The following is a 116,927-nucleotide window of genomic DNA, read 5'->3' on the forward strand; positions in this document are numbered from 1 at the left end:
AGGGTTTTGTTCTCTATATTTTCAAAATCAACATTATTAAAAAACCGAAACAAATATTATTTTACCTCTAATTTCATAATAGATATCTCATCTAAAAGATATTATAAATCTACAAAAAAAGTCTGCATATTCTGAAAATTGATTGGATTGTATGTAAAAAACATTCTCATTATACATAAATCATAAGTGATGATCAGAATATTTCTGGAGTTCTTAATATGGACAATATTTTCTCCTTTATCGATAGTTAATTGATGTGAATCGTTTTTCATAAGAAATGAAAAGAAAAAGATAGATTTAAAGAAAAAACAAATATGAGAATATTAATCATAAAAAAATCACAAAAAATTTAATTATAATAATGTTTATATATTATATTTTTTGAGATCATATATTATATATTAAAAAAATAAAAGTGTATATTTTAATATTTAAAATTATAACTCTTATCCATTCAAAAAAAAATTTCAATATCACTATTTAACTAACAAAATAAGTTTATTAAATTTTTTAAAATAAAATAAATATATCCTTCAAGTCATATAAAAAGAATTTATATGACTATTGGCTCATCACAACTATTCATATAATATATCATCCTTTTCATAAATAGTTTCTATAAGTTTATTAAATTTTTTAAAATAAATTAAATATATCACAACTTTTCATAAAGGCTAAGTTAATACAATACAGTCAGTAACACACAAATATAGCTGAGACTCTTTTCTTTTATTGCACTGAAGGTATGATAATTTCTTCTTTTCTCAAGTATTAGCCTCAAAATATTCCATAGTTTAATGAATAAGCTCTTAGAAAACGAAAACAAGCAGAGCTTTATCCAATCATGCAAGAATTACATTAAAAAAAAAAAAAAATTAACCACCTGGATTCAAAAACAAAAACAACAGTGACTAGTCTATTTCTAATGCTTGAAATCTGGATTGTCTCGGAGACCAAGTTTAGACAGAACTAAGCAGTAAGAATCCCAGTCTGTTCTTCGTAGATACTTCAACAACTTCTTTCTCCTTTGTACCATTGCTAAAAGACCCTTTCGAGAGTGCTTATCCTGCACCAAAATTAAAATACCAACATCTTATATATTTCAACCACATTCACACAACCCAAATTCCAGCTTGTAATAAACTTAGTCTCAGTACAGCTAAATTCAACAATTTCCCCTTTTTCTGGGGAAGGTAAGGTTAATCACAACTTTTCATCTTAACCCCACTGAATAACCAGCAAATGGATGCTCGTGAATAGATGACATGTACACTAAATGCAAATTGAGAAATGAGAACTCATTTAGCTTCAATTTTACCTTTTTGTGAAGAACTGATGATAGGTGCTTGATCTTAGTCGTCAGTAGTGCCACTGCAAAGCAATTAATAAACGAACATTAGTAATCCATGAGTAGCAATTAATGGAAGGTGAAAAAAACAATGGACAAGGTGAAACCATGAGTAGCAATTAATGAAAGTTTCGTATCTCACAAAACATAAGTAGCAATTAATGTAGTTTACCAACAATGAAATGGAAAGAAACAGAGCTAAATAGGAAATATGATTTATTTAAAGAAAAAGTAGACAGAGATAAAATGCACAACTGAATATTACGATTTTACTTCTGAAAATAAAAATTTTGAAGTTCAATTATTTGAGTTTCAGGAGAAATGCAAGAAGGCAACAACTAAAAAATAGCTTGTAAAAATTATATGAGAGAGAAAGAGATGTGAATAGTCTGAACCTATTTTCCATGCTGGTTCACCAGACAATCTGAACTAGCAAATACAAGGCAAAATGCCCCAGTTGTTAATACAACTCGAAAAAAGTCCAATACTATAGCAACTTGTTGACAAATTCAAAACCACAAATTGTTAATCCTCTGAAGGATCAAATGATAATCTCTGTCCTAGCTGATGGCCTAACAGGGAATTACGCATCATCTCCGAAGAACCTTCATACCAAATATGCAAGTCCAAAGTCACTTCAAGATCTATTCATCAACATGGGCACTGTTCCGTTTGAATACCATAGAAATTGCTCTCTCCTAAACAAGCCTTCATATACATTAAGTGTCACAATCCACCGGCACCAAATAATAGTCCATTTTTGTTAGTTCAAAAAATTTTAGGTGATTGTTTTAAAAATAATTCATATTATCTTATATGAAATTTAGCTGTTACTAGCTCAAGTTGATCCATTTATAGGTCAAGGTTACCAAAGGTTTCTCTCATAGCCAAAACAAGAAGGAACCAAAAGAAGTAATAGTAATCAGTTATGAACAAGGAGTAGCTGTTTAAGTTTCCTCTGGTTATGTTTTTCGCTGGTTTCATTTTCCTTCACATTTGAGTTATCAAGAAAAAGAAAAGTTTCTCAGCTTTGCCTTGTACTGAATATATTGATAGGTCAAGGTTACCAAAGGTTTCTCTCATAGCCAAAACAAGAAGGAACCAAAAGAAGTAATAGTAATCAGTTATGAACAAGGAGTAGCTGTTTAAGTTTCCTCTGCTTATGTTTTTCGCTGGTTTCATTTTCCTTCACATTTGAGTTATCAAGAAAAAGAAAAGTTTCTCAGCTTTGCCTTGTACTGAATATATTGATACATTACAGAGCAGCTGAAAATCCTTAATTAACTTCTCAAAAGTACATTTCAAGAGATTGAAGATTTCTCTCTTAACGAGATCTTATTTCCATTCAATTGTCTTGTTTAGTTGCAAGAAAATAGGTAGAAAAGGAAGGAAAAATGGTTAAGCAGAATCTGTCGCAAATCCAAAACATTTGTTTGGGGGATCTCTGGACCCATAAAAAGATAAAGAAAAAAAAATTGGGGACTTGTGTTATCTACACCAAAAGCTTAAATCAACTGAGCTTTCAGAGTGCTTCTCCCCACAAACTAGCAATTCAATCTTGCACCAGAAAGATTGCCAAGATACAATTTCTGCTGAAACTTCAGTTAAATGGGAATTTAATCTCCATTACAAAAAAGAAATATTCTCTCCCCAGATTTTCATAATCCATTTTTTCACTGCCCTGCTGTCTACCACTCTACAGCTTTCAGGACTAGTATCTCTGTTCCTTAAAAAGTTTAAATATTAAAGTCATTCCATATTATCCCCTCCCTAGTGGATATATCTTTTGTTCTCTTGACTGCTACTTTGTTTTGGTCTTCTTTCCAACCAACTTTTTCCCTTTAACTTTGTTAGAAAAAAAAATGCAAGAGATAAACCTCAATGCTGTGTGAGAAGAGGCAAATTGTTGAATGTGGCAAAGGTTAAGCAAACTAAGCTGTAGTTGACACCAAGAGGGTAGTGAAACCGTACTAGATTCGAACTGCTTCATTCTAAAGAAATGATAGGGCTTGACTTGAAACCTAAATCACAATCATTAAAGGGAGAGTTTCCCAGAACAACTAGCCAGCCCTAAAAGTGGTTCATAGTCAATTCATGTTTTTCATTACAATAATTTATTTGATAAATTATACTTTAGTCCCGAGTTATAGCATAATTAACAGATTGATCCTTGTATTTTTAAAACCGAACACTTAAATTCCTCTATAATCAATCCGTTGAAATTAAAAGTTCTTTCATCTTTTTTTTGCTGTTAAAAGTGTAGAAATACCTTTATTACCCTTTTTAAATAGGTAAAATACACTTAAGTCCTTAACTTTTAGCGTAATTAATGAATAAATCCCTATATTTTTAAAACCGAACACTTAAATTCCTATAGAATCAGTCCGTCTAAACTCTAATTTTTCCATCCATTTCTTGCCATTAAATGCATGAAAATATCTTTATTACCCCTTTATATTAAGAAGGTTGAAGAGCTAGCGTTTCATCCATTTCCCCTCATCTATTAAAATATGAACATTTTCATTTTTCATTTGAAAGAACACTTAAATCTCCATTAAATCTTGTCCAGATTATCACATTCAACTAATTTGTAAACACTTTTTTTGTCCTTTAATTTTATTTAAATATCTTAATACCTAATGATTTCAAAACTTTCAGAAAAGACTTACAACTTCAATGATTTTTAAGTGGTACCAAGTAATTTTTAAGTAGATTGTAGACATTTACAAAGAGTATTTTAACAAGAAAATCATACTTTCAGAAGTTTAACTACCCACTAGTTTTGAACTAACGTTTATGATGAATGGAAGAACTATAATTTTAGACGCACTGAATATATAGCTCTCTAAAAGTTTGATTTTAAAAGTACAATAATTATTTCGTTAATTGCGCTAAAACTCAAGAACTAAAGTGTAATTTATACAATATAAGATGTTTCATCCATATTGACAAGGATTTAAGTGTTCATAAAGGTATTTTAGGTATTTGAAATGTATTCTCCTTTTGACCTGTTGACTGATTACTAACGGATTGAAGTGTTCGATTTTAAAAATATAGAGACCGATCTATTAATTATGTTAAACTAAGGGACTAAAGTGTATTCTACCTAATTCATTTGTGTTAACTGACTTTAATATACACTAAATCAAAGACACTATTCACAATTCCAGAAACAATGTCATCATGAGATTTTCTCAAAACAGTCAACTATGTGCACATGAAGAATATAGATTATGCAGATATATCTTGCAACAAATAACCACAAATGTCACACTCTCTCCACACTGCACAATTCATAATGAAAGAAAAGTATAGATTATGCAGAAATTTCTTGCAAAAAGATAACTAAGACTGTCATCACTCCTATCCACACGGCACAAATCATAATAAAAAGGAATGGGAGTTGTTCACCTTGAACACGCGAGGATCCACAGTCTGACTCAGACATTTTAAATTCTTCTCTAACCTTGGCAAGCTCGATTTTCAATTTCTCTGCAGAAGACATATTATCTGGATGGAAATACTGCACAAGCCATAAAGTAAGATATAAGAACAAATATATAAATATTTCCTAATTTACAAAAGGGAACTTCAACTCTTCAAGATAGTATAACCATGCAATTGCTAATAAATTCCCTTGTATTCTTTGGATATAAAAGGACAGAATATAAAATTATCAGAGGCAAAATAAACCCAACAAAAACCTCAAATATGAAGCATATCCAGTGGCAATCCTATAAAAAGTGTGACTTACTACTACTAGCTCCTCTCTTTGAGATGCTTTTCTCATGATAAGGAGTTAATTTGGGTGAGATAAGAAACACAAAAATTATGATTTGAAGAGCTATATACAGCTTGGAAAGATTTTCATATGATCACATGAACCCAACATGGAACCATCCTGTTATATAAAGTCTTTTAATCCTAAAAAAAAATACATAAACAAAGAACGATACACACACTTCTCTCCCACTGCCTCCCAAATTAATTATGAAATTCAAAAAATTAGAAGAAAGAAAGAGGGGCATGGTTCAGAAATAACAACTATAAAAAGACCTAAGTCAAATTTCCTATAAAAGCCTTATTCAATTGCATTTTAGAGTCGTCAAACCAGTATCCAGAAGCATGGCATAATTATTAATGCTGATACAGTGGATGTCAAAATTAAATGTTAGGGAGGCTAAGTAAAAATATTAACTCAATCTTGCAGAAATATGAACTTCCCTGCTGTCTGACAAAAGTGAAGTTGATAACAAAGAAAGAAACTTATACTTGCCTTTTCAACTAAGTCTTCCTTTGGAGGATGCAACATATACTTTGGAGTGGTACCCCACTGACCCAAGAGATTTAGCCTTTGGACTGACAACAAATCCAATCATTAACTATCATCTCTTAAAATATTCAAGACCATATCGAACAAACATCAGCAAGTAGTATTCCCACTAGAAAAATGAACATTTCATGAGTAACTTTTGGCATCTTCAATAAGGTGGCATGCTTTCACTTACAATATGAAGAAATTAAGTTTCACAAATATCCAAACTATATAGCATTCATCTCATTAATTCATCAAACATCTCTTGCTTCCTAACTAACTTTTTTTCTTTTCAATTTTTATTGAGCCAAAATAATCATTCGGGCAGTCAAACCCGAGTTCCAAACCAAGAAAAGTTTATAATTTATCATTTTGAAACATTTAAATCTTTTTATCAAATGAGGACCACTTTAAAAAAGTTGGAAGAACTTAACATGGGCGAGTGTATATGCAATCCTCCAGTCTTTACCATTCTGCCAGAAAATTTGAAAGTTACATTTTTTCTGTTAGTAAAAGTGGAGTTGAATTCCAAAATTCTTTTTCCCGCATCATAAAGCATTCTAAAATAAGAGTTTGAACATAAGTCATGCAAAACCATCATCTACATCTTGTCTAATAATATTAGGACTTAGGAGGACCTCATCTCTCTTTCTTTTCCATCACATACAATCTATAAGATAACCCATGCATATTATCCCTAAATTTCTCATTTCTTCTCACCACCAAAAAGTTCAAAGTAAAATAAAAGCTCTGTGCTAATTGAACACTATGGACAAATTTTACGTGTATGCTTACTTTTATTAAATCAGGAAGCTCCTAATCATCATTCCTTCTACTCCCCTATTACAAAATAGTGAAAAACACACAAACAAAAAAACATACAATCTTTAACAACTTGAAAATCACCAGGTAAATATCAATAAGTAATCAAACCAGAATTTGCAAGGTTCCCACCATAAATGATTGCTCAATCTTAGCGTTTTAAATACTTGCACAAAGTTTTTTTTCTTTTTTTTGGATACTCACTTGAAATTTTCCTGGTCTTCTCCTCGTCTAACTGCTTAAGTCTCACCAAGCTCTGTTTCACATCCTTCATAATTTTACCACCAATCCTTGATTCAGCCTCCTTCTCCTCCATTTCCCTCAACTTCCTCAACCTCTCATTCAACTCCTCCAACGAAAACCATCCCTTCTCCCCCTCCTTCACCTCTGGCCGCAGGATCCTCAACTTCTGCCCCAACTCTCCATAGCTATACATTTTCACAAATTCTGTACTCATTCCTTCTTTAACACTGGCATCCTCCTTTTCAAAATCTCCCAGTGGCAGTCCCTGGCTCCCACCAATCACAGTGGAGTTCGTCGATTCATTTTTATCCATGGGTTTTAGTTTCAATCTGTCCTTTAAAGCGGAAAACGACATTGCGTCTTCACTCCTTTTACCCGTATTTGTGGGTGCTTTTGACTTCATCAGTCGCAAACTCTCTCTAATTACTTCAAATGACAGATCCCCAGAAATAGGCTTTTGGTTATTAATGGGGCTAAATTCAGTACTGCCATGAGCATCCTCTGACTTCCTCATCATGTTTCTCTTGTAGAGTTCTTGGAACGAGAGTAGCTGCTGCGGTTGCTGTTGCTCAGGTCCTGAAGTTTTGGGTTCAGTTGGAGGCGGAACAGAGGATCTACGACGGAACTCGGCGAGATTCTTTCTTATTTCTTCTAAAGAAACAATTTTACCTTGGGGTCTTGAGAAAGAAGGATTGACATTCGAGTGTCCTCTTAGAGGAGGCAAATTTGGTCTGTTTATTTGGTCTTGGGATTGTGGGTTTTGCGGCTGTTGCTTGAGGCTGGCTTTGACATCAGTGAAGTAGGAAGAAAACGAGGGTTGCTGTTGCTGTTGCTGTTGCTGTGGCGGTGGCGGTGGTTGCGAGTGCAGCGAATGAGAATTGGTGGCATCTTGATCAGCAAATTGGTCGGTGGGTGGGGTTGAAGAGGACGACGACGAAGAAGTAGAAAATAAGTGGATGAGAAAAGGGTTAGTGAGGGATCTGTGTCTGGGTCTGGCGACGGAGAGAGCCATGAAAGGTGAAGAAGGTGAAAAAAATTTTGGTGAGAAAGAATAAAAGAAAATGGACTAGGGTTTGAGAGTGAAGAAGGGTGCCAGCGACCCTGGTGGTGGCTGGGGTTTAGGTGGGGACGCAAAGTACTCGCCAAAATTAACCGTCCAAATCCCAGTCTTATTTATATTATCAAATATTCAAATTTTTTCGAAATTCGATTAAAAATTAATTTAAATTTAAATTTAATTATTATTATTTAAATAACACTCAAATCTATTTAATTATATAAATTTTAATTAATAATTTATATAAAAATATTATTCATTAATTATTTTCATTTAAAAAATTTAATATTTTTAAAAAATTTAATATTTTTAAAAAATATTTAAATTTTAATTTTTAAATAAAAATATATAAAAAAATTTATAAATATTATTATAAAATATATTTTTTATATTAAATTAATTATTTATATAAATAAATTTAAACATTAAATATTTTATATATAAAATTTAAATATAATTCAAACTAATATTATTTTTTAAATTTAATTATAATTATTTAAATATATTTTATTAAAATTCAGTCGAATTTAATATAAAAACTACTTGATCCGTTATTATTGAGTGTATTGTGAGAGCTTTGTTGCTTGAGTTGGACCGGGAGATCGAAACTGGGTTTACAAAAATATGTTTGCTAAATTCATATTTCTTTTGGTAAATAAATTTATATAAGATTTATTGCAATGAGTATAATTATTTTTATATAAATTCAAAATATATTTTATACAATGTTACACTTTTTAAATTGTGATATATTAAAAAATTAAAAAATAAATTAATATTTATAAATGAAAATAATATTATTTGATATGGATAAAAAAGTAAATATTTTAGTTATAAATGAAATTTTACTCCATTCATCCTATAATTTTTATTTATTTTACTTTTTACACATATTAAAAAATATAATTTTTTATTAATTTTTAATTATATCATTTAAAATACATTAAATTTTATTAAATATTAAAAGATATTTTTAAAAATATTTATAAATAAAATTATAATAATCAATTTATATATTACTATAATTTAAAAAAAAGTGAACAATAATAAAATTTCTTTACATCAATTTGAGAAAAATGTTTTTCCCAAGTAATTTCATATTTATAAGATGTGATAATAGAAAAAAATAATAATAATGTGTTTTTACCATGTTTATATTAGAAAGTTTTATATATTTATATAAAAAGTTTATTATTTAATCTTTATTATATAAAAAACTTGTTAATTAATTTATCTATTTTAATTAATCTTGAATTCTTAATTATTAAATTCTTTAAATATCAATTTGTATAAAGATATTTTATAATAGTTTTAAATTAAATATTTTATCTATGGTATAAACTTTGAATCCCTAACTCTCTAAATTATTTAACATTTAATTTATATCAAAATATTTTATAACATATTTAAAATAAATATTTTTTCAACTCTATTAAAATAAGCAATTTTAATACAAAGAAACAAATTAATTTTACAAAATTTATATAAATTTTGTATAGTAGAAGCTGTAGATGCATGAAAAAAAAAATACAAACAATTAAATTATTTTGATACGATAAAAAATGAAAAAAATGCAAAAAAATATTATATAATTTTATTAGTTTTTAACTTTATAATTTATGATTTTATTAATTTTTCATTTAGAGTTTGTGATTTAATTTATGATAAAGTAATACTTCCTGATATCTAGTAAACATTTAAAATATTTTGATACAAATCCCTATCAAGATATATTAAATTTTATACAAATTGTATTATAAATTTTAAAGTAATGAAATAAAAAAAATATATAATATTGCTATAAAATATGAAACTATTTAGTATGCCAAAATTTAATACTTCTATAAAAAATATTCTATTAACAAAATAATTATACATTAAAATTCACTTTTTATAATAATTTAATTATTTATCTTTAATAATTTATAATAATTTATTTTTTATAATTTTAATATTTATAATAAATTAATTATTTCGATTTGAATCGATTTATTAAGAGTATAATAAAAATTATAATTATTTATTATTGGTTAATAAAACAGGCAGATCATTTTCTGTAAAAAAAAAAAAAAAATTACGACGCTTTACAAATGCGACATGTCTTTCTTTCTCCGTCAAAGGCCGCCCAATGCACCTCTATCACAAATATTTTTACTCTCCCTCTCATAAACATTTTTTAATATTTTTTTTTTCACTTTTTTTTTTTATGAAAAGCAATAAAATGTAGCAAAGTATATATAAAATGTGCTACAATCCAAAGAACAATACAAAAACATAAGAAAAAGACCAGAAGCCCAAAAGACATTAAAGATCATATCTTAAAATGCATAGCCTAAAAAAGGAATTTAATTTATTTTTTAAAAAATTCTTTTATTTAAATAAAAAATTAATTTATTTTTACTTTAAAAATATTTTTAAATAATTCAATACAAAATAATCATTGCTCTACATATGCAAGTGTGTTCTTATATTACGGCATCCCAGAATTTTTCTTTCTCAAACTCCTGAGCATAGCAAATAGAGCAAATCCATAATTACACTTCATTTACCATCGTCTACTAACCTCAGCTAAACCCCAATGGCATCGCCAATAAATACACTATTCAGTATATGATTACACCTATCATTTTTCTTTAATTCCATTTAAAAACACAATCAGAGTATGTACATCTGTCAGCTACAATTCTCTAGAAATCCTGGATTCAGGCCGACCACGGAAACTAGGGGAAACAGAACTCCTGATCCATGCAATTTTGCTACACTAATTATGATAAATGTAGCAGACTACTAAATCCAGACAGAAGAGCATGGGATACTATGAATAACCCATTGCCCTCAAAAAAAGAAAAAGACTTGAAATGAATGAAAATATGCACATTCTTGAACCAAGTGAGCTTCCAAGTCAGCTTTTCCTACGGTTATTAGCTTTTCTTGCACCTTTGGTTTTGGCCCCTGAAGAAGACTCCACGGATATTGGCAAGACGGTTCCATCCTTAATTTCATTTGAAATTGACACCTGCTCCATTGTTCTTCCAGCTTCTAGGTACACCATTAAGTCTCTAAGCTACAATCACATGGAAAAGAAGCCATTTTCCCACAAATTACAGATCCAGATGCTGCTTAACAATAAGATACAAGCTGGCCCAACATCAAAATTGACAAACCTGTTCTTCTAGCTCATGAATTTTATCATCTTTCACTTTCAGAGCTTTTTTCTCCCTGGAAACATTTGAACTCAAGATAATACCCAATGTCAAGTACAACAGAAATAAAGCAGTGTAAAAATGCTATTAAGCAGGTAATTTTACGCATATTTAGCAGTACTCTAAATTTCTGGAGAATATATGTTAATAAGACATCAAGGATGTGTTTACAAATGGTCTAGCTTCCCTGTTATCTACAACAAAAGCTCCAAAAATTTTCACTTCACATCTGACTCATTGGACTTGGAAATGGCATGGTAATATACAACAGTTGCAAAGGAAATATGGGAGGACTGAAGTTGTCTAGAACAAGACCATAATTAATTGCCCTGTAACTCTGTGAAATTAAAAGTAAAAATGTGATAATTTAAATGGAACCACTATGCCATTAGGTTAACAGCCTAACATCAAGTGCTTGTCTCATAATAGAAGGATAGAAATTCAATCCCCGTGCACCCTCCCCACTAGAAGTCCCAGATGTACCCAAAAATAGGACTACTACAGAAATGTAGGAAATGTAATTGGACAAATTATGGTGAGAATTCAAAAACATCCCTGGGAAATCATCACCATCATTGCAATGACTCCTATAAACTACTACAAAACTCGTGTGTATTCTTTGTCAAGCATAATGGTGTGAACTCAGTGCAACACCCAGCACAGCTTAAAGTTTTTTCACAAACCAAACATACCTCTCCTCAATCTCTAATATCTTTGCTGTCCATATCTCCTGATTTTTCAAAAGATTCTCATTGAGCTATATGCAAAAGAAACAAAAGTGATAATTAACAAACAAATGGTCAAATTCTAAAATTTTGAAATGGAAATATCATAAATAATAGAAACATATATTACTCTTTTCGTCTCATAATTTTTGTCCACTTTATTTTTTCACACAGATTAAGAAGTGATAGTTGTTTTAGTTAAAATGACAAATTTTTTCTATTAACTTTCCAATTATACCCATTTTTAATATAAAATGATATTAAGTTTCATTGAAATAATAAAATCATTAGTAATAACATATGGTTTCAATTAAATAATAAGATATGGTTTGAATTCATATTTACAAAAAATAAACTATTAATAAGGGATTCTGTTGAAAATATGACAAATTAGGATCATAATAGTCAAATTATACATTAACCATAATGTAAAGAAAAAGAGAAAATGGACAATATTTTGTGACGTCTAAAGATGGAAAGGTGGACGAAATTTATGGATGGAGGGAGTATAATTTATCATAATATAGAACATCACACATAAATTCTCGTTAAGCCACTGTTGCACATCAGGAATGATACTTACTTCATCAAGAAATTTCTTCTCTTTGAGACACCTGTCTAGCTTAGCCTGCAACTTCTGTGACTTTTGTGCAAGAGCCTTTTTAATTGCTTCAGAAATTTCCCTTTCTGTTTCCTCTCTGGCTTCTTGAAGCAAATTCTCAAAATACTATCAGAAGAGCATTTGCATTCATTTAGAGATACTGAAAGCACCATGTATAACAGGATAGTGTACATCTCTTATTTGTTTATGATTACACATTTTAGCACAACCATTAGAGATATTATGACAACATCATGATGAAAATAAAGCAAAAGCTCAAGAAAAGGCGCCTCAACAAATCCAAACATGGAAAACTGAAGACAACACTTACTAGTTTTTGGTTCTCAAGTTGGGTGGCTAAGAGCTCATTGTATTCATTAACAATCTGTGAATAATATGGAATGAGTTACTGCAAAGCAAAGGACATAAAACCAATGAAATTACAATATCCTTTACCATGAAATATAGAAGACATTACCGCTTCAACTTTGCTGTTTAGAAGAGCATCACTAATTCCAGAGTTTACACAGTCACAACTTCCACAACCATCATTAGCATGCACACAGTGGGAATTTAATTCAACTAATTTTCCATCAGTTTTTGATTGAATCAGTCGGTGAACATAGTTATCACCAACATAATCCCAAACTCGCTGTGTTTCCAATTCAAGTGAATAACAATGTTGTGTTTCTTTCCAATGTCTTGTGGCATGTCCTGCTTTGTACCTATACCAGTAAGGAATAGCAGAGTTATGAGGCACACAAAATGAAAAGGACTTTCTTACAAAAGAATTTGGACAGTGAAAGAGAACAAGCAAATCACAGGATAAATTGAAATCATTACCTTCCACAGCCAACAAAACCACAGATAACACATAGCCATAAATTCTCAGAAGTTTGACATACAAAACAGATTGATTTTTCAGGTTGTTGCTGGCAATATCGGCAAACCTGAAAAAAAAAGTTGAAAATTAATGAGCTTACCTTGCTTCCAAGTATCTTGTCCTTGCAATTTTGAGCAGACCTTAAAATTTGTACTAACCAATAGCAAAAAGAAATAACAGCATTAACATTCGTAACTGTCTCACTTAGTGCTTGAGCATTCCACCAAAAACAGAGCTCATTGCTTAATGCACAGGCCCTCTAATTAGTACTTTGTTTCTCTCCCCAATATATAGGACAACATACATGCTTAACCAGGATGACAATGCTTGCTTAGAAATAAAATTAACGTAAAACTTCACATAGTAGTAACACTTATAGAAGGTCCAAAACAAGAGGCATTGAAGATAAAAAATGCAGACTTATGGCTTGAAAGAAAGAATAGTTTAACTGTGTGAACCTAAGTAACAGGAACATCAAATGTGTATTACAATTAGTGTGCGTTTCAGCTGATGTTACATCTTGTCAACAAGAGATTTGGAAACACAACCCTTTAGCTACTAGTAAGTTTTTCCCTCCAGAAATGACTAAGCTTTGCATCACAATATATAAAAATTGGCAAAGTGCATGGCAACAATTTGCCAAATTAAGATTGGTCTGTAATAGCTCAGAAGACATCACATAATTGATTCACTCTCTTTCTTGAGCTTTTGCAACTGAATTTTTACCATTTCATGCTTTACTGGTCAAAGAGATTATAATTAGTTCCAAAAGTCAGAATAGAGGTATCATTGGATTGAACCTTATGACTAAAGGCTTCAAATGTATAATCCCAGTTGACATCTTCAACAAAAACACCACAAACTGGTCCAGTGAAATTTAAAAAGTATTCTCCAGAGCAAACTACCAACATGTTATACATTGCTGATTTGTAAGTTCAGTCCTCTTCAAGTTTGATATTTGATCATCTACAATCTACACAATCAATGAACCACCACTAAATCAATATTTAGCCTGGGGATAAGGATGAGCAGTAATACAATAGTCTTATTTCATCACATATCTAGTTTAGGATTGTTTTAGATATTAGCTGATCAATTACACATACTGGATATTCTAATATCCTATATTCCTAGGCAGTAAAAATAACTAACACCCACAATTCTTTGTCAGAGAACAGTGGCATCTTGGGAATGAAAGGGTCCAATTACACTTTGTAAGTAATTAAATCATTGTCACAGTTTCATACTTCTCTTAAACAAGGTTATGCCCTAAGCAATAGAACAGTCACTACACTGAGAAAGAAAGTACAAAAAAATTATAGTCACTTACTGGACAAGAAGAATCTTCCCATTTTGAAATGCATGAGCAGTGAAAAGAATGGTTGCAGATAGTAGTCAGAATTCCGCCCATGTCTTGGTCTAATTTCTCTGTAACATGAAACAAAATATAAGAAAATCATACAAAATACGAGATGGCACTGAAATAAGTTGTATATATGCTGTTCTCAAGCAGCATGGTTATAATACCTTCAGTAAAAGCTTTTTTTATACAACCACCACTATGATTTTAGCTGCAGCAGTATCAATGAAATGGACCTAACCCAACCACTAATCATGGTTGCAGTGCGCATATTGTACAGTTAATGGAATGAAGTTTTCCAGCGGTGAAGAAAAGCAAAGAAAACATAATAGATATATGAAATAAGGTAGAAATGAAGTTGCAAAGGAATAAAATAAGAAACAAAGAAGAAAGCAAGCTGGCTCATACTGCAATTAAAAATTTTTCTAGCAGTGAAAGTACAGAACCCCAGAGGACAACTTATAGATCATGGTTGTAACAGCTGAATTGAAGCAAATCAAGCAACTTCAATAACATAAAGGCAACCAGAAATTTCAATTGCCCCTGACAGTCTGGCAAATGACACAGTTATTCACCATGGAAAATGTAATAACTGCTCAACACTCCCAGCACAAATTGGATGGGACTATGTTTTACTATTTTGTTTCATGAAACACAGCATCTACATACTTCCAAGTTAATAAGAAGCCAAATTCTATGGCGTAGATCTATTAGTGTTTCATCCTAAATTTGATAGTTTCTAACCTTCTCAACTTTTATTGCTGAGACATCTTGAAATCAAGCACCATATATTATGCATCTCACTCCTAGCAAGTTGGATATTAATGTTTTCAGTTTTAACCGAAAGAACAGATGTCAAGACTCTAGTGTTCTGAAAAAGGATTCCCCTCTTATTAGCATCTATTGCCTTTTAAAAATTCACACATTCTTAATCAACATGTTCTTAAATAATCAAATAGAATTTCTAAGCATCCAACTTCGTCCAATAATTTATTCAATTTCAATTCAAAGAAATGACTAACAAAAAGTTAACAGTAAACGTTTCTTTTGAAAAAAAAAAAGAAGGGTTCGAAGAAGGAGATAATAAACAATTTCTGAAGCAAGAACTAAATATACCAAGACAAACTGGACATGAAGGCTGCTCAGTTGTGCTTGTTGGGGATGGTTGAGTTTCAAGCGAACCACTATAACCAGTGAACTGTACATCAACTATAAAAAGCACACGGCAAACGTCTTCCTGTATAATATAAAAATTAATAGGTATCTATAATGGGATTCAGAAATCATTTATCAAGTTATGATATTTCCTAGAACTTTTGGATATTATTTTTATATTTCCTTCTTATCATTAAGAATATTGAACTAAAAAATAAAGGTCCATACCTCCAAAGAATTAAATTGTCTACCATTGAAGTGTTGAAAGAATCTATCTGTAGAGTCCTGGTTTTCAAATTGTATCAGGATGCTATATTGATCCTCCATCCCATCATTCCTACCATATAAAGTAACATATCAGCACTATCTCAACACATGCACAAATACACACAACAAGATCCAAGAAAAAAAATAAATAAAAGAGGGGTTGGGGAGGGGAGAGCCAGGTAGAGCTAGGAGACGAAGCATATAAGTGGTTGCTCATGAAATAAACAACTGGACAAAAGGCAAGATTATTATAAGTTATTCTTTATTTAAACGTCAAAACACCAATTGTTACACATTTCTTTGCCTTCAATCTTAAAAATCTATCCACAAAAAAAGAAAAAGAATCTCGATACACACCACTCTTCAAAAATCACCATTGAAATTTTAATTTAATTACAGTACACACCTTGGCAGACCAACTAGATTACACTACATATCCTAAAAGATCAAATGCAGGATCTTTAACACGAGAAGTACCTTAGTTTAATCTTATATCTGAGTAGCTTAGGTTATATTTAATCACTACAATTTCTGAACATAGAAAGAGTGTCACATTTTGATGCTGAAAAATGAGAGCCTTGAAACTAGGCTACAAAAGCAAATATTTGGTATCTAGTATACATTTTTGTTACTGATCCCCCCTGTTACATAAACATACAATGTGAGCTTCTTTTCTCTCTTGCCCTACGTTACTAGGATGAAAGCCACTTTCTACCTTAGCTCCCTCATATTTTGCTTTCTCATTCCCATCTCCCTCCCAAAGCTTCCAATTGCTTTGTACTTAGATAATACACCAACTTCCAAAATCACTTATCCACTTTATGCACCCGTATCTAATTATAACACTGACCCATTTGACTTATCATACAAAAATTGCCCAAACAACATCCATTATATCTAGGATTCCTTCACCTTCAACTGGCCTGCATTTACATTCCCAATTTCATAATTTCTTCTTACTTTACTTAATGTCCCTTTTATCAGGATATTGTATCATAATTCCCCAACTTGAAATTGGCCCTTTTCTCCATTTCTCAACAGAACTCTAATAGCAATATCTATATCAAACGCCGGTAGACTTGACTCCGATTAAAACTATAGTACTGACCAGAAAATGTTTACCTAACTATTCGCATCTCCAATATGTGGTGAAGAAAAGAGGCGCAAAACTGGCAGAAATCTGCATAAGTCATGTGATTTGGCACCCCAAGAACAGACAGAGAAGGTTTCCTTCCAGCCTAATCAACATTACATGAGAAAACAGTGAATATTTATCCAAGTCTTGTGATCTTAACTTCATAAATGTTTTAAAAAGTTAATAATAAAAGATAAAGCAATAATCAGCCTTGGAGAGACGGAAAGAGAGAATGATTGAGCATACGGGAAGACCGGAAATCCCGTCACTGGAGAAGAGGTGCATGACGCCGCGTGTCTCTTCTATTCTAGGGTTTCCAGATGAGAAAGGAAAGGACTGAGTCATTGGAGATGATGAAGACGTGGAGGAGTTGCTATAGTCTATTGTAATCATCACTTCCGACGGCCGGAAAGAGTCCTCCGGCGAGGTTACGGAGACTGCTGCACTTGAGCTCGGCGACATGTCGGTTATAGGTTCCGTTAGAGTATTCGCGCCGTTTGGCATCAGAGAAGGATTATATAGCGTACACAGTCAATTAGATATACGCCAACCAATAAAATGCCACGGCAGCGTGCTGCAAGCTAGTGGAAACTATACTTAATATACACAGGCATTCAATAGAAACTTGTTAATTTAAATTTAAATGTGATTAATTATTTATTAATTAAATATATATTATAAGATAAAATAAAATTTAATGATCGAGTTTACTCCATAACACCACTTTTCTTTTCAAGTTTCAATTAATATAATAAAATAGGATGCTCAAAGCAGCAAATTAATCAAAACAAATTATGTGCGTGTGTGAAGAAGAAATTCTTTTTTTTTTTTTCAAAAAAAAAATTGATAATTTACAATTGAAAATTTTTATATATATCTCAATGTATATATATTTAATTAATAATAAATAATTCAAAAAATCATAAAATGTCTCACATTTAATTAATATTCAACGTGTAATAAATGTATGTAAAAAAATTTTAAAAATTGTTCTGCTATGTATATTTATATATGAGATAATTAAAAAATACAATATAATTTAACGCTTTTTTAATTATAGTTTTATATTCTAATTTATTATGAAAAACTTTTATACTTTTACAATATTTTAATTTAAAATTTATATTTTTAATTAAAATTAATCTCCATATTTTTATAAATTAGTCTTTAAATGCCATTATAAAAACATTAGTGAATTTTTTTTTTTTTTCATTTTACGCCCACATATATATCAATATATGTATATATATTAATTTGGATAAGAGGAAAACTGTTAGCTTTGAGCCAATAAATTCTTGCGGTAACTCCACCATCAGTAAATACACACAGCAAAAACTGCCACTATAATCAATTAACTTCTCCACAGAGCAAGAACAATGTCTTCCCTCCGATATTCCACCATGGGCTCCAACGCAAATCCCAACTTTGATGAGCATCTATGGATTATCAACATTCGCAGATCCCTTGATGAAGAGCTCGAAAATGATTCTGAAGTTCCTGTCTCCATTTTCAATGTTCCCAAACTCCTAATGGCTTCCAATCCAGATTCCTACATTCCTCAACAGGTTGCTATCGGTCCTTACCATTATTGGCGACCGGAGCTCTATGAGATGGAGCGCTACAAACTCGCCGCCGCGAAAAGAATCCAAAAACAACTCCAGAACCTCAAGTTTCAACATATTGTTGATCACTTGTCGAAGCTTGAACCCAAGATTCGAGCTTCTTACCACAAGTTCTTGGATTTTAGTCATGAAACTTTAGCTTGGATGATGGCAATTAATGCGTCTTTCATGATTGAGTTCCTTCAGATCTACACTATAAGAGAAGGTATAATGATTAGGGTTTCCTCAAGAATGTCTCATTTGTTTGATTATGCAGGGAGAAAATCAGCTCACAATGCGATTCTTAGAGATATGGTGATGCTTGAGAATCAAATTCCCCTATTTGTTTTGAGAAAGATCCTGGAAATTCAATTCTCGTCGTTAAAATTGGCCGATGAAACTCTGCTTTCGATGCTTGTAGGATTTTGCAAAGAGCTTTCCCCTTTCAAGATGATGAAAGACATGCAAAAAATCCCTGTTTCTCAGTGCTCACACTTGCTAGAATATTTGTACGACATGATCGTGCCAAAAGTTGAAGCTCCAGCGCTGCCAGAGATAACTGAGGCGGAGGATCAAGAAGAGGGCTCATCTGGGAATCCATCAAGTAACATAAAGGATCTCTTCTGTGAAATATCGAAACTATTTTCAAAGCTCAACGAAGGTCCAATACGTCTCCTGAAGAGAATACTATTCTCTAGACCTGTTACACTCATCCTGAAATTGCCATGGACAATCCTCTCCAATCTTCCAGGATTTTTCATCTTGAAACAACTTGTTCAACACCTGTTTTTTGCTGAAGACAAAGAAGAAGCAAAACCAGAGAAAAACGAGGGCTCAAACAATGAAGTTAACAAGCCACCATTGATGGAGGAGATCGCAATTCCTTGTGTGGCTGAGCTTTCCAAATGCGGGGTCCGTTTCTTACCCACCACTGATAACATTTCAAGCATTAGTTTTGATGCTAAGACATTTACATTTTACCTTCCCATTGTCAGCTTAGACGTGAACACAGAGGTGGTGTTAAGAAACTTAGTAGCATATGAAGCATCAAATGCATCAGGACCGTTGATTTTTACACGTTATACAGAATTGATGAATGGGATTATTGACACAGAAGAGGATGTGAAGTTGCTTAGAGAAAAGGGTATTGTTTTGAACCATTTGAAGAATGATGTAGAAGCTGCTGATCTCTGGAATGGAATGAGCAAGTCAGTTAGATTAACTAAAGTGCCATTCTTGGACAAAGCGATTGAGGATGTTAACAAGTACTACGATGGAAGATGGAACATAAAAGTTGAGAATTTCATGAAACTTTATGTGTTTGGTTCTTGGAAGTCTCTTACGTTACTTGCTGCAATTTTTCTTTTGCTCTTGATGACATTACAAGCCTTTTGCTCGGTCTATAGCCGCGGTCTATAAGTTTTTCACTTGTGTTGAATAAGTATTTTAATAAAATTTAAATATTTATTTACGCATTCATTCTTGAATTTACCGTTATACATGAAATTCCCAGAAAGTTACAAACATAAGATTGTAATTTGTCGCATGCTCTGTTTAAGGTGAAAGAAGAACATTATAAAATGCAGAATTTACTAAAACAGAACATTGAATCCTATAAAATCTTCTAAACTATCCCTTACTATGAAACAGATTTTGACGAAGTTTCATGGCTACAACTGAAAACTGTGGGAGAAAATAAAAATGGCATCTGAAAATTGGAAGGATTTAATCCTCAAGCTCCCGTCGACAAATCGGGCATGAATTCTGAACCTGCAACCAGCCAAAGATGCACCTTTCATGAAATATATGATTGCAAGTCATCTTTGTGAGTGCCTCCCGGCTGCCGGATAATCCCTCCAAGCAAATCACACAGTCGTCCGATAATCCATCGCCATCACCGCTCCTCTTCGCAAAAAAACTCTGTTTCTTCAACTTGTTTAGTGAAGAAGTCGATGCACCTCTGGGAACCACTTCTCGGGGCTCGTCGTCTATTATCATTGTCAGATCAACGGAATCTCCATGAATCAAGTAGTCACGGGTAATTTCTGTGTCTGCCACCACATGACGTGCCAAGAAAGGTTGCTGATTGGCTCTGAACACGAGGAAGCAAGCAATGCGATAAGCTAAGATATCGCGGACAGACTCGTCAAGATTAAAGGAAGAGAAAAGATAATAAAGATGGCTTTTGCACGGTTGCTCATAAAATAGGTCAGAGGATTGAATCTCGAAGAGGAAGGAGGAGGTTGGACCAACTGGGCGGGCTTCAATCTCAATCAAGTCTCCTTCAAGGTTTCTGAGTAATTTTCTATAATTGAAACGGAAGCGAATCTCCAAAAAGAAAATGGGTGGCGTCATGGGATTGAGCAACAAGCTAGTAGAATTCAGTTTGAGATCAACTTTCGTGGCAGCCATCTTGAAAGCTGACAGAAACCCACCAAGTATCGAGAGAACAGATGATGAATGTTCTTGCTTATGGCTATGGGGTTATATATAGGTGAGGTTAGAGTTTGAAATAAAATGTGATTATGTTTTCCTGCCATTACAAGGAGAATCCAAATAGTATCTATGTTTTCCTTGTTGCCGGAAGATGTCCGTTGGTCTCAGAATCAATAGAGGATTCGTAGTTACCGACGTATGTTAGTAAAGATTTATTATTCGTTTCAACACAAGAAGTAAACTTAAATTTACCACTAATAGTACTGTAATTTTATTTATAATAAATTCTGTATTATCTTTTTATTAAAACAGACTGTAGAACTTATTATTTTCCATCATAAATGTAATTTTTAAAATATTGATCAACAAAATAAAAGGTGAGCAATATTCGGTTCAAATTGAAAAAATTAATCGAATCGAATTGATTTAAAAATTTGATTTGACTTTTTATACATTTAGTTTCGGTTCGGTTTTTATTTTCAGAAATTTTAGTTATTTCGGTTTGGTTCAGTTTTATAAAAAAAAATCAAAAATATCGAATCGAACCGATTAGTAATAATAATATATTTTTTCAATAATATAGAGAAATTAAATTATATTAATATTAAAATATTTTAATTAAATTTTAAAATATTAAAAGAAATTAAATTATATTAATATTAAAATATTTTAATTAAATTTTAAAATACTAAAAATAAAGTGTAAAAAATAAAAAAATTATTAAAAATCAAAATCGATCAAACCAAACCAAATCGAAGTTTCTGACCAAAATCGATTCGATTCAATTTTCATAAATATTAAAATTTCAATTTTTGATTTATTCAGTTTGATTCGATTTTGAACCAAACTGACCGAATGTAACCCCTGCAAAATAACTCTAATTTGACATACCCATTTATTTGAAAAATATATTAAAAGTAAAAAAATAAAAATAAGAAAATAATTCTCTTATTTTTCTCTCCTCTCCAATGATTTTTTTTCTCTAATTTGAATACTGAGGAAAGTGATGAAATAAATTTTTTTTAATAAATATAACAAATTTATTAAAATCTAATATATCTTGTATTCAACACAAAGTCCTATATAACTTTTATATTAAGAAAACTATATATTTATATCTTGAATTCACAATGAGCGGATTAAAAAATAATTCTATATTTTTTAGTGTGCATTATTTCCTAGAACTTTATTTTTTTTTACTTAATTTTTCTTGTTATCTAGAATCTTAACCCAATAAAATTACATAGACCTCTTTAAACTCCCAAAAAAATTCAATTATTCACTTAAATTTCTAAGACATTTGTTGGTCTATTAAAACCCTAACTAATTTATAATGATCAATTAATTCAAAATGTCTATTTCCATTATACTCTACCATTAATCATTTTTATTGATTGTCTATTCACATTTCTTCTCATTACAATACAACTTTATTCTTAATTAAATCTTCGTTTCCTCTTCAAATAATGGTAATATATTTTATTTTTCTGTATTTTCTTTCTTTTTATAAAAATTGAGAAATAATTTTCTTGTCAAAGAAAACACTTAATTTTCTAAAAAACATAACAATTAACTTATAGAAATTAATAAAAGAGTTTAAACTAGAAGAAAAAGATATCTTGTTAATTTCTTTATAGAGTGAGAAATAATAAATGATCTCTTTTAATGTCTGTTAGTATTTATACTTAATTTAATCTTCTTTCATTAAGTATTAATCTTTCATTAATATATGGTGTTCCCTATGTTTTTATCCAATTAGTATCAGAAAATTCTAAAAAAACTATTAAAAAAATTATAATTAATAATATTTTTAACATGAAGTGATAATTAATTTTTTAATAAAATATATTAAACTTAAGATAATTGTTATAGTATTATTAAATTGTTTTTTTTTAAATAGAAGTAATATTAAATTGTTAGATTGCAATTTAAAAAAAAAAATGATTATAAGATGATTAAATGATGGTATATTTCAATTTATAATATTTTTTAAATTTCATATATTTAGTTTATTAATTTTAATAAAGTTAAACTATATTATTTTAATAGAAATTTATACACAGATTACGACCATGGCCACGCTCCAACCAACCAACCCCTCCATTTTTTTATTTTTTATTTCTCTTCACAGCAATAAAAGAATGATAAATTAGCAAATTTTATTTTATCACAGATGAAGTTTTGCTAAAGCAACTTGAAAACAACTCAAATCTGTATTCAGACATTCAGACATGATGACCCAACAGCAGCAGCAACACAACTTGTTACTGCAGGATCTTGGAGTTAGCCTGGAAGATGGCCATTGATGCTTCATTCTTGCATTAATTAAAGTAGATAAGTAAATAACAAGAGTTCCCTTTAAAATGTCTTATTCCTAAAACAGAATAACGCAGAATTTACTAAAACAGAACATTGAATCCTATAAAAATCTTCTTCTAAACTATCATTTCCTATGAATCAGATTCTGACGAAATAAATGAAATTTCATGGCTACAACTGAAAAACTGTGGCAGAAAACAAAAGTTGTGTCTGAAAACTTGAAGGATTTAATCCTCAAGCTCCCGTCGACAAGTCGGGCATGAATTCTGAACCTTCAACCAGCCAAAGATGCACCTTTCATGAAATATATGATTGCATGTCATCTTTGTGAGTGCCTCCCGGCTGCCGGATAATCCCTCCAAGCAAATCACACAGTCGTCGGATAATTCATCGCCATCACCGCTCTTCTCGGCAAAAAACCTCTGCTTCTTCAACTTGTTTAGTGCAGAAGTCGATGCACCTCTGGGAACCACTTCTCGGGGCTCTTCGTCTACTATCATTGTCCGATCAATGGGATCTCCGGCAATCAAGCACTCAAGGGTAATGTCTGTGTCTGCCACCACATAATGCCCCACAAAAGGTTGCTCATTGGCCATGAAAACGAGGACGCGAGCAATGTAATCAGCTAAGAAATCGCGGACAGGCTCATCAAGGTTAATGGAAGAGAAAAGATAATTAAGACGGCTTTTGCATGGTTGCTCAGAAACTAGGTCATGGGAATGAATTTCGAAGAGGAAAGCGGAGGTTGGAGCAACTTGGCGGGTTCCAATCTCTATCAACTCTCCTTGAAGGTTTCTGAGTAATTTTCTGCAATAGCGATGGAGGCGAAGCTCCAAAAAGAAAAAGGGTGGCGGCATGGGATTGGGCGACAAGCTAGTAGAATTCAGTTTGACATCAACTCTCATGGCAGCCATCTTGAAAGCTGACTGAAACCCACAAAGTATGGAGATAACAGATGACGAATGTTCTTGCTTATGGCTATGGGATTATATAGAGGTGAGCTTTTAGAGTCTGATGTGTTTATGTTCTCCTGCCATTACAAGGAAAATCCAATTAGTTTCTATTGTTTTCCTTGTCGCCGGCGGATTTCTGATGGTCTCAGAATCCATCTAGGATTCGTAGTTACCACATATGTTGGTAAAGATTTGGTTGACGTCCAATCGGACGGGAGAGAATGGGGACTCCGTAACCAGGACATTTACTATTAGTTTCCACACAATAATTAATATTTAAATTAAATAACTGGTATTACTATAACTTTATTTATAATAAATTCTGTATTATCTTTTCATTAAAAACAAACTGCAAAACTTTTTTTTTCTTCGTAAATTTAAATTTTTAAGCTTTTCTTTGTTTCAAATTTCAAATTCAAGCGATTAATTTCATTTGTTTGAGAAAAAAAAACTATTAAATTGTTTTGATACTTCTAATTAAACTAAATGAAATGAAATTAAAATATTTTGATTCCGTTATATTCGATTTAATTATTCCTTAAATATGGTTTATTTGGTTCGAATTTATAAATAATTTAATTTTTCAAGTTTAAAACCTAACTGATCATATATTCTTCTCTTAATAGAAATTTCAAAATAAAAAAAAACTCATATTAAATTTTTTGATTTGCAAACAAAATGAAAGGATACAACTCAATTTTAATTTTTGTCATTTCAAGAATCGTGAACCAAATGATCTTTCAGATCTTTGAAAGCAAAAATCAACAACATGATATAAAAAAAAATTCTCTTTCAATTAATATTAACATGTCAAAATATCAGAAAATAAAAATTATTTACATCTTATAAAAATAAGTATCTCCTAATCAATGGTAGGTTGAAAAAGCTATATTATTCGTAAAAAAAAATTAGAAATAAATTTTAAAAATTAAATCTAAACGAAAGAGAATTTTTTCACTAAAAACTTAAAAGAGAAAGTACGAGCCAATAGTTAAGAGTCTAATTAAAAACACTTCAAATATACATAGTTTTATAATTTTTTTTAACAAAAAAAATTCTAAAAAAATAAACTTCAGCTAATGAATAAAATTTAAAAAATCAAATGAAATTAATTAAATAAATTTAAATTAAAATAATTAATTAATTTTATTTTTTTAAAAATAGAAATTAGGAGAGTAAAATACGAGATGATTTATTTAAATGCATTTATCACCAGATTTAAGTGTGTAAGTATAATTTACTTTCAATTATAATTATTTAATATTTTAAGATTTGATTAATATGCTTTTTAATATATATATTTATTTGTTAAATTCTTATTAGTTTATTGTAGCCTATTGGAGTATGTACGTATTATAATTACTCCACCATGACCACGCTCCAACCAACCCCTCCATTTTTGTTTAACAATAGATTCTGTTTATTTTACAACAGATGAAGTTTGCCTAAAGCAACTCAGAAACAACTCCAAATCTGTATATATACATGATGACCCAACAGCAGCAGCAACAGAGCATGTTACTGCAGGATCCTGGAGTCAGCCTGGAAGATGGCCATTGATGCTTCATTCTTGCAATGGGTTCCTTAAATCTATTCCATTAATAGTAGACAAGAAAATAACAAGAGTTTCCTTAAAATTGTCAAATTCCTAAACCAGAACATTGAAAAAAAATGCAGAATTCACTAAAACAGAACGTTGAATCCTATAAAACTCTCCTAAACTATCATTTCCTATGAATCAGATTCTGACGAAATAAATGAAATTTCATGACTACAACTGAAACTGTGGCAGAAAACAAAAGTTGCGTCTGAAAACTTGAAGGATTTAATCCTCAAGCTCCCGTCGACATGTCGGGCATGAATTCTGAACCTTCAACCAGCCAAAGATGCACCTTTCATGAAATATATGATTGCATGTCATATTTGTGAGTGCCTCCCGGCTGCCGGATAATCCCTCCAAGCAAATCACACAGTCGTCGGATAATTCATCGCCATCACCGCTCTTCTTGGCGAAAAACCTCTGCTTCTTCAACTTGTTTAGTGCAGAAGTCGATGCACCTCCGGGAACCACTTCTCGGGGCTCTTCGTCTACTACCATTGTCCGATCAATGGGATCTCCGGCAATCAAGCACTCAAGGGTAATGTCTGTGTCTGCCACCACATAATGCCCCACAAAAGGTTGCTCATTGGCCATGAAAACGAGGACGCAAGCAATGTGATCAGCTAAGAAATCGCGGACAGGCTCATCAAGGTTAATGGAAGAGAAAAGATAATTAAGACGGCTTTTGCATGGTTGCTCAGAAACTAGGTCATGGGAATGAATTTCGAAGAGGAAAGAGGAGGTTGGAGCAACTTGACGGGTTCCAATCTCCATCAACTCTCCTTGAAGGTTTCTGAGTAATTTTCTGCAATAGCGATGGAGGCGAAGCTCCAAAAAGAAAAAGGGTGGCGGCATGGGATTGGGCGACAAGCTAGTAGAATTCAGTTTGACATCAACTCTCATGGTAGCCATCTTGAGAGGTGACCGAAACCCACCAAGTATTGATAGAACAGATAACGGATGTTCATGCATATGTCTATGGGATTATATACAGATGAATTTGAATGTGTTTATGTTTTCCTGACATTACAAGGAAAATCCAAATAGTTTCTATTGTTTTCCTTGTCGCCGGAGGATTTCCGATGGTCTCAGAATCCATCTAGGATTCGTAGTTACCGACATATGTTGGCAAAGATTGGTTGAGGTCCAATCGGACGGGAGAGAACGGGGGACTCTGTAAGTAGGACATTTACTATTAGTTTCAACACAGTAATTAAATTTAAATTAAATCACTAATATTACTATAATTTTATTTACAATAAATTCTGCTTTATCTCTTTGTTAAAAACAAACTGGAAAACATTTTTTTTCTTCGTAAATATAATGTTTTAAATATTTATGGATAGAAAGGTTTCAAATTAATACATAAAAAAGAGATTATATTAAGGGCAGATATGATTAAAATAAAAAAAATTAAGAAAATTAAAATTAAAAAATAAAAAAAGTTATAAGATAATTTTTTTGCACCAAATATATAAAAATAAAATATAATAATAAAATTCTAGAGATTTAGCAATGAAATAAAATATAATTAAAAATTTTAAATTTTTTATATTTATAATATTTATATAGTACAAATCGGATTTAGTTTCATGAAATTCTAATTTTATATATAAAAAATTATCTATTTTCCCTATTGAAAAATCTGTAGCTTTTACCAAAATGGGGAAGCAAAATTCTAGATGATATTTAAATTAGTCACTTTATATATATATATATTTCTCTAATTTCATAATAGAAAATGGTAAGAAAGCAGAAGGCCTATAATCTATGCTTTAATTAACCAGAGTTTATTAACAAAAATGGCAAAAATATAACTCTGCCTAACATGGTTTATTTAAAGCTTTATTTACAGCTTGCTGTTTCATCCTTGGCCTCAACATCTTAATAGATAATCAAAACCCCAAAAATAGCTACAAAATTTTACCCTAAACAAGAAAAAAAGTCCTGATCATTCAACCCCCGCAGCTCTTTTTCTTTGTATTATAAAAACCAAGATTTTTTTTTTTTGCATGCAATCAACCCTTTCTTTCTCAAATATCTATCAAGGAAAAAGACAGCAAAAAAAAAATGCATAAATCACTCCCTTTTTTGCTTCTTTTTCAAATTTTTATTCTCACTTCTTCATCCCTTTTATCACTTTCGCTTGAAGCTTCTGAGTTTTCCCCCCTCCCAAACGAAGAACTTCAAGGTATCTTTCTCCCAATGTGGTTTTTATTTGTTGTTTTGTTCATCAGAAAGGTTTTTATTGTAAAGAAATAATCTTTGTGGGGTTAATTTCATATTGTGATTTGGGTTTTGAAAATGGATTAAGAATTTTTTTTTTTTTGTTTGCAGGGATGAAGAATGATGAGCAGTATGATGTTATGATAGGAGGGAAGGAAAGGAGGGTTCTTGAGGAAGAGAATGAGAGTGTGGATAACAACTCAACTTTGATATTAGCTGCAGAACAGACACATAGGAGAGACCCTCTTGAACATTTCAATTATTATACAGGTGGTTGGGATTACAGAAATTCGCATTACTGGGCTGTGAGTTTATTTCTGCAATTCTTTTATCTCTATCTTTATTTCTTTTTTCTTAAAAAAATCCATTCAATATTTGTTGTGCAATAAAGGCTCCCTGTGTTTATTGAAAATATTTTTTGAAAAAATATTTTTTAAATACAAACAAACGCAGCCTTAATTTGCTTTTGGGTAGATGAAATTGCGATTTCCTAAAATTGGAAGTAACATTGCCATTTTCTAATTAACATAAATGCTGTGAATGCAGTCTGTTTCTTTCTCCGCTGCGCCTTTGTTCGTCACTGCTGTGGTCTGGTTTGTGCTCTTAGGCCTTTTCCTTTGTGTTGCTTGCATATGGTATTGCTGCTGCTGCTGCTGCCCGCAAAGAAAGAGCATTGGCTATTCTCCTATTGCTTATGCACTTTCATTGATCTTCCTTGCATTTTCCACGACTGCAGTGATGTAGGTCTCAACCTTCCTAGTTCTACCTCTCTTTCGTGTTTATTACACTTCAGGCCAATGTTTCTAAGTTGATTCAGCTTTTGATTCCAGCGCTGGATGTATTGTTCTATACATAAACCAGGAAAACTTCAGCAACAGCATATCAGATATGCTGAAATTCATTATTCAAAAAGCCGTATCCGTATTTGACAATTTGATGAATGTAATGAAATCACTTGCTGCAGTTTCCGAGGTTACGGGAGGAGGTCAACTTCCTCTTCCTCCTGATCTCGCTAGTCAAATTGATAGTGTGGGTCAAATGATTAATTCCACAGCTAATATTCCTGAAATCCAATCACTGAGAAACACAAAACGCATTGAAGGAGTTTTAGAACCTGCGTGAGTAAATCGCTTCAGTTTCTTTCAGTATGTTGTACATTTCTTCAAGAACTCAGTTCTGCATTGATCTAAGCTTTCTCTTGTTCTTCCCTGAAGGAGGACTACCCTTAACATACTTGCTGCTGTGATGCTATCTGTGGCCATTCTTGGTTTCTGTAAGCCTGTTAATTTTATTTGTTTCGTTAAGCATATGTATATCTATATATCTAATTAATATTAATGATCTTTTTTGGAATGATTGGTTGCAGTATTCTCAGTTGTAGGCGTGCAATGCTGCATTTACGTGTAAGCATATGTGTGGTGTTGCTTTCATGGATTGTTTTGTATTTTCCTATATAACATTCTTCTTTGGTATCTTCTGCAAAATGTTTGCAGATTTGTTGTCATGGGATGGATTCTTGTCACTTTGGCATTCATTTTATGTGGGATATTTCTCATTCTTCACAAGTAAGCTCCATTGAATCACATGAATTTAGATTGTTTAATACATTGCAATTTGCATCAGTTGATTCTAAAGACAATCTTGTTTAACATCTGTGAACTCGTTTCAAACTGATAATAATCTCTCAATCTGATACCTTAAAGAAACCCATTTTGTCAAACATCTAGTGTGGTGGCAGACACATGTGTTGCAGTTGATGACTGGCTCCAAAACCCCTCAGCTAATGCACCGCTGAGTCTTCAGTTTCTGCCATGTATGGACAATGAAACTGCACAAGAAACCTTGAAAGCCACGAAACAAACATCCTTTTATGTGATAAACGTTGTTAACAAGTTCATTATTGAGGCTTCCAACAGGGACCTACCACCTGATGCTGGAATTCTTTATGTCAATCAAAGCGGTCCACCGGTGCCTCTCCTCTGCAACCCATACTATCCTGATTTGACAGAAAGGGATTGTTCTCATGCAGAAGTCAACTTTGGCAATGTGGCTCAGGTCAGTCAATTTAATCCTCCTCTAAAATATTTGTTCTGCTTCAAGTTTTTGGCGACTAAATGGCCTTTATTTCACATAGGAATGGAGAAAACATGTGTGCGAAGTTTCAGATGAAGGTCTTTGCATTACCCAAGGCCGGTTGACTCCTAAAATATGTGACCAGATGACAGTTGCTGTGAATATTAGCTACTCATTATACAGCTCAGGAGAATTCCTCGTTCAGCTCGGAGACTGCAGTTTTGTTCTGAAAACTTTCAGCGAGATCAATGAGAACTACTGTCCTGACCTCAGGCGGTATAGTTTCTGGACCTATGTCGGGTTGCGAATAGTTGCAACTTCTGTCATGTGCGCTACCGTCTTATGGATGGTTTATTCAAGAGAGAGGAGAATCAGGGTATTTACCAAGGAGTTAACTGAACAAAATCATTTCCCATGAGGAGAAGCCTGATGTTGAGTCTGTAGTTCATATCTTTCTCTAGAGGTAAGATTCAATGTTACCAATTCTCTAAATGAACTTCTCAGGCATATCGGATCTTGGGGTGAATCATTAAGGGCTGAAACTAGATGTTTACGTACTGCTTTTGAGAAACTGTTTGATGAAATGCATGAAAGAAAAATGCTGTTGTCTATTGGAGTTTGTTGATTGGTGATTATGTGCAGAGCCCAGAAGTGCAAGTCGGGTTACAGATGTTTCAGGAAGATGGTACCACCCCGAATTGAAGTAGAGGGAGTAATACAGATTAACGTTATTAAAGCGCTAAGCCCACAGGAAAATTTGGGAGACGGCGATTTGTAGAGATTTGATTGTGAAATTTCTGTAAAGAACACTACTTATGTAAATAAGTTTAAATTTAGGAAATGACTTCACTTTTGAAAAAATAAAAGTCATTTATTTTATTTTTTAACTGAAAAATATTTTTTATTAATTATTTTTTTTTAAATACATAAAATATCAAAAAATTCAATGCTAAATATATGTTTTAAAAATTGTTTCTCTTAAAATATATGTCCTATCTAAACAAGGAACGACTTTCCTCTTCCCTCCCACCTCCGAGCGGGATTGTTTATAAATAAATATGTTTCGTTTTGTGGAAGATCTGTGTGCTATGTGAGGGATTCTCCTTAATCTGCTTTTCTGGTGCTTGCATGTTGAGTTTTTGCAAGTTGTTGAGTCCATTGGTGATGAATCTGTGCTGAGCTGAAGCCATGCATGCTTTTGGTGGTATTGACGGGTATCTTCTTCGCCGTATTGAAGCCAGGAGCTCTTGGGGACTACTGGTACCACTCCTATTGGTACCCAGTCTCTCAAGGCTGGACCGTGCAAGAGAGCCATAAGCTATTTAATTTTTAAATAAATGAAGTTATTTTCTTGATTTTGAACATCTTATAATATTATTAAAATTTCTACATATAATTTTTTTAATTTTTGTAATATTACATTCAAACAAAAAAACAAATAATCTTTTTTAAAAAATTCATGAAAAATATTTGTCATATATAAATTATTTTCCGCCAAACAAAACGAAAACCAAATAAATTACCCAATTTCACGTTCCCACAAACATGTTGATTGTTGATCTCATTTTAAACAAGAAAACGGTAGACGGATAATATCAAAAAAGAACTCAAATGATGCAAAACCAAAGGAAGGCACATTCTCAGACGGACAAAGGAGATAATCTCTTCAATGTGTGAAGACAAAATCAAGTATTCAAATACTTCCAATCCGATATTGATATCATCTACAAATAAATTTCTGATCTGTTTATTATTATTACATGCACTGTTAGGGACGAAACAGAACAAAAGAAAATACAATGTTTTGTATGAAATCAGTGGGAATCCTTCTCCTGCCAACTTTCCTTCTCATTTCTTCAACCTTCTTATCAGGTGGAGCTTCTCAAATTCGCCTACAAGGTCTTGTTTCTTCTTTTTTCTCTCTTGTTTAAGTACGTACCCACTAGGAAATTAATGTTCTTGCTTAATTTGTGCTTTGTTTTGATAAAAACTTTGTTAGTTTCACCACTCAATGCCAGCTTTGAATTATGTTCTTGTCCAAAAACGTGGTTTTTCTTTATAGGGATTATCGATGAGGGTGAGATCAACTTGGTTTCATGGGAAACGAGGAGGTCTGTTCTTACAGAAAACGAATCTATGATATTAGCTGCAGAGCGAACTCATAGGAGAGATCCTCTTAACAATTTTAAATACTACAAAGGTGGATGGAGTATCAGTGAAAAGCATTACTTCTATGTGAGTTTAATTTCTATGTGAAAATTGTTGGATAACTTTTTGTTGCATAGTTTTTCGTTTTCTTTTGGTTTGATGATACTACGTTGTTCCATTGTCCTTCCTGAGTTATGGTTTTTCGATGCAGTCTGTTGCTTATACTGCTGCTCCTTTATTTTTAATTACTGCAATATGGTTTCTGGGATTCGCTGTGACCTTATTGCTCATCTGTATTCGCCATTGCTGCTGCCAACTGGAGAATTATGGCTATTCTCGAACTGCCTATGCACTTTCTCTTGTCTTTCTCATATTCTTCACTCTTGCTGCAATGTAAATCCCACTCCATCTCTTTCTTTATGAGTTTGTATATATATATCCATGCCTTAAAATGGACAGTTTCTAAGCTCCTCTTCTCTTTCAATGGTTTCAGTGTTGGATGCATTGTCCTCTACACTGGACAGGAGAAGTTTCATAGTAGTTCAACAAGTACGCTAAAATATGTAGTGAATCAAGCAGACAATACTGTTGAGAATCTCACTATTGTATCAGATTATCTATCTGCTGCAAAGGGAGTTGGAGTGGATCAAATTTTTCTGCCTGCTAGCATACACAACAGCATCAATAAAGTTGACAGCATGATAAATGCTGCAGCTACTACTCTTGGGAAGGAGACTGATGAAAATTCAGACAAAATACAGAAAGTCCTGGATACTGTGTGAGTAAAAACCTTTTTTCTTGGCTTTTCTTGGTTTCTGAAATTTGTTAATCAAGTATTCTGTTTGTGTTTCAGACGAGTGATTCTGATCATAGTTGCTGCTGTAATGCTCCTCCTGGCTTTTCTTGGTTTCTGTAAGCCTACTAATCACTACAACTTGATCACATTGTCCTAAAATTTCTGGTTTTAAATGATTTTTCCTTCAAAATCACACTGGTTTCTCCTCATTGGTTGCAGTGCTATCAATTCTTGGCTTGCAATCTTGTGTCTACCTGTAAGTGCATGAGCTACATTTAATCATCTGTTTTTGTTGAGACAACATGCATACTACTAGCCACACACACTCTCAATGGCGTTATTGGAAAAAGAGAAAAGAAAAAAGACACAGAAAATGATGAACAAAATAATATCATCTCTCAAACCACTCAAAATCCTAATCCCTCAAAATCCTAATCCCAATGTATTTTTCAAAATCTTACCTACCATAAATCAGGAAAAGATACATTATTTATAAGCTTTGTATCACAGGAGAAAAATCTTTTATTAGATTCGAGTTGTAGTGCTAAACTTTTTAGATTAAGTCACGATTCAACCCATAAAAAATATACTAAAAATTCAAGCCATACGATTAACCACTTCCATATTTAATTCTCTTGTTAATGCTGATTTAACTGACTAACTAATTGCAGACTAGCTATGACTGGATGGATCCTTGCAACAATTGCATTGATTTTATGCTGCTTATTTCTCATTCTCCATAAGTAAGTGATCAAATTGCTCATCTTTCCTTGTCTTTAGCAATTGGCTTCAACTGGAAATCGAACTTGAGAACTTGCAATTCAAGAGACGATTCTAGTATCATGGCTACAACTCAATGGTGCTCATCCCGTTTCTTGTTTCCAATGCAGTGTAGTTGGAGATACATGTGTTGCTATGGACGAATGGGTCCAAAACCCCACAGCACATACAGCTTTAGACGACATTCTCCCTTGTGTAGACAAAGCAACTGCCCAACAAATCTTGTCAGAAAGCAAACAAGTCACCTTCCAGCTAGTTGAAGTTGTTAACACATTTATCACCAATATCTCCAACACCGACCCACCAAAAAATCTGCCTCCCAACTTACCACCAGATACTAAACGTTTATACTACAATCAATCTGGTCCTGCTGTGCCTGTCCTCTGTAATCCCTACAATTCTGATATTACAGATCGAAAATGTGCTGCTGATGAAGTGTCCTTCACCAATGCATCTCAGGTGCTTGCTTCTTTGTCCCTGTAACATCAATTTTTGTCTCTGCTTCTTTGTAGTGAGATTTGTTCTACCTGATTTTCATCTCTAATGCAGGAATGGAGCAAGTACATCTGCCAAGTCTCAGGAAATGATATTTGCATAACGACAGGCCGTTTGACACCTGAATTTTACAAGCAGATGATATTTGCAGTAAATGTGAGCTATGCTCTGAATATCTACGGGCCCTTCCTTTTTGATCTAGTAGATTGCAGTTTTGTTCGCCAAACCTTCAGTGGCATCGTTGAGAACCATTGTCCAGGCTTGAATCGTTACAGTGATTGGATCTTTATTGGGTTTGTAATGGTTTCAGTAGCAGTAATGGTCTCTTTGATCTTCTGGTTATTGTATGCAAGAGAGAGGCGTCACCGGCTGTATACCAAGAAGTTTGTGCATCTACCTGCACAAGAGTCCATTGGAGAAGAAAGTGGTGGTCCAGTGAGTTCTCAGAGTTGATTCTGCAGATGATAATGATCTAAAAGGCCAAATTTCAAATAAGGTCATTCTTATTGTATAGTTCCAGGTAAATTTAGCTTTTTTTTTCGCTGATTATTAGATGTTGATGTGGGCTTTTAGAGATTAAACATGTTTGGTATAAATCAAACAATTCAATTGAATTATTATGCAATTATATTTTTATTTTTATTTTTTGAAAAATAAATTTTTTAATTAAAAACAATTAAATTATTTTATTTTAATAATGAAAATTTATATAAAATAGATCAATTGAGTTGATTAAATTTAATTTGAACTGATTTAATGCTTAAAAAGGTTTCAAAAAAATTTAGGATCAAATAGTATCGAATTAGGCTAATTTTGATTTTTTTTTGTACAATTTAAATTAAAGAGGAGAATTATATATAATTCTCTTTGAACTTAGATGGAAAATTAAAGAAATAGAATTTAAAAAAAAAGTTTTAGCTTAAGAACAAGAAAAACCGAGAAAAAAAAAATCCCTGAATATTAAACTAAAGAAACAAGAGTCACATATGCTGATTTCAATGGCAACCAAGAGTAGCTCATCTTCTTCAACCAGACGAACATGCCTCTGCTCACCCACCACCCATCCAGGCTCATTCAAGTGCAGCCCACACAGGAACTCAAGAGGAATTTATGCAAATTCAACGGCTCATATAAACCGGATGGAGCCATCGTCATTATCAAAAACAGCAACAACAACAGCATCCTCAAAATCAAAGAACATGGTGATGATGGCCTCGAAAGCCAATGTTATAAAGGCGTTTCTGATGCAAATAATAAAGCCATCAAGTCATGATCTTCAAAGAAGGAGGAATTTCAAGCCCAAGCCTACCAGATTCTGTCCTTTGAATGGCAATGGCCACTATGGGGTGACTGTTTCTTGACCTTTCATCCGATGAAATTATGTGTTCATAAAAAAAAAATTATTTATTAATTTTTAGAAAAAATTACTATTTAATTTTTATAATATAAAAAAATTTATTAATTAATTTTTATTTTAAAAAATACATTAAATTTTTTTGATATTTTAAAAAATTTACAATAAAATTAATTAATTTATCTGTTAATTTTAATTATTAAATATGTTAACTGTTAATGGTTTTTGAGCCTTATTTATGATTAGGCTGGTATTTCTGATATTAAGAGTTGGGATCGAAATATTACTCATGGTTTTACTAGAATAATCGTGTTATATATTAATTCTATATTTTGATTTGATCTTTCAAGTTCTATTTTTATTTTTTAATTTTTAAATTTTTTTGGCTAAATATTTTGAATCGTAAAACCTTGTGTTTTGAATGATTTACTAACCGGATTTTAGTAATAAACTGATATATGTTAAGCCTTTTTTTTATAGAATTTATTAATAAAATATTTAAATTTGAAAAATTAAATACGATTGAATTTATTTTTCAATTTATGTAATTTTTATTTTTGAAATATGTAAAAATTCAATTGAATTTTATTTTTGCTGATAATTTACTATAAATAAGGCATTTTTGTTAATGTTTTTTTTTAATTAATTATTCTTTTATTAGTTTCCAGATTGGGATATTGAGGTAAACATGTTTGCTTATGCATATTCAATCTTACCACTTTCATATAAAAACTATAAAAAAAATATCAATTAATATCATTTTTATCTAATCAATAATATTTAAGTTTTATTTAAAAATTAATATATCTTATTTGTTACCGTCAATACCTTAATTTTTATTTATAAAAAAGTAAAATTAATGAATATAATATATTGTGGTGTTTATAAAATGAATAATCCGTGTATACGCATTCAGTTCGATTCACCAGACACGATCTAAAATGAATTAATATGCTCTTTATAAGAGATTTAAACATTCTTCCTCTTTTTTTTATTAAGTTTTTGGATGAATATTTACTATTAAATATTTTAATTATTTATCAATCGAATACAAATATTTTAATTAAATATATAATTATTTAAAATTTTAAGTATTTATTATCTTTAAATAATTTATAAACAATTAATACTTATAAATTAATTTTTATATATTAAATCAAACATCCTTAAATCACTCGTGTCTAATCATAGAAAAATTATTCAAATACATTTTGGTTGTCAATAATAATAATGATAATTGATGACCGCTGGATTTCTTCACCCCAGAACAGGAGCTTGACCCCAGCCAAAGGCCCATGACACAGAGGCCCACGTACTTGATACCCCCCAACAAGCCTGGCTCATCCCAGCTTCCGGGCCGGGCTCGACCAAGCTTCCTCACTCAGTTCAGCCTGATCCCTGACCAGCAGACCCCTCTCAGGCCCAGCGTCCAGCCCAACTCTCGGCCCAGCCCGGAGTCCAGAACAGTACTCACCAGACAGCCTGGCAGATCCGCTCGAACGTACGCATGAGGAGAATCAGAGGCCGTTATGCATGTAACAGGCAGCTGATACCCTAGTACACCCGAATCTGTATGGCAGAGATGCGTGGCCCAATCCTGGAGAGACCTTTACACGTCACCAGCAAGCAAGACAATGTATAAAAGAGGAGTCCCCTCCTCAGAAAGTTTAAGCCTTATTCTGTAACACAAAACCCTTGAAAAACCCTATTGGATCTCAGATCATCAACTGGCGCCGTCTGTGGGAAACGAAGGAGATCTTTTCATCACCGGAGTTTTCACTTTCAAAACCCACTGAGATCCACAATGGCAAACCACCAAGAAAGTAACCTTAACATTCCAAATGACTTAAGCTCCGCCCAAGAGGGGCAGCAGTTTTCTTTTTCTAGCCCTACGACGTTAAATAACCAAACACCCATCTCTCTTAATCCCTCGCCAGGCTTGGCAGGGAATACTCCCACCATGACCCTGTCTAACCAAGACATTCAAACCATGGCTCTCCAGCTACAAACCACTGCTCACTGGTTGGGGCAGATAATGCAACAAAGGGGACTTAGCACCCCAGTAAACGCACCCCCAGTAGTGGAGGAACCCAGAACCGATGAACCCCGACCCACCTCTATCCGCCTCCAAACTAACAACCACGATGCCGGAGAAGAGGAAGAACCGGAGGCCCGAATCCATGGGAGAAGGGCAAGAGAGATGATAGAAAATGAAGAGGTGAACGACTATTCTGCTGAAACAACCAGGGAAACGGGAACTGAAACAGAGGAGGAAGAATGTAGTTTGGGCAAAAGATCCAACCCAGAAGACGAGAAAATGAACCAAAAACTGAAAAGGTTGAAGGAGCAGCTCCTAGCCGAGCTAGGTAAGAAAGATCAGAGTCAAACCTCCTTGCCTACTTCTTCTCCCTTCTCAAAGGTAATGCAACAGGAGACCGTTCCCAAAAAGTTTATGATGCCGCCGATGGCGGCCTATAATGGGGCTGGAAACCCGAGAGAACATGTCATGAACTATAAGACCTTCATGGAGTTGCAAACTCTGTCAGATGCTCTGATGTGCAAGGTGTTCCCAACAACGCTCTCGGGGCCAGCGAGGGCATGGTTCAACAGCCTGGAGGCCGGAAGCATTAAAAGTTTTGGAGACCTTGCCCTCCGCTTCATTAGCCGGTTCGTAGCCGGGGTGCCAGCAGACAGGAAGACAAGCTATCTGGAAACAGTTAGGCAAAAAGCTGGTGAATCTCTCAGAGAGTATGTCGCCCGTTTCAATACGGAGGCCCTGCAGATTCCCGAGCTCGACGAAGGAAGGGCGGTAGAGGCCATGCAAAAGGGAACAACCTCTGCCGAGTTCTTTGGTTCTTTGAGCAGGAAACCTCCGACCTCACTGGCCGAGTTGATGAAGAGGGCGGAAAAGTACATAAGGCAGGATGACGCCTTAGTAACGAGTAGATTTGCCAAAGGGGTGGCAGGAAAAGAGAAAGCCCCGGAGGAAGGAAGGCTGGAGAAACACGAGAAGAAGCGTGGGAAGAGGCCTGAGCCATATAAGCAGGCCTGGGAAAGAAGAGATCAAAGGCCCCCCCTCCTCTCAGGGCTCATGAACCACGAGTGCTCCCCCCTTGGGTTCCTGAGAAGCCTACTCCCCTCAACGCTTCCAGAGCCGAAGTGCTCATGGCAGTCCAGGATAAGGAGTTCCTCCAGTGGCCTAAACCCATGAGGTCGGAAGCAGATCAGAGGAATCCTGACAAGTATTGTCAGTACCACCGGACACACGGCCACGATACAAATAACTGTTTTCAGTTAATCACGGAGATTGAAAGATTGATAAAAAGGGGGCATCTCAAAAATTTTGTGAAGAAACCGGAGGGGCAGAGGCCTCCGCCCAGTCCGGCAGCCCAGATGCCCAGGAGAACCGGAGCTGGACCAGTGAATGATGGGTCTAGTGGGACTATTAATATGATTGTTGGAGGAACTGGAGGACGGATGAGCCGTCGAGGAAAGAAGAGAAACCGGGAAGGAGAGATCAGCAATGGCGAGGTCATGCAGATCGTTGAACACTCACCCATGGCCATCGTTTTCTCTTCAGAAGATGCACAGGGCATTCAGATGCCCCATGATGACGCGCTTGTTATTGAGGCAGTCATTCATAATTTTCGGGTGAAGAAGGTTCTGGTGGATGATGGGAGTAAGGTCAATCTATTGCCATATCGGGTTTTCCAGCAGATGGGAATCCCGGAGGAACAGCTGGTTCGGGACCAGTCACCCATCAAAGGGATCGGAGGAGCACCGGTATTTGTAGAAGGGAAGGTGAAGCTGGCCCTTACCTTGGGAGAAACACCCAGAGCTCGCACCCATCATGAGGTGTTTTTGGTGGTTAAACTCCCACTGAGTTACAATGCGATTTTAGGGAGGCCGGCGTTGTTTAGCTTTGAAGCTGTCACCAGCATCAGGTATTTGGCACTCAAGTTTCCAACGGAAGAAGGAGTGGGAATGGTTCGGGGCAGCCAGGAAGAAGCAAGGGCGGTATACTTGGCCACAGTAACAGAACCAAGCTCAACTGGAGAAGCGCTCGACTCGGAAGTTCTGGAGGTCAGAGATGAAACAAAAGAAGCCCGGACAGAGCCAGTTGGAGAATTGGAGACCTTCCCCTTATCAGAAGCAGATGCAAGCAAGATTTTCAGTCTTAACGCCAACCTCACCAAAGAACAAAAAGGTGAAGTCATGACTCTGATCCGAGGTCACGCGTCGACCTTCGCATGGAAGCCCTCAGACATGCCAGGAATTGACCCCAAAGTGATGACACACTGATTGAATGTCCTCCCCGAGGCCAGACCAGTGAAGCAAAAGAAGAGAGTAGTAGGAAGAGAAAAACAGCAAGCCACCCGGGAGGAAGTGCAGAAGTTAGAAGAAGCAGGCTTTATTAGGGAAGTAATGTACCCACAATGGTTGGCAAATCCTGTGTTAGTCAAAAAAGCCAATGGCAAATACAGGATGTGCATAGATTTCACCGACCTAAATAAAGCCTGCCCCAAAGATTGTTACCCCCTCCCCGATATTAATAAAATGGTCGATTCAACGGCCGGATTTGATTATATGTCTTCTTTGGATGCTATGTCTGGTTATCACCAAATCCCAATGGAGAAGTCGGATGAGGAGAAAACCTCATTTATAACTGAAGACGGGACTTACTGCTACAAAGCTATGCCTTTCGGATTAAGAAACGCCGGGGCAACTTACCAACGATTAATGAATAAAATCTTTAAGAACCAGATTGGCAGGAATGTAGAAGTGTATGTGGATGACATGGTGGTTAAAAGTTCAACTTTTCAACAACACATAGCAGATCTAAGGGAGATATTTGGGGTGTTAGATCAATACAGAATGAAGTTAAACCCAGCAAAATGTGCTTTTTTTCATCAGGGGAGGAAAGTTCTTGGGATACATGGTGAGTGGAAGAGGCATTGAGCCTAATCCGGAGAAAGTAGAAGCCATATTGAATATGCCAGAGCCGACCTGCGTAAGGGACGTCCAGAGATTAACCGGGAGAGTGGTGGCGCTTAACCGATTTATGTCGAAGTCAGCAGAAAAGTGTTTACCATTCTTCAAAAAGTTGAGAAAGGTACCAAACTTCAAATGGACGGAAGACTGCCAAAAAGCTTTCGTGGAACTTAAGAAATATCTTAGCTCGCCTCACGTGCTCAGCAGTCCCATAAAAGGGAAAGAGCTTCTGATATATTTGGCAGCCTCAGAACAGGCAATCAGCGCGGTACTAGTAAGGGTAGAAGGAGGAGAGCAGAAACCTGTTTTCTACATCAGCAAGGTACTTAGAGACACTGAGGTCAGGTACTCGAACATTGAAAAATTGGCTTATGCCTTGTTGTTAGCAGTCCGGAAATTCAAAGTTTATCTGGAAGGCCACCAAGGAGTTGTGATGACGAACCAACCCTTAAAGAAGGTCCTACGTAGGCCGGAAACTTCAGGACGGATGTTAGCATGGTCCGTGGAAATCAGCCCCTACTGTCTGGAATACCGACCTCGAACAGCAATAAAATCTCAAGCGCTGGCTGACTTCATAGCAGAATGCTCATTCAACGAGGAGAAGGAAGAATCATCCTCGGAGATGCCTAGAAAGGAAGGAGAGCGAGAGCTTTCCTAAGAATTTAGCTGGAAGCTATATGTAGACGGAGCATCAGGATCTGAGGGTAGCGGCGCAGGGATAATGCTTAAGGGGCCGGAGGGCTTCAAAGTGTGTTATGCTTTACGGTTAGAATTCAAGGCTTCTAACAATATGGCCGAGTACGAGGCCTTGGTGAATGGGATGTTGGTAGCCTCGGAAGTAGGGGTAACCGACCTCGAAGTAAATAGTGACTCTCAACTGGTGATCAACCAGGTGACAGGGGTATATCAAGCCAGAGACCCCATCATGCAGAACTATCTTGATAAAGTAAAAGCCATAGAAGCCGAGCTCGCAGAACGGGGAGTTATTGTCAGATTTCAAAGAATACCTCGGGATGAAAATGAGGAGGCAGATCTGCTTAGTCGATTGACCAAAGAAGAATTAGAGCAGCTCCCTGACGAAGTATACATACAGCATATCCGCACACCTGCTTTCAAGAAGACAAACACGGTACTGCAGGTGGACCAGAGCCCAACTTGGATGAGCCCCTATCTGAAATATTTGGAGAAGGGCGAACTCCCTGAAGATAAAGACGAAGCCAGAAAGATAGCAGCTCGAGCTGCCAATTACCAAGTAATAAGGGGAACTTTATACAGAAAGGGGAAGTCCAGCCCATGGCTCCGGTGTGTAAGTCCGGAAGAAGCTGCAAGGGTAATGGAGGAAATACATAGAGGCCTATGTGGGGCTCACGAGGGAGCAGAGACATTAGCTAACAAAATATTCAGGCAAGGATACTACTGGCCCACTGTTAAGAAAGAAGCAGAAGAGTTTGTCCGAAGGTGCGACGTATGTCAGAGATTTGCTAATGCCATCAGGACCCCTGCCACTCCTCAAGCAAGCATATCCAGTCCATGGCCTTTCTCGCAATGGGGAATTGACATCCTGGGCCCTTTCCCCAAGACTACGGGGCAAAGAAAATTTGTAGTGGTAGCTGTGGAATACTTCTCGAAATGGCCAGAGGCAGAAGCAATAGCAACAATCACAGCCAGAAAGATGATAGATTTCGTATGGGGGCATATCATCTGCAGATTTGGCATACCCAGAGTGCTTATCTCAGACAACGGCAGACAATTTGACTGCAACACTTTCAAAACCTTCACGACGAACGTGGGCATATGGCATAAGTTCTCCTCCGTGGCCCATCCTCAGACCAATGGTCAAACGGAAGTCACTAACAGAGCAATCCTCCAAGGATTAAAAAAGCGGCTGGATGGTGCAAAGGAAAATTGGGCAGAAGAACTCAATAGTATCCTATGGGCACTCCGAACTACTCCCAGAGCACCCACTAAGGAAACACCGTTTGCACTCGCTTACGGTACAGAGGCCGTAGTTCCAGTTGAATTACAGATCCCCACTCATCGAGTTCAATTTCTCAGCGAAGACACTAATGGGGACAAGTTAAGAAGCAACCTGGATGCTCTTGAAGAAGTTAGGGAAGAAGCACAAGTCCGAACTGCTGCTTATCAACAACGAGCGGCAAGATATTATAATCAAAAGGTCAGAGAAAGAAGCTTAAAGGTGGGAGACCTGACTTTAAGAAACTTGGAAGCTACAGGAAAAAGAGCAGCCGCAGGCAAGCTAGCACCGACCTGGGAAGGTCCATTCAAGGTGACAAAAGTGGTTAAGCCCGGGGTATACCGAATTGAAGATATGCAAGGAAACCCCGAGCCCCACGCCTGGAACATCCAGCACTTAAAAAGGTACTTCCCTTGAAATATATGTAAAGAAAAATATTGTACTCTGAAAGGCACAAATAAATAAAATAACGCCATTCTTTACGCAATGATGTTATCTCCATTAAGAATGTTACTTCTCTTTGAAAAAGAAAGAACAAAACTAGAAGACCGGGATCCCCAAGATCTCCCGGATGCAAGACCAGGATCCCCAAGATCTCCTGGCAAAAGAAGACCTCCTTGAGACATAGAGACCTCCTGGAGGTAGAAGACCGGGATCCCCAAGATCTCCCGGATGCAAGACCAGGATCCCCAAGATCTCCTGGCAAAAGAAGACCTCCTTGAGACATAGAGACCTCCTGGAGGTAGAAGACCGGGATCCCCAAGATCTCCCGGATGCAAGACCAGGATCCCCAAGATCTCCTGGCACTAAGAAGACCTCCTTGAGACATAGAGACCTCCTGGAGGTAGAGGACCGGGATCCCCAAGGTCGTCCCGGAATTACAAGACCAGGATCCCCAAGATCTCCTGGCAAAAGAAAACCTCCTTGAGACATAGAGACCTCCTGGAGGTAGAGGACCGGGATCCCCAAGGTCGTCCCGGAATTACAAGACCAGGATTCCCAAGATCTCCTGGCAAAAGAAAACCTCCTTGAGACACAGAGACCTCCTGGAGGTAGAAGACCGGGATCCCCAAGGTCGTCCCGGAATTACAAGACTAGGATCCCCAAGATTTCCTGGCACTAAGAAGACCTCCTTGAGACACAGAGACCTCCTGGAGATAGAAGACCGGGATCCCCAAGGTCGTCCCGGAATTACAAGACCAGGATCCCCAAGATCTCCTGGCAAAAGAAAACCTCCCTCAGACATAGAGACCTCAGTAAAGAAGAAGACCGGGATCCCGTAGAACTCCCGGAAAAACAAAATAAAGGATAGCCGGTGAGGCCCCAAGGTCACCCCGGCACAGCCAGGATCTCGTAAGACCTCCAGAAGGTAAGAATAGTTGGTAAAGGACTTCAGGGCCCCCCCCCCCCAAAAAAAAAAAAAAAAAAAAAAAAAAAAAAGGGGGTCGAGCTCCCAGCTCGGACCGATAAGCCCAAGACCGAGCTCCTAGCTCGGATAGATTCATTTCTTCAAAAGATCAAGATACGAAAGCCAAAAACAAAGGCCGAGCTCCCTCCATAAAAGAACTCATAAATCCTTAGGAGGATATTCAGGCTATAATCAAAAGCCTAAATCAGTTTATTTAAAATAAATATACAAAGTCACAACGAAGAAAGAAGGACTAGAAGTCAAAAACTAGCATGACAGTTGCCATCAAATGGGTACGAGATTTGATCTCTCAGACGACAGCTAAGAGCTGAACTCACAACTTAAGATTAATTTAGAGCTTCTGAATAAACATATGAAGTCTACATCACACATACGAAGAGTAAAGATAAATGTCAAAGAATATGAAAAACAAAAAGGAAAACTAATATTCCATTAATAACTATTACAATTTATTTCTCCGGTGAGGAAGGAGGATGAATAGTCCTTAAAGGACTTACATCAATAAACCCACCCTCACTATTTCTATTTACAGCCACCCTTGAAGGAAGCTCGGTGTCCTGCGGACCAGCGCTCTCAATAGTAGGGGCAATTTCTGACCCAGGGTGAAGGCCTTCTTTCACAGAATCAGGATCGTCCTCCTCCGACCCTAGCTCGGATCCCTTTGAAGAAGACTCAGCTGGCCGATCTCGGTCCCTCCGGCAATCTCCTCGGGGCAAAGGGAAATCATCCTCCCCGTATAGCACTGACTCGCCATCTGAGTCCACTTCGCGCCTACGAAGCTTGGCCAAAGGAATATCAGGAGCCTGTCTAGCTTCTCTTAAACCGCGATTGTAGCCAGTTACATACATGCGGTAGGCCTTATCAAAGATAGCCTGTTTCATTTCACTAGAAGCTTTATACTCATCAAGATGTTCTTCACAAGCCTCGGCTACAAATTCCTCAAACTCAGAAGAATCTTTGTAGTCCTGAAGATGAGCTTCACAGGCCTGATCAATTTTACCCTTTAGCTCATCAGACTCCTGATACTCCGCTATGTACTGATCGCGCTTCCGCTGAGCCTTCTCTTCGGCATACTTTACCACCTCAAGCAGGGCTAAACATTTACATTCCAAAACTCTGACTTCATTTTTCAGCTGTTGTTGGCGAAGGTCGAACTCTTCAGCCGAGGAAGTCAAGTCTCTGATACGGTCAGAGCTTGTGCTCAACTCCTGCTCAAGGACCTGCACCCGAGCTAAGGCCATCTCTCTCTGAGCCTTTACTTCCTCCAGATGAGTCTGAAGTCCTTCGAAATCAGCCTTTAAGGCACCAAATTGGCGCTGGACTTCAGCTTTCTGGCTAACGGCCTCATCCCTCTCCTTGAGAGCCTCTGTCATAGAGGACAGCTGCTCTAGCACTCCTCTACAGCGAACCTCCAAGGTAGCTGCCCTCTCATCAGCCTCCTGGAGAACATTGCGAGTTCGAGACAACTCATCTTCTAAGGACGAGGTATGCTTGGCCGTCTCGGCTGTTTTCTCTTCAGCCTTTTTGAGGGCCTCCAATGCAGAATGCAATTCCACCTGGAGGGACTGGATCTGCTCCCGAGCAGCTACCAAATTGCCCCTCGCATCACTGGTGGCAGATATATTCTCCTCCAGACGTGCCTCTTCAATTCGGCGATCTACGGACTCCCGGAGGGAGCGATCACGGATATCCACCTCCATAAAGAGGCCCGTCACCTAACATGAAAACGCAACCATCAAGAAAAAGAAACAAAGCAAACTGAAAGGAGGGGGAAAAATGACTTACCATTAGAAGCATCTCCCTAATGGACGATCCGAGCTCCTCACGAGAGCGAGACTGGAAGGATGCTTGCTCCTTGGTAAAGCTGGATAAAAGGCCGGTCAGAGCAAGAAGGCGTGGATCCGAGGCCTCTGTGGCTCCACCAAACATTTGCTCCCTAAGAAGGTCGGCAACAGCACTGGCCGGAGACTCGGATGTAATACCCGACGTCTTTAGAGAATTGCCAGGAGAAGGCAATGACGGGTCAGCAGCAACACCTTTCCCTTTCCCAATGGGAGGAAGAGCTGGAGAAGATCCTGTTGCAACCCTGGACTTCTTCCGGACAGGAGAAGAGGCAGATTTTCCAGAAGAGGCTGGGCGCTTGCCTCCGATCTTTGCTGGAATGCCCTCAGAACCCTCAGGTTCAGTCCTCACAGGGACAGGGGCACTTTCACCAGAAACCTCTGGACTTTGATCCCCTAGGAGGATGATCTCCATCCCCGTCCCAGAGGTCTCCTTGTCTTCAGCAGGGGACTTAAACTTTCCCCTTGACACCTCCTCAGTAGAATGGGCAGCACCCTGTCCCACTTGTTCAGTAGACTTTGAGCTCAACCCACCACGGCTAGATGGCTGAGCTGATTTAGTGCTGTGAGAGCTCGGCTTGGAAGCTCGAGAAGAAGCTTTACCAGACGGCCGGCTGACCTTCTCGGAGGAAGCGACCTGAGCTAGCTCTATAGCAATCTCAGTTACAGAACGCCCATCCCCAAAGGCGTCAAAAATTGCGTGCATGTTCTCCCGAGACAGGTCAAGGTTCTTGGGGAATTTGATGCCGTCCATTTTAACCTCAGAAGCTGCAAAAAATAAGAAATTATACAGAATCAGCATATTATCTGATATTCTTAACAACGAAGAAACAGAATAGCCGGACAAAGCACTATACCCGTGTCCTGGATATCCCTAAGGTTGGCCGCAAACATACACTTCTCGACATCATACTTCCTCTCAACGGAAGTCAGTCGAAGCAGCCCAACCTGCTCAATAAGACTCAATTCGGGCAGATCATTACAGCCCGGAAAGATCTCCCCCCAACTTAGGCCCACATCCCACGATCGGCAGGACCCTAGTTTCAGCTCCGCCACAAGGAAATTCTCTATCCACCCCTTTATAGAATCCTTGTAGCCCGTAAGAAGAGATAGCCCATTGCGGGGGGAAAAGTAATAGAAGTTTTGCTTCGCCCTAACCAGGCGGAAAAAAGTAACAAACAGACAGGCCGTAGGTGTGAAACTCCAACACAGACAGATAGACTCGAAACTGGACATAAATAAAATGGAATTTGGGGATAACATTCGAGGAGTTACCCCAAAGTATTCAAAGACCTCAACAAAGAAAGGGGAAAAAGGAAATGGTAGACCAAATTCTCTCTGCTTTAGGAAAAACACTATGCTACGACCCTCTTGGGGATCCACTAAACCAGGAGGGGGAGGGTAGGGAAGAACTATCCTCTCATTTGGACGAGGTGCTCGAATAAAATACAACGGAGTATCTAGAAGCCTCCGGGAGATGTGATCAGTTATATTGGAAGAAGTAATACGTGACTCAAGGTTAACAACATCAGGAAGCTTTGAACTTGCCATTGAAGAACAAGGGAGCGTACCTGAGAACACAATAAGGTGAAAAACGCAAAAGGAGTCGCAGGAAGCCAGAGAGCAGAAGATAGCTAATTTCTTCGGAAGACAGAAGGAATTCGAAATGAAAGGCAATGATGAGACGGAACGTTGATCTGAACAGTTTTGTCTTGGAGCGGCGCGATCATTAATTGCTCTCGAAGTTTACCCTCTCAACGGTTAAGTAATAACCGGAGAGAAGGTAAAGGGGCAAAAGGATGATCGCTGGGCTTGTCTACATCTATCAAGGGCCAGGTCCACAATGATAGCCCATCACTTAAAGGCCCAGGCAAGCCCAACTTGTTCAGACCTGATCTCCAGCCAAGACAACGTAACCCACAAGATTCATCACTTCACCACATCCATGGCAAGTATCAAGGAAATGGAAAGAAAAACTCAAAGATGCAAGCAGATGAAAGCATGATAAAGGTTAGACCTACTCATCACATAGAATATATAAGATTTGACTTGTTAAAACAAGGGTACCTCGGATCTATACTGAGCTGAGAGCTTAGAGTTCGACTTATCAGAAGCCGAGCTCATAGGTCGGAATAGTCCAGCTCGGACAACATGACCTGAGAGCCCGGCCAGCTAACCCAGAGCTCATTTCACTAAGCGAAAGACAGAGCCCTCAGGTCGGCTAGTCCAGCTCGGACAACGCACCTGAGAGCCCGGATGAAGGAGACTCAAAGCTCAATTCATCTAAGTAGAGACCGAGCTCATAGATCGGTCAGACAACCCAGTTGGGAAATATGAAAGCCCAGTTGGCTAAATGGGTCCGAAGTCCGGCTCACGAGTACAGTTAGTTCAGCTCAGAAAAAACAAATTTCAGTTAAAGCTACGAAGAAAAGCAGTTTCAGTACTCCATCCATGGTAGAGAAAGAACAACTCAAGTATGAACGAAAACGAGAACTTCATTAAAAGAAAAGCACATTACAGCACGTTACAAAGGCCTACACTACGGGACGAAAGACTATCCTTAAAGGATTTACATAGCCACATGCATCATCATCAACAATTACATCGTTATCACCTATCCTACTACTTCGGCCTTCGGTTCGGAGAAACTCTCGCAGCTCGATATGTGAGTTTGGCAGAAAGAGCTGCAGAAAGCCAAGAAGTTAATCCTCATAAGCGTTTCCCATGGATCCTCTGTAGGACGGCATTCGGTTGCCCAAGTGTGATACGCGTGACAAACTCACATGTCATATGCTGTGTGTATATCACGCATAAAAAAACACGGGCTTCAGATTACGACCTCAGGAGGATCGCCGGGCTAACGTGTGAAGGTACCAGCAGAAGCTTGACTGAGTGTAGCAGATCTCAGTCTCGCGTAATACTGGTACTTCACATCAAAGAGACTAATAATACTGGTGCTTCACATCAAAGAAAACAACAAACCGAGCACTTGAGCCCCTTCCATTTATATCCAAAGAAGGCAGCAACGGGGGAGGTCGGCCAGAAGATCTGGGCAAAATAATTTCAGCAACTTGCCGAATGGTCCCACCCATCAACCGCCCTACCAGACGGATCCCCAAAGCAACATTCAAACTCCTTAGAGGTAACATCCACTCCTCTGAAATTTTGAATTGACTCATCTTCATCTCAGGTACTACGAAAGAATCCCAAAACAGAGATAAGTTAGCACAATTTTCCGTCGAGATGATAAAAGTAAGATTAAAACAAATTCCTGGGGCAACACAGCAATGTAATATCAAGCTCGCATTCGCCCGCTTGAAGAAGGCACCAAATGGATCCTTCACAGATAAAACAAGAAAATCTCTCTGTTTCAACAAAGTGCCTGGGAATGGTAAAGAGGTGAGGTTAACATATATATCCAAAAGTTTATGTTTTGCAGGACAAGGTAGAGCCGAATTCTCAATTAATGCTGTCAGAATCCTTCAAAGATATTCATGAGAAAGGAAAGAAAAGACATGTCCAGATAACAATGACAGGAAAGCAAAAATAACCGAGAACGCGGAGAATAAAGAAAAGTCCGAAAGAGGAAAGAGCAGATAGGATTCAGAAACTGCGCAAAGATAAAAAAATGAAAGAGTATTATAAAGACACCTGGACACGAACAGGCGCGGCCATGATGGTTCTTGATATTCACCCCCTCGGCAGTTGGAGCAATAACTCCCGAGAAGGTGAAGGGGCAATTGATGACCGCTGGATTTCTTCACCCCAGAACAGGGGCTTGACCCCAGCCAAAGGCCCATGACACAGAGGCCCACGTACTTGATACCCCCCAACAAGCCTGGCTCATCCCAGCTTCCGGGCCGGGCTCGACCAAGCTTCCTCACTCAGTCCAGCCTGATCCCTGACCAGCAGACCCCTCTCAGGCCCAGCGTCCAGCCCAACTCTCGGCCCAGCCCGGGGTCCAGAACAGTACTCACCAGACAGCCTGGCAGATCCGCTCGAACGTACGCATGAGGAGAATCAGAGGCCGTTATGCATGTAACAGACAGCTGATACCCTAGTACACCCGAATCTGTATGGCAGAGATGCGTGGCCCAATCCTGGAGAGACCTTTACACGTCACCAGCAAGCAAGACAATGTATAAAAGAGGAGTCCCCTCCTTAGAAAGTTTAAGCCTTATTCTGTAACACAAAACCCTTGAAAAACCCTATTGGATCTCAGATCATCAATAATAATAACATATTTTAGATTAAAGAAATTCAACAGGAATAACAAATGAATCGAAATATTACATAAGTTAAATAATTAAATATAAAATGATCAATTATAAATAAAATAACTCGATATTCTATCTTTATTTTTAAAAATTTTTTATTTTACTTTTTTTTCACCCGTGCAAGAAAGATTACATTTTCTTCCAGACTCATCCAACATATCAAATAACAAATACCAAAAAACTGAACCATAGTCCATCCACAAGCTAGTCCAAAAATATCCAAAGACTCCCATCATCACTGAATAGTGTCAACCGGTAAAATCAACATGAGCGAAGTATTAAAACTTTTGCATGTCTCAAAGAAATTATCCACTCGCCAAAAGAAAAGAAATTAAAAAGTTCAACCGTAAATAAATTTAAGAGAAAAATTAATTAAAAAATTAAAAAATAATGCAAATTAAATATTAACGAAATTCAAAAATAAAGACTAATGTTGTATAATTTCGATTTATCATAATCATAAAGCTACTATAAAAAGATCGCTGTTCACTTTAACATTGATATATTATTAGTTCATTACACCTCGAACAACCAACGATCGAAAAGAAATTGAAATTGTAACGCTGCCTCATTCACGGAATAAAACAAACACTTTAAAAATAATCATCAACATTCACAGAAAGAACAAAAATAAAAAGTAAAATTTTAAGTAAAGGGGAACGTCACAAGTTAAAATTATACAAACATAAAAAATTAAAGATAAAATAATAACTTTTACCTTATTCGAAGGCAGAAAAAGGAAACGATAGATTTTTATCGCCTTTGAAATCATAAAAAAGTAATATTAATAATTCGATGAAGTTTTATTCCAAAAATAATAATTGACTTTCATTTATAAAATATTTTTTTTAAAATAAAGATATCTATCAAAATTTATTTAAATGTATTTATTAACAGGTCAAAGCTAAGGCTAAGACTGTGAATGCATTTATAAATTGCATTCTGTTATGTGCTTTTCAATCATTTTTTTTTTCCAATTATGAGATATATTTGAGCTAAAATGAAAGTATTAACTAGGCTGAAAATTTTGTGGCAAATTAAAATAGATATCTAAAAAGTTATAGTGGACATATTGGGCTTGCTCTTTTCTTTTTTCTTTTTTTTTTTTAAAAAATATAAAATAAATATTAAATACATAGATTTTTTTAGTAATAAATTTAGAGCTCTCAACTCTCAGCTTTTCTTTAGAAAAAAAATTATAATGAGGTCCTCAAATTTTTAAAAAATTTATTATTTATTTCTTTTTTAAAATTATTTAATTAAAATATTTTATATTTTTTAAATTTTCTGTAAAAATATTTAATTAATTTATTTTAATTTTAATAAAAAATTAAAATAATATAAATATTTAAAATTATAAAAATGAAATGAAATATATAATTAAAATTATTGGAAGTAAATAATATAATTATATAAAATATCCAACATTTTTTTAACAAGAATACTAAAAAGTTAGATTTGTAAGATTTTTACAATCCATTGACTTTGAAATGAGGACTAATTAGCTAATTTATAAAACATTCAAGGGCTTAATATTAATTTACCCAAAAAATCTGATATATCAGAATCCAGAATAGTTAAAAGTCGTTTTTGTTTGCGTTCTCTCTCTCTCTCTCTTCCCCTCTTCTTCTTCTTCTTTTACGAAGTCTTCCTGATTAGAAACAACATAGACGGCCACCAAACAGCGAGGATCAGGAGGCTTCCAATCTCAAGGTGCTTCCTCCTTTCTTCTTCATTTAAATATGAAAAACAACTGCATCTACATGAGTTCGCTTTCGTCTTCTTAGAATCGCCGACATATTCATATATTTTGAAAAATAATAATTTTGTTGAAGAGTCATGAAAGTCAGCTACTTTCTTGATTTAAAAAATTGATGATTTCTTCTCAAAGTTCAATTCATTCTCTCTAAAGTTTGATGCGGCTAATCGATATTTTATTCTCTATTATGAAATTGAAATCCGGAAACTGATTAGTGCTGGGTTTTATTATTATTTTTGTTTCTTTTAATTTGTAACCTATTTATTGGTCTTGGATTTGTTAAACGTCTAATTGTAAAGGGTAAAGTTCACTTTTACTAATGTATTTTTCTAGGGAAAAGTAATTTAAATTTTGTCTTTTTTTTTTGTGCGTTTGTTACGTGATATTTGCTGTAGAATCGATACTTTAGTATAGCTACTAAGGAAACTGTATTCCTTTTCGTGTTGGTGCAGTTTGAACTTTGAAGGTTTATTTTCTGCGGTGCTTCATTTTTCTTGGGGTTGACTTTAACGGTTGATAGAATTTTCTCCTTTGTGTTAGGTTTAGCAGCATTTTGTTTTCCTTGGTTGGAATCTGATGGACAACACTAACTGGAGGCCTACTGCCCAAGGGGGAGAACCTGCAATTGACACTGGTGATTGGAGAGCTCAGTTGCCACCTGATTCACGACAGAGAATTGTTAATAAAATGTTAGTTCTATTTTTCTTCCTTTTCTTTTTCGTTAATATGTGGCTTAACTTCATTTTATATTTTGTATTTTTGTATGTACCATTGGTAGTATTGCAAATTATTAATTTATATTTCAAATGATTCAATAGTTTGAATGGAAAGTGAGATCTGTCTGTCACTTGCAATTTATCTGTTTTACTTCATGCATATTGCATGAAACGCGCATAGAACGGTATCAAAATAAGTGGTGACGGAACTTAAGATGGAATATAGTGGAAATATCTTGCTTTTGCTGACCTGTTTGATTTGCTTCATTAAAGCTTGTTTAAAACTGCAAACGTAACTGGGCATTATTCAGGAGCTAAATTTCTGCTGTTGACACCTAATTCTTGCAACATGAGAATGCCAAGGTGGATTTGGGATTTTTCTTTTTGTTGGTGGTTAAACATTAATTTTGCTTTTATATGAGCTTTCATGATTACTAATCAAGGTTACATTGAAGATCTAACCAATAAATAATAGGTGCAAACAAGATAAATTATGTTAATTTCATTTAACTGCTCAAAATGGGTTTGAGCTTATGCAGCTAATTCTGGTGCTTTCTTGTTATGAGTAAAAAGGAGCCAAGAATCTTTGTTGCAATGTTAGCTAAGGTGAATGCAATGCAAATTTGTAAAAGGCTTTATTGAATCCGACATCAGTTGTGGAAAGGGGTAACGTGCCCCTTATATGGGCCATAGGCACTCCTCCCTCTTGATCTAGCTTTTAGAGTGGCTTAATCCCCTTTTCTTTTGTAATTATATAGTAATTCTAGAAGCCATTTTATCAATACTGATATAGTATGGACTTAAGACATCTCTAAGGTTTCTATTAATGCAACTATAATAACAATAACAACTACAAAACTAAGCCTTAATCCCAAGCTAGTTAGGGTCTGCTATATAGATCTCTTGTTGCCATCCATTTCTGTTAAACACCAGCTTTGCATTGATATTCAAAAATTGCAAATACTTTAATTAATTTACTCCTGTGTCATCTTAGGTTTTCCTCTTCTCATTCTTTCCTTTGCTAATTTACTCACACTTCTTTACTGGGATGACACGATTTTAGAGTTCTATGGAAGTTGTTTTTGGTTTGATAAAAGTTTCGAGAAAAAAGTTAAATGGCTACAACTCTGAGGAGCTGTCACCTCCTGAGTAATATTGGAACAAGAACTATGATATTGAAACAAATGATGTTTTTCACTTTAATGCCTGTACAAATTGGCTACAGGCCATTGGCTCATGAATTGATTTTATAAATGCAGGCCTTTTGCTATCATGGTTTACCATTTTAGTGTTCTCTTCTGTGGCTGGCTACTATTTTCCTTATTCCTGTAATATAAATACGATGTTTTGCTTGTGTAGAATGGAAACATTGAAAAGACATCTTCCATTTTCTGGTCAAGAGGGACTAGATGAACTCAAGAAAATTGCTGAGCGATTTGAAGAAAAGATTTATACCGCTGCCACAAGTCAGGTTTGTCTTTAATGGTTGAGTTTACATCCTTCTGTTAATTATCTTGCTCAGAAAATGCAGCCTTTTTTTTTTTGGCGGAAGGATATGTGGTGTTTTCTGAGAACAAGACAAAGCAGAAAATAGTTTGAATCCACTATATTCTAAAATTGAGCATGCAGCCTCCTGTTCCCCCACCCTCCCCAACTTGCACACACTCCCCAAAAAAAAAGGAAAAAGGAAAGAGAATCCTCAATACCCACTTACATTGATAAAAACCGTGACTGCCACATTTGTACTGTGTATTGTTGGAAGATCTTATCTAATTTTTTTTTTCCAATGGTGTATGATTTCAGTCAGATTATCTGCGGAAAATATCATTGAAGATGCTTACAATGGAGTCCAAATCCCAAAAGCCCCAAGATCACAATCAAGGGCAGTCGCTTCCTCTTCCATTGCCAGTTAATCAGACGCGTCAGCAATTGTTACCCCAGAACATTCAGAATAATATCACATCTATTGGGGTTCAAAGTTCTCCCAGTTTAACATCTGTACTGCCTCAAGTTTCTGGTTTAACTCAGACTTCCATTCCCAGTGTTGTTGGCCAGACTCCTAACATGCAGAACATTTCTGGAGTTCCACAAAACACAGCAGGGAATTCTACAGGACAAGGGGTGCCTTCCAATATGTTTGCCAATTCTCAGAGACAAATGGCAGGAAGGCAACAGGTTGTTTCCCAACAGCAGCAGCAACAACAACAATCCCAAAATCCTCAGCAGTACCTTTATCAGCAACAATTACAACAACAACTTATGAAGCAGAAGATCCAGCAAGCAAATCGACCACATTCACTTGTGCAATCTCATATCCAGCAACAGCAACAGCAGCAGCAAAACCTATTACAGCCAACTCAGTTGCAATCTTCTCAACAATCTAGCATGCAAACATCATCTGTTATGCAGCCTACTATGATGCAATCAGTAATTTCTGGTCTTCAACAGAGTCAGCCTCCTCCTGTTCAACAATCAACGCAATCCATGCTTCAACAGCATCCACACTCAGTCCTCAGGCAGCAGCAGCAACTCCAACAGCCTGCTAGCATTCATCAACAACAAACACAAATGATGCAGCAGCAACTGTTGCCCCCCCAGCATCAGCAGCAGCAGCTAATGGGCCAACAACCTAATGGCACCAATATGCAGCAAAATCAGTTAATTGGACAACCAAACAATGTTGGGGACATACAGCAGCAGCAGCAGCAGCAGCAGAGATTACTGAGCCAGCAGAATAACCTTCAAAGTCTGCCTCAGCAGCAACAACACCAGCAGCAGCAGTTAATGGCTCAGCAAAATAACCTCCCCAGTGTACATCAACAGCAATTAGGCTCGCAAAGTAATGTCCCTGGTTTACAGCAGCAGCAACAGCAGCAGTTGCTTGGTACCCAGAATGGCAACTCAAGCATGCAAACTAATCAGCTCTCTATGCACATGATGCAACAGCCCAAGGTTACAATGCAGCAGCAAACTTCAACTAATATGTTGACAACTCAAGGGCAGCAGTCACAAACCCAGGTTCCACAGCAACAACTGATGTCACAGATCCAATCACAGCCAACTCAGTTACAACAACAGATGGGTTTGCCACAGCAGTCTAATCCATTACAACTAGATCTGCAGCAAAGGCTCCAAGGATCAAGTCAAGGACCGGGTTCCTTGCTTCAACAGCAGAATGTAGTTGATCAACAAAAGCAATTGTATCAATCACAAAGACCTCTTCAAGAGGCATCATCAAGTATGTGACAGAATCTTAGCAGCTCCTAGTCATGTTCTAAGTTCTGAGGGAGCTTTTTGCATTTTGCACTTTCGTCTTTGTTTATCGTATATCTCCCTGTTTGTGTAACACTTCTGTCACTTCGGGTTCAGAGTTGATGGTAAACATGAACTTTGGAAAGTTTGAGAATGGTTTAAGTAATGACTATCTGTATATGCACTGCTAACAATCTGAAATCACTGCAACCAATTTTGGTCTTTTCGGTTGTTATTGTCTACACATTGCATTTGCAATCACAAATCTGACATCGTCAATCGCACTGCACCATCTGCTATATGTAGTCTGGGAATTTAACTTGTATTCCTTAAATTGAATGTGTTGGAGCATAGAGGAAGATAATTGAGTTGCTTATATCATTATCATTTTCCAATCACTAATTTATGTATGCTGCTTCTCCTTGTGAGAAGGAAAAAGGAAGCAATGCATTCTCTTATTAAATCGTTTCTATATGAGGACAATTTGCTTTAATAAAAAATTGGTCTTGTCAATAATAACTTCCCTTTCATTTGCTTTTGGTTCTGGTTTTTAACTTTTTCATGGGTAATAGGAATAGACGTGCAATTTGTTCACCTTTTCTTCTCCTTTAGTTTGTCAAATTTCTTACACATTCAATTATGACGTTATTACTTTCTTTATTCTTATAATTCAAAGACTGATAGAGCCATAGGGCATAGAGTCATCCTGTGTCAACCTCTTCCCCTCTTGGTAAATTATCTTTGAGGTATTTTCTTGGTTCAAGTGATTGAGGCCCCTTTCCACACAAGTGATTACTCATAGCACTTAGAAACAATGTTAGATTTATTATTGTGTTTGTGTTCCAAGTGTTACAGATGTTGTTTATTACATCTCTCTTTGTTGTGGAGTATTTAGTGTTAAGCACACTGAAATTGATTTATGAATTATGATTAAAGTTTCCTTTCAGCAGTGTGTCATCATATACTTTGTAGTGGTTTTGATGGTTTTTCATGGCTGTACGTGTTACTTGCACTTGCATGATGCATCTTCTTAAGAAATTGGGTTGCGTGGCTGTGCCTAACTCACTTCCAACAGCTTCGCACTAGGGGGATAAGGGGCACATTATCCTTATCCCAAATCAATGTAGGAATTAATACATCCTCCTGACACCTCAGATTATATAACTGGAGTGTAAAACACTTGTGGGAGGCCCAACATGGTTTTGATACCATCTTAAGAAAATGGGTCCGGCTTAAATCACTCACAAAAGCTAGTGCAAAGGGGAAGGAGTGCACAAAGCCATTACAACAACACATTACACCTATCTCAAACCTGTGTGGAAATTTAACCCGTGTCAATTGATCTCTATGATCTTGTTGTTCTTGTACATTTATCATTCTAATGAAGATGCTTTGTGGTGTCTATTCAGAATCTGCTATTTTCAGTTGACTTGACATGTGTATATATATATTTTTATGTAGCATCTGTGGATTCAACTGCACAAACTGGACATGCAAATGGAGGTGATTGGCAAGAGGAAGTCTACCAAAAGGTATCTCTATGACTTGATGTTAATTTACATAGGACCAAATTAATGGGATTCTATTCTGGGATCTGGGTACAAGGGAACTATTGGTTTGGAAATGCCTAAGGATATCTAGGAAAGATAAATGATTATATTCATTTTGACAAGAGGAAATATGCAATGACAGACTACTAAAGGAGAAAGCTTCATCTTTTAAGATCATCATTTTTCCACTTGGCTATTAATTTGGTTAGATTACCAAAATCTCATGTTGCTTTTTTCCCCTAAAATTTCTTTTGTATCCGAGTCCTTTTGCACAGTCATTATTTGTTTCATTCTTTTTATGTAGCTCAGTTCAGTCAATACTTTATAATTGTGATCAGTAGAGAAATTTCTAATTAGTTATTAGTTATGCACACCAAATCTCCAACAGACAATTCTAAAGGCAAAAGGTTGATAGAAGAAAAGGCGGATGTATTCGTTGATTCATGACCATATCTGCTATTCTAGCTTCAAAAATTTCACAATACTGAAATCAAATTGTGGAATTCTTACTTGTTTTTCTTTTAAATTCACAATTAATTAATGGTTATGTACTCTAACAGATAATTCTAAAGGTGAAAGGTTGATAGAATAAAAGGTGGACCTTGGATGTATTCCACTGATTCATGACCACATCTGCTATTCTACTTTCAAAAATTTCTTAGAACTGAAATTAAATTGTTGAATTCTTAGTTGTTTTTCTTTTATTATCGTATCTATGTGTTTGATCCAAAAAAAAAAAACTCTTTTGATGCTCAGGAGAGAACACAACTACATGGGAATTACAAATGTTCATTTCCGCTGTTATGATGTCTTATCCTGAGGCTTCAAGTTTTTTATAGATTGAAGCTGTTTGTTAAATGGGACAATACGAAAATTGTGACAGTTGTTTGTCCTTTGCAAAGCCCGGCATTAAGTAGTTTGAAATGAGCCCTAATCTCAACTAAACAGTAGATAACAGAAACCACTCTTTTTTTTTTCCATTTTATGTAGATGAATATGCCTCTACAAGTGTCTAGTAATAATACCCTCTTCTGCTGTATTATTCTATACCTTTTGGCTGTCACTTTATGTTTGCTTTGATTCTATCTACAAATATGGCTGAAACACTTATTGATTGTGTAACCTGAAGAAACAAGTTATTTGTTTATAGTGACCTAATGATATTTGAACTTGTAGATCAAAGTCATGAAGGAACTGTACTTGCCCGAACTAAATGAAATGTACCAGAAAATTGCTGCAAAGTTACAGCAGGTAATTTAACTTGCTACAGATGTGTTTTTCTATTTGTTGCCTATGCATTACTTGTGAAATACTATTATCAAGTGCATTTATTGTGATAATGGTGATCTGTGGTTCACTCTAGCATTGCCTGTCTATATGTTGACTATCAGTATGTCATCTGCATTGTTCACCCCATTTCCTCCATCCCTCTCAAAAGAGCCGTGTGCAACATATGTTTTCTAATGCAATTCTTGAGGCTTATAAGTACATTACTCCTTGTTTTCCAGCATGATTCTCTTCCACAACAACCCAAGTCAGAGCAGCTCGAGAAGCTAAAAATATTTAAGGCCATGTTAGAGCGCATTTTATCATTCTTGCAAGTTTCCAAAAATAATATTTTGCCTGGTTTTAAGGAGAAGTTGGGTTCTTATGAGAAGCAGATCACAAATTTTATAAATACTAATAGACCCAGAAAGCCTATGCCATCACTTCAACAAGGGCAACTTCCCCAATCCCACATCCAGCAACCACAATCTCAAGTTCCTCAAATTCAGTCCCATGAAAATCAAATGAATCCTCAAATGCAATCAGTGAACTTGCAAGGGTCTGTGCCAACAATGCAGCAGAATAATATGTCAAGTTTGCAGCATAATTCTCTGCCTTCTTTATCAGGCTTTTCCTCATCACAGCAAAACACGATGAATTCCCTGCAGCCAGCTTCCAATTTAGATTCAGGCCAAGGAAATGCATTGAGCTCATTGCAACAGCCAGTAGTAGGTTCTCTACAACAGAATAGTGGGAGTGCTCCCCAACAGGCCAGTATAAATAATCTGTCATCACAGAGTGGGTTAAATATGCTGCAGCCAAATATTTCCCTTCAGTCAAATCCCAATATGCTTCAACATCAGCATCTAAAACAACAGCAAGATCAGCAGATCTTGCAGAGTCAACAGCTCAAACACCAATTACAACAGCGCCAGATGCAGCAACAGTTAATGCAGAAGCAGCACTTATTGCAGCAGCAGCAGCAGCAATTGCACCAGCAGGCAAAGCAGCAGATGCCTGCTCAAATGCAGGGACAGCAAATGCCTGCTCAAATGCAGGGACAGCAAATACAACAGGCACATCAGATGAATGATGTCAATGAGATTAAGATCAGGCAGGGGATGGGTGTTAAGCCAGGCTTTCAGCAGCATCTCCCTGCTGGTCAGCGCACAGCTTATTCCCATCAACAGATGAAATCAGGATCTTCGTTTACTATGTCTTCTACTCAGCTGCTTCAGGCAGCCTCTCCTCAATTATCACAGCATTCGTCTCCACAAGTTGATCAGCAAAATCTACAAACATCTCTAACAAGAACTGGAACCCCTTTGCAGTCTGCAAATTCTCCTTTCGTTATCCCATCTCCTTCAACTCCTTTAGCTCCATCCCCTATGCCAGGAGATTCTGAGAAACAAATAACTGGTATTTCCTCACTTTCAAATGCTGGAAATGTTGGACAGCAACAAACAACTGGTGCTCAAGCTACAGCTCCATCCCTTGCATTTGGCACTCCTGGGATGTCAGCTTCACCTTTGCTTGCAGAGTTTACTGGTTCTGATGGTGCTCATGGCAATGCTTTGACCACTACTTCGGGCAAGTCAAGTGTCACAGAGCGACCTCTTGAGCGCCTGATTAAAGCGGTTGGTCATGCCTTCTTAGTCTATAATTTTATTTATTTACATTTACCCACACTGATCTTTGCAGTGCCTAAAGAGGGGATTGGTGGGTATGGGGTGGGATGTTCTCCTTCATCTTTAGAATGTTTCTGTTGGTACTTGTTATTTATTTTGAATGATGTACTCATGCTATCAGTGTATTTCCCAGGTTAAGTCTCTGTCCCCTAATGCATTGAGTGCCTCAGTCAGTGACATTGGCTCAGTAGTTAGTATGATAGACAGAATTGCTGGATCAGCCCCAGGCAATGGATCTAGAGCTGCAGTTGGTGAGGATTTGGTAGCAATGACTAACTGTCGTCTTCAGGCAATAAATTTTATCACCCAAGATGGAATGACTGGGACAAGAAAAATGAAGCGATATACAAGTGCCATGCCCTTAAATGTTGTATCATCAGCTAGCAGCATAAGTGACAGTTTTAAGCAGTTGAATGGTCCAGAGACATCTGATTTGGAGTCTACTGCCACATCAAGTGTCAAGAGGCCTAGAATTGAGGTATCGTTTTCAGTTCCTTTTGCCTTCCGGTCGAACTATAATAATCTATGGGTTGTGGTTAAAATTTTTTACTGGTTTATACACTTTACCTCTCATGCTCGCAAATTGTTCATGTTTGATGTTGGAGGATTTTGCTATACATGACCAGGCAACTGCAAAGCCATCCTCATAAATGATATTATTATTTTCACAAGTACTTATTTTAACAGAGAAAAGAAAAAGGCTACAAGCTCCTCATGTACTTCAGTTGAAATTCTGAATAGCAGAATGAGCAAGATGTTTCATGTTTGTCATTTCATATTTTGTTTAAGGAAATTTCATACAAGAAACAAAAGCCATTAGATCCTGATACAGGGAAAACTTCACTGGTAGTTTTCATTGTGGCTGAATGGTGTTATTTGCGCCTTACTGTTTATTGCAACTCTCAGTTTGGCCTTTTTTTTTTTTTATGGATGGATAAATGAAATGATTGCTTTGCAGGCTAATCATGCCCTACTGGAAGAGATACGGGAAATAAATCAGCGACTTATAGACACAGTGGTGGATATTAGTGAGGAAGATGTTGGTCCAACTGCAGCAGCTCCTTCTGCTGAAGGGAGTGAAGGAACCATTGTTAAGTGTTCTTTTAGTGCTGTAGCTCTGAGTCCAAACTTGAAATCGCAGTATGCTTCAGCACAAATGGTGGGCATTTAGACCTAATATTAAGTGATATATTGCATATGCAGTGCCTTCCTCTGACTCCATTTATTTGTGCTTTATGACTCTGCAGTCACCAATTCAGCCCCTCAGATTGCTTGTGCCTACAAATTATCCGAATTGCTCCCCGATACTATTAGACAAATTACCAGTTGAAATCAGGTAAGAGAACAAGACATTCTGATCTTATAGTATCAGTTGCTTTGTCAGAAATAGTTTCCAATATAGTGTGCTTATATGGTGGATGTCTTGTGAATTGTGATGATAAAACTTTGATTCTACCTGCTCTTTGATGCCTAGATTAAATTAGACATCCAGACGGGATATTTTAAGTTGTTTCTTTGGGTATCCTTGGGCTTGGTTATATGTTATCTGATTGACGGGTCAGAATGTTAACTCACTACAAGAGTATGCCACCATATGCTTTAGCTTAAAGCTTAAATTTTTTTACCCTTTATTCTTTGTGCAACAAAAAAATTGGATATGATAATGATGTAAAGTTTTAGTGTTGATTTTCGTCTCATAGTCCATACCCGCTTGCAATATAGTATTTTCTTTTAATTGGTATTTATCAAGTTGGGTCTTACATGCTACTTCAACAGTAAGGAGTACGAGGATCTTTCAGTAAAGGCAAAGTCAAGGTTTAGCATTTCTCTCCGCAGCCTTTCACAACCTATGTCACTTGGAGAAATTGCAAGGACCTGGGATGTTTGTGCTCGGGCAGTTATCTCCGATCATGCGCAGCAGAGTGGAGGAGGAAGCTTCAGCTCTAAATATGGGACATGGGAAAACTGCTTTAGTGCAGCATGATTCCTTTTTGAAGCTTAATAATCTGTCAGTAAGATTATTTTTGCATTAATGCAATCTTTGGGAAAGTTTGTTGTGCCATCATATGACCAGACAAGCAGTTGTGCAAGAAAAGGAACATCCTGAAGAGTGAAGGCTTCTGGGGCTGTTTTGAAATGTATATCCTGGAATTATCTGCACATGTCTGTACTACGATGACTATCTGTACATTAGATTGAACAAATGGAGGATTAAGCAGATGTATAGTAGTTGGTAGCTAATTGGTTATTGCCTATTTAGCTTGTATTATGAATGGATTGTGTCGCCAAACAATGTAATATTTTTGTCTGTTGTGGGATCTTTTCTTGTGGATAAAGCTGCATTTCAAGTGCGAAGCAATTGAGAAAGGTTGTTGCTTTCTTTTGTTGTGACCATTCACAGAATAATGCGTTGCTTATTGCCCTTGTTTCCAACTGCGTTGGCTGCTTACCTACAACTACGAGAGTCCATGGTCTATAGAGGTGGACTTTCCCCCCAATGAACTCCAAGTTATACATAAAAGAGTTTAATCCTCTGATTTAATGAAATGTTTACTTTAATTTTTATATTTTTTAATTTTATAATTTAATTTTTAACATTTGAAAAAAACTATAAATTAGTAATTAAATTTACCCTTTAATTTATATTTTTAACCTAAAACACATAGTTTCTAAGATTTAAATAAATCTACAATAAAATTTTTTATAATTTTTTTAAATTGATATCTATATTTTGTATGTATCTAGAGACAAAATATTAAAATTGATTCTTACATATTTAATTATTTATAAATAATCTTTATATTTTATAATTGAATTCTTATAGTGTAATTTAAAATAAGCTATTTTAATTTTATAAATTAATTTGAATAATTATAATATTTAAAAATAAGCTTTAAATGTTATATGAATTGATTTTTTAATATTATAGTTATTTATTAAAAGCTCTTATATTTTTATAAATTAATTTTTAAATATTATAAATATTTATAAATAAACCGTTATAGTTAAAAAATATTAAAAATCAAATTTAAAAAAATAATTAGAGATGAAAATTCAGTTAAAAAAATACAAAATTTAAAATATAAAAAATCACAAAAAACACCGGAATACCATTTCAATGTAAAGCAAGATGCACAATATCAAATATTAGTTCAATTTCATTAATTATCATACGGTTCGTATCACAAAATGTTTTCAATTTCATTCATTATCGACTCATATTAGAAATCATTTACAACAAGAACATTTCTTTTTCATATTTTCAGTATAATCTAAATTGAGATTATAAATTCAAATAAATGATTACTTAACTAAACTTAGGATATTGACATTAATAACAATCAAGTTTTATAAAGAAATTTATAAGGACAGAGCAATAAAGTAAAACCTAATGTATAAGAAAATATAAAAATTTTAAATTCTCTAAAATCCCAATCAAACCACTAAAATTTACTTGCAAATCTAGAAGCACGAAGATGAGGAAGAAGAAAAAGCATGAGAGACACAAATCTAGAAGCACAACAGAAGTGTGTCATTCTCTTCGTCTGCGGGGAGAAGAAGTAGTTGATGGTGAGTTCTGAGGATCTAGTTCCCTTCATTTGTCATTCTCTTCGATTGGTTGACACCTCACGTTTAGGGAAAAAGAAGCACGACGTTCACCTGAGGGTTTCCTTGCGGGAAGATACAGCAGTGCCGTCACAAGAGCCTCTATCGTTTAGGGAAAGAAAAAGAAGGCATCTGGATGGACGAGTGTTTTAAAAGAAATACAAAGATTCTGGATTCTGAATTTAGATGTAATTGTCCAAACATTGAAAGAAAAGAAGATGATGTAATATTGCCCAACCATGTCTTTTATCATAAATTTTGAATTAGCTTTATCCATGGAAATGAATTATCTCGAATTTAAATTTTAGTGAGAATTGATTGTTAAAAAAAGGAAAAAAAGAATTTCTTTGTTTAATTAGAGTCGAAGTTTCTTTGAGAAACTTTTAAGCTTTAAGTCACTTTCTCTTCATTATTGATTGCACAAGTCAAAGGATGTGGAAGCTCATCCATCTTCACACGCTAATCTAAAAACATAAAATCTCAAGCAAAAGGGTGGACAGAGCAAGTAGCTAGAAAAGGAACCTTCAGTAAGGCTAGTGCAGAAATGTTCAAAAGAAGAAAACTTCAACCTCCATGCTCATTCCTACAACAGCTTAGCTTCCAAGAAGTATCGCCAACTCAACCTTTCTCACAAATCTCTCCACCTATAAATACCATTTTCTTCACCACCATTTTCCATATCCATCTTGTTTGCCTTGTCTATTCTCTCCATATATACTTTTCTTTTTCAATCGACAAGTTCATCATTATAAGCTATTCAATTCATACAATGACTAGCTTCAAGCTGAATTCTCTTACAACATTGCCCTCTTTCATTGTTTTCCTTGTGTTTTGCTCATCGGTTAATGTCTCTTTCGCATCCCTTAGAGTGGGATTTTATAGATCATCTTGTCCATCGGCAGAAGCCATTGTGAGAAAAGCAGTAAACAAAGCCGTGTCTCAAAATCCAGGATTGGGTGCTGGCCTGATTAGGATGCATTTCCATGACTGCTTCGTCAGGGTATACATGCTCAAACCATATTATAATCTTTATATATTGTCATGGTTTTGTTTTGCTTGTTTTATTGCTTTAATATTTAATCAAACGCTAATGCGTTTATTTTGTATTTTGCAGGGCTGTGATGCTTCTGTATTGCTGAAATCCACGCCAGGAAACCCATCAGAGAGAGAACATGTAGCCAATAATCCTAGTTTACGAGGTTTTGAGGTTATTGATGAAGCAAAGGCTGAAATTGAAGCCTTATGTCCACAAACTGTGTCGTGCGCAGATATTCTTGCTTTCGCTGCACGTGATAGTTCCTATAAGCTTGGAGGGATAAACTATGTAGTCCCAGCAGGACGGCGGGATGGACGTGTTTCTAGAGAGGATGAAGTGGGACAAAACCTCCCTCCTTTTTTCTTCAACGCACAGCAACTCGCAGACAATTTTGCCCGTAAAGGAATGTCAGTGGATGAGATGGTGACACTGTCTGGAGCACATTCCATTGGTGTATCACACTGCTCTTCCTTCTCTAGTCGTCTCTACAACTTCAATGCCACTCATGCTCAAGATCCTTCCATGGATCCTAGGTATGCAGCTTTCTTGAAGACAAAGTGCCCTCCACCTAGTGCTAATAGAGTTGATGGAGGTCCCACAGTTGCACTTGACCCTACCCCTAATCGCATGGACAATAAATACTACATGGAATTGAAGAAGAATCGAGGATTACTGACTTCGGACCAGACATTGATGAACAGTGCTTCCACACAGATGATGGTGGTGAACAATGCAAGGAATGCTGGAACATGGGCTGCCAAGTTTGCCAAGGCAATGGTACATATGGGTTCTCTCGATGTTCTTACAGGAACCGATGGTGAAATCAGAAGACAATGCAGTGCCGCGAACTAATCTCATCATGTACAATATTTTTTGCTTCCTAGTCCTTTCTCTGAATCTTTCGTTCATTTGTTTTTAAATTTTTTTAAAACATTTCTTGTTTTTTCAACGGAATTGTAAAGTTTCAAAATGTGATGTAATACTCGATTATGACCAATCAATGCAAATTAATTGTTGTCAATGTCAAATGCAATAAATATTCAAAGGAAATGAACATGTCCATCAGCCGATCAACCTTTTTTCTTTTAACTGAGAATTAGAAATTAGAAATTGGAGAGTAGAATTTGAGATCTCTCAGATTTACTCAAATGTATTTATCACCAGATTAAATTTGTGAGTACCAATCTCCTTTAACCTGAAGCATGAGCTCCCTCACATCATAATAATTCTAGGTTTCTCATGCTTGATTGTAAAGGTGTTCGTGATCTCTTGAGACTTTCAATATATATATAATGAAAATCATTTTCCTGAGTTTCAAATATTTTAAAAGTTTAAAATTCAAAGCTAACACAGTTACTATTTGATAATCCTAAACAGGATGGTGATACATGGATTGATATTGAAAGTTTTCCGTGAGAGTAAATAGATTTTGCTTAGTAAATGAAGTTATTAATATGTATATTTTTCGCATGAGTTAAGGTGAGAGTTGAAGTGAAAATTAAAAAATTAGAGAAAATAAAGTGAAATTTTCCATTTTCATAATGAAAAGATATATATATTTAGATCCATAAAGATGAGAGTTTAAAATTGTTGTGTTACTAATAAAATTCCTTCTTATGTTACTGAGATTTCTTTTCTTTTTTCATTATTATTTGGATTGCTTATTTGGGTGTTGATGAAATGAGAAGTGAAAACTGAATTTTTGAATTGAATCGAATTGATTTAATTCGATTTGATTTGATTTGATTTGATTTGATTTTAATATTATTTAAAATTTAATTTTTAATTTTTTAATTGTTTTCAATTTTAAATCCAACTAACCAAAATACTAATAAAATGAATTTAGACAGTAATAATTAAATTTAGGACGAATTCAAATTTTAAAAAAATATTTATTATGAATTTGAATTTTATATATACCTACATTACATGCAATAGTACCTAGAATTACTATTGGAAAAATATATAAAAGATCATTGGGCCATGCAGGTTCTCCGTAATAATTATGACCCATTCCCTTAGCCAATTTAGCTCTTAATACGGGATCATTCAAATCATTCAAGTCAGATTTTTTTGTTATTGGGATAGGTGAATTCTTATAGATCCATCCTATGAAAGAACCGGACATGATAATTCACGTTTTTTCTTTTTCTTATCAATGAATAAATCTCATTACTTGTATGATTTAGATGTCTCATATTTCTAAAAAAAAGTGATTCGATTAAGGGATTTGGTATGATACTTATGAGATCGATGAGATTGATATTTTAAAATTTTTTCTACGCATCGTACGAATTCATTTATTTAAATAATTAATTTAATATAAAAAATATATTTTACAATATTATTTCTACATTTTTATATATTTTTATTTAAAAATTAAATTTAAATATTTATTTAAAAATATTAAATATTTTAAATAAATATTATTTATGAAATTTTTTTTATAAATTATTAATTAAAATATATAATATTAAATAAATTTAAATTTTATTAAATAATAATAATAATTAAATTTAAATATTATTAATATAAATCAAATTTAAATTTGGTTAAACTAATTTTGGTACTTTCTCTTGAATAATATAAGCGTAAATGTACTTATTTTTCCATGCAAATAATAATTTTTAAATCCTCGATTTCTCCTTATTAATTAATTAACCATACAGAGTATTAGCTCGGTCAACAATGTCTGTTGACTTTCCACTTATTGAAGCAACATAATATTCAATGGAAATGGTCAAACATTGCCTTCAGCTGGTCAACCTCAATTCCTCTCGATCAGGAGCTCCCTCGCGTTTTAATTCAAAGCTGATACTATTACTATTGTTATTGTTGAATGATTCACTAATAGTTAATGATCGGGGATTCAAACTGTGGAGAAAGCAAGTTGCCAGAAAAGGAACATTCAGTGAGGCAAGTGCAGAAGTGTTCAAATAAAGAAAATTTCAAACTGCATGCTCATGCCTACAGCAACTATACACGTCTTGATCTTCGTCGCAAATCTCTCCACCTATAAATACCATTCACTTCACTACCAATTTCAATATCCATCTCGTTTGCCTTGTCTATTCTCTCCATATAAACTCCTCTGTTCTTCAATCAAGAAAGTTCATCATTAACTATACGCTATTTACTTCATATAATGACTAGTTTCAAGTTGAATTCTCTTATGATATTGCCATCTTTCATTGTTTTCCTTGTGTTTTGCTCATTAGCTACTGTCTCTTTTGCATCCCTTAGAGTGGGATTCTATAGATCATCTTGTCCATCAGCAGAAGCCATTGTGAGAAAAGCAGTAAACAAAGCTGTGTCTCAAAATCCAGGGTTAGGTGCTGGCCTGATTAGGATGCATTTCCATGATTGCTTTGTTAGGGTACGTATACATGCGCAAACTTTATCTACTTATTTTAATACTATAATGTTTATATATGACAAGTTTTTGTTTTGTTGCTTCAATATTTAAATGCTGATGGTTCGTGCTATGTTTAACAGGGTTGTGATGCTTCTGTGTTGCTGAAATCTACACTAGGGAACCCATCAGAGAGAGAACACGTAGCTAATAATCCTAGCTTACGAGGTTTTGAGGTTATTGATGAAGCAAAGGCTGAAATTGAAGCCTTATGTCCACAAACTGTGTCGTGCGCAGATATTCTTGCTTTCGCTGCACGTGATAGTTCCTATAAGCTTGGAGGGATAAACTATGTAGTCCCAGCAGGACGGCGGGACGGACGTGTTTCTAGAGAGGATGAAGTGGGACAAAACCTCCCTCCTTTTTTCTTCAACGCACAGCAACTCGCAGACAATTTTGCCCGTAAAGGAATGTCAGTGGATGAGATGGTGACACTATCTGGAGCACATTCCATTGGTGTATCACACTGCTCTTCCTTCTCCAGTCGTCTCTACAACTTCAATGCCACTCATGCTCAAGATCCCTCCATGGATCCTAAGTATGCAGCTTTCTTGAAGACAACGTGCCCTCCACCAAGTGCTAATGGAGTGGGAGGAGGTTCAACAGTTGCACTTGATCCTACCCCTAATCGCATGGACAATAAATACTACATGGAATTGAAGAAGAATCGAGGATTATTGACTTCGGATCAGACATTGATGAACAGTGCTTCTACACAGAGGATGGTGGTGAATAATGCAAGGAAAGCTGGAACATGGGCTGCCAAGTTTGCCAAGGCGATGGTGCATATGGGTTCACTCGACGTTCTCACAGGAACTCAAGGTGAAATCAGAAGGCAATGCAGTGCTGTCAACTAACTTCACTGCAATATTCTTTAATTTTTCCGTCCAATTTGTTCTTTACTATTTTTTTACCTTATTATTTGTGTTTTTTCAAAGCAATTGTAAATTTCAAACATGTGATGTTCAGATTAAGTTGTCAATGTCAAATGCAAATTGATGCCAATGTAGTGGCCTCACCTGATGATTAACCAGCTAGGCACTTGTCGTCTCAATCATTATAGCTTGCTCACATTGTAATTTATTCTTTCTTGAAAATTAATGGAATTACAAAAGTCCAGGAATGTTTTCATCAGTTACAATAGAGATAGCTTTTTTGATTGTGAAATGGTACGTATTTGGCTTGGGGAGCAGCAGATTCACATTACATGCGTGGGTTGCTTAAGTTAGTTATACAGGCGGGAAATTAAGTTTGTTTTTTGCTTCTTTTTCATGTGTATTGCACAGAAGCACCAACCGTGTTAGCGAGGGTTAAATTCGCGTATGAAGTTGGCTTTCCGTCGATAGAGAAAAAAAATAAATTCTGTAATTTTATGTCACGCTCTTTGTTATTTGCTATCTATGTTACTGCGTGGGATGTTCAGCTATAGCGACAACTATTTTAAATGTTTGTTCTCAATTTGTAGCTTTCAATTGTATTCCTTGTCAAATCAATTGAATATTAAATTGTTATTTTTTTTATTAATTAATCAACAAAGTTCATCATTATAAGCTATTCAATTCATACAAAGACTAGCTTCAGATTGAATTCTCTTACAATATTGCCATCTTGCATTGTTTTCCTTGTGCTTTGCTCATTAGTTACTGTGTCTTTTCCATCCCTTGGAGTGGGATTCTATAAATCATCTTGCCCATCAGCAGAAGCAATTGTGGGAAAGCCGGTAAACAAAGTTGTGTCTCAAAATCCTAGGTGCTGGCCTGATTAGGATGCTTTTCTATGATTGCTTTATTAGGGTATACATGCTCAAACCATATTTGCTTCTTTAATATTATAATCTTTATGTATGACATGGTTTTGTTTTGTTGCTTCACTATTTAAACACTGATGTTTCGTTCTATGTTTTACAGGGTTGTGAAGCTTCTGTGTTGTTGAAATCCACACCAGGAAACCCATTAGAGAGAGAACACGTAGCTAACAATCCTAGCTTACGAGGTTTTGAGGTTATTGATGAAGCAAAGGCTGAAATTGAAACTTATGTCCACAAACTGTATCATGCGCAGACATTATTGCTTTCGCTGCACGTGATAGTTCTTACAAACTTGGAGGGATAAACTACGATGTGCCAGCAGGACGTCGAGATGGACGTGTGTCTAGAGAGGATGAAGTGGGACAAAACCTCCCTCCTTTATTCTTCAATGCACAACAACTCGCAGACAATTTTGGCCGTAAAGGAATGTCAGTGGATGAGATGGTGACACTCTCTGGAGCACATATTCCATTGGTGTCTCACACTGCTCTTCTTTCTGTAGCCGTCTCTACAACTTTAATGCCACTCATGCTCAAGATCCCTTTATGGATCCTAGATATGCAGCTTTTTTGAAGACAAAGTGCCCTCCACCAAGTGCTAATGGGGTTGGTGGAGATCCCACAGTTGCACTTGATCCTACCCCTAATCGCATGGACAATAAATACTACATGAAGTCGAAGAAGAATGGAGGATTATTAACTTCGGATCAGACATTGATGAACGGTGCTTCTACCCAGAGAATGGTGGTGAACAATGCAAGAAGTCCTGGAACATGGGCTAACAAGTTTGCTAAGGCAATGGTGCACATGGGTTCTCTTGATGTTCTCACAGGAACTCACGGTGAAATTAGGAGGCAATGCAGCGTTGTAAACTAATTTCTCCACCTGCGATATCTTGCAATTCCCAGTTCTTCTTCTCTCTCTCTCTCTTTTTTTTTTTTCTTGTTTTGTTTATAGCTTTCATTCATTCAATTTGTTTTCTTTTATTCTTTAGTTCCTTAATTCTTTAATTTCCCTCGTCTGAGGTTTTTCAAATGCTAAAAAGAAAAATAAATAAATAGTAATATTTATAAGCAGAAAGAGAGTGCGTGGCACTTAGGGCTGTAAATGAGCCAAACTATTCGTGAGCTACTCGAGACTCGACTCGATAAAAGCTCGACCGAGTTCGGCTCGTTTTTTAAACGAGCCAAACTCGAGCTCAATTTTGAGACTCGTCACTTAAACGAGCTGAGCTTGAACTCCATAGTATTCGGCTCGTTAAGACTCGCGAGTTGGCTCGTTTTTAGGCTCGCGAGCTGGCTCGTTGAGAAGGCTCGCGAGCAGACTCATTAAATAGGCTCGTGAGTAATATTGTTTAAATAAATTGGTGAACCAATTCGTTAAATAAATTTATGAACAAATTCATATATTATTAAAAAAATAAAAATAACTATAAAGTTATAAAATTTAAACTATTATAAATACTTGAAAATTATAGTATTGAAAATTACAAATAATTAAGATTAATTATTATAATTAATATTCTTTAAAATTAAATTATAAAAATCTTTTGTATATAATTATTATAATAAGATTTCATAAAATTAATGTATAATCACAAATAATTAATATTAATTATTATAATAAGTATTCTTTAAAATTATAGTACTACATGATAAATTGAGTTGTAAAAATTATATACATTTTAAAATTAAAGTATAATTATAAAAAAAAATTTATATATAATTAAGCATACAATATAAAAGATGATAATAATTATCAAAATATATTAATAATAATTAATTAAGATTATATGAATGTTGAAGTTGAAATTCAAGTTAACTAATTGAACAAATATGAAGATGATTATGAAAATAATTAAATTATATTAGCTTATTTCAATTGTTGAAAGTTGGAATCAATTTTATTCGTTTGATATTAAATTTTGTGTGTAATCTAATTTTATTATGTTGTTGAATTTATATTTATTTGTGTTATTTTAGTTATAAATTGTGTTACGTAATTTTTTTTATGTACTCTCTTTTTTTATATTATTTAAATTAATAATGATTAAAAACTGATTAAAGTGTAATTATTAATTCAAGCTCGAGCCTGAACTTGAGCTCAAACCAAACTTTTTAATTTTGAGCTCGGTCTCGAGCTTTTTTAACGAGTTTCTTAATCGAGCTTTCCGAGTTCGAACTCGAGTTTTATTAATGAGTTTTTTAATCGAGTTTTTCGAGTTCGAGCTCGAATTAGGCTCGTTATTAAATCGAACGAGTCTTTCACGAGTCGAGCTCGATTATAATATTTAATTCTCGAGTCGAGCTCGAATCAAATATTAGAGCTCGAGTCAAGCTCGAATCAAATATTAGAGCTCGAGTCGAGCTCGAGCTTCCAAACTTTTTTAATAAATGAGTTTGAACTTTACAAAACTCGGTTCGGCTCGGCTCGATTACACCCCTAGTGGCACTCTCCCAAAGAAGCGTGGGATGTACATGGTCGGACTTGGCTTCTCATTAGGACCCGAAAACGAAACCCTAACCCACATTCTGTTTCTCTAACCAACGGGCCCCCTCATAAAGCAAACCAACTTTATTTACAATCCCCCCCCCCCGTCACTGACTCCACTATAACTGCTCTTTAATTTATTACCTTAAAATCTACCCTCCAAACGACCTCGTATTTACAATTCGCCCATACAGTGCCCCTCTTTAGTCTATATATCTGTCTTGCTTTTCTCTAGGTTTGCCGAATTTGCGTTCCATACGCCGCCTTTCATAACAAGGTTAAAAAAAATAAAAGGGGGAAACGACTCGTCGCTAGCGCAATATGGCGACATCAAGAAACAAATCGAATGGTCATTCTGTTTGCACGTGCCGCATGCCACCACCGTTGATGTCGACCCCATCGGCATCTTCGTCGTCGTCGTCGTCGTCGTCGTCGTCTTTCGCATCATCCACTGCCGCTAGTTTCACTTCTCGATGCTCCTCCTCCTCTTCCACCTCCGCCACTTTATTCGCACGCGCCACCTCTCCCACACGTGTTAACATGTACAGTCATCACCATCGACAGAACAACCATCAGGCTTCGTCGTCCTTGCGTTTCTCAATCCATCGTCCAATCTCTCCCAGCCGTTCCATTTCTTTGAGAAGGCACCCCTCCAATGCCAATGCTGTCTCCAATCAGAAGAGAACGTGCGCGTGTTCCCCTACGACACATCCTGGCTCTTTCCGGTGCGCCTTCCACAAGGCATTGATGAGAAACAATGGATTTAATCATCACAGCAGCAGCGCACACTCAGTTTCGGTGTCGTATCACTCTAGTAGTAGATTGAACTTCAGGAGATCGGCGATGACGAATTCGCTTGTGAGGATTGGAGGTGTGGAGGGAGAGCTAGTGAAGAGAGCATTGTCAGCTCTGATTCATCCTTCTTCGCATCATCTTCGACGCCGCGGTGCTTTCGAGATGAGACCCAGCCGGCTGTCCGTCATGTCTAAAGCCGAACATTTGTGAGAAATCCTCTTCCTTAATTTCGAAGTTTTGAATTTTGATCGGTTTGAGTCGAGGTGTCGTTTCTGTTGCGAACATGGAAATTATCTTTACTTTCTTTGTTGCAGAGCTGATGCAATTTTTGTCAAAGGTCAGAGTTTTGCTGATGGAAATATTAAATGTAATTAAATTTTTGAATGCGTCTATTTATTGGAATATTATTTTTTCTTTTCTTTTCTTTTCTAATGATGTGGCTTTTCTCTCCATCTCTCCCATTTAGAACGAAAGAGAAAACAGAAAAGAATAAAAATAGAAAACAAAGCTTACATCTCTGTTCTTCAGAAAAGAAATTGATGTCATTGATTGCTTTCCTCCATGTTCTGTTCTCTCTGTCCAAACCCTTTTTGCTTTGGATTTTTTTTCTTCATCAAACTTGCCTTACTTTAATTTTTCACTACTAGTGATTTATTGATTGATTTGTAATTTCAAATTTGGAAGATTTGTTTGTTTTGGTACTTGCATAGTAAAGAAAAGAATATTTTAACCAGCATGAAGTAAATTAATTTTACCTTTAAAAGCTAAATGTTTGAATTTTGAAGTCATCATTGTTTAGAGGGCTTTACTTGAATATCATCATTAGTCCCAGTGTTGATTATATTAAATTCAAATATTATATTTCAAATTCGTACGTCCAAACACAAGGATAATAAATTTTAATTAATATAATATTGTATTTATTATAATAATTAAAAGAATGAATTTAACTCATATTTATATCAGATACAAGTATGTTAATAATTTAATAAATAAATCATTATTTAAAATATCTATATTCTAATACAGATAAAAGGAAAAAAGAGAATCAGTATATTAATGAATGAATTGCCCTCATCTTTACCGCTAGAACAAGTCAGCAGCTTAAGTGATTAATTTGTTTTTTAAATAAATTCAATTAAGTACTTATGTTTTTGTTTAAAGATCAAATAATTCTTATTTTTTTAATTAAGTGTTTATACTTTTATTAAGAAATAAATAACTCATAACCTAATATAATAATTTTAATAATAAAATATTAAAATTCCAAAATTTTGGTATTTTAATTAATATAAAAAATAAAAAAGCATAAAAATAGTAAATAATTTTAAAATTAAAAAAATATAATATTATTATTAAAAATATCTTATTTATTAAAAAGTATTATTTTATTATTAAAAAATAATATCACATTAAATAATAACTTATTTAATCCTTAATAAATATTATAAAATTTTAATTGAACTTACTTATAGATTATTCTTATAATTAATCCTTCTTATAAATCAAATAAAAGATGGAGGAGTTCAAAATACCAAAATATAACAAGTTAAACTAACCATTGGTGGATGCGCCAGGCCCTTGCAGTAGTGCAAGGCATGGGCGACGCTTGAGAGCCCCAGTAGCAAGCTACTGCTGCGGACCCTCTCCATAGAAAAATAAATTTAATATCATGTGGACCAATGGCCCACGTATCAGATACTAAACTGATAAGAACAGATACTACACTTGATCTTAGCCAAAAGGCCGAGAAAGGTATGCCTTATCATTATGCTTCAGCTTCCTTTTATGATCCCAGCTTTCCCAGCTCCATTTCCTTTAAAATCGATGTGGGAAAGTTTCCTCTTTCCTATGCACATTTCTTTACTTTTTATTTAAACAATAACATGAAGTTTTTTACTTTCATCTTTTTAATTTCTTTTTCTTTTTAATAAAATTCTACGTATTCCAAATTTAAAACGTTTTTCTTATTGTATAAATCAAGTTTCACTTACTGAAAATACTTTTATCAAATTTTTAATTTTGGTGTAATTAAGATTCATACAACAAATTAAAATTTATTTATGTAATAATTTGACATTATATGATCAAATTAACTCATAATATGATGTGAGCTTTATTGTTTTTATTAATTAAAATTTCATTCTTCCAAAAAGAATTATAGAATAATTTTAATATTTTGAACGTTGCAGACTAATTTAACTGAGCATATGCACTACATGTTCATATGCATTGACATTCAATTCTATTGTTATTACTTGAATAACCCATTTAAATATATATTTTTTAATTAATAATTTAAATATTAAAAATTCAAAACTTCTATAAGATATTTAAATTTTATAATTAAAAATTGAATATACAAAAATATATGTTATTATAAGATTATATTTTTTTATATTTAATTAAGATTGGATAACTAAGTATTTAGTATATAAAATTCAAACTAAATCAAATCTATTGTGGCACTAATTCGTAAACCCAACAAGTCAATTATATATTACCAAAATTCATTAAATTAGAATCCAATTACTAAAAATCCAACTCGTTACTATTCCTAATTACTACTTTTTATTTATGTAATATTTAATTAATTAATATAAGTGCTTTTATTTTACCACATAAAACCATAATTTTAAAAATAAGCTCCGACCCAAAATTACTAACAGAACTTTCGCATAATGATTTTTTAGGATGTAAATTAACTTAGAGTATTGAGCTAAAGGAAAAACAATACCATTGTTACGAGACTGAATTGAGTCAAGTGAGAGCATACACTTGGCAAGTTAGAGCGCCATCATAATTTTAGCCATTAAGAAATGGGAGATCATATCTCGATTCAAATTGAAAAATTAAATCGAATCGATCGAATTTAATTTAACAATTCGATTCAATTTGATTTAGTTAATATTTTTTGATTTAGTTAATATTTTTTAATTTATTTAATTTTTGATTCAGTTTGATTTTTTGAGAGTATGACTGTCGTTCAACAAATTATAAGTGTGGGGCCGTCCAAAGAACCATTCCCTATTGATGTCTTTTCCCCTCCCTATCCATTTACAGTACTTGTGTTGAGTGCTGAGTGTGGTAATTGAACTGCTGTTCATTTTCTGTCGCGAATGCTAAACACCAAACGGTGAGTTTTTATTTTTTTTTTAATAATATCTTTAAATTTCTTGTTTTTTCAAACTCTTAATGTAGTGATTTGTATGTTATAATTAGATTGTTTAGTCACACACATTTATGTCCACTAAATTTAGAAATAATCGGCATTTGAATTCATGTTAACAATATTGCTGCCATTTGGGTTATGTGAAGAAAATGATGTTTAAACTAAAATTCAATTGGGGAGAAAGTTAGTTAAAGAATCAACTAATGCAAATTATGCCAAAAAATTTGCAAATTTCTTCACTTTGCTGATTTGTGAAGGAAATAATGTTTAAGCTGAATGAATTTAACTGTTGGTCTTTTAACCATAAATTGCGAGTCTTATAGATGTTAATCTTCTAACTATAATAAAATTATGAAATTATGTCAATAAAATTGTGACTTAATCATAACAAAATGATTAAGCACAACAATCATACATTAATAAAATTAAAAAATTTATAAATTCAGTTTGGAGTAACCAATCAAATTGAATCGATTTTTATTAATTAAATTCGATTTGATTATATCTTAATAATTAATTTGGTCGGTTTTCAATATTTTTATAATTTAATTTTTAATTTTTTCAATTTAATTAATTCGATATATCACTATTAAAAATTATTAATCTGTCACTACTAAAATGTAATTTACGGCAAAATGAAAATAGTTTTTTCTCCATTTAAAAGTGTCAAAAATAAACCTCCAAAATAGAAGTATAAAATTGACTTATATAGAGGAGAAAGAACACAAAATAGATAAAACTTTCACTCTATAAATAGAGATAAGGTAAGTTTTTGTTTATTTTAATAATATTTTTTATGACCAGTAGAGTTTATCTCTTTGAATTTTTTGTCATTTCAAACTTTTGATGTTGTGACTTGTATATTCTGATTAGATTGTCTTCTCCAATCCACTAAAATTTAGAAAGTCTAGTAAATATTCATCTTTATTCAATAAATTTAGAAATAATCGACATTTGGATTCATGTAACAATGTTGTTGCCTTTTGGGTTCTGCGAAGAAAATGATGCTTAAGCTGAAATTCAATTGTGGAGAAAGTTGGTTAAAGAATTAAGTAGTGCAAATTATGTCAAGAAATTTGCAAATTTCTTGGCTTTACTGATTTGTGAAGGAAATGATGCTTAAACGGAATGAATTTGACTGTTGTTAGAAACTGCTAGTCTTGTAGTGGCTTGAATTTTGAAAACTACTAGTCTTCTTCTGACCATAATAAAATTACAAAATTATGTCAATAAATTTATAATTTAACCATAATAAAATACTTAAGTATAGCAGTTATACATTAATAAAATTAAAAAAAATTATAAATTTTGATTTGGAGTAACAGAACTAGACAAAACTAATTTTTATTGATTAGATTAGATTCGGTTATATTTTAATAATTAGTTTGATTGATTTTTAATATTTTTACAATTCAATTTTCAGTTTTTTTTTATTCGATTCAGTTTAGAATCAAATCGACTGATTACACAGTCTTAACTAAATATTTTAAAGAATATATTAGAAGATCGAATGTATCACCACTAAAAAATTATTGATACGTCACTTCTAACATGTAATCTACTATAGAATGGGAATAATTCTTTTTCTATTTAAAAGTGAAAAATAAACATTGGAATTAAAGTATAAAATTGACTTATTTAGAGGATAAAGAACACAAAATAAAAAAAATTTTTCACTCTATAAATAGAGAGAAGGTCAATAGATCTTATGCTAATGTTGGGAGAAAGCGAAATTCAAATGGAAGTGGTATACTTGATTCTGTCGTTAAGCAAATTGCGATTTCATGAAGTCAGATTTATATCTACCAAATTTGTTTGAAATAGATTGCATCATCGCCACTCTTTCTTTTTCAAACAAAGCTGCTTTATTTTTCCTCCCACCACATTATCATGACACGAGTTTTTGGAAATACTCATTATATTGGTTTTGTTTTTCTATTTCACATATTGAATTTCTCAAATTAAGGACTCTAATCTCTTCCTTTCTTTCTTTTTTTAATGTAGAGCTTGAAATCACTTGCATAGATGAGAAGAGTAAAATCACTGATTTGGGATTAACATTGTTTAAGGAATCTAACACTAGAGGATTTTGAAAAGATGTTCATCCAATTTATTAACTATTTTGTATTTAATTTAAAAAGTTTAGAAGTTATTTAGGTTAATTAGAACCGTAAATATTATAATTAATATTAAAATTAAAAAATCGTATAAAATTAGTAGATTTACAAGTAAAAAAATAGCTAATTATAAAATGAAATGGAGATCTTTTAATCAAACTTAAAATTATTAAATAATTTGAATTAATTATTTTAAATAATGTGAGAAATAAGTCTGATATTTGTAGGGGTGAACATTCGATCGGTTTGGTTTAAAATCGAATCGAACCGAATAAACTGAAAACTGAAATTTTAGTGTTTATGAAAACCGAACCGAACCGATTTTGGTCAGAAACCGAATCGAACCGAACCAGTCTGATTAGGTTCGATTCGGTTCGGTTTGATCGGTTTCGATTTTTAATAATTTTTTTTATTTTTTACACTTTATTTTTAATATTTTAAAATTTAATTAAAATATTTTAATCTTAATATGATTTAATTTCTTTATATTATTGAAAAAACATATTATTATTACTAATCGATTTGGTTCGATTTTTTCGATTTTTTTTTATTAAAATCGAACCAAACTGAAATAACCGAAATTTTTAAAATTAAAAACCGAACCGAACCGAAATATATAAAAATCGAACTAAAATTTCAAATCAGTTCGGTTCGATCAATTTTTTCGGTTTGAACCGAATACTGCTCACCTCTAAATATTTGAAGTATTAAAAAATATATAATTATTTTATTAAAAAATATTTTACACGAAAAGTTTTAATACGAAAAATATTTTTTAAATATAAATTATTTTATGTAAATAAATGGAGTTGTAGTATTAAAAATTTTGCAGTTAGTTTAATTTGACTAAATTTAAAAATGAAATTGATTTTAACATTATTAGTAGAATTGATTGATTGATACTGAATTTGCAAATTTAAAATGTCCAAACACACAATCATACTCCCAGTTGTACATTTATTATTGTTTTAATTCTTGGGACCATTGCCATAAAATTGAAATTCACTCGCCAAATCCTAAAATATTTATTACTTTTTGAAATTAAAATTTTTATATGAATTTAATTATTTTTTATTAAAATACAAAAATTTTAATTTTTTATTACATATAATTTTGTATTTTTTTTTTTTGAAAAAAAAAATAACACTAGCAAATATACGCCAACCCACTTGATCATATTACAGTTAATAAAAGGACAGTTAGTTGTATTTTTATTAAATAATATAAAATTCTTCTAATTTTACCATTAAAAATTGTTGAGTACATTTAAAATATATAAATATTAATATTTTATATTTGTTTAAATATAATTTTTTTCATAAATTATAAAAAAAAAATTAAATATTTACGTGAATGGAGAAGTACTGCATTGTATTATAGTATAATTTATTTCTTTAATGTCAAAAATCCCGTAGAGGCTGCCATGGAAGAAAGAAACGGCTCACCCAGGAAAAGAATCGTTTCGTTTCGTTTCGTTTATTGTGGGGGCTGCTCGTTGAACTCCATTGTCGCTGAGCTTCTGAAAGCTTCCTACTCTGTTTCTATCCATACGTACGTCTTGACCCAGTTCAAAAGATAGAGTATATAGCGAGAGAAAGCACAAAAATTCCCCTTTTGGGTGATGAAACAGAGACCACTTAACCAAGAAAATTTTTCTTATGATCTAAGATGCCAGATATAGTGCTTAAAGCTGGGAGCAGGCCGCCGTGGGTGGGATTAGCAGCAGCTGCATGGGTGCAGGTGGCTGCAGGGAATGGCTACAACTTCCCACTCTACTCAACTGCGCTTAAATCAGTGCTTGGATTCAACCAGCAGCAGATAACAATTCTTGGAGTGGCTAATGATATTGGAGAAAATGTTGGTTTGATCCCTGGTATTGTCATCAACAAGTTGCCGCCTTGGGCTGTGCTTTCTGTGGGTGTTGTTCTTTGTTTCTTGGGGTATGGCATTCTTTGGCTTGCTGTTAGCCAAACCGTTCCTAGTTTGCCTTATTGGCTGGTGAGTTAAGTTTTGAAACAATCCAACTTTTTCTTTATCTAATTGTGGACTTGATGGGTTTGAAATGAACATTTGATTGTATTTTCTGTTATTTTTCTGACCTCCGTGTGATCTAGTTTGTTTAATTTTAGCTTTCTCCAGCTTTATGGAGTTTGCCATTGCATCTCGTTTCCATGTCTAACTACTGGCTGAGTGTTTGTATCTTAGAACAAATTTAGGATTTTTCATCCTTCCCTTTTGTGTCTGCTTTATGGGTTCTTTTTTCTTTTTTTTTTTGGGTTCTACTTGATGAATTAGAACATATTTCATGAAATTGGAATTATTGCTTACTGGTTCAGTTCCCTCATTTATGCTCAGCTTTTGGTGAATACTAACGTGGAGTTAGTTGACTGTAGTAAATCTTTGGATTTGCTTTTATTTTGGTGTCTCGATGCATTCAGTTATGCTTCAAATGCATAGTATTTTGAGAACAAAATATCAGGTTAATTGCTTGAAAGTATTACAAGCTGTTAATCCTATATTGTTTATGAACCTTTAGCATACCCTTTTTAGTGTCCAATTTTGAAGAATCCGCTTTTAAGTTTCATCCCTTTAACTAGGAAAGCAAATTCATTGTTTTGCCTAAGTGTTCAATAGTCTAATTTCATGCTCCTTATGAAGAGGGTATGGAATTTCATTTGTGATCATTTTTACAGCTTTCTCTGGTATTACCTAGATTCTTGAGAGATTTGTTCTTACATTCTTTCCACTGGACTTTTCCGTCTTATCCAGTTTAATAGAGTATTATAGGTTTTTATTTGCTCATCTGTAAAATTAAGGATGGAGTAACAACAGAAAGATGAATACATGTCAATTATGTTCTTGTTTTCTTGTTCTCTTGTCAATGAGCTTATTTCCTATTCGCTTTAACTACTGCTTTGGGTGCATGCATAATTACCATAACTCACTATAACCATGGCAAATAATAATTCAGGACTGGTATCCAAAATGTTAAAAGACTTCCAATCAATATATTAAGTTTGACAAACAATAAATGTTTTAAGTATATAAAGTGTAACCAGTGACTACCCTATGACTCTAGCTTCTAGTGAAGCAATCTGTATATGTTCTCTGTAAATCTCTCCATTTTAACTTATATTTAGGAGCATGTTTATCACCTGCTAAGTTACAAACCTAAGTAGCTTGTAGGCAACCTGTGTGAGCTATTTAAGTTCCAACCTCCACCAGTCTAAAGATGTGGTATACTGCTCCCATTATGCATAGCAAATACTACCAGCTTTCTAGGTTTCTTTTAATTATCTTTAGTTGGTTATCATGTTCTTTTGACTTGTAGAAGCTTATGGAGTGATAAGATTACTATGCAGGCACTGGTAAAACCTGTAGGAAATAATAACGCATCTTCACCTTTCAATGCATTCTTATGATAAAATGAGTTTGCCGTAGTTAAAATGTTAGTGGAGCAAGCTCACGTGCAATAACGTTTCCTCTTTTTCCACCAGAATCCTCATGCATCTCATATTCTGGTTTTTTTTTTTTGAAGTGATCCCTGTTCCACCTAGCTTTTCTCTTCTTTTTTGGCATTAAAAAAAAAATGAAGACAGTGTGCCTGTAGCTAGTGATTGTGGTCTTTCCCTATGGATTTGTGTTCTTTTCATTTGAAATTCCTTCTACTTATTCATTGAACTTTTGCAATTGATTTGTTTAGATATTAGCAAATTAAGTCTTGGTTGCAATACTTTATGTTTTCAATTTCCATTTTTATCATATATTTGCTTGTAACCGTTGCTGTTCATTGCTGTTGTAGCTATGGCTTGCACTTGTTGTTGCCACTAATAGCAATGCATGGTTTGGCACAGCTGTGCTTGTAACCAATATGAGAAACTTCCCTCTCAGCAGGGGTACTGTTTCTGGCATTCTCAAAGGTTATGTTGGAATCTCTGCTGCAGTTTATACTGTACTTTTCAATATGGTGCTTGGTGACTCTGCTTCAAAGCTTCTGCTATTCCTTGCACTTGGCATTCCTATTATATGTCTAGCAATGATGTTCTTTGTTCGGCCCTGTACTCCAGCCTCTGGAGAAGACTCTTCTGTCCATGTCCATTTTGTTTTCACCCAAGCTGCAAATGTCGTGCTTGCCCTTTATCTTCTCATATCCACTGTAATCAGTGATGTGATTCCTTTAAGTGATACTGTTTCATACATATTAGTTGCCATAATGATTATTATTTTGATTTCTCCTCTTGCAATTCCTGTCAAAATGACTCTTTTTCCTGCAAGGCCTAAGAACAGTATCCCAGCAACCGGCTCTTCAAACCAGCTGGTTTCAGCTGAAGGTGACTTGGCCCCAACAGATCCTTTGTTGACACCATCTTCATCAGCTTCATATCTTGGAAGTTTTCTTGATAGTGAAGATGCTTCAGATGTAGAAATACTTCTAGCTATGGGAGAGGGAGCAGTGAAGAAGAAAAGGAAACCTAAGAGAGGGGAGGATTTTAAATTTGCTGAGGCTTTAATCAAGGCTGATTTCTGGCTTCTTTGGGTGGTATACTTTCTTGGAGTTGGTTCTGGAGTTACCATTCTCAATAATTTGGCCCAAGTTGGAGTTGCATATGGTCTTGATGATACAACAATATTGCTTGCTCTCTTCAGCTTTTGCAATTTTGTTGGCCGTCTTGGCTCGGGTGCTGTCTCTGAGCACTTTGTCAGGTAGTAAGGACTTTGAATCTTGTCCTAGGTTGGAATGCGAAATTATTCTTTCCTTCAAAAGAAGTAATCATGCTTGATTTTTCATTACGCAATCATAATATTTCTGGCTTTATTAGATTGAAGTATATTTTGGGTGTCTTAATTTTTCCTGTAACATGTATGTACTCAGGTTATTTACCTACCTCTGGCTTTTCAACCGTTTTTCCCTATTCCTATTTTTACACCCTACGCTCACTCATATTAGTTTACAACTTTTTAATCATTTGGTTGGATGTGATTTCCTTCTTTTTTGAGTATAAGATCCTTAATGTGAAAAATTCATGATGATGCAGGTCAAAAGCAATTCCTCGAACTTTTTTTATGATATGTGCACAAACAATCATGGTTGTGATATTCATTCTATTTGCATTAGCTCTTGATGGTATTCTTTACGCTGCAACTGCTATGATCGGCATCTGCTATGGTATTCTATATTCTGTAATGGTGCCAACTGCCTCAGAACTCTTTGGCTTGAAACATTTTGGCATAATTTATGCCTTTATGTTGCTGGGAAATCCTATTGGTGCACTTCTTTTCTCAGGGCTGCTTGCTGGTTCTGTGTACGATGCAGAAGCTACTAAGCAAGGAAGTTCTACCTGTGTAGGTCCTGATTGCTTCAAGGTCACATTCCTGGTTCTAGCCGGTATCTGTGGGTTGGGCACCATCTTGAGCATAATCCTCACTGTTAGATTGCGGCCGGTTTACCAAATGCTTTATGCAGGGGGTTCTTTTCGCCTACCACAATCTTCAGGCCATTAGCTACAAATGGCTGCGTATGGTGCAAATTACTGATAAATTAATCTCCTCCAAGTAAGAATATCTTCAATAGATATGTTTGGGGGGCATATTCATGTAATTTCAAATTGTTATATTCCCCTATAGAGATGATTTCGATTGTGTATTAATGATATTATAGGTCTATTTAGCATTGTTATTAAATAACCATTAAGAAATTTACCTTCTTAAGTATAATATGTTTGTTAGAGGTGTTAAAAATTTGTTCTAAAAATTAAATTTGACCTGTTTTAATTCTTTTTTTTTTCTTCTGTTTCTGGTGACTCTTCCAGGTTCAGCTGATCTCTGGCCTGTCATGTGGGAATCATTTCAATATGATTTTCTCACACAATCCTAGCATTCTGTCATTATTTTCTATCTTCAAATATGTGTGAAAAGATTAGAAAATTTGATTCCTTGAAGTGATAAACATGGATAAATTTCACTAGATATTTGCATACCTAAAGCAATGTTCAGTCTTCTCAGAGACTAAAACAGTGCCTTCTTTTCTGGCAAAGATAAAAGATGCCACATAAAGGCCAAAGGGGAGACAATCTCATTCCTGAAACAAGAGTCTCTGGTGGAAGAACGCAAAAATCCATCTCTCACCATCATCAAGAAAGCATCATCAAGAAAATTCATGTTGGTTTCAGATTCTGAAACATGGTATCCCACCTGATCTCTTCAACACCAGTTGACCAGTACCCATCATCATCACCATCCATCTTCTCTTCTTTGTGAAGATCATACATCACCGGACTTGAAAAAATACCTAGCCGTTTAGGCCCGGAAACCACCATAGGACTTCCATTGGTGAGCAACAGCTTCCCTTGCTTAGCCATCATCAACTTCTTGTTCCTCTTCAACATTGCTCCTCTCCATCTAGTGGCATAACCAGCAGGACTCGGAACAACGATAAGAGAAGACCCATCGCGACTAGACCAAGCTTTTATGTACTTAGCTAGACACCTCTTTGTTCTCTTGATTGCTATGAGAACTCTCGCCATAGGACGTGGGGCAGCTCCTTTCTCCTCCCGGGCGAGCTTGAGAATCTCCAACCTATGTTTGGCTATGGAAATCCCCATGCTTTGAAGAAACTCATGGTTAAAGTAAGCAATATCATCTTCTTCAAGCTCATTGTAAGAAAAAGCAAGAGCATATTCATAGACAAGAGAAGGCTCAAGACCAGTTTTTGAAAGCCAAAAGAACCAATCCATGGTTTTGAGTGTGTTTGATGAGCCTCAAGCTCTCTGAAGGTGGTGAAGTTGCTAGAGGAGACTTTTGGTTTTCTTTTATATTGGCTTGGTGGTTGAAGTTTGAGAGTGACTAAAGAAAAAAAAAGGAAAGAGGATGTGGGGTTTACAAGGTCATGTGCCCTCCTGAAAATGGGCTAAACTCGGTAATCACGGCATGGGAGATTAGTAGGTCTAGCGTGTGGGGACGTTCTAATTTGTGTTTGTATGTAAAGGTTAAGTGGGTGTTGTGCTGTCTTGGTGGAGGAAAGTTAAGAGATTTTTGGACTAAAATTTCAAACTTGGCAACCCTTTTCCTAAAGTTGGATTAATTGTTGTTAGACTATAACCAACCCCTCTTGCTATTCACTAGTTTCTACCTGACTAATCACCTTCTAACTTAATTTATCATACAATGTTAAAAGTTTATATAAATATTTAATTTATCCTTTGGAGGATTAATAATATAGAAAAGTTTTGCCAAATCTAATTTGGGATTCTGCTTTCCTTGGGCAATAAAAAAATCTAAATTTATGTCACATGAGATTGACTTTAATTTAATTAGTTTTTGGTTAATTGTATTAGTTGTTGTGTGCTATCAGTGGCCAATGACTGACAGTTAGCTTATGCTGTGATTACGCAAAATACCACGTAAGTTGATCATGGCCGCTCTTCACATATTTTATAATATATTAAAATTTTAGTGGTGGAATAAATATACACCTTGGTATATAAGTATATATATTTGTGGATAATAATAATTATTTTCTAAGGGATTTACATAAATATAGGAACTATTACAATTTTTATATAAATTCTGAATTATTCCCATGAAACACATGTCATTAGAAAGAAAGGTTATTTGTAGGGCAGATGTTTGGATGGAAACAAAAATGAAAAGCTACTTTGGTCTTAAACCACATGAATCATAGCAAACAAACAAAAAGAATCCCATGCATGTCCTAAGATAATGGAACAGCCACCAACCCACCTCCAATTTTTTCAGTTACTTGCACATTGATTCCATTCCAGTCACTGATGGGTACTTTTTGCAGATTCTCCATTTTCACTCACCTTTTTTTCCATTATTTACTTTACCATTAATTAGTTTTACCTCATTTTAAAAAATGCTATCAATTTGTGTAATGTTAAAAAATTTATTTTATTTTAATTTTTTTTGGGTTGAGAAACATCACTATCAAAATTTCAAAGATTAAGTGAGCTACTCTGAGCAAAGACACAGTGATTGACCCATTTTTAATTATAATTGATTTGAGAAAGTATACTTAAATTATTTTTCCACACCTAATTTGGTTTTCTTTAACTTAAAAACCATATCTAATGGGAGGTTGTTCCCAAGTGATGATTTCAATCCTATACTTACTTTTATATACATGCAAATATTTAGTATTATTGAGCATTTCGGCTCTAACAAGCCCAGCCCTCTAGTGTTCTTAATCTGATTCTTTTAAGTCTGCTACTGTGATCCACATCGCCCAATCCATCCTTCCTTTCTCTCAGAAATGAGAAATAATTTAGTAGCAACTTCTAAGGCTTTGTTTGGTTGATTTTAATTTTTTTTTAATATATGTAATTTTAAAGAAGATTTAAATAAGTGCTAAGACAGGTTAGCACTTGCAAATCCGAACAGTAAAACAGCCTGGTTTGCTAATATTACATTGAAAATCCTAAAGGCGGTGAATTGTTCCATTGGATGTTGGCGAAATCAGTGATTCAACAGCTCAACAATTTACTGCTTGCAAGTGGACACAACTTTACATCAAGATATCACATGGTGGAATCTAAATTATCACAAATGCAACAAAGCTAATCAACCTCAAACAAGACCAAACTAATGGGTAGAAATCTAAATTGCCACAATCCCAAACAAATTTCAATAGAAGTAAGGATAGGATTACAGCCTAATAATCTGAAAAGAAAAAAAACCTGAATCAACAATGCCTCTTTATGGCTACATAAATTCTTAGCAGCATTATTGCTGTTGAATCATGCAGTTAGAACAATATTCATGAATAAAAAAATTCCTACTGCATCAACTAAAATGTATATTTTTAGATCAACTTAAACATGGTGGGTGTTCATATTAGTATTACACCTGAGCGTTCTTCAAATGTTGAACCAGCCTGTCACAGTTGCTCTGAGAAGTCGCTGTGTATTAAATATCAGGACATCCATAAGATGCTTCCAAGCCTTCAGGAGAACCTCCAAAAATTATTGCAATCTGAAACAATATTTTGCCAAGGGTACATCTGTTTCTCAATTTGAATCCATTGTTTGAAATGATTATGCACCAGAAAAAAGTGAGACAAAATTGACAAAGTTTTCTTCACTGAAACTACCCAAAAATCAAATATGATGAATATCAGTTGGGTTGGCTTTTGAGACTATAAATGTTTCCAATTACACCAATAATGCTAACCATTATTGCCATAATTAGCATAAACCGGGATAATAACTTCTCTCTGCGGCTCAAAACATCACCTCGATGACTTAATCTCAATGCAATAAGAGATGGAAATATAAAGCCTAACGACACTGCTGCAGTTGCGCCTGTGAATTTGAAAGCTGTCCAAATGTTGGGCACCATAGTAGAGCCAAAATAAATCAATCCCAATAGCACTGCTGTTAAGGCTAAAGATCTCTTCCTACTCTCTGAAAGTGGAGCTGATCCCTTAAACACCATGGCATCCACTGTGTGCCTTAAAGAGAAATGAACAACAGGAAAAACAAGAACCAAATGAATAACGTACCCTACCCTGACAATATAATCCAAGGCAGAGCTGAAAGGAATTCCAAGGTCGGTGTCAAAATTGGTCAGCACATCAGCTTCTGTATCACTCCCAAACAGTAAATAACCCGATATAGCAGTTGAAGCATAAACAGTAATACAAAGAACAGTTGTAATTCTCCCCACTCGATTCATCTTTTGGGGTGATCGTCCTTCGAGTTCATTATATATAGGCTGAACATTGTAGTGGCAAATATAAGCATTTGTCATGATGGGAATCACCACAAGCAAATCCACAATGGCCCTCATTGAACCAAAATCTGGAATCATCTTTGGAGCCTCAATTTTTCCTTCAACAAGCTTAATGAAAGCAACAACAAAACATACAACAACAAAGATAATAGCCAAAGCCACTGAAGCAGCTGAAGTCAAGCTCAAGGAATCAATCTTATCCAGAGAACAAAGGGGTGCAAGAAAAACCACCACCACAAACAAAATCACCAATTTCCTATGATCCCACACTCCGTGCCCTAACCATTGAACAAAAACCCCCACATGATGGGGAGATCCTGACATAACCTCACCTATAATTATCAAATAAACAACCAATACACCTGCATTGTTCACAATTATACAAATCTCAGATAAAACCTTAGCAGTTTTTCCTAAAGCACATTGAACAACTTCAACATATGAAGAAGCCTTACAGAGTGCCGAAAACCTAACCAATAATTCAACACTAATTTCAGATAGAATACCCATGAGAATTATCAACACAACCCCTAAAACCAATCCAAGAACCTTCATTGTAGCTGGTAACGCCATAATCCCTGCCCCAATAATCGTTGTGGTGAGATTAAAAATCGCACCATAAATCCCAGACCCATTATTGGATTTGGCAAGTAAAAGTGGATAATTTTCAATATCAAAATCATTGTTACCATTCCCACCATCATTATCATCTAAAATTTTAGCATTCTCGATCCTGGGATCTCTAAAATTCTCCCCATCATTAAGAGAAAGCGATTTGAGGTAGGCTTTTCGTTGGTGTATTGGGGTCTCGGTATCATGATGCAATTGTAATTCTATATATGAATTCTTGGGAATAGCCTTGTAATTGCTATCCATTGAATATCCAAATAAATAATCTTACCGATACAGAACCTTTGCAGATCTTGAAACAAAGAAAATGGAAGTGAAAGCCTACAGATCCATACGTGAGCCAACGTTTGTTGATCTCTTTGATGCAGCGGGAAAGCGGGAGTTTTTTAACAGACAAAGAAATTGGAGGTCAGGGGGAAGAATATGTCTCCTCATTGGTTGGATTTAAAAAAAAAAAAAATTAAAATTGTGATTTGTCATAGTTAAATAAATTTTAATAGAAATAAAATTACATTAAATAAATCTTAACAAAGATGTTTTATATGATACAGCATTGAGAATCACATTTTATCTCGTAATTATATAAAATAATTCATTATTCACCTAATAAAAATATTTTTATTTCTATTTCTAAAATAATTTAAATAATTTTTTTAAAAAATCATAGGTATAATTTTGTTATTTTTTAAAAATAAAAATTTATAAATTAAAACTTTATAAAGTGTTATTATTAAATATTTAAACTTTATAAAACATTAACATAAAATTTTAGAAAATACAGTAGAAATAATAATAATTTTTAAAATTATAAAAATATTTAAAAAATATTATATTATATCAGAATCTATTTAACTCTTAATTAAAAATACAAAATTTAATTAGTAAAAAAATAAATTGAACTTCTATGACTCTTAAGTAAAAGTAGAATAATTTAATTTCCTTTTTATCTTATTTATTTATTATTAAATGTTATTTAAATTTAATGATTTTGGTTATTACTTAATATTGACAAATTAAAACAATCCCATTTTCCATCATTTTGTTTTTCCTTTTCAATGACCAATAATGCAATCCATCCCCATTTTTCATAATTCTTTCTTTTTTTTCTCACATCCCACAAAAAGAATTTAATATTTAATTTTCCTCACGGCAATATTACCCATATTTTTTAGGTATTAGCCATATTAATATTTGTTAAATATTATTTATAATTAATCTTATCTTTATAAAATAAAAAAAATTATAGATTATATTTAATATTTCACCGATAATATTGCTATGGCGTAAAGAAATGAGTCTAATTATGAAAAGTTAAATTTTAGTTCGTTAAATTTTTTTTTAGTTCAAATTCAACTTAAATTTTATTTATTTTAAATTTAAATTAAATATTAATAAATTTAAATTTAATTAGTTTAATAAGTCTAATATCAAATAGTTAAATAATTCAATTTATCACCGTTATAATAAATTTTAGTTTAAAATTAAATAATTTTAATTAGTTTATATATCTATAAAAAGTAAATTTTTAAATTTTAATAATTTGAATATTTATACATTTCAAAGTATAATAAAACTACACATAGTTAAACATTAAAAAATTCATGTTTAAATAATAAAAATTTGTATAAATTTTGAGTTTAATTCTTTTGTAATATTAAATTCATTCTAATTAATGAGTATGTTCACAAGCTAGTTTATAAGACTGTATATGAATTCAGAAATGAATCGAGTTTATGAGTTCTAACAAACTGAATATTAAAAAATTTAAATTCAACTCATTTACTAAATAAATTTAAAATTTAAATTTAAATTTAACTCATTTGTATGTTAAATTAAATTTGATCAAATTTTTATTAAAATTAATTTAAAATGTTAGTTCATTTATACTCCTAAATATTATATAAATTTATATAATATTAACTCTTAGTTCAACCTGATTTATTTTATAAAAAAAAGTCAACATAAAAAATATAAATGATTTTATTTTTTAATATAAAAAATATAAATGATTTTATTTTTTAATATAAAAAATATAAATGATTTTATTTTAAAAAAAATAAAAAATTTATAATTTAAAAGGAAATAAGCTTTTTCATTTTAATTAATAAAAAATTAAATTAAATTGAATTTTTTTTCCTGAGAATAAAAATGGATAACTTGATTCATAATAGAAAAAAGCAATATTTAACCATAACTAGATAGTATAAAATCATGTCTATGCTAAGTAATGTCCCACATTCTTTCTTTTCAAATTTTCTTGGGCTAATAAAATTCCTAAATGTTTTATTATTAAAACGGTATTTTTAATATAAAAAAAGTAAAAAATTAATAATAATAATATAAATAATAGTTATTCTGCTGAATTATATGAATTATTCAATTCCACTCCATTTTTAATTTGAAATTTATTTATTTATTTGAAAAAAAAGGCCCACTAGTTTTTTATTGAATTTTCGTTATTATTTTAAATATTTATAGTAGACGCCAATCTCCACTAACGTGTTTGAAATTATGTCATGTCAAACAAAGAAATATCGACAATATTCCGCGAGAGATTTAAAACGTACTCGCAAGTATACGTGATATGCTATGAATTCAGTAACTTAAAAGTACGATATTTTAATATCCCGAGAAAGTCCCATGTATGTATATTTAGCCGAGAAATGAAGACGAGTCACGAGAACATGGTTAGATTTAGGTATAGTACCATAAATAAATTAAAGTAACAAAATAATAATATAATAACAAAATAGAAAGTCAAAATAAATAAAGAGGACAGATGGAGGTTGACGTGGACGTGGAGAATGGGCTTTAAAAATTGATACAACATCGACCTTCATGCACCTCAATTTTATCTTATCAACCTTTTTAATTAATAGGTACTTAAAAAATCGCAAGTCAAATACGTGGACCTACGGTTGATAATGATTCCTAATTCTTGAAAAATATTTAAAATATTTATAAATTTAAGTCAATTAATAATTTATATAAATCAATTTAAATTTAACCAAGCTTTATTATTTGCTATCCGTTTTGATAAAACTTATTCATAAAAAAATATAAATAATTTTTTTATAAAATTATATATGAATTTATTTTTTAAAAATAAAAATTTTATAAATTAAAAAATAAATTTTTATTGTAAATAAAAAAATTAAATTATTACAAATTGGAGTAAATTTCTCAGTAATATTAAAATTAATACATATATTTGTTGATTTTTAAATTCAATAATTTAATTTTTATATTTTAACTCTGTTAAATTAAAAGTTTTTAAATCTAATTTTCTATTATTTATCTTTGAAATGTCTAAATTATTTTTACATATATAGTATCGTTTATCATTAAATTATGTTAAAATTAGCAAGTATACTTTTCGATTTTTTAAAAACAAATAACTTAATTATTGTAATCTAATTTTATTAAAGTGAAAAAAAAATTCTTTTCTCAAATAAAAACTTTCAGTTTAACAAACTCAAAATATAATTATTAAAATATTGAGTTTTAAAAATAAATATATGGATTAATTTTGATATAATTTTAAAATATAAAATAAATTTTTATATCATTCATTAATAAACTAAATAAATTTTTTAAAATAATATCGAAAAATGGCAACGGTGTGGACCTTCTCACTGTGGTAGAAGAAATTTTATTTTTTTATTTTAAAAAATGTTTAATGAAAATACTTTTTTTTAATGTTTTTCTTAAAATTAAACAAATCCAAACTAATTTGAGACTTAAAAACTCAATTCAAATTATATAAAAAAAAAAAAAAATCCAAAAGTCGTCTTCAATCTTTTTTAACTCTAGCAATCTCAGCGATGACACGCCATCATTTACCAAGCACACCAAATTACAACAACTCTAGATTTAAAAATCTCATACACTAATTTTTTAAACCTGCAAAGAAAAACACGTGTCAGAAAACTGAGAAGAAGCTAAATTGATATGCAAGCAATCAGAAATTGCCAATTGCACAATACTAATAAATGACAAAATTTACAGTGACAGCACTTTGAGATGCATGTATCTTTAAATGGGTCGAAATAAATCCTAAGTTTTTGTCATTATCACATGTAATACCTCCTCCCATTAACAAAGTAGAGCCTCACTAGCAGAGCGCATCGAGAACTCTCCTAACAACAAAGCACCCTACACGGCTGAAATTTAAAAAAAAAAAATCACTTCTGTTTTAAAATTAATTTTCAATATTTCAATTATTTTTTAAAATTTAAAAATTAAAATTAAATAAAAATAGTAAAATATTTTTAATACATGATAAGACCAGAAGGCGGAGATCCATCACATAGACAACCGACTATTTACGATTTGAAAACATCAGTTTTTGTCTTATTGAGAAAAAAAATCATTAAATATAAACGATAAAAAATGAATGGATAAATAATTTTCTCAATTTTATTATTAAATTATTCCTTTCTTCTCTTTCGTATCATTATTTTTTGTTGACTTTACTTTTTTATATATATTTTTATTAATTTTTTAATTATATACTAAAAATGAAATTATGATAATTAATTTATATATTATTATAATATAAAAATAAATAATAATTTTGAATTAATAAAAAAATAAAAATTATAAAATAGAAAAAATATTATTTAAAAATTTAGAATATGAGTGCTTGGAAATTTTTTTTTTGATTGATTTGACTTATTTATTTTTATTCTAGGCGCATGTACGTGGATTGATATGTTGTCGTATTATAGGTGATTAAATATTAATGCAGCATAAAAAAATAAAAAATTTCATATAAATTATATGAATCACTGTTCTTCCACATGAGTAAATAACAATGATGAAATGGATGCAGTAATTAAATTTTTGAAGATAATTTTTAAAATTATATTGCATTTCTAAAATTATTTAAAATTTTAAACTTTTGAAAAATAAAAATTTTTAAATTAAAAAATACAATAAAAATATTTTAAAAAAATCCATTCAAATTCTTGTAAAATTATTAATTTTTAACAGTGTGATAATAATATATATGTAGCGCTCTATTCTCATCTGGCGAGGCATTGTCAGTACTTTTTATTTTATTATGAAATATTATCAGCATTAAATAATAAATCAAGAACATAAAATTTATTCCTTCACCTCATAATTTTTATTTTAATATTTTATATATATTAAAAAATAATTTTTTATTAACTATCCAATTATACTCATTTTAAAAAATTAAATTAAATTAAATTAAATTATAATAATTAATTTATATATTGTGAAAAAATAAATTTACTCAAATAAAACATATCAAATTTATTTTTAATAATATTTAAAAAAATAAAATTTAATATTTATATAATTCAGATATAAATTTCACGATTTGACCAATATGATTTGTGGACTTAAATAATTAATGAAAATGAAGTTAGATTGACTTATATGGAAATTAATTGTGTGAATAAATAAGGAGGAGCCTCCGGATAATTAAGACAGGTCACTTTTCTGTGGACAATATTTTTAAAAAAATAATTAAAAAATAAAAGAAAATAAAAGAAAAAGCCGAATGAGTCATTGATAACGTAACTCCACTTTCCTTGATTAAAAAACAAGACCCACTCTCTGATAAGTGACAGCTGAAACCAGAACGCGATAATATAAGTACATATCTTCAAAAACCCCCCAATTTATCGTGAATATTATTTTTCTCGCGGTAAATTTAGAGAGAAGTGATGGTTTGGGGATTCTGCATCGCTTGATTGTTTGAAATTTGGAGAAAAATATAAATAAATAAAAAATAAAAAAATATGGGAAAGGACGCATTATGGTTATGGAACTGCTAGCTAGACCACTTGACTGAAAAGGAATAACTGTACTCTCAATGATGGCGCGTGTATTTTACGGTCCAGATATTGTATGGCATTTGGCGGCCATCTTAATGCTTAAAGAACAAACCAATAAAAAAAGCCATGCATTTCGTACGGTCACCCAGCTGTAACGTGACATCTGACAAAACCACTTTATTATTTGATAGCGAAAGCTTTCTCTTTTTTTTTTTTTTTTGTGAAATTTAGTTAAAAAACCAAATATGAATTTAAAGTAATGTTATTTAATTTACTTTTTACACCGTATATTACTTTTTATATTTTAAAAGTTTTAAAAAAGAGCTAATTACTTTTCATTAAAATATATTATCTTACGTAAAAGCTTGGCAAAGCTTTTTCTGTTTAAAAAAATTATAAAAATATAAGGTATATGCTGACAAATTTTAATATTTCTTTACCATTTCTAAACTGAGTGGACATTATTACATAAGAGTACATGACCACTAAAATCTGAGAAAAAATAAAATTCAATAAAAATATAAGATAAAATCAAATTCAAATCAGTAACAATTAAATAAGTAAAGACACCACAGCCACAGACAGAAATTCAAACAACCAACCAAACAAAACCACACCGTCACTTTATAATGGCCATTCATCACAGTCATCAACTAAACATGGAAAATGTAAACTTGAGGGTGAAGACATAGAGCCAAGACAAATAACCTAAGTGTATAAATAAACATCCAAATCAACATAAATAAAATAGACATGTAAAAAAAATGTTGAAAGTGATAAAATATCATAAAGTTCAATTAAAGAAAATTGATCGTAACGATAGCTATCTAATCTAATAATTCGATTTTAGATTATTGATGTGATCTAAAAATAGATCTTTCGACTATAAAAAAAATCTATTATAAAAAATTAAAAAGACGAACAAAAAATAAACCCTCTTTTGCCAAAAATATGGACAGGCAACCCACAAATACACAAAGAAGAAATTGCAAGCCCACAATAAAAAATGGTATAAATTCTAGGCAGAAAAACGAATGAACCAAAATCAACCCTCTATGATCGTGCTCCTTCTTTCTCCCTTAAGAATTTATATATAATTAAGATATAGAGAAGGCAAGAAACCCTAGCATATGCAAATTGTTTATATATATTTTTTTCCCCACATCACAGGGTTTCTAAAATTGATTATTTAATAAAAATGGTTATATTATATAAATATATTTTAGTGTATATGTGATAAATTACTATGAAATCTATAATTTTGATGAACTTAATTATTTTGTTCTTATTTTAAAATTACTGAACTAAAATATACTTATATTTTATAAAATTCAATTCCTTAATCTTTTTGTTAAAAAAATATTATTCATATTATTTAGATTTAAAATTTTAATTATATAGTATTTAATTATATAATTTTTAAATATTTATACTATTTAGTCTCTATCATCAAATTTAAAATAAATCGATTAACGGTTTTTTTAATACAATGTGATGACCGCTGGATTTTTTCACCCCGGTCTGGGGTCAGGCCCATGACAATAGCCTATTATTTGGAGGTTTTCAAGTCTCCTGCATGGACCCAGTCCGGCCCACTCAGCCTTGAGACCGGGCTCCATCTTTGTTTCTCAATCAGGTCCGTCCAGCTCGTACGGCTCATCAAACAGATTCTCTTTGACCTCAGTTTTAATCTTATCTTCTACCCCGACTCGGAACCTAGAAGGAGACCGACCCATCCGTCTGGTGGGTCCATCAACATGCGTACCCGTGGAGAATCAGAGGCCGTTACACATGTAACAGAAATATGATATTCTCGTACGTTCGAATCAACATGATAGGGACAGGTGGTCTTATAACAGACAATTTGTTATACATCACTAGCAGATAAAAAAAAACATATAAAAAGAGGATTGCCCTCCTCTAGACCTAAATATTTGGCTAAGTTTACAGAATCATTGTAAAATCCTATTATCTGGATTTCAGATTATCACAATGACTATAAAATTTAATTATATTCGATACGAAAAATAATTTTAATATATTAAAATTATAATAAATGTCATTTATAAAATTATATTAATCTTTTAATTAATCATATGTGTATTAAAAAACTATATAGATTTGGCAATTATGCATTAATTGTGTCTTTAAATTCAATCATTATAAAGATTGAAATATGTGTATTAAAAAAGATTATAAGAAATTAAATTTAAAAATGTATATTATAAGACAAACATAATAATTGAAGTACTAATTTAGGGACATACTAAAGAGGGCTATGTACTAAAATCCAAGAGTTGTGCTAATTGCAATTATTGGTTAATTTGGTGGTGTGTTGTTATCGCCATGGAATTGCTTTGCATAACTTCAAAATCATACCAAATTATTCGAAATTGACTCATGTGAATTTAGATAACAATACTAGCAAAAAACGATTGATAAAAAAATTACACTCACATATTTAGTCTGATGGTAAATGCGTCTGAATAAATTTGAAAAATTTCAGGTTTTATTCATTCAATCCTCAATTTCTATTTAAAAAAAATGATAAAAAATTAATTGAATTAAAATAATTAATTTAGTATAATGTGGGAAAATGGGGAATTAAAGAAATTGTGGGAGAACTTGTTTATGTTTAAATAATTAGTTTATTATAAGGTTGAGAAGTTGTTAAGTTAGGTTTGGTATAAGAAAAAATAGTAGAACAAGGTGGATTTTAATATTTAATAAAATTTAAAATATTTAAAATGATTATAATTAAAAAAATTAATAAAAATAATTATATTTTTTAATATATTTATAAAAATAAAATAAATAAAGATTATTAAACAGAAATAAATGGTCCTTTTCGATGCTGAGTTTCCTTGAAAGCTCTCTTCCATGAATTGCTTGGCATTATCAACATCTTTCTTTTTCTTTTTTTTTTTTAAAGTTTACTTTCTTTCTTTTAGAAAAAAAAAAATATTTAGGTGTCTCTATCAATCAGGGAGTAGAATTTTATCTAAAGCAACAAATAGAAAGTTTTAAATAATAATAATAAAAACAAATCTGATGAGCTCAGGCATTTTGTCACAAGAAGCCGTGGCTGGCTTGGACAAATATATTATGGTCTATTTTATGCCACCTGTACAGCAACTGTTTCCTTTTTTAATTATTTATGATTTTTTTTACATGTCTCTATTCATCACTAAATTTATAATTTTTTGAAAAAAGGAGCGTGAGAGGAAATAATTGACGATGTTTATTGAAAAATAGAAAAGCATTTAATTAAAAAATGTTATTCTATAATAATTAAATATTAAGAAAGTTACATTAAGTAATTAAGCAAAAATATCAAAAAATTAAACATTTTAAAAAACACAAATTTTTAGGCTTTTTTAAAGAAAAAAAGCACAATTTGTAGGCTTTAATTTAGTGAATTAGGTAAACAATGTATCACTATCACAATATCTACGTGTCCAACACCTATTGGATTAAAAATTGTACTCTCCCAAACCACACGTCAACTATCATGCATGCCCAATGAAAATCAACGGTATAGATTAAATGATAGTTAGGTGGGTTCTACGTACGACCGCACAGATCAAGGTTCATAGTCCATCACGACGGTTATATTAATACACACATATGAGCGTTGATGGACCTCAAGTCCATATCCAGCACCGATACTTTTACCTTGTTTTATTTTGTTTGACGCTTTTGCCCTTATTCGCCTCTTATAACAGAACTCTGAACTCTCCTTATCGCCATATAAGGCCTGGAAATCTCTTGGGAGTTTTGTAGCACTAGCCCTAGCTTTTAGGTCCAATTAGGGTTTTTAATTGCGAAGCTCAAAACTTGAACAGCAAGCTCGAAACTTTGAAGCTCAAGCCCATTAGCTTCGTCTCCCACCTCCAGTTTCTGTTGCAGAAATTTGAATTTCTGGTTTAACTCGGAAATTAAAAAATTCTGGATTTGTTTCGCCGGCGGTTTCTCGGTCCTTTGTTTGATTTACTCAGCTAGAGATCTGTTAATCGATGTATGTTCCATTGTCTATAGTTTTTATTTTTTTTCCCCGATTTTGTATGCAGATCTTGGAAAAATTTTTGTTTGTTGGTAATTTGTTGCGTTTTCTCGCGATTTTGACGCTGCTTGCTGCTCTTTCATCTATCGATTTGCCGTGCTGTTGGTCTTTTGTTTGCTATGTTTCACTTAGATCCTCCATTTTAGCTTTCTTCAATTTAATATTACAGTTAAGTTATTATTAATATTTTTGCAAGTTATTTTCTGTTTATATTACTAATTTAATTCGTGTGCTTGTTTGTCTACTCGTAAATGACGTACAATAATTATTCTGATTCTATTATTTGTTATTATTTGTTTCTATTCTCCTCAACTGTTGTATTATTTGTTATTCTTGCTCTTTTCACTGCCATATTTATCTTCTGTTGTAGGATTATGACTTCTATGGACATTGACTCCCCTTCAACCCCTATTATGGCCATTACTCCTGTAATTCATCCTGATAACAATGAAGCTCCCATTTCCGAGGAGCAGCCCAATAAACGCAGAAGAAAGAAGTCGATTGTTTGGGAACACTTCACCATAGAAACTGTTGGTGCTGGTTGTATGAGGGCCTGTTGCAAGCAGTGCAAGAAATCATTTGCTTATATAACTGGTTCAAAGCTAGCAGGAACCAGCACCTTAAGCGACACATTGCCCTGGGGATCTGTCCAGTAAGCCGTCAGAAAAGTGAAGCATCCCAAGTGACGCCAGGTGTGAAAATTGATCCACCTAAAAGACGCTATCGAGCAACGCCTGACTTGGAAGCATTCCCTTTGATCAAGATCGTTTCAACCATGAGATAGCTAAGATGATTATACAGCATGAATATCCTCTACACATAGTGGAACATCCTGGCTTCATTGATTTTGTCCTAACTCTTCAACCCCAGTTCAATATGGTGAGGTTCAACACCATTCAAGGGAATGTGTGGCAATATACCTAAGGGAAAAGCAAAACCGGTTGAATCTTATCAGCGGGGTTCCTGGACGAGTCAGCCTTACATTGGATTTAGGGATCTCAAACTTTAATATTGGCTATGCTTTTGTAACAGGACACTTCATTGATGATGAGTGGAATTTGCATCGCCTTGTACTTAATGTTGTCATGCTTCCTTTTCCTGATTCAGATTATGCCTTCAATCAAGCTATAGCGTCTTGCATATCTGATTGGAATTTGGAGAGCAGGCTATTTACCCTTACCCTTGATCAATCCTTTTCAAATGAAACTATGGTAGGAAATCTCAGAGGCCCTCTATCTGTCAGAAATCCACTCGTGTTGAATGGTCAATTGCTGAAAGGGAATTGCTATGCTCGTGTTTTAAGTCGTCTTGCACAAGATGCAATTGGAGCAATGGGGGAAGTTACCAGGAGAATCCGTGAAAGTGTGAAGTATGTGGAAACCTCAGATACACATGATGAAAAGTTTGCAGAGCTGAGGCAACAACTTCAAGTCCCTAGCACAAAAGAGCTCATCATTGATGATCGAACCAAATGGAACACTACTTACCAAATGCTGGTAGCTGCCTGTGAATTAAAGAAGTATTTGCTTGCTTGGATACCTCTGACCCTGTTTACAAGATAAACCCATCAATGGGTGATTGGAAGCAGGTGGAAATTCTCTGCACATATTTGAAGCTTTTCTATGATGCAGCTTGCATTTTAACTGGCCCAACATATCCTCCTGCTAGTGCATTTTATCATGAAGTGTTCAAAATCCAGCTAGAGCTGACACATGCAGCCATGAGTCAGGATCCCTTTGCCTGCAACCTGACCAAACCTTTGAAAGAGAAGTTTGATCAATATTGAAGGGACTGCTTTCTTGTTTTGGCAATTGCTGTGGTAATAGATCCAAGATTTAAGATGACGCTTATTGAGTTCAGTTTTTTTAGGATCTTTGGAGAGGATGCTGGTATGTGGATCAAGATTGTTGATGATGGGATTCATGAACTCTTTCTTGAATATCTCGCACCAAATCTTTCTTTATTGACTTCTTTTATGGAAGCAGAGGATATGGGTATCTCCCGATCAGAGATTCTTCAAGAGGTACCTCCTCAAGAATAAGCACCCCAGGAAGCATGCTTTGAAGAAGTACCCCTTCATGTGGTGCACTCTGTGGATGTGCCTTCCCAGGAACAGTCCCAAGGAGCAGCCCTTAAAGATGTAAAGCCTGAAGTGGTTGCTCCCTAAGTGCACCCTAAAGAAGAATCTCCACTAGATGCATCATCTCACACTCAAGAAGCACCAGGGCCGGAGGTGCAGGAGATGCACACTCAGGAAGAGACCGGGCAGGAGGTGCACACTCTGGAAGAATGGGTGCAGGAGGTGGACACTCGGGAAGAATTGGTGCAGGAGGTGCACACTCAGGAAGCACCAGTGCAGGAGATGCAGACTCAAGAAGTACCAGTACAACAAGAAGTACCATTGCAAGATGCAGACACTCAAGTACCTGCTGAAGAAGTCTCTGCTCAAGAGACACACACACTCAAGCGGTGTCTGCTGAAGAGATGAATGCTCAAGAAGTGTCTGCACAAGAGATGCACACTCAAGAAGTATCACCTCAAGAATGCAAGTTGAAGACCTTTCTCAAGTGATGCATTCTCAAGAAGTACCAGCCCAAGAGATGCACCCTCCAGAAATGGTGGCCGAAGTGCACAGTCAAGAGCTGATGTCTCAAGAGATGCACATGTCAGAATCACACACACAGCAGCACCCTCCAGAATCACAGACCCACGAGATGCACCTTCCAGAATCACAGGCCCAGGAGATGCACCTTCCAGAATCACAGGCCCAGGAGATGCACCCTCCAGAATTACAGGCCCTGGAGATGCACCCTCCAGAATCACAGACCCAGGAGATAAACACTACAGATCCACAACCCCAGGCAATGCACCTTCAAGAAGCACAAACCCATGAGATGCACTCTCAGGATGCCCAGAATCATGATGTACACTCTCAAGAAGTACAGACTAATGATTTTCACTCTCAAGAATTACAGGATCATGGAATGCACATTCAAGAAACAGAGATTCACAGTATTCACTCTCAAGAAGCACAGACCCATGAGAGCCTTCGTCAAGAAGCAATGAGTCAAGAGATGCACCAGCAAGAGTTTTCCCAAGAGATGCACCAGCAAGAGTTTTCCCAAGAGATGCACCATCACGCTCTCTCTCAAGAGATACAGCCTTGTGAAGGGCACCATCAAGATTTACCTCCGGTATCTATTGGAGATGGGCTTTCAGATTTTGGTGTGTATATCTCCGAGATTTCAAATAGCCAACACATGAAATCAGAATTGGATCAGTATCTGGAGGAGTCTCTTTTGCCTAGGGTACAAGAGTTTGTTGTGTTGGGTTGGTGGCAACTAAACAAACTGAAGTATCCAACTCTATCCAAGATGACTGCTGATATTTTGTTAATACCAATTTCTACTGTTGATCCTGATTCTGTATTTGACACTGGAAATAAAAAGATAGACAGCTACGGCTGTTCATTGCGACCTGTGACACTTGAAGCCCTTGTTTGTGCTAAAGATTGGCTCCAATATGCACCATCTGCATTGTCAATGGAGACTTCTAATGCAATTGTTAAAATGGAATATTAGGTTTGTAAGAACCGATTCTCATCCTACGGGGTAGATACTTTGACTTGCTTTTCTAGGCTTGTGATTTTAGTTTTGTATTTTTCATTTCTACTGTTATTATGAGATGCTACTATTAGGATTTTGTTTTGCTGCTGGAGGAATTGTGTCGATATTTGGATTCAGGAATCACTGTGACTACATTTTTTTGTATGGAGTTCTGATATGCAGCTTTCTCCCGTTGTTGGGCGTTATTTCCCTCGTATATGGAGTTCTGAATTAATTTTTTTATTATAATTTTAATGCATATTATTGTGTAATTTTAATAAAAATATCATATGAATTAAAAAATAGTAATTTGTGTGAATTAATATGATTTTTATCATAAAAAATTGTGTAATTCACTTAACAAAGGAAACAATTAATTACACTCACAGATTAATGTGATAAGTGTATTACTCTTTTAATTTTCAATCCCATTAATAATAATAATAAAAAAAAGAAGTAAACAATTAATTTTAATAGCTGAATACAAATTCAATCGAGTTAGGTCGGTTACAACAAGCATTCATCCAGACAAGAAAAATTTTGAACTGCAGCGGTTTTGGATCAAAATTTTGAGATAATTATAAAAATTTATTCGTGGTTTTGGTAATTTTTTTTAAGTGAAATTTTATAATTTAATTTGCAAAAAAAAATTACAGTGAAGTTTTTCTATCTGTTACAGTTAATAATAAATATTAATGTAATATTTAAAATTTAATTAAAAATAGTTTTTAATTAAATGTTTAGATATTTATAAATTTAATTATAAAATTTTGTTTCATAATAAAATATTCTTTTTAATTATAATTCATTTATATATTTTTATAATTTTTGAATATTATAATTATTTAAAAATAAATACTTATATATATATTTTTAAATTAATTTTACATTTTTATTAAATTTAATATTTTAAAATAAATTAATAAATAAAATTTAAATTTAAATTTAAATTTAATTCAAAGAAATTTTTTAATTTAATTTTTTAATTAAAAAAAGATATTAAATTTTTTATTTTATTATTTTTACATGTAAAATATTAAAATTTAATAAATAGAAAGATTAATTTGTAAATATAAATTTTTTTAATAATTATAATATTAAAGGATTAATTTATAATAATATAAAATTAATTTCAATTAAAAATATAAGATTTAAATTAAAAAATTATTTTATTAATCAAATAAAATTTAATGAACTAAATATAAAAATTAAAATACAAAGATAATATTAAAAATATCATTTTATTACGGGTTTGAAAGTATGAAACTTTTATTATATTAAAATATAAAATTATATTTAAAATTATGCTAAACTGATAATTTTTCATAATTATCCCAAATTTTTATACAAACCGACGAATTTACAGCACTACATTTAAGGATAACTTTCCATTTAGTCAATTATTGCCAAATCGATACCAAAAACAAGTTTCTCTGCTCCCTTAAATATATCGCGATAAATCGCCAACGTATAACGCCACAATCTTCATTTCTCATATCATCTCATTTTATCCCATCCCAATCTCACATATCGAAATCATGAACCCAAACTACTGTATCACGTGACACAATCAGTACCACTCTCATCTCTCAATGGCAACTCTAGTAATATTCTCCCAAATCTGAGGGTAAAATCACTGGGTCCCCTCCGATAAAAAGATTGTTGTTTCTAAGGGGATCTGAGAGGTAAAAATCGCAGTCCTAATTTTCTTACAATATTCCTCAGTTCTACATCCACCTCACTTCCTAGCCGCTGGATTAATCAACACTTGCATCCCGTAACGTAATAGCTCTTCAAAGCTATGCTATTGAGTTACTGTGTGGGTCCACGCGGACCAATGCTCTCGCTAGAACATGAAATACCGTGTGGACTTCATCGTAGAAGATACTTCAATATCGAGATAGACAGTTGTGAGCTAGATATCCCGCGCCGATAAACTCGACAAGTTGTAGCCGGCCAACTGGGGACCCAATCAACTGTACTTATGCAAATGCACTGTCCTTATCAGCATAAGCTATAGTGAATCAGATAAGCAGCGGATGATAAGCACGTGGGCTTATCATCCTCTTTATCTGTCTCCTCTTCCCTATAAAAAAAACGCCATTCCTGCAAGTTTTAATGTTTGTATGTGTATAAGTATAATTTTTCTTGAGAGAGAAAGTCTAGAAAGAGAAGTTAAATCTCGTTCCTTTCTGGAGAGAGAAAGCTGTAATTTTTAGAGAGAGGCAGCTTCTTCTAGCTCTCTCTCTCTCTCTCTCTCTGGGTCTCTGATCTCTCTGCTTTGTTTACGAGGTGAGTTTCTTAGAAATTTCGCTTTTTGCTTTACGCTATAGAATCTATCGCTTTATTGTTTTTTTTTCCCTATGTGTATGTTTTTAGTATTTTTATTTTTTGAGTGCTTTTTTTTTTGCTCGACCTGCTTTTTGTTTGGTTTCATTTTTCCCTTTTTATCTTCGAATCCTATCTAATATAAAGCTGCTTTCTGTATCTCTTTGATCCCTGAAAATATCAAACCCTAATTTTTACTTGTTTCTGGTCCTGATTTCATTTAGCATGTTCCCTTAAATGCTTATTATGGGAAGTAATTATGGCCGAAATGATGATTTTTGGCGTGTTATTGGAGTATTTGTTGAAGATGGTTACATGATCTGTTCTGAGGTCGACCTTTTTACATTTATGCGATACTGTAATTTTTTCTGGTTTTTTAAAATAGTTGTTTACTTAGTCATGCTGACTTCTCCTTTTTAATTTAATTTTTGTAGAAATTCCCACTCAGATCTAGTGCTAAATAGGTGTGTTTGCGCATTTCTGAGAGAAAACGAGGCTGTTAAGATGTCATCTCTCAGTAGAGAGCTTGTGTTCTTGATCCTGCAGTTCCTTGATGAGGAAAAGTTCAAAGAGACTGTTCACAAGTGAGCTTTTTAACATTTAAGTTTTCCTTAATTATTAAGTATTAGGTATGTTTCAGTAATTATCACTTTCTGATGTGGACATATTAATTATTGTTTCAAACGTTAAATAGGCTTGAACAAGAATCTGGGTTTTTCTTTAACATGAAGTATTTTGAGGATGAGGTGCACAGTGGAAATTGGGATGAGGTGGAGAAGTATCTTTCAGGTTTCACAAAAGTGGATGATAATCGATACTCGATGAAAATATTTTTCGAGATTAGAAAGCAAAAGTACCTTGAAGCATTGGATAAGTAAGCAACAGATTCCAGTTTTACATCATTTTTTGCTTTAGAGCTGTTGCTTGTATGTAGAAAATCGTTCAACATATGGATAACAGTGTTTGAGATTTTGATAGGCATGATCGTTCCAAGGCAGTGGATATATTGGTAAAGGATTTGAAAGTGTTTTCCACATTCAATGAGGAGCTTTTCAAAGAAATCACTCAGCTATTGACATTGGAGAATTTCAGGTATAAGGTGTGGTAATAATTTAAAGTTTCCATCTGAATAGCTTCATCAGTTGTAATGTAAATGGTTATGTCTTACAGAGAGAATGAGCAACTATCCAAGTATGGAGACACAAAATCAGCAAGAGCAATTATGTTAGTGGAGCTCAAGAAGCTTATTGAAGCAAATCCCTTGTTTCGTGATAAATTGCAGTTTCCTAACCTTAAGAATTCACGGTTGCGGACTCTCATTAACCAAAGGTAATTTCAAGGAATGCTGTATGATTGAATTTGACCAGATGACATTTGTTTTACCTGAAAGTCACTTCTTAGGCCTCGTGCTTGGCAGTGTCTCCTCTAATTGTCTTTATATATGAAGAGGTGCAGGTCCAGTTGCCTTGCATGGTATTTTGCATTCATAATATTACCAGATTATTTCTCATCTATGTAATGCATGATTATGGGTTATGCTAGTTAAACTACTGGTGTTCCTTTTATTTGCTCAAATAATGTGCCTTTCAGTGATAATTTCTGCAATGTATGTGTAAAGGGTTGTAGTGTTTATGTTTTTTTCAGTTTTAGCCTTTGCAGAATGCTCATTAACATTACAGGTTTAGTAGGCATACAAGATGTTGCCACAAACAAATTACTTGCTTGCTGTGTAAATTTCAGCTTGAATTGGCAACATCAACTTTGTAAAAATCCAAGGCCAAATCCAGATATTAAAACTCTCTTTGTGGATCATTCATGTGGGCAACCAAATGGTGCTCGAGCTCCATCACCAGCAAACAACCCACTGCTTGGATCTTTACCAAAAGCTGGAGGGTTTCCTCCTCTTGGTGCACATGGGGTGGGTTATCTAGCCTGCTCTGTTTTAGCACTGTTTGTGAGATTAATCTAACTTTAATGTGCTTGAATTTTGTATTCAGCCATTCCAGCCTACACCAGCACCTGTTCCAGCACCTCTTGCAGGTTGGATGTCTAATCCTTCCAGTGTAACTCATCCAGCTGTTTCTGGAGGAGGAGCCATTGGCCTTGGTGCTCCATCAATCCCAGGTAGTATCCACAGTTTTGATATAGATGTCTTAACTTTTTCTGCATTATCATGCTGAGATTGTATGAAACAGGTAGTTTTTGTTTTTAACAGTGTATGCTTTTTCGTGCCTTGAATAGCTGCTCTGAAGCATCCAAGGACTCCTCCAACTAATACTTCTGTTGACTATCCATCTGGAGATTCGGATCATGTTGCGAAACGAACTAGGCCCATGGGAATTTCTGATGAGGTAGCTATGCTTCATATTCATTATTGTGCAAATCTAACCATTGGTTGTGTTCATGAATTTTATCCTAAATCTGTCTCTGTTCTCTTATTTTTGCTTGTGAAATTGCTAAATAATGTTTCTGTTTTTGAGTGCTGAAATTATCTATGTTATTGATCTTTTCTCATTTATGCAGGTCAATTTGCCAGTTAATGTGTTGCCAGTATCATTTCCAGGACATGGTCATGGTCAGACTTTTAATGCACCAGATGACTTGCCAAAGACTGTTGCTCGGACTTTGAATCAGGGATCATCTCCTATGAGCATGGATTTCCATCCTGTTCAACAGACTCTTCTTCTAGGTCTTTCGTTTTTTAGTCTTTCATTTGGTTGATATTGCACATTATTTTGTATATTAACATCCTTGAAGCATTCTTATAAGTGGTTTCTGAGTATTCTTAATATGCCGCTACAGTTGGTACCAATGTGGGGGATGTGGGGCTGTGGGAAGTTGGTTCTAGGGAGAGACTGGTGTTAAGAAACTTCAAAGTTTGGGATCTTAGTACATGTTCAATGCCTCTGCAGGTTTATCCCTTGTTTTCTCCTACAGTGGTAATCCTTAATTCCTGTTATGTTGGAATAACTGAAAACTACCTACTTCTCATGAAATTCAGGCAGCTCTAGTTAAAGATCCTGGCGTGTCAGTGAACCGAGTGATTTGGAGTCCTGATGGCAACTTGTTCGGTAAGCTAATCTATCACCATCATGGAATACATCCATCAAATGCTTTAGTTATGCAAAGGTACTTTACTGATGTGTCCTCTCTGTTCCAACAACAGGAGTTGCATACTCAAGGCACATTGTACAAATATATTCTTACCATGGTGGTGACGATGTAAGGCAGCACTTAGAGGTATATATGTAATACTGAGTTGAGCCAAAGTATGGACCTTGTTATTTAGGCTGTTTGATTTTCTTACATGCATAATAACAGTTGACTCGCTGATGTTTAGATTGATGCTCATGTTGGTGGAGTAAATGATCTTGCATTCTCCACCCCTAATAAGCAACTTTGTGTAATAACTTGCGGAGATGACAAGACCATCAAGGTTTGTTTTTTCATATTCCGAGTTTGTTTCAAACATTTTAGACATCACTGGTTGCTTATTTTATTTTGTAATGCTAGGTATGGGATGCTGCTACTGGTTCAAAACAGCATACTTTTGAGGGTCATGAGGCCCCTGTTTATTCTGTCTGCCCTCACTATAAGGAAAACATTCAGGTAGCTTGTCAAGTTTCACGTTACCTCTCCCCTCCCATCAAAGGTGGGGGGGCTTAGTAGTTGCTCTTTTCCTGCTTTGGGCTTGGCATACTTTTTCCCCCCTTCCTGAATGTGCTTGACATTTTCTTTTGCCTTCCCCTCAGTTTATTTTTTCAACTGCATTGGATGGGAAGATAAAGGCATGGTTGTATGACAATTTGGGATCTCGAGTTGATTATGAGGCTCCTGGTCGCTGGTGCACAACCATGGCTTACAGTGCTGATGGGACAAGGTAAACATACTCAACTTAGTGTCCCAGTAAATCTTGTATTTGAGGTTTTTTGGCACATGGACAAACTAACACCTTCCTGTTTATTTGTCCACTTTTCTTGGGGTTATGGGTGAAAACTGTAGGCTCTTTTCATGTGGGACAAGTAAAGAGGGGGAGTCGCATATTGTTGAATGGAATGAAAGTGAAGGTAATGTGAAAAGGAGCTATCAAGGTTTCCGCAAACGTTCGTTGGGTGTTGTGCAATTTGATACAACAAAGAACCGTTTTTTGGCCGCTGGTGATGATTTCTCTATCAAGTTTTGGGATATGGACAATGTTCAAATTTTGACATCAATTGATGCTGATGGAGGCCTTCCAGTAAGTCTATTTTGTGCTAGATTGTTAAGAGAATATGTTAAGGATGATTATACTCATTTTTGGCTTTACTAATTTGTAGGCAAGCCCACGTATCCGCTTCAACAAGGATGGCACTCTCTTGGCAGTTTCTGCCAATGAGAATGGTATTAAAATATTAGCAAATTCAGATGGTCTCAGATTGTTACGTTCATTTGAGAATCTCTCTTATGATGCCTCACGAGCATCTGAAACTGTTACAAAGGTACTATTATTAGATTATTAGTTCTTATGCAACATTCACCTGCTAGTAATCAAGTCTTGCCTAACATGATTTCTCTTGTGCAGCCGATTATTACCCCAATCTCAGCAGCAGCAGCAGCAGCTGCAACTAGTGCTGGACTTGCAGATAGAAGTGTTTCTGTCGTTAATATTCCCGGAATGGTTAGTTAAACATGCTTCTTCTTTTATATTCAGCATTGCAATTTTCTTCTATTAACAACCTGCACATATTTACTTTGGTAGTATATGATCTATTCATGAGAAGTAGAGTAGAGGCTATGAGCATAATCTAATGCACTTTCTGCTAGTACCATATGAATCTTTTTGTCATAAATTTTGCTTAAAGATAATTGATCTTTTCAGAATGGAGATGCTCGGAACTTGGGAGATGTGAAACCTAGAATAACTGAAGAATCCAATGACAAATCAAAGATATGGAAGCTCACTGAAATTAATGAACCATCTCAATGTCGTTCCTTAAGGCTTCCTGAGAACTTGAGAGTGAACAAGGTAAAATTTGCTCGATAGCTTCCTCCTATAGTTTCTTGTTGCCTCTGAAGTACTTTCATGTCTGCATTTTAACTCCACCATGACACCAGATATCATGTCTGTATTCTCACCAGTGCACATTTTAGTTAGGCACCAGGTGCATTATGGATTATTCATAATCCAATCTTATATTTGATTGTTTGCTTGGACTCAGCTTCTTGTTATTGCTGATACATATATATCACTTTCTGAGGTGATTGGACATGAGAAGAATTTGTTCAATGTGGCAAGTGAAGCTGTTTTAAAATTTAAGCACTTTCCATTGATGAAATCCTGTTAAAGCATTTTTCAAGATCTTTTTATGCTGTACAAGATGCTAATTCAAGAGAGTTCGTTGAGTGTTGAGCTTTGAATTATTTTAAAGCACTTGTGAAGGCAGGCAACATATTGGAACTAACTTTTGAAGATCCTATTTGTGCTTAACTTGAATGTACACACTGCACAACTTGGAGGGACTATGAGCCTCATCATGCAAACTTCTTGAGAATTACACAACTTCCAATTAATTTGTCGTAGGTAATTTCATAAGTGATATTATGTTAAAATAATGTGAAACTCCACTACAGCTACCCCATTAATTTAAATGAACTCAACAGGTGTAAAAAGTAACTGGTGTGAGAGCATCCAAGAAATGAAATGCTGTCTCCTTGTAACTGGCTTATCTGTGAAAAACCAGCTTGATTTGAGCAAATATTTCTGCACTTGGAAAAAAATGATTTAACAGTTAAATGAATAGTCATTTTCTCATTGTCATTCCAAATCAACCCTGCTTTGTGGGATCAGCAGAAGGGGTAATGGATTGCCATGTCGCCAAATGAATTGGTCATTATTATAGCTAATTAGGTTATGATTTTGTGTTAAGTAGGTTCATGTGCCCCACTTGTAAAACTTCCTACAGCTCTTTTCTTCTTTCAATAACGGTATCCTCATCAGGTTCCTTTCTGAATATTGCAGATATCAAGGTTAATTTATACAAATTCAGGTAATGCCATTTTGGCATTAGCATCAAATGCTATTCATCTGCTATGGAAGTGGCAACGAAGCGACCGTAATTCAACCGGCAAGGTAATCTGCCATGAATTTTTCACCGACCATCTATATTAATAAGTTACAGTATGTTTTAAATTGATGCTTCATCCTGTAGGCAACTGCCAGTGTGTCACCTCAATTATGGCAACCATCAAGTGGCATCCTGATGACCAATGACATTACTGACACAAGTCCTGAAGAGGCTGTGCCATGCTTTGCTTTGTCCAAAAATGATTCTTACGTTATGTCAGCATCTGGAGGAAAGATTTCCCTTTTCAATATGATGACATTTAAGGTACTGTGTAAATCCTCAGTTGTAATTTGTATCTTCTGCCAAATTCATTTGATTAAACTCATTTTCTTTTGGTCAAATGCAGACAATGACAACTTTCATGCCGCCCCCACCTGCAGCAACATTTCTTGCATTTCATCCGCAAGATAATAATATTATTGCTATCGGCATGGATGATTCTACAATACAGATCTATAATGTTCGTGTAGATGAGGTAAAATTAAGTTGTAAATGGTTATCTATAGTTCATGTTTAGGAGTAACCCTAGTTATTAAGTGCTGTTTTTATGGTGCAGGTCAAGAGCAAGCTCAAAGGTCACTCTAAAAGAATTACGGGCCTTGCCTTCTCTCATGTGCTGAATGTGCTTGTTTCATCAGGAGCAGATGCTCAAGTAATAATCTTCCCATTAGGTGTCTTATGTTTAGTCAGTAGGATCCCTACCTAGTTAGATTACAGAAGTTGAATACGTATGGATAACGTCTTTGTTTGTTTAAATTTGGTCTTTGACATAATTCAGTGCATCATTAATTTGTAGATGTCATACAAAATAATTGTTTTTGGGCGTTTTAAGTGGTATGAAGATAAGAATGTAGGCTTTTGTTTCCCTCTATGTCGTGAAATGCTTTTCCTATTCTCAACTTTTACATTTCTAGACTTATTTTCTTAAATATGCTAAGCTGTTCATAATGTGGAGGTTTCTTTCTATTTAGCTTCATTTTGAATGTACTTCCTAACCATATATCCTCTTTGGCTTTCTCCAGCTTTGTGTATGGAACTCTGATGGATGGGAAAAGCAGAAGACAAGATTCTTGCAAGTTCCACCTGGGAGGACTACAACTGGACAATCAGAAACACGTGTCCAATTTCACCAGGACCAGATACAATTCCTGGTTGTACATGAGACTCAGCTTGCAATATATGAAGCAACTAAACTAGAGTGTGCAAAGCAGGTAGCTTTTGTCTTTTTATCCTCCTTCTGGCGTAAGCTATGTGATGCCTTTTTGTTCTTATTTTGTTCCTTATAATTTCTTTGTTTAGTGGGTCACACGTGAATCCTCTGCACCAATCTCTCATGCAACATTCTCATGCGATAGTCAGCTGGTATATGCCAGCTTCTTTGATGCAACAGTCTGTGTGTTTAGTGCACAAAATCTGAGACTGCGTTGTCGCATCAGTCCTTCCTCTTATCTTCCTGCTAATGTCAGGTAATGCCTTGTGCAATTGCTCAACATTTGTCTATTTAAATTCGTCTACACCTTACTTGGATGACATGTTTCTATATTAGTTTTTGTTAGCAATTTTCGGGTGAAATAATTCCTTTTGCTGACCAATATATCTTTCTGGTTGTTTGACATACTTGTATTTAAAAGGCAAAGGGCATTACTGCATATCTGTCTTTTTTTATTTTCTGATTTGTTTTTCCCTAGTCTAGTGCTCAGAAGAAATAAAACTTAACTAATGTTTTGCATTGGAAGCTGCCTAAACTATTAAATTTAAATTTTTATTTAGCTTATTCTTCCTCTTAATACCTTTACAAGGTGGAATATCACGTTTGATTGTGCTGTTCTAGAGAAGTGTTGACCAAGTAGTGGCATGGGTAAGATTTAATATTGTGAAAATTTTTTAAATATCCCTACTTTAAGGCAATAATAAAATAGCAAAGGAAGAAAAAAAAATTGAGTTGAGATCTGTTATTGTGGATGATGCTGGATCAGCAAGTGTAAGTTTCAACATGTGATTGAACTTGCAATCACTTTGACCTTTCATAATCATTACTAGATGCTGCATTTTTAATAAATTCCATCTATATTTTTGTTCTGCATTATTGCTAGTTGGTAAGAATAGTGCGATGCCTCGTATTTATGTAACAGACATTAACTTTGACACTTTTTTACCTTACGGCAGTTCTAATGTCCACCCACTAGTGATTGCTGCACATCCACAAGAATCAAATCAGTTTGCATTAGGACTGTCCGATGGTGGGGTTCATGTGTTTGAACCCCTTGAATCTGAAGGCAAATGGGGTGTTCCTCCTCCTGCTGAGAATGGGTCAGCAAGCAGTGTGCCAGCTGCTTCTTCTGTTGGACCTTCAGGTTCAGACCAAGCCCAGAGATGATCCAATGCCCGCCAGAGCACAAGTTCTTTTACATGCTTGGCTTGCTGGCCTGCTCCTAAGTTAGGTATGACTGTAATTTTGACTTCTATACTATTTTAGTGTTGCTTTTAGGGCCTGGTTCCTAATCATCAGGACAAATCATTTGGTTCAGTCAGTTTAGTTGAAGAACTAAAATGTTGCGATATGAACTTTGTCTGTCATAAAACTAATATTTTGCTGTTGTCCAATCCATCATTGTTTGGCAGGTAAATTACTACTTAGTCTATTCATTATGTCAAAATTAACACATATCTCTCGGTTTTAACTCTGTCAGACTTTCAGTCTGTCTATTCAATTTTCCGTTAATTGTATGAGAAATAATCAAAATATCCTTAAAAGGAAATTTAGATGTAGGGATTTGATTATTGAATTAATCAATACCTAGAGACGAAACGTAGATTTTTAAAAAATTGAGGGACATGTTAATTTTGATATAAACTAGGGACTAAAAAATAATTTGCCTTAGAATTTAGAATACTTCCCTTTCATTTGATCCTTAGAATTTAAACTACTACTCATTCATTTAATCACTGATATTCCATTGATTCAACTGAAAAAATGACTTGCTATTAGATGAAAGGACTCGAGTGTGTGATAAAATCAAAATACAAAGGTTAAATCATTGACTTCTAAAGGAGCGAGGAACATGTATTAATTTTGACATAACCAAGGGGTGAAAGATAATTTATCCTTGATATGCTCTTTTGTCTTCTTCCTTTCTGACACCTATTATTTTCATTTGCAGTTTGAGGATGGTGATGTGTAATTTACTGAAGGAACAACTTGCAAATGATGTAGATTTTTTAGCATGTTTTCAGATACAATCTGTGTAAGGTAAATGCTGTAGGAATACCATTAGTGAAATGCTTTTTCATCATTTACAAAATATATATTGAAGATTTTTTTTTTTGTTTGTTCTGTTTTTATTTTTCTTTCCTTTCAATAGGTTGAAAATTTTATTAGTTGGCATTGTCAAATATTTAAAGCTGCTTCGTTTTGATTATTTGTTCTGTGATTATTGGTTTGGGATATTTGTATTGGAGCAATTGTAGATTTAGCAATCCAGAGGATTCCAAATCCAAGCTCAGCTCTCTCTCTTATTTCACTTTCCTCTTTTTAGTAAAAATTCTTGGCAAAGGCATTGTCTCAATATAAATGATGGATAGTTCCTTCTCAGCCTTTGTAGTTATCAATTTTTTTTTTCTTTCTGAAAAATAATATTGATAGAAGTGAAAAGGAATGACAAGTAATTATCAATTGTATTGCGGGAAAGTGAAAAAAATATATATAATTATGTTCATGAATAAACTTTTTTTATTTTAATTTTTATTTATTTTTGTTGAAGTAAATGGATAGGAAAACAGATGATGATGTGATGATTGATATTTTTTAATTAATTATAATTATATTAAATCAACAAAATTAGATGCAACGGAATAAGCTTAAAGCTTTTAATAATTTGGAAGTTATGGGATGGGTATGAAGGGATTATATTTGTCCTCTCCTCCAATGGAGCAATTTCTCATCAACAACTCTTAAGACGAGACCAGCCATTCCTGGCAAGTTGAAGTTGATGTTCCTCATATTCAAGCTACTTCGGTGCATATGATCCGATGGGAGGATAATCTGGTTTGGCATTAATAGAGGATCCACCTCAAGGGGCTATCAAAGTATATTTTGATGCAGGGGTGAATAAGAGTTCAATAGGGAATTTTCCTGCAATTTCTGAGCCGCTGATTCTGGAAGGTCTTGCTTGTAGAGAGGCTCCACGGCGTTGTCTTGACTGTCATTCAAGCCTTCCAAGGAGGGTCCACGGCTGTTAGCACAAGAAGAACCATTTCTGATATTCATTAATTCTCTGCCGCGTTCATTCTGATTAGCTTCAAGTTTGGCAATTCAGCTGCCCATTTTATAGCTCAATCTTCTCTATTTCATGTACTAACAACAGGGTACTTGTTCGTAAAAGGAATTACTCTCTTGTTCGAGAAAGGAATTACTCTCTGGTTTCATAGATAGAGAAACTCTCATTCTTCTCTCATTTCTTCTGTGGCCGATCTGCTCTCTTTGCCACCATCAATTGTAGCCGTTCTCTGCCCTCTCTGTATAGAGGATTGCCACCCTTCCCCTCACCCAGAAAAGTGGTTTTCCTCTTCCATTTTTTAGTGGGGTTTGTGTGAATAAACAATTTCTCCTTATATTGAACAGATCTGAACTTAAGAAAAAAGATTTCATTTTTTATTTACTTTTGTTTGTGTTGCGTACAGGTGGGCTTACTGGATTTTCTAATTAGGATATCTGCATGTTTCGAGAGAGAGAGGTGGTGATTCTGTCGAAAGAACCACTTTTCTTTTGAGCTCATTTTCGTTGCCTACTTGAGTTTCAGATATTTGTTTATCAATTTTTACCGATGGAGATTTTTGAGTTAATTATTTCCTCGTATCTCGGTGTGTCTATATTTTATAAATCGTTTGAAAATCGTCTTTATTCATGATTGCGATGCTGGACATCTCAAGGGCTCGTAAAAAAACGATCTAGACATCTCAAGGGCTTGTAGCCCCTTTTTTTTTTTCCAGCAGATCATTGGTGAGAGTGAATTTTGATTCAATGTCATCTTCCTTACTTGGACAATACTTTGTATCCATAGTTGGGTGTTCTTTGCTTTAAACTATTGGAAACTCTTCTCTATTTTCTGATAGTTGGATAGTCCTCCTTTATTTATAGGTCTAAAATCTTCTCAAAAAACAGTTTGTACTTAAATTTATGCTCATGAATTTATAGGCTTTAGGCATTTAGACTTTGAGTTTGTAAGTTTAGATTTTATGTTTTGTTTAAGATGGATTTTAAGTGGTTTATTTTTCAAGCGTTAATTTATATTTTTATGGGTCTTAAAATCCTTCGTCAATAAATAAAATTACTTTGAATTATAAAAAAAATTCAAAAAATTCCAACAATGACTTTTCTTATCTACTATGCCTGCTTAAAGTTCCATGAATGATTTTTGACAAAAAATATATATATTATCTATTTCTACGCATATATTAATAGAAAACTTATAAATTAACCCTTAAAATTTGACCATATTAATGAACAGATCTCTTGGTTTTTGAAATTTGAACTATTTAATCTCTGATTTTACTTTTGTCAAAA

General features: G+C 34.3%; 17 protein-coding genes, 1 non-coding gene and 1 pseudogene across 22 annotated transcripts; 11 read left to right on the top strand and 8 right to left on the bottom strand.

Annotated features, from left to right (window-relative positions):
• Positions 1 to 697: 697 nt before the first annotated feature.
• LOC110613882 lies at positions 698 to 7,839 on the bottom strand. Its single transcript, XM_021755260.2, has 5 exons — positions 6,690 to 7,839; positions 5,625 to 5,707; positions 4,760 to 4,871; positions 1,319 to 1,371; positions 698 to 1,066 (listed from the first exon to the last, which is right to left on the bottom strand). The coding sequence occupies exons 1-5, from the start codon at positions 7,738 to 7,740 to the stop codon at positions 923 to 925; spliced, it is 1,443 nt and encodes a 480-aa protein (XP_021610952.1). The 5' UTR covers positions 7,741 to 7,839; the 3' UTR covers positions 698 to 922.
• Positions 7,840 to 10,338: 2,499 nt separating this feature from the next.
• LOC110613732 (BRAP2 RING ZnF UBP domain-containing protein 2) lies at positions 10,339 to 17,691 on the bottom strand. The gene is made up of 12 exons (XM_021755004.2): positions 17,361 to 17,691; positions 17,102 to 17,217; positions 15,941 to 16,049; positions 15,674 to 15,794; positions 14,528 to 14,625; positions 13,158 to 13,264; positions 12,793 to 13,039; positions 12,646 to 12,699; positions 12,297 to 12,440; positions 11,681 to 11,745; positions 10,950 to 11,004; positions 10,339 to 10,849 (listed from the first exon to the last, which is right to left on the bottom strand). Exons 1-12 carry the CDS (start codon positions 17,616 to 17,618, stop codon positions 10,688 to 10,690), a joined length of 1,536 nt encoding a protein of 511 aa, XP_021610696.1. The 5' UTR covers positions 17,619 to 17,691; the 3' UTR covers positions 10,339 to 10,687.
• A 799-nt stretch (positions 17,692 to 18,490) lies between these two features.
• Positions 18,491 to 20,134, top strand: LOC110612646 (putative UPF0481 protein At3g02645). Its single transcript, XM_021753423.1, has one exon. The coding sequence runs from the start codon at positions 18,491 to 18,493 to the stop codon at positions 20,132 to 20,134; it is 1,644 nt and encodes a 547-aa protein (XP_021609115.1).
• A 105-nt stretch (positions 20,135 to 20,239) lies between these two features.
• On the bottom strand, positions 20,240 to 21,127 carry LOC110614109 (putative RING-H2 finger protein ATL21C). The gene has a single exon (XM_021755588.2). The coding sequence runs from the start codon at positions 21,125 to 21,127 to the stop codon at positions 20,441 to 20,443; it is 687 nt and encodes a 228-aa protein (XP_021611280.1). The 3' UTR covers positions 20,240 to 20,440.
• Positions 21,128 to 23,697: 2,570 nt separating this feature from the next.
• LOC110612647 (E3 ubiquitin-protein ligase AIP2) lies at positions 23,698 to 24,384 on the bottom strand. The gene has a single exon (XM_021753424.1). It carries the CDS (start codon positions 24,382 to 24,384, stop codon positions 23,698 to 23,700), a length of 687 nt encoding a protein of 228 aa, XP_021609116.1.
• Positions 24,385 to 26,248: 1,864 nt separating this feature from the next.
• On the bottom strand, positions 26,249 to 26,995 carry LOC110612648 (RING-H2 finger protein ATL77). The gene has a single exon (XM_021753425.1). The coding sequence runs from the start codon at positions 26,993 to 26,995 to the stop codon at positions 26,249 to 26,251; it is 747 nt and encodes a 248-aa protein (XP_021609117.1).
• Positions 26,996 to 27,903: 908 nt separating this feature from the next.
• LOC110614013 lies at positions 27,904 to 31,183 on the top strand. Of its 3 annotated transcripts, none has more exons than XM_021755459.1 (10): positions 27,904 to 28,214; positions 28,361 to 28,554; positions 28,796 to 28,989; positions 29,080 to 29,367; positions 29,464 to 29,522; positions 29,616 to 29,652; positions 29,743 to 29,814; positions 29,977 to 30,304; positions 30,384 to 30,785; positions 30,891 to 31,183. In XM_021755459.1, the coding sequence occupies exons 1-9, from the start codon at positions 28,094 to 28,096 to the stop codon at positions 30,738 to 30,740; spliced, it is 1,650 nt and encodes a 549-aa protein (XP_021611151.1). In that variant the 5' UTR covers positions 27,904 to 28,093; the 3' UTR covers positions 30,741 to 30,785; positions 30,891 to 31,183. The 3 variants fall into 3 exon arrangements, with proteins under 3 accessions (XP_021611151.1, XP_021611152.1, XP_021611150.1); XM_021755460.1 differs by having other exon boundaries at positions 30,965 to 31,183; XM_021755458.1 differs by having other exon boundaries at positions 30,384 to 31,183.
• Positions 31,184 to 31,926: 743 nt separating this feature from the next.
• LOC110613992 lies at positions 31,927 to 35,166 on the top strand. Of its 2 annotated transcripts, none has more exons than XM_043955813.1 (9): positions 31,927 to 32,194; positions 32,385 to 32,557; positions 32,682 to 32,863; positions 32,964 to 33,248; positions 33,324 to 33,382; positions 33,486 to 33,522; positions 33,938 to 34,009; positions 34,157 to 34,505; positions 34,596 to 35,166. In XM_043955813.1, exons 1-9 carry the CDS (start codon positions 32,122 to 32,124, stop codon positions 34,992 to 34,994), a joined length of 1,629 nt encoding a protein of 542 aa, XP_043811748.1. In that variant the 5' UTR covers positions 31,927 to 32,121; the 3' UTR covers positions 34,995 to 35,166. The 2 variants fall into 2 exon arrangements, with proteins under 2 accessions (XP_043811748.1, XP_021611126.1); XM_021755434.2 differs by having other exon boundaries at positions 31,928 to 32,221.
• A 16,819-nt stretch (positions 35,167 to 51,985) lies between these two features.
• On the top strand, positions 51,986 to 63,020 carry LOC110613859 (mediator of RNA polymerase II transcription subunit 15a). Its single transcript, XM_021755216.2, has 11 exons — positions 51,986 to 52,122; positions 52,709 to 52,857; positions 54,244 to 54,355; positions 54,688 to 56,122; positions 57,598 to 57,668; positions 58,863 to 58,937; positions 59,195 to 60,589; positions 60,774 to 61,118; positions 61,599 to 61,799; positions 61,888 to 61,976; positions 62,417 to 63,020. Exons 2-11 carry the CDS (start codon positions 52,745 to 52,747, stop codon positions 62,622 to 62,624), a joined length of 4,044 nt encoding a protein of 1,347 aa, XP_021610908.1. The 5' UTR covers positions 51,986 to 52,122; positions 52,709 to 52,744; the 3' UTR covers positions 62,625 to 63,020.
• A 1,088-nt stretch (positions 63,021 to 64,108) lies between these two features.
• LOC110614199 (peroxidase 5) lies at positions 64,109 to 66,288 on the top strand. The gene is made up of 2 exons (XM_021755708.2): positions 64,109 to 65,246; positions 65,361 to 66,288. The coding sequence occupies exons 1-2, from the start codon at positions 64,791 to 64,793 to the stop codon at positions 66,132 to 66,134; spliced, it is 1,230 nt and encodes a 409-aa protein (XP_021611400.2). The 5' UTR covers positions 64,109 to 64,790; the 3' UTR covers positions 66,135 to 66,288.
• Positions 66,289 to 68,616: 2,328 nt separating this feature from the next.
• LOC110612651 (peroxidase 5) lies at positions 68,617 to 69,551 on the top strand. The gene is made up of 2 exons (XM_021753427.2): positions 68,617 to 68,658; positions 68,778 to 69,551. Exons 1-2 carry the CDS (start codon positions 68,632 to 68,634, stop codon positions 69,549 to 69,551), a joined length of 801 nt encoding a protein of 266 aa, XP_021609119.2. The 5' UTR covers positions 68,617 to 68,631.
• Positions 69,552 to 70,285: 734 nt separating this feature from the next.
• LOC110612652 lies at positions 70,286 to 71,376 on the top strand (annotated as a pseudogene).
• Positions 71,377 to 73,115: 1,739 nt separating this feature from the next.
• LOC110613167 (cell wall integrity and stress response component 1) lies at positions 73,116 to 74,204 on the top strand. Its single transcript, XM_021754170.2, has 2 exons — positions 73,116 to 73,991; positions 74,100 to 74,204. The coding sequence occupies exons 1-2, from the start codon at positions 73,312 to 73,314 to the stop codon at positions 74,158 to 74,160; spliced, it is 741 nt and encodes a 246-aa protein (XP_021609862.1). The 5' UTR covers positions 73,116 to 73,311; the 3' UTR covers positions 74,161 to 74,204.
• A 1,144-nt stretch (positions 74,205 to 75,348) lies between these two features.
• On the bottom strand, positions 75,349 to 75,544 carry LOC122723580. Its single transcript, XR_006350567.1, has one exon. It is a non-coding gene; the product is annotated as a U2 spliceosomal RNA (small nuclear RNA).
• Positions 75,545 to 80,480: 4,936 nt separating this feature from the next.
• Positions 80,481 to 85,019, top strand: LOC110613426 (protein NUCLEAR FUSION DEFECTIVE 4). Of its 2 annotated transcripts, XR_002487618.2 has the most exons (4): positions 80,481 to 81,072; positions 82,877 to 83,778; positions 84,111 to 84,627; positions 84,885 to 85,019. XR_002487618.2 is itself a non-coding variant. In XM_021754540.2 (3 exons), exons 1-3 carry the CDS (start codon positions 80,743 to 80,745, stop codon positions 84,574 to 84,576), a joined length of 1,698 nt encoding a protein of 565 aa, XP_021610232.1. In that variant the 5' UTR covers positions 80,481 to 80,742; the 3' UTR covers positions 84,577 to 84,789. The 2 variants fall into 2 exon arrangements, 1 of the variants encoding a protein (XP_021610232.1); XM_021754540.2 differs by lacking the exon at positions 84,885 to 85,019 and having other exon boundaries at positions 84,111 to 84,789.
• On the bottom strand, positions 84,982 to 86,141 carry LOC110613427. The gene has a single exon (XM_021754541.2). The coding sequence runs from the start codon at positions 85,806 to 85,808 to the stop codon at positions 85,230 to 85,232; it is 579 nt and encodes a 192-aa protein (XP_021610233.1). The 5' UTR covers positions 85,809 to 86,141; the 3' UTR covers positions 84,982 to 85,229.
• Positions 86,142 to 87,463: 1,322 nt separating this feature from the next.
• On the bottom strand, positions 87,464 to 89,882 carry LOC110613288 (amino acid transporter AVT6E). The gene has a single exon (XM_021754340.2). It carries the CDS (start codon positions 89,698 to 89,700, stop codon positions 88,207 to 88,209), a length of 1,494 nt encoding a protein of 497 aa, XP_021610032.1. The 5' UTR covers positions 89,701 to 89,882; the 3' UTR covers positions 87,464 to 88,206.
• A 9,696-nt stretch (positions 89,883 to 99,578) lies between these two features.
• LOC110612653 (zinc finger BED domain-containing protein DAYSLEEPER-like) lies at positions 99,579 to 101,113 on the top strand. Its single transcript, XM_021753429.1, has 4 exons — positions 99,579 to 99,583; positions 99,698 to 99,921; positions 100,198 to 100,823; positions 100,916 to 101,113. The coding sequence occupies exons 1-4, from the start codon at positions 99,579 to 99,581 to the stop codon at positions 101,111 to 101,113; spliced, it is 1,053 nt and encodes a 350-aa protein (XP_021609121.1).
• A 3,932-nt stretch (positions 101,114 to 105,045) lies between these two features.
• LOC110613311 (protein TOPLESS) lies at positions 105,046 to 114,693 on the top strand. The gene is made up of 27 exons (XM_021754367.2): positions 105,046 to 105,224; positions 105,695 to 105,844; positions 105,955 to 106,134; positions 106,239 to 106,352; positions 106,431 to 106,589; positions 107,001 to 107,178; positions 107,258 to 107,384; positions 107,502 to 107,611; positions 107,784 to 107,949; positions 108,063 to 108,172; positions 108,262 to 108,331; positions 108,427 to 108,500; positions 108,601 to 108,696; positions 108,774 to 108,869; positions 109,013 to 109,140; positions 109,263 to 109,497; positions 109,577 to 109,738; positions 109,822 to 109,917; positions 110,119 to 110,265; positions 111,259 to 111,369; positions 111,449 to 111,628; positions 111,711 to 111,839; positions 111,921 to 112,016; positions 112,387 to 112,575; positions 112,664 to 112,830; positions 113,531 to 113,805; positions 114,526 to 114,693. Exons 2-26 carry the CDS (start codon positions 105,765 to 105,767, stop codon positions 113,739 to 113,741), a joined length of 3,411 nt encoding a protein of 1,136 aa, XP_021610059.1. The 5' UTR covers positions 105,046 to 105,224; positions 105,695 to 105,764; the 3' UTR covers positions 113,742 to 113,805; positions 114,526 to 114,693.
• Positions 114,694 to 116,927: the final 2,234 nt, after the last annotated feature.

Source organism: Manihot esculenta, chromosome 4 (genome assembly GCF_001659605.2).
Source record: "Manihot esculenta cultivar AM560-2 chromosome 4, M.esculenta_v8, whole genome shotgun sequence".
NCBI classification, from domain to species: Eukaryota; Viridiplantae; Streptophyta; class Magnoliopsida; order Malpighiales; family Euphorbiaceae; genus Manihot; species Manihot esculenta.

Coding starts and splice junctions, on each gene's coding strand:
- LOC110614199 (XM_021755708.2), top strand. CDS start 64,791: ATGTTCAAAAGAAGAAAACTTCAACCTCCATGCTCATTCCTACAACAG. Junction 65,247..65,360: donor TCCATGACTGCTTCGTCAGG/GTATACATGCTC, acceptor TGTATTTTGCAG/GGCTGTGATGCTTCTGTATT.
- LOC110613732 (XM_021755004.2), bottom strand. CDS start 17,618: ATGCCAAACGGCGCGAATACTCTAACGGAACCTATAACCGACATGTCG. Junction 16,050..17,101: donor TTGGAGATGCGAATAGTTAG/GTAAACATTTTC, acceptor TTTATATGGTAG/GAATGATGGGATGGAGGATC. Junction 10,850..10,949: donor TTCATGAGCTAGAAGAACAG/GTTTGTCAATTT, acceptor ATGTGATTGTAG/CTTAGAGACTTAATGGTGTA.
- LOC110612653 (XM_021753429.1), top strand. Junction 99,922..100,197: donor ATCATTTGCTTATATAACTG/GTTCAAAGCTAG, acceptor CTTCAACCCCAG/TTCAATATGGTGAGGTTCAA. Junction 100,824..100,915: donor ACACTACTTACCAAATGCTG/GTAGCTGCCTGT, acceptor GATTGGAAGCAG/GTGGAAATTCTCTGCACATA.
- LOC110612647 (XM_021753424.1), bottom strand. CDS start 24,384: ATGGCTGCCATGAGAGTTGATGTCAAACTGAATTCTACTAGCTTGTCG.
- LOC110613992 (XM_021755434.2), top strand. CDS start 32,122: ATGTTTTGTATGAAATCAGTGGGAATCCTTCTCCTGCCAACTTTCCTT. Junction 32,222..32,384: donor TTCTCAAATTCGCCTACAAG/GTCTTGTTTCTT, acceptor TTTTCTTTATAG/GGATTATCGATGAGGGTGAG. Junction 33,523..33,937: donor TTGCAATCTTGTGTCTACCT/GTAAGTGCATGA, acceptor AACTAATTGCAG/ACTAGCTATGACTGGATGGA.
- LOC110612648 (XM_021753425.1), bottom strand. CDS start 26,995: ATGCATGAACATCCGTTATCTGTTCTATCAATACTTGGTGGGTTTCGG.
- LOC110612651 (XM_021753427.2), top strand. CDS start 68,632: ATGCATTTCCATGATTGCTTTGTTAGG. Junction 68,659..68,777: donor TCCATGATTGCTTTGTTAGG/GTACGTATACAT, acceptor TATGTTTAACAG/GGTTGTGATGCTTCTGTGTT.
- LOC110613427 (XM_021754541.2), bottom strand. CDS start 85,808: ATGGATTGGTTCTTTTGGCTTTCAAAAACTGGTCTTGAGCCTTCTCTT.
- LOC110613311 (XM_021754367.2), top strand. CDS start 105,765: ATGTCATCTCTCAGTAGAGAGCTTGTGTTCTTGATCCTGCAGTTCCTT. Junction 107,385..107,501: donor TGGTGCTCCATCAATCCCAG/GTAGTATCCACA, acceptor TGCCTTGAATAG/CTGCTCTGAAGCATCCAAGG. Junction 111,370..111,448: donor ACCGTAATTCAACCGGCAAG/GTAATCTGCCAT, acceptor TTCATCCTGTAG/GCAACTGCCAGTGTGTCACC.
- LOC110614013 (XM_021755458.1), top strand. CDS start 28,094: ATGCATAAATCACTCCCTTTTTTGCTTCTTTTTCAAATTTTTATTCTC. Junction 28,215..28,360: donor CCCAAACGAAGAACTTCAAG/GTATCTTTCTCC, acceptor TTTTGTTTGCAG/GGATGAAGAATGATGAGCAG. Junction 28,555..28,795: donor GAAATTCGCATTACTGGGCT/GTGAGTTTATTT, acceptor CTGTGAATGCAG/TCTGTTTCTTTCTCCGCTGC.
- LOC110613426 (XM_021754540.2), top strand. CDS start 80,743: ATGCCAGATATAGTGCTTAAAGCTGGGAGCAGGCCGCCGTGGGTGGGA. Junction 81,073..82,876: donor CTAGTTTGCCTTATTGGCTG/GTGAGTTAAGTT, acceptor TTGCTGTTGTAG/CTATGGCTTGCACTTGTTGT. Junction 83,779..84,110: donor GTCTCTGAGCACTTTGTCAG/GTAGTAAGGACT, acceptor ATGATGATGCAG/GTCAAAAGCAATTCCTCGAA.
- LOC110613859 (XM_021755216.2), top strand. CDS start 52,745: ATGGACAACACTAACTGGAGGCCTACTGCCCAAGGGGGAGAACCTGCA. Junction 52,858..54,243: donor CAGAGAATTGTTAATAAAAT/GTTAGTTCTATT, acceptor TTGCTTGTGTAG/AATGGAAACATTGAAAAGAC. Junction 54,356..54,687: donor ATACCGCTGCCACAAGTCAG/GTTTGTCTTTAA, acceptor GTATGATTTCAG/TCAGATTATCTGCGGAAAAT.
- LOC110613882 (XM_021755260.2), bottom strand. CDS start 7,740: ATGGCTCTCTCCGTCGCCAGACCCAGACACAGATCCCTCACTAACCCT. Junction 5,708..6,689: donor GAAGACCAGGAAAATTTCAA/GTGAGTATCCAA, acceptor ATTTGTTGTCAG/TCCAAAGGCTAAATCTCTTG. Junction 1,067..1,318: donor CATCAGTTCTTCACAAAAAG/GTAAAATTGAAG, acceptor ATTTTGGTGCAG/GATAAGCACTCTCGAAAGGG.
- LOC110613167 (XM_021754170.2), top strand. CDS start 73,312: ATGGCGACATCAAGAAACAAATCGAATGGTCATTCTGTTTGCACGTGC. Junction 73,992..74,099: donor ATGTCTAAAGCCGAACATTT/GTGAGAAATCCT, acceptor TCTTTGTTGCAG/AGCTGATGCAATTTTTGTCA.
- LOC110612646 (XM_021753423.1), top strand. CDS start 18,491: ATGTCTTCCCTCCGATATTCCACCATGGGCTCCAACGCAAATCCCAAC.
- LOC110613288 (XM_021754340.2), bottom strand. CDS start 89,700: ATGGATAGCAATTACAAGGCTATTCCCAAGAATTCATATATAGAATTA.
- LOC110614109 (XM_021755588.2), bottom strand. CDS start 21,127: ATGGCTGCCACGAAAGTTGATCTCAAACTGAATTCTACTAGCTTGTTG.